At 39.4% G+C, this 144179-nt stretch overlaps 10 protein-coding genes across 11 annotated transcripts; 8 read left to right on the top strand and 2 right to left on the bottom strand.

Moving 5' to 3' along the window:
- Positions 1–3698: 3698 nt before the first annotated feature.
- On the bottom strand, positions 3699–7173 carry LOC131190624 (olfactory receptor 1L4-like). The gene is made up of 2 exons (XM_058167970.1): positions 6797–7173; positions 3699–4290 (listed from the first exon to the last, which is right to left on the bottom strand). The coding sequence occupies exons 1-2, from the start codon at positions 7171–7173 to the stop codon at positions 3699–3701; spliced, it is 969 nt and encodes a 322-aa protein (XP_058023953.1).
- Positions 7174–41743: 34570 nt separating this feature from the next.
- On the top strand, positions 41744–54530 carry LOC131190623 (uncharacterized). The gene is made up of 4 exons (XM_058167969.1): positions 41744–42756; positions 52430–52484; positions 52526–53428; positions 54498–54530. The coding sequence occupies exons 1-4, from the start codon at positions 41744–41746 to the stop codon at positions 54528–54530; spliced, it is 2004 nt and encodes a 667-aa protein (XP_058023952.1).
- Positions 54531–59544: 5014 nt separating this feature from the next.
- Positions 59545–60492, top strand: LOC131190622 (olfactory receptor 1L4-like). The gene has a single exon (XM_058167968.1). It carries the CDS (start codon positions 59545–59547, stop codon positions 60490–60492), a length of 948 nt encoding a protein of 315 aa, XP_058023951.1.
- Positions 60493–72183: 11691 nt separating this feature from the next.
- Positions 72184–73131, top strand: LOC131190901 (olfactory receptor 1L4-like). Its single transcript, XM_058168434.1, has one exon. It carries the CDS (start codon positions 72184–72186, stop codon positions 73129–73131), a length of 948 nt encoding a protein of 315 aa, XP_058024417.1.
- Positions 73132–91419: 18288 nt separating this feature from the next.
- LOC131190900 (olfactory receptor 1J4-like) lies at positions 91420–92367 on the top strand. The gene has a single exon (XM_058168433.1). The coding sequence runs from the start codon at positions 91420–91422 to the stop codon at positions 92365–92367; it is 948 nt and encodes a 315-aa protein (XP_058024416.1).
- A 6616-nt stretch (positions 92368–98983) lies between these two features.
- On the top strand, positions 98984–104518 carry LOC131190903 (olfactory receptor 1F1-like; the record flags this gene model as incomplete). The annotated part of the gene is made up of 2 exons (XM_058168436.1): positions 98984–99885; positions 104488–104518. Coding segments are annotated over exons 1-2 (933 nt in total), but the record flags the coding sequence as incomplete, so codon positions are not given.
- Positions 104519–116184: 11666 nt separating this feature from the next.
- LOC131190899 (olfactory receptor 1F1-like) lies at positions 116185–117390 on the top strand. Of its 2 annotated transcripts, XM_058168431.1 has the most exons (2): positions 116185–117103; positions 117350–117390. In XM_058168431.1, exons 1-2 carry the CDS (start codon positions 116185–116187, stop codon positions 117388–117390), a joined length of 960 nt encoding a protein of 319 aa, XP_058024414.1. The 2 variants fall into 2 exon arrangements, with proteins under 2 accessions (XP_058024414.1, XP_058024415.1); XM_058168432.1 differs by lacking the exon at positions 117350–117390 and having other exon boundaries at positions 116185–117132.
- A 4671-nt stretch (positions 117391–122061) lies between these two features.
- On the top strand, positions 122062–123000 carry LOC131190621 (olfactory receptor 1B1-like). Its single transcript, XM_058167967.1, has one exon. It carries the CDS (start codon positions 122062–122064, stop codon positions 122998–123000), a length of 939 nt encoding a protein of 312 aa, XP_058023950.1.
- An 8336-nt stretch (positions 123001–131336) lies between these two features.
- Positions 131337–132278, top strand: LOC131190620 (olfactory receptor 1B1-like). Its single transcript, XM_058167966.1, has one exon. It carries the CDS (start codon positions 131337–131339, stop codon positions 132276–132278), a length of 942 nt encoding a protein of 313 aa, XP_058023949.1.
- Positions 132279–137585: 5307 nt separating this feature from the next.
- LOC131190902 (olfactory receptor 1K1-like) lies at positions 137586–138521 on the bottom strand. The gene is given in 1 exon segment (XM_058168435.1): positions 137586–138521. A coding segment is annotated over 1 exon segment (936 nt).
- Positions 138522–144179: the final 5658 nt, after the last annotated feature.

Genomic DNA, 144179 nt, shown 5'->3' with positions numbered 1-144179 from the left:
GGGATTTTGAGTAGATACCACAGAGTCTGGTAGTGTGTTCCAAGCATTAATAACTCTGTTACTGAAGTCATATTTTCTGCAATCAAGATTGAAGTGATTAACATTAAGCTTAAATCTATTGTGTGCTTGTGTATTGTTGCAATTGAAGCTGAAGTAATCCTCAACAGGAAGGACATTGCAATAGATGATTCTATGAGTTAAACATAGGTCCTGTCGAAGGCGGCGGAGTTCTAAGTTTTCTAAACCCAAGATTTCAAGTCTGGTGGTATAAGGTATTTTGTTGTATTCAGAGGAGTGGAGAACTCTTCTTGTAAAATATTTCTGGACATGTTCAATTGTATTGATGTCAGAAATGTGGTGAGGGTTCCAGACAGGCGAGCTGTATTCAAGTATTGGTTTAGCAAATGTTTTATAAGCTCTGGTTAGTAGTGTAGTGTTTCTGGAGAAGAAGCTACGCAAGATTAGCTTACGTAGCTTCTTAAAACATTAGAAATGTTTGCTATCAAGGATTACTGTGGATACATTGGATACATTTCAAATGTTTAAAACTGATTTGGATGCTTCTTTCTAATATGCCATGAGATACAGCAAGGAAGGAAAGGCCATACGTTTCAGAGCCTTAGAATGTAGCTGAATTTGCCAGTATGCAACAGCATGGGAAAGACAGGCTAAATCGCACAATTCATTTGCAAGCAGAAGAGCCAGAAAAAGCATTCTAATGATACTGCCAGTGAGTTCATTAACAACATAAATTAGAAGAAATAATTCAGCTCTGAAGAATTTTATATATGTATAAAAAAGGGAAATTAATCAGTTTCAACCAAGAGTAATGTTTTGTTTCTTCAGAAGCCAAAATAATGCTAATAGTTCTACCATGATTAAAACAAAGATGGATATTGTTTCTTCCTGTGTGGATATTTTTTTAAACATCAGCAAGAGTGGAGAGCACAAGAACACAACCTAAACAATGTCCTGAGTAAATACTAGCCAAACTTTCAAGTTTTGTGATTATTTTGACAGATGATCATCCAGGAAAGCTAAGAATAATAATAAGAAAAAAATCAAAGGCAAGATCAATCTTTTCTTCTTGGTAATTTACAAAAACACACACACAAAAAACCCACTTATGCCAAACATTTTGTTTTGCATTTTTAATTAAAAGCTCAAGCTTTTTATTTCAACTAGCTGGAGATCTTTTGTTACTTTACAAATTGACTCTATGCAATCACCCAAGGACTTCAGCACCACTTTTTCCTACCTATGAAGAGATTGCAATAGCAATGGCCCATAAATTTATCTTCTATGGGTGTATAATAGAAAAATGGATACATATCCTGAGGGCATGGATTGTTTGGTCCTGAGGGTTATTTGGTCCTGATCTCCCAATCCACAGGACTGGCTGGCAACTCTTGAGAGCAATAAGTCTGCCTAGAATGGATGGGAAGGGCCTGTCTCAACTTCCCTGCTTTGTAATGGATATTGTTCTTGCCCACTTCATCTCCGGACATTGGGCAGTGTAAGTTTACTTCATGAAATGCAGTAAGTCTGAATCAATTGAGGGCAACTTTAATTAGACTCCCGGTCTCAGGGAGCTTCTTAAGGCTTCTTTCCAAATCCATAGGTCAAAATCTTATCTGGGAATGTGTCTCATTAAACTCAAATGTGGCATATCTCTGAGTAGAATGTACATGGGATTGGATTCTTAAGGTTAAGTTTTTGCAAGGATAAGCTGCAATACATTTATCTGGACTAAGCTTTCTCCATCTGATGCAACCTTTGAAAGCTTTCCAACATTGTTTTGCAGCTTGGAGTCAGAGTTCTGGTCAATTTTCACATTTGCATAATACTTTTTAAGTTTTTTCAGTTGGCCTTATTAAGGCAGTTCTTCTACTGGGTAAGTTTTCTTATGGATCCACAGCGGATCTTATTTTGTATTTTATATTATTTATTTTTTGTCACCCAGCTCATTTTGAAGCGACTCGGGGTGGCTTGTAGCATTAGGTATACATTTAACCTTTTTTCAGCCTTAAATCTCCCCAAATAGAAATAAAAACCAAGTACTTTTTATATTATCTGATCTTGTATTTTAGTCAATATCAATGTTATTTGCAATAACAATATAAAGATATTATTAAAATAACAGTAATAGAAAACCACATAAGTAGGCAGTATAAAATGGTAGCAATCTTATGCTTGGGTCTTAGAAATTTAACAGTAGTGCAGTTCCTGGAGAAGAGAACGATCTATTTGAACAGAACAATGTTTGGCTTGCCCACTTCGGCAATATTATAAGAATATAAGACAGTAAAATATATATTTTTGTTGACAGTTTCTATTTTGTGAGGTCAATTATAAAGATGGATTGTTGACTGACTGAATGACTGAAGATTGATCATCATTATTACATGTTTCTTCCTCATGTCTCTTTTAGAAGAAATGTATGTGGGCAACAGTTATCATTCTTCATTCCACTCATATTTTATTTGCATTTATTATACCCATTTTGAGGAAAGCAGACTCCATAGTGACTCTGAGCCATCTCCTAGAAGACATGCTTTCCAAGTCCTATAAGAGGACACAGCTTAATTGACAAGATCTTGAGTGTGCCATTCTTGCTGACCTGACCAGATAGGTGAAAACATAGATATATAACCTGGCCCTATGCAAATCAGGGCTTTATAAGTAATAACCAGCACCTTGAAATGTAGTCAGAAGCCAAATGGCAACCAGGGAACGTGTGCACAGAACGCAGCATGCCCATCACTGTCAGCATCCCTCCTTCTGGAACAGATGAGCGGTCTTCAAGGGCAGCCCTACATTAGGTGCTTTGTAGTAATGCGAGATGATCAAGGTATCATGGCTCCTAACTGGTGAGATATTTTGGGGAAAGAGCGAATCTCTGGCCCAAAGTCATCTAGACAATTTTACAGATGAGCAAAGATCTCTCTAGTCCAAATGTTTAGCCACTTCACCTCACTGTCTCCTAACAGTTATTCTGTCCTGTTAATTCTGGAACCGAAAGCATGATTGACCATCATATAATCACCGGTAGTATTTATTCTGGATTAACAAATTTACAATTAATGACAAAACCAGGACTGCTTTTTTATGCAGATCATCATGAGTACCTGTTCTTTATTTAATTTTTGCACATCAAATTTAGAAACTGCCAATTTTCACTCACAGAGCAATTCTAGGCAGTGCACGGTTAAAAACGTAAAAACCATATAAATATTGTACCCCTAGAAGGCAATTAATACAAGAATAGAATAAAGTATGACGGGGGTGGTGGGTAGCTCTTCAAGTCCCTAACAATTTTTGAGGTTGCGTGCTCTATGCGCACCCCAAGCAAGTTGGCAGAGCCAGGCCTTCAGGTACTTGACACTTTATCAAGGTTTCTGAGACAGCCAGCACTCCAAGGGTTGGACTACAGCTCTCATCACCCATATCCATCTACACTGGTTGATGGGAGTTGTAGTTCAACATTCAGGTGAGCACTTAGCTGAGGAAGATGAACATAAACTCTGTATGTTCTTTTAAAAAAAACCCAAAATACAAAGACTCACATACTGGGTTAAAAATAAAAATGTTCTTTAGGAATCAAGAAAACATGCTAAATGTGTAAGACACTGCATCAAATAAAGTTCTCCAAAGAACCGTACTTCTTCTATCTTTGATCTGGCACCCCATATTTGACATCAGGTGTTGATAGTCTGTGGCTTCTGCAAAGCGTTTCTTAGTTTATCCAGTGCTCTGTGGAGGGCAGCTTTCATGTCTGCATTCCTTAGGCTATATACGAAGGGGTTGAGCATGGGGGTCACCACAGTGTACATAACAGTGGCCACCTTGTCCTTGTCCCCAGAAAATGAAGAGAGTGGCCGGAAATAGACCCCAATTGCGGAACCATAGAAGAGGGTCACAACAATCAGGTGAGAAACACACGTTTGGAAGGCTTTGCTCCGACCTTGGCCAGAAGGAACCCGAAGCACAACTTGGACAATGCGAATGTAGGAGACAAGAATGAGAATGAAGTTGCCAATAATAATTGTTCCTCCTTCAAAGAAACTCAACATTTCACTGAGGCTCTTATTAGAGCAGGCCATCACCACTAAAGGCTGGAAGTCACAAAAGAAATGAGGTATCACGTGATGATCACAGAAGGAAAGCCTGGACATCAATACAGTATGCAGGAGGGCATGAAGGTGGGCCAACAACCATGCCACAAACACCATGACATGACACTGCAGTGGTTTCATCAGCAGAGGATAGCGTAATGGCAGGCAGATGACTCAAGTAGTGGATGGCCCCACTCACATCGGGGGTGGCACACTGGACCTGATTTTTGTCTCTGGTCAGTGGTCGAGAGATCTGGACTTAAAGGAAATAGTCATTGAACCTTTGTCATGGTCAGATCACTCTCTCCTTCGCCTGGACTTTCTGACCGCTACCCAACACCGCAGGGAGACGGAACCATTACGTTGGTACCGTCCCAGGCGCCTGATGGACCCAGAGAGGTTCCGGACGGAGCTTGGGCCACTTCCTGAGGATCTGGCTCACGGCACGGCAGAGGAACTGGCTGCAGCCTGGGAACGGGCTGCGGCCGGGGCTTTAGACCGTGTCGTGCCTTTGCGGCCTCTGACCCGGCGTAGGTCCCAACCGGCTCCTTGGTTCTCCGAGGAGCTGAGGGGGATGAAACGCCGGAGAAGACGCCTAGAGAGTTCCTGGAGGTCCAGCCGTTCAGAGGCTGATCGGACACTAGTTAGATCCTATACTAGGACCTACCTAGTGGCACTGAGGGATGCGAGGCGTTGCTACGCCTCCTCCCTCATTGCGTCGGCAGATAACCGCCCAGCTGCCCTGTTCCGAGTGACCCGCTCCCTCCTTCACCAGGGGGAGCGGGATGACCCGTTACAGGGACGTGCTGAGGAGTTTAACGGTTATCTATACGATAAAATCGTTCAGCTGAAGGACGGTCTGGACCGAGATTGCAGCGATTCGGATGAGACGTCTGAGGGCGGTCTTGGTGATGTTGTATGGGATGAGTTTGACCCTGTGACTCCCGAGGACATGGACAGGTTGCTGGGTAGATTGAATGCCACCACATGTTTACTGGACCCGTGCCCCTCCTGGCTGGTGCTGGCCACTCAGGAGGTGACACGAGGCTGGCTCCAGGGGATTACGAGTGCTTCCTTGTTGGAGGGAGTCTTTCCGGCCGCCTTGAAAGAGGCGGTGGTGAGGCCCCTCCTCAAGAAGCCTTCCCTGGACCCGGCTGTTTTAGGTAATTATCGTCCAGTCTCCAACCTTCACTTCGCGGCGAAGGTTGTAGAGAGTATGGTGGCATATCAGTTCCCCCTTCACCTGGAGGAAACTGTCTATCTGGACCCGTTCCAGTCCGGCTTCCGGCCCGGTTACAGCACTGAGACGGCTTTGGTCGCGTTGGTGGATGATCTCTGGAGGGCCAGGGATAGGGGTTACTCCTCTGCCCTGGTCCTATTAGACCTCTCAGCGGCTTTTGATACCATCGACCATGGTATCCTGCTGCGCCGGTTGGGGGGATTGGGAGTGGGAGGCACCGTTTATCGGTGGTTCTCCTCTATCTCTCCGACTGGTCGCAGACGGTGTTGACGGGCAGAGGTCGACCCGCGGCGCCTCACTTGTGGGTGCCGCAGGGTCGATTCTCTCGCCTTCTGTTCAACATCTATATGAAGCCGCTGGGTGAGATCATCAGTGGCTTCGTGTGAGGTACCAGCTGTACGCTGATGACACCCAGCTGTACTTTTCCACACCGGGCCACCCCAATGAAGCCGTCAAGTGCTGTCCCGGTGTCTGGAGGCCGACGGGTCTGGATGGCGAGGAACACGCTCAAGCTCACTCCCTCCAAGACGGAGTGGCTGTGGATGCCGGCATCCCGGTACAGCCAGCTGAGTCCGCGGCTGACTGTCGGGAGCGAGTCATTGGCCCCGATGGAGAGGGTGCGCAATTTGGGCGTTCTCCTGGATGAACGGCTGTCTTTTGAAGACCACTTGACGGCCGTCTCCAGGAGAGCTTTCCACCAGGTTCGCCTGGTGCGCCAATTGCGCCCCTTTCTAGACCGGGATGCCTTGTGCACAGTCACTCACGCCCTTGTGACGTCTCGTCTGGACTACTGCAATGCTCTCTACATGGGGCTCCCCTTGAGGGGCATCCGGAGGCTACAGTTAGTCCAGAATGCAGCGGCGCGGGTGATTGAGGGAGCCCCTCGTGGCTCCCGAGTGACACCTATCCTGCGCCGGCTGCACTGGCTACCTGTGGCCTTCCGGGTGCGCTTCAAGGTGTTGGTGAATGTCTTTAAAGCGCTCCATGGCATAGGGCCGGGATACTTACGGGACCGCCTGCTGCTACCGAATACCTCTCACCGACCGTGCGCTCTCACAGAGAGGGCTCCTCAGGGTGCCATCGGCGACAGTGTCGTCTGGCGACACCCAGGGAAGGGCCTTCTCTGTGGGGCTCCGCCCTCTGGAACGAACTCCCCAGGACTTCGTCAACTTCCGGACCTCAACCTTTCGCGAGCTTAAAACCTATTTATTCATCTGCGCTGGACTGGGGTAGTGTTTTAATGTGTTTTAATGGGTTTTAATGGGTTTTTAGTTCCAAATTTTAATTCTGGCCAATTTTAATAAGTTTTTTAATTGTATTTTTTAATCTGTATTTATAGTATTGTATTTTTATTTGGCTGTGAACCGCCCTGAGTCCGTCGGGAGAAGGGCGGTATACAAATGTAAATAATAAATAAATAAAATAAATAAATAAAAAATAAATAAAGCGATCCAGTGCCATGGCGCCCAGCAGGAAGTTTTCAGTGATAGCAAAGGCCAGAAAGAAATACATCTGGATCATGCAGTTAGTGAAAGCAATCTTCTTGCAGCCTGTGTGGAGATTGTGCAACATCTTGGGAATCGTAGTTGAGGTGAAGCAGACATCCACAAAGGAGAGGTGACTGAGAAAGAAATACATAGGTGCATGGAGGAGCCGGGCATCAGAACGGATCAAAAAGATGATCAGCAGGTTCCCAGTCATGTTGAGCAGGTACAGAACGAGGAAGATAACAAAAAGGAAGCGCTCCTGTTCTGGCCGAGTAGACAAGCCAAGGAGGAGAAAGTCAGGGCGGCTGGTGTTGTAATTATCATGATCCATGGATCTGAAAATTGATGGATTTTCAGAGAAAATTAATTGAATGCCAGGAGAAGCAAGACTACCGATGCATTAACCTTTCTCCAGGTCTCCTTTTGGCATCAGTAACCATCATTTTGCTGGTGAACTTTCTGTTCTGTTTTACATTCCAATCAAGATATAACCAATGTATAGCACAATAGCAACCACAGGCAAACAGGCATGGGCTGCAAAAATCCAGAAGGCCATCTGATGGCAAAAAGAAATACAGAAAATGGTAACCCTTTGCTATCATTTAGTGATTATCCAGTTTTGTAGCCCAGATTTGTTAACCCTAAAGAAAACGCTGTGAATATGTAACACCTCAAAGTTGTTAATGTACAACATTCTGGATGGAATGGAATGGAATAGAACAGAGCATATACTGATCTAGTTGTTTGATTATATCAGAAATATAAAACTAATACATATATACAAGTAGATACAAAGAAAACAATGAAAACATGTTTATATGGTAGTAAATCATCACTTGTTAAACCCATTCTGATCTAAATATTGTGTTCTCTTTGAAATGGCCTTTGAAATAAAGAGTGCAATCCTACTAGGGTTGCAATTCCCCTACAGGGAATAAATAAGACAGTTCCTTCTGAATTGCAAATTAATGATTTATTATGAGGAGACCACTTATGATTTATGTGATCCTGACATTTCTATTGTTTTTTCCCCTCAATCCATAACTATATCAATGAACAATAGTTTACAAAAGACAAAAGTAATGTTAAAAATCTATGCAGATGTTATAAAATCAAAAGTTAATATTAATATATCCAGCCATTTACGCAATCACTTTTACTGCTCTTTTCATTTAGCTAGTTACCTGTATATATTATAGAATTCCACCTATGATGGATATCCAAATACTGTAGGTCGTTATCCTAACTTTTTCTGACTCTAATTACTTCTGCCTAATTATCACAGCACTGGAAAAGAGCAACTAAGGCTTCAATTCTATATATCAGGACTCTATATGCCTTCTAGATGTTTGATCTGCAATTGTTATCAGTTCCAGACAGTTCCAGACCAATGGTCAATAATTATGGAATTCTCTGGGAGAAATAATTTCTGTTCAGATCAATAGGGCTTAGAATACCTCTCTACAAAATTTCACTATAATTTATTTATTTATTTAATTTATTTGTCAAGCATGTATAGGATAACAGATATAAGTATAAACATGATTATGAATACATGGAATGGATACGAATAAATGGGGACATTAGGACAGGGCCGGGATAGCTCAGGCAATAGAGAAGCCTGTTATTAGAACACAAAGCCTGCAATTACTGCAGGTTCGAGCCCGGCCCAAGGTTGACTCAGCCTTCCACCCTTTATAAGGTAGGTAAAATGAGGACCCAGATTGTTGGGGGGGCAATAAGTTGACTTTGTAAAAAATATACAAATAGAATGAGACTATTGCCTTATACATTGTAAGCCGCCCTGAGTCTTCGGAGAAGGGCGGGGTATAAATGTAAACAAAAAAAAAAGTGACCATAGGCACGTTGGTGGGCTTATGCATGCCCCTTACAGACCTCTTAGGAATGGGGTAAGGTCAAAAGTAGACAGTCTAAAGTTAAAGTTGGGGAGGTTTGGGGAGAAATCACAGAGTCAGGTAGTGCATTCCAGGTATTGACCACTATGTTGCTGAAGTCGTATGCTGCACTTTTCTGAGACATGCACAAAATTGTTCTATTTTATGATCAGGAGCTGCTTTCTCTGGAAGAGTTGAATTCTTAGCTCTTTTATTTTCAAAGATGTTAGGAAGGAACAAAGGATATGTATCCCTATTCTCATCTTTTTCAACTTTGCATAGAAAAAAGTATCTGGGAATGGGTAAAAAAGTTTAAAGAGGAAAATGGCTGAATTGTGTTAAACAATCCATTTCTTTTGATAGAGTTCTGTTTTCTTTAAGAAAAAAGGAGAAAAGGGGCATTTTTGTGAGTTAAAAACAATTTGAATCCTCAACAAGATAATTGTCTTCTAATCTTTCATGGATCCTGGTTTATATGGATGAAGTTTATGTGATAATAGACTAAAACTTAAGGGATAATAGTTTTTCAGTCTTTACAGACTTTCAACTCATTTTGCTGTTCCAGATTAAAATAACTCCTTGGATCTTACAGTATTTATTTTAACACACATGCACACACAAGTAGACAACATTATTGCATGTGTGTTTTCAGTGGCAGTCATGATCTATGAAGGAAACTTCAGGTGTTTTTTTTTAAAAAAACAACCAAATTCTTGGTTCTGAATATTAGATGGGAGGGACAAAAACAAGTAATTAGGTCATAAAGACTTGGAGGTTTTTGACCAGCTGAAGTGTACAGTACATCAAATAGAAAGGGAATTTTGTGAGATAATGAGTATATTGATGAAACAGATTGGTTTGATAGCAAAGTTTATGTAGTTCGAAAGAGTCTTGATGAGAGTATCTTTTATGTACACTGAGAGCATATTTTTATTTATTTATTTATTTATTTATTTATTTATTTATTTTATTTTTCACAACAGTATATATAAGCATAAGCATGAAATAACTATACGAATTGAATACAATCAAAGGGAACATTAGGACAGGAACGGTAGGCACGTTGGTGCTCTTATGCACGCCCTTCCTCTTAGGAATGGGGTGAGGTCAATAGTAGTCTTTGGTTAAAGCTTTGGAGATTTTGGGAAGCGACCACAGAGTCTGGTAGTGCATTCCAGGCATTAACAACTCTGTTACTGAAGTCATACTTTCTGCAATCAAGATTGGAGCGGTTAACATTAAGCTTAAATCTATTGTGTGCTCATGTATTGTTGCAATTGAAGTTGAAGTAGTCTTCAACAGGAAGGACATTGTAACAGATGATTCTTTGAGTTAAACTCAGGTCATGTCGAAGGTGGCGGAGTTCTAAATTTTCTAAACCCAGGATTTCAAGTCTGGTGGCATAAGGTATTTTGTAGTAATCAGAGGAGTGGAGAACTCTTCTTGTAAAATATTTCTGGACATGCTCAATTGTATTAATGTCCGAAATGAAATATGCACCAAGACAAATTCTTTGTATGTCCAAACACACTTGGCCAATAAAACATTATATTCTAAGATGAGGAAAGAAAGAGCTGTAGAAAAACGGGGGTGGGGGGCTCAAATGATTTAATTAAAGTGTAACCTGGTTAAATTTCTCATATTGATTTAGCTTGTTGACTGTCAGCTGCTTTTACCTATTGTGCTTACCTGAGATTTTATTACTTTCAGTTGGATTTTATTGGTAATCTGAAGTTTTGGCTGACAGGCAGGGAAGGAAGGAAGGAAGGAAGGAAGGAAGGAAGGAAGGAAGGAAGGAAGGAAGGAAGGAAGAATCTGAATATTCTCTCTCCAATATAAGCATTCTTAAAAAATACAATTACAGAAATATGTACATATATTTACAAAGGAGCATTTAAAAAAAATTACTTATTCTCAGGACAATGAATCACCTAAGGTTAATGATGTAAAAATAATTTTAAAAAACAGACAGGAAAATTTATATGACCCCCTCTTCCAATTATTTGAGAAACAAACTAAAAAAATCCTACACTTTCTTTCTAATTTCCTATTTCATTTCCCTGGGATTCCTTGCTTACCAGGTCTTTGAGGTCTTGTGATTCTAGAGGAAGAGCATCTAAGAGGTTACTGCCACTGCTGTTACTTCCAGTTTGGTACCAAAGTCACACAATGTGTGGAAGCCTCCATAGAAAACTGTGAGTGTAAGATGAATGATTATATGTAGGAGCTCATTATACAGATAAAATTAAGGCAGAGGCAGAGAACCCAACAGGCACTTTAGCAGGTGTAGCATCTGGGGACTTGTTAACAAAATAAGTTTACAAGTGGGTGAAATCTTGCTTCTCTAGATCCTACACATAATTCTTATTGGGCTTTTGAGTGGACTGTCTATTCAATTATTTTCTTTACATAAAACTTTTCAAAAGATGGATGGCTTTGAGAGGCCAGTCCCCTAATCCGAAACGATTGAAGATCACAAAAGAGTATGCCATCTTTTATTGTGAGGTTGAGTTTGTTAATAAAAGGCTTTCCTTCTTGACATTTTTGACCTGGACATTTTTTATGGCCAACAGTCAACACTTTTTTGGTTTCCTTATACTGCAACTTTCATATCCAATGAGAGAAGCCAGGTTACACTCCTATGATGGAATTGCTTGCTCACATTTTTTCCTCCTAATTTATATTCCATATTTTCTTTTCAGGAACAGGACAATTCTGGAGACCATCCCTTATTGCAAGGAATTCATTCATGTCATCCCAATAATTCCCATGATGAGGAAGAATTAAGAGATACATAATTTACAGAAGTTTTGGAGTAAAATCAACCCTCCCCCCACAAAATAGAAATTATAGGGAAAATTGCAATTCATGTAAATACTAACTTTTTAATACCCTTTATCAATATGAAGACATTGTTACTTTTTAAAAAAACATAACTTGTTTTCTGTAAAAGTGCGACACAGTTTTATAATTAACAAAAAGCATAAAGATATGTTGTTATATATTTATCTACAGTATTTTGTGCTTTATTTTTTACTTTCTTGTGTTTCCCATCTTTTTTTGTGTGTAGCTTTTTCTTTTTCCTTTTCCTAAGTTTATTAAGTTAAGTTATTTAACTTAATAAAAAAGAGAAAGAAAAAGATGAGAATGGGATGGCAGGTTGTTAAGTTATTCATTTTTCCTTTTTTAAGAGAAGCTGGCAGACAAATTATGTATACTGAACAAGAATCAATATTGGAATAAAATAAAGTTATGATTCTAGATTTGGTTTTCCATTGTATTAAATAAGGAAGCATAATTATAAAGAAAATGCTGAGAAAAGGGAATACGTGCTTGCTGCATGAAAAATGGTCTAATCAGTACCATTTTCTGATGCTGCAATAGTACCACAACAGCAATTTTGACAACTTATGATTTCTAATTTTTTATCAGGTTATAATTTTCATGGATTTCTAAAAACTGAAAGGTTGCTTGCCTCCCTATCCACATTTTTTCTCTGTTTGCTATGTGAATATTTCCAAAAATATAAAAACATTTGTTATTCAAATTGAAAATATTAAGTATTACTTCATAACTTTTCCTCCCCTAGTCCTTCCAATTTCTGAAAGATAAAAATATCTATAGGTAGAGGATGGAGCCCATTTTTTTCTTTAAAAATTCAGGTTTTCTCCCCTAAGGCTTTCATATCTCCAGGCAAGATCTTAGAACAATAGAGGTGGAGCCTCACAGGAAGTTGCTACCAGGCATTGGGGGGACCTCTTTGATAACATGTCTAATTACTAACATAGCTGCTAATTAGATAAAGGTTTGGGTAAGGTAGAAAGATCCAGAGATGCCTTCCAATCTAAAATAAAGGACGTGGTGGGAGAAAAAATAAGGCTTAGCTGTTTTCTACAATATGTTTAATATGGTTGATTTTGGATCTCATCTCCAGTACTGTACACTGAGCTCTTAAAAACATTCCCCCAAAGAGTTTGCTTTCAAAATGAGATTGATGAGAAATCTGTTGAGGAAGGTAGTTGGATAATAATCCGCAGAGAGGTGAGAATGGGTGAGGAAGAGTTGGCTCAAAATGGGCTTGCCACAGGAGACTTATTTTCAAACATTGACAAAGTGCCAATTCCTCGCCCTTATCTGTGGCAGCATTTTCCTTCACAATCTCTTCTGGGAATGGATCATTCCTTATTTGGAGATGAAAAGAGTCAATTTCTACAATTTCAGGGTCAGGTCTATTCAGAGTCTCCAGGCCTTAGTTTGGGGCCTGCCTTCCTATCTGTCTTCCCTAGTTTTTCTTCTTTGGCATTATCTTCCTGACAAAGTTTCTTGCCATTCAGAAGTAAATGAAGTCAAATAAAGGAGGGAATGCCTGATGCTTTTAGGAAGGAAAGGAATTCAGTTGTGGTGGGATTGGGAAGGAAGAAGACAATTAGTGAAGACAATTAGTCTAGGGAAGGAGATGTGACTGTTAACAGAATTTACCAACCCAATGCCAGGGCAGATCATTCATCAATATTAGGCTATTAATATTATTTATTCCTTTAAAACATTTCTAAACTGGCTTTCATTAAAGGTCAAATATAATTTTAAAAATCTCAATAATAAAAAAGACAGAAAATGCATAAAATAGTGTTCCTCTCAAACAGCTAAAGATAAAATACCTTAAAATCCCTGAGCAAATTTGCTAACTGGAGGGATATGAATAAGGAGTTACAGACACACAAACCTGGGTAGATGATATCACAAAGAGCCACAAGTGGCTGAACAACTTAAGAACAGCCCAGAGCAAAACCCCCAACCGCACAGAGGTTGTCCTTCTGGTTTCAGTTGATGTTTAAGCATTATTTTCTCTGCTTTTGGACAAAGTTTTATTCTCTACTGTATTTCCCCATTATGTTAGCAGCCAACACTGTGCCCATCCCTCTCCCTCTCCTTTCTTCTTTATCAAAGAAAAGTGATCAGGAATGGGGGAGGAGGGACAGAAAGAAAGAAGGAAGTTGAGAATGAGAGCAAGGAAGGGAAAATTAAAGAAAAGAAAAAGAAAATTCTGGCGGAAACAAGAAACATTGCCTGACTCTACAATTAGTTTGGGGATGCTTGTGTTTTCCAAAATTATTCTGGGGATTAAATTGCTTTCGCACCATAGTTGGCATTGAGACCCTTATACAAAAAAAAATGTGTAATTTATGAACTCACATAATATTGTAATAACTTTGGGTTTTGCACTGATAAAATGATTCCTCTAACATACCTCAAAGGTTCAGGAGATTAGTTTTTAATGTGCTAAAGACTGATAAAAACGACATCGAAAATGGCTGCTCAAATAGTTAAGAATTAATGCACTTTTTGTAATGCTGTCTGGAATAAAATCCAAGACTTTATGCTTTGCTTATCTAACAGCCAACACTTGTAGCCTATTGAGCCCAGAAGCCTTATCTCTTGTTGGGTTCACATGCTAAGTCAGAATTGATTTGCTTTTAGATTAAGGTGTTCAGTCAAGGCAGTCATTATGGCTTACAAAATCACTGTTTACAGCTTCCTGTGTTATAGTAATCAAACCAATCGTGGCTTATTTTAATCTGTGGTTAAATAATGGTTTAGTGCAATGCATGAACCTGGACTCATTTTGGACATCTCTTTAAAAGGTTATCTCCTCAACCATTTGTTTGGAGGGCATCATCTAGTTGCACCTAACCTTGGTACAAACATAGTCAATGAAAGTATTTTGTCTGCTGTGTTCCGGATGCTGCCTTCCTTTGTCCCCAGCCTATATCTGAGACATCAATCATGGCCCTGTTGCCATTAAAATGGTGGGTTCCCCCTTAAGACAACAGCAGCTCATGTCAGTTTCAAGGTGTGCAAAATCAGTGATGCTTCCAGTCAGCAGGGCAGTCAGGCAGGAAGTTGGGACCAAGTAGACTTTATTGTCTTGTTTCCATTGGTCGCTTCAGATTGCAGTGGAAATAGGCCTTTGCTTCACTCCTTGGGCACTCTTTCCGCTTGCTCTGGGAAGCTAGAGAGGCATGTGACAGGATCTTTTTCTTGGATAATAAAGGCCAGGTTAATACTGGTAAAGATTAACTAAGGCTCCCCAACTCAGACAACTGGAGTATAGCACGAAATCTTGAAAGGAGAAGTAGGGGTCTGTCTGGAGATTTGTTGTGTAACTTAGAGGAAAGGCCAAAGTTGGCTATACTGTTATAGCTAAATGCAACTGGTGAGTGATAAGAGCTTTTCATCATGTTAGGGTAAATTCTTATAAACATGAAAAAGTCCTGGGTGGCCAAATTCACATATAATATTATGCCATAGATCCGTGATGGTGAACTTATGGCATGTGTGCCATAGGTGGCATGCGGAGCCATATCTGTGGGCACATGAGCCCACAGATATGGGCTAGTTCAGCTCCAGTGAGTGCATGCCAGCTGATTTTTGGGCCTTCTGGAAACAGTTGGAAACAGGCATTTCCGGCCTTGGGAGGGCTTCTGGGGAGATGGGGAAGGCCGTTTTTGCCCTCCCCAAGCTCCATGAAAGCCTCTGGAGCCTGGGGAGAGAGAAAAACGGGCCTTACGGGCCCACCGGAAGTTGGGAAACAGGTGATTCTGGCCACTGGAGGGCCTGGGAGGGGGGGAAGGAAGGCCGTTTTTGCCCTCCCCAGGCTCCAAGAAAGTGTTGGAGCCTGGGGAGAGTGAAAAACGGGCCTTCCGGGCCCATCGGTAACCTTTTTGCCGTCACATGCCAAAAGCATGGGGACCGTGGGGAGGTTGCGTGTGCATACGCGGGGGTGGGGTAGGGCATGGGGCGGCATTGAATTATGGGTGAGGACATGTGTGAGCACGACCCGCTTTTGGCACATGACTGCAAAAAGGTTAGCCATCACTGCCATAGACCATGCTGAAAGCCCACAATGACTGATTTCACTTATCCTACAAAACAAAACCAGACCAAAAGCAGTATGGCTTAATAGAGTGCCTTGCGTGTGATTTCAATATGAATCAATGCATCTGTTGGCTGCATTGATTCTGCCCAAGGAGCTGCTGATTCAGTTCTACAGAGGAATTATTGAGTCTGTCATCTGCACCTCTATAACTGTCTGGTTCGGTTCTGCAACCCAACAAGAAAGACACAGACTTCAGAGGATAATTAGAACTGCAGAAAAAATAATTGCTACCAACCTGCCTTCCATTGAGGACCTGTATACTGCACGAATCAAGAAGAGGGCCGTGAAAATATTTACAGACCCCTCGCATTCTCGACATAAACTGTTTCAACTCCAACCCTCAAAACAATGCTATAGAGCACTGCACACCAGAACAACTAGACACAAGAACAGTTTTTTCCCGAAGGCCATCACTCTGCTAAACAAATAATTCCCTCAACACTGTCAAACTATTTACTAAGTCTGCCCTACTATTAATCTTCTCATCGTTCCCATCACCAATCTCTTTCCACTTATGACTTTATGACTGTAACTTTGTTGCTGGCAATCCTTATTATTTATATTGATATATTGACCATCATTTGTGTTGTAAATGTTGTACCTTGATGAACGTATCTTTTCTTTTATGTACACTGAGAGCATATGCACCAAGACAAATTCCTTGTGTGTCCAATCACACTTGGCCAATAAAAATTCTATTCTATTCTATTCTATTCTATTCTATTCTATTCTATTCTATTCTATTCTATTCTATTCTATTCTATTCTATTCTATTCTATTGAAATAGTAGGAAATATATAAACTTCTCATGATTGAAAAGAAACAGGATTTAGTTTCATTTTAATAATAATAATAATAATAATAATAATAATAACAACAACAACAACAACAACAACAACAACAACAACAATAATAATAATAATAATAATAATAATAATAATAATAATAATAATTTAATTTGTATACCGTCCTTCTCCCGAAGGATTCAGGGCGGTGAACAGCCACAATAAAAACAACAATCAATAAATACAATACAAATAAAACAATAAATAAAAAACTTGTTCAAATTTGGCCCAAAAATTAAAAATACATTTAAAACCCAAAAAACCAATTAAAATTAAAAACAATAATAACTTCTAAAAAATCTATGCCAGTCCTGCGCGGAAAAATAGGTACGACTTCAGCTCACGGTGGAAGGTCCAAAGGTCAGGAAGTTGTTGGAGTCCAGGGGGAAGTTTGTTCCATAGGGTAGGAGCCCCCACAGAGAAATTTTGTTTCTCTTTTAGTTTTTTCTCCCTCTGTGTTTGCCAGCACAAAATTATTTTACAAAAAGTGTCATCTACTGCCACAGTACATATCAAAACATCATGATCTCAGGGATGGAAACGTAGTCTTTCACAATCAGGAGCTAAGTAGGTATAAAAATATTTGTGGCAAACCTCATTGACGTTTTGCCATTGCCTTTCATCACTTGTTCTTGAGTTGGGCTATTCTGCAACTATTGCCTTTGTTTCAAGTCATTGCTGGTCTCCCCACTTCCTTCCAAGGTTACAGTCTAACCAATTTTGCAAATCTATGACTGTTCTTGCACAGTATCAGAATAAAAGAGAAAATACAACTTTACGTCAAGCCCAGTCCAACTATGTCACTTATGATTGAGGAATGAGACAAAGATAAGATTGTACAGACATGTTGGAAAAAGTTAAATTACCAGGTCATGTTTGTGCCATGGTTGGGAAGAGGGAAAGAACCTTTGCTTGACTTCCCGATCTGGGGCGAACTGGTAGCAACCCACCACTGCTTATTCTGGGAAGCCTTGGTCAGTGGGTGGGTGATATATTGTGTTTCATGGATTCCTGCTATTGATTAGATTATGTCATCTTGGTGATTTAGAGACATTATTCTAATGACAGAGTTTGCATCAGAAAAGTCTGATTCTATTTTCCCAGCAATATCCCAAGCCGCATTTTGTTCTACTCTTCCAATATTGACTCATGTTTCAGCCTATCGAGGAAACAAAATGATAAACCACAGAATATTTTGAGAGGGTTTTCTGGGAAGATTTAAGATTAATCATGGAGTATGCCAAAACTTATTCTCAGATATAATCATTTATTTTATTTGCCATTAATAAAACATTGTAATTTATTATTATAGAGAAAAGGCCAAGTGCCAATGTATCCTGAGACTAAAGTTCACAGACTATCTGTGGAAAATTTAGTCTTGGTTAATTGAGACTTCTAAGTGTAACATATAATTTCCTGGTGCGCTGCTAAGGTCAAGAATGGGAAGCAAATAGATAGAAATCTGATAGATGGCAGGATAATTGTATTAGTTCAGTGGGGTCTCTCTCTCTCTCTCTCTCTTACACACACACACACACACACACACACACACACACAGATCAAATTGTAGTCTATGACTTGCATCATGCTGAAGAAGCAGTTTGATACCTTATAATTGGCTGATTACAGGCACACTGAGTAGTAAATCAGATCAGTGAAGGAATCCAGCAATTGTCTGCCATGACTTGTGTTGTATGCTATTCTTTAAACTTTAGCCCCCACAATCTTAATCGTAAAATGTAAAAATGATTTGTCTGGATCGCCCATTATGCATATTTGTCTTCCCAAATACAATTTCTTCCAGTGTGTAGGGTTGGCAATGCACAAGACAGCTGTCCAGTGGTGAAATCAAATTTTTTTTTACTATCGGTTCTGTGGGCATGGCTTGGTGGACGTGGCAGGGGAAGGATATTGCAAAATCTCCATTCCCTCCCCACTCTAGGGACAGCCAGAGGTGGCATTTGCCGGTTCTCCAAACTACTCAAAATTTCTGCTAGCGGTTCTCCAGAACCTGTCAGAACCCGCTGGATTTCACCCCTGCAGCTGCCTCTGATCTCTGGGAGTCACCATGTTATAGTACCTCTTTACATTTGGTGGAAACTTGCACTTCTGGTTAAAAGAAGAAGGAAGTAGATTCTGTCAGCCTGAAGCCTGTTTATCCATAATAGGGATCTCTCTCTCTCTATTATGGGCATATAATTATGAGAAGAAAGGAAAGACGAGTTGGAAGTTGGGTTTCAGAAGAAACAAATGAGCAATACTGTGAAAATGGTACTTATGTTCAAAGAAAGGACCGGAAAAGACCATGGGAATTGGTAGGAAGTGCTCTTACTCCTCCTTTCAGATTTTCAAGGCTGAGGAAAGGTGTGTGTTTGTGTGAAGAACACATATTAACATTTTGCCCAGAACTTCAATATGCCTCAACCAATTCTTTCATTAACAAAACTGCTATGGATACTTTTAGGTAAAGCATTTTACCTTCACAGCCAGGGTGAGGGATTTGGTGCATGTGTGGTCTGCTGCTCCAGAAGAAAAGAAGGACCCTCGGAGATTTCTACAGGAATCCCAGTTCCATCTCTGACTCTTGGTCAGGAGTGCAAGTTCTCCCCCTACTGTCTTGTCTTGAAACAATCTGGCCTTCCCATTTCAGAGCTCATTCTTCCCTCAGCAAAAAAAAAAAACAAAAACCAAAAACAAAAAAAAAACCCAGGCCAGAGTCCATCCACTAACAGATAAAGTCTCAGCACTGTTGCTTCAGAATAGCAGATGGCTATGCTTAGCCAATCTTGAATGATGAAAAACTAAATTCAGTTGAACCTGAGGAGTACTTGGGTTGAGATACCACCAGGAAATTAGGGGTTGGTTTGGAAGGCTGGGGGAGTCAGTTAGTTTAGTTTAGTTTAATTTACTTGATTGTCGTTGCAAATGGTACAACGAAATTAAATGCCTTCAGTGTACATTATAAAAATAAAACACATTCTTTGCAATTCAATTGAAAACCGATATTGCATTAATATTGCACTATACATTAGAATTCAATATAGTTACTGCCGTGGGATAGAAGCTGTTTTTCAGCCTATTTGTCCTTGTTTTTATTATCCTGTACCATCTGCCAGATGGTAATAGTTCAAAAAAAGGTGCCCAGGATGAGATGGATCTTTAAGAATGTTTTGAACTTTCTTAAGGCAGCGGGAGCTATAAAGCTCTTCCAAAGAGGGGAGAGGGCAACCAATGATCCTCTGGGCAGTGACATTAACCCTCTGGAGTGCTTTCCTATCTGCCACTGTGCAATTGGTAAACCATACAAAGATGCAGTAAGTTAAAATACTCTCTATGGTACAGCGGTAGAAGGCTACCAGCAGTTTTTCATTCAGTTGTTTCCTGAGAAGTCTCAGGTAGTATAATCTCTGCTGGGCCCTTTTGACCAGTGCTGCAATGTGAGTGCCCCAGGTCAGGTCCTCTTTTATAATAACACCCAGAAACTTAAAACTGGCTACTTGCTCCACTCAGTCTCCATTGATAAGCAAGGGCTGGATGTCTGATCTAGTTCTTCTATAATCCACTATAAGCTCCTTGATCTTACTGGTGTTATGGACCAAGTTATTGTCTCCACACCACAAAAGCAACCGGTCCACCTCATCTCGATAGGTAGACTCATCCCCTCTGGAGATCAGTTCCACCATTGTTGTAGCATTTGCAAATTTAGTAATAGTATTATTAGCATGAGTGGAAATGCAGTCATGCATATAAAGAGTATAGAGTAAGGGACTCGACCAATGGTGGGTTGCTACCAGTTCTCCCCGGTTTGGGACAGCCAGTAGCGGAAATGTTGATGTGAGAGCAAACTGGTTCGCTCCGACCATCAGCTGGGCCCTCCCACCCACCTCTGCGCTATACCTACCTTTATTTATTATACCTACCAATAAAAAATTCTCTTCTCTTCTCTTCTCTTCTCTTCTCTTCTCTTCTCTTCTCTTCTCTTCTCTTCTCTTCTCTTCTCTTTGTTCATTTTTAGCCCATCTGAAAGGTGCAGCAGAGCAGATTGACATGCCTCAGCTGTTCTGCAATTCAATGCGCTTGTGTGAAGTGCAAGTTTGGCGTGCTTGCAAGCAAAGCAAAGTGCATGCACAAAGCGAACTGGTGGTAACACTGGTTAGAACCCACCACTGGACTCGACATGCAAGCCTGTGGTGTATCAGTGTTGGTAGGGCTGAAGAGATATGATTACCTAATCTGACCCTCTGAGAGCGGCTGGACAGGAAATCCATAATCTAAAGGCAGATTGAGTTTAGACATTAGTCTATGTGGAATTATTGTGTTAAATGCAGAGTTAAAATCTACAAAAAGCATCTACACATAGCCCCCCCCCCCACTGTTCCAAATGAGTCAGAGCAGTGTGAAGAGTGATGCCTAGAGCATCCTCTGTAGATCTATTTCTTCTGTATGCAACCAGAAATAATGTGCCAGCAGACGAATTTCTCAAAGCACTTCATGATGATAGGAGTGAGTGCCACTGGTCTGTAATCATTGAGGTTATTGATAGAGAACTTTGGCAGTGGAACAATGGTGGAAGCCTTCAAACAAGATGGAATAGTGGACTGGGATAAAGACCGATTGATTGAAGATTCTGGTAAAGACTCCAGCCAACTGATCAGCACAGTCTTTAAGCACTCGGCCAGAGACAGCGTCAGGACCGGCAGCCTTTTTAGGGTCCATAGCCCTCAGAATGCTCCTCACCTCCTCTTCCTCCACAATGAGATGGGGGCTACAATGGGCTGGTGGCTGTATTTTAGCTGTCTCTGAGGTCTCCACTTCAAAGCGAGCAAAGAAATGATTCAGCTCCGAATCATTTGGTGTAGTGATTAAGGTGTTAGGCTAGAAAGCAAGAGACTGAATCCCTTGAGTTCCCTTAGGCACAAAGCCAGTCACTTTGTCATAGCCCTGGGAAGGAGCAATAGCAAACCACTTCAAAATCTTTCCAAGAAAACTCGGAGACTTGTTCAAGCATCACCAGGGGTCAACACTTGCTCAAAAGATTTGTACACAGATACTCTGGAAGGTTGGGGAAAAAAACAGGAGAAGACAGTAGCAAACTACTTCTGTCCTGTTGTCAAATAAACTAGTTGCATGCAAATCTGAGTAGACTTAATATTTTCTATTCTTTGCTTTCAATAGAATTAGACTCTTCCTGGAATCTTTATCTACTGCCACCTTTCTGAGTGAGACAGGATCCTGGAAGACTTTGATGGCTCTTTGACCAGCTTCTTCCAATCCAGGGCCCTCTCTAAGTGTTGGGCCTGACTTAGAGCTAATGAAGTTTGCTTCATCTCAAGGACGTTGGTTGAAGAAGCCACCTTCATCTGAGGGAAACAACTCCTGTTGCAAACTCCTTTCTCAGCAAGTGGCAGGACCTGGTTGGGCTGTGGGCTGTACTTTGTCCTTTCATGGGAGACGTCTGGGAAACAAAAGGGAGATGGGCTAGATCAGGGGTGTCAAACTCGCGTCATCATGTGACATATCGGGACGTTTTCCCCCTTCGCTAAACCGGACAGAGGCAGGGCCAGCACGTGATGCATCCGGCCCACGGGCCGCAAGTTTGACAGCCCTGGGCTAGATGGAAAGTCAAAACAACTTTCAGGAAGACGGCAAGAGCAAACAATTGTTGCGCTGTTGCCCCCTTAAAACTGCATGGGCCTGTCTACCATTAATTTATCAGGAACTGTATTCTTATTTATTTATTTATGAGATTGGTTTGCTGCCCATCTACTTAAGTACTATACTTAAAGTAAATTTTATTTTCCTTTATTTTAAAAGCAAACAGAATATGAGCTTTCTCAGTACAGTCTCTTCAATAGGAAAAAAAAACAACCCATGAACTGGAAGGGTAAAATTGACTCAACATTATGCTTAGGTATACTGTGTATGTGTTTGCAAAATGCACTAAACTGTGACCAAATCAATCACATATTATAATTTGGCATGTCTTCTTTGGGGGGGACACAAGAGAAATAAAAATGAAGTTAAAATAAAAGGACAGCTTTATGAGAAATCAATATAGTAATTAGACAGCAATCTCAGGTGTAATAAAAGCTAATAAAAGAAGAGGGCCGTGAAAATATTTGCAGATCCCTCGCATCCTGGAAATAAACTGTTTCAACTCCTACCCTCAAAACGACGCTATAGAGCACTGCACACCAGAACAACTAGACACAAGAATAGTTTTTTCCCGAAGGCCATCACTCTGCTAAACAAATAATTCCCTCAACACTGTCAGACTATTTACTGAATCTGCACTACTATTAATCGTTTCATAGTTCCCATCACCAATCTCTTTCCACTTATGACTGTATGACTATAACTTGTTGCTGGCAATCCTTATGATTTATATTGATATATTGATCATCAATTGTGTTGTAAATGTTGTACCTTGATGAACGTATCTTTTCTTTTATGTACACTGAGAGCATATGCACCAAGACAAATTCCTTGTGTGTCCAATCACACTTGGCCAATAAAATTCTATTCTATTCTATTCTAATTGTAGAGATGGCTGTGGTGATTGTAACTATTTTCCTTTCATTGATCCACACACTCTCTTTTGACCATTAGGATCCTGGCAACCACCTTCTGGAGCTGTTTCTGGAGACCATCAAAATCTGAAATCTAAAACTAGGAGTTCTGCTCAGCTAAACTGCGAAGTGAAGGGCCAAATGAAAAATGACAATCACATAGGTGTGTCTCATCCCATGCAACGAGGTGCTGCTTATGTGAGAACTTTCCATGCAGCATAGGCCTCTTCTCATGGATATCTACCTCTTTTCATTATACATGTGACACTGTCCAAGATCTCTTCTAAAACCGCTATTGGGAGGAATAGAATTCTTCTCGCATGCTAACACTTTCCTTTCTTAGAATTGTTTTGTTGCTGTTTAGTTTCAGTCAGTCCCTTGGGTTTCACTCCCTCAAGACTAGTTAGGCTCATTGCTTTCTATTATTCCAAATATTTGTCAACTTCTTTCAGAAAGTTTTCTCATTAACTTCCTGATTGTTTTTCTGACACAATTGTCTGGCAAGAGAGTAGGTCACTTAGGAAATCTAATAGCAAATGAGGTTGATTAAAGAGTAACTCCTTAAGGATCTAATTAATAAAGATTCTGCTGTAGTCCCAGCACCCAAGAGATGTTTTACTCTTTACAGCAATTCTAGATAAAACAAAAATCTTCTCTGAAGTTCACCTGGTGCTGTAAAACTTGTTGATCCAAAGATTCTAAAAAAGTAATTAAGTTCTATCCAATATCCAAAAGTGATCAGAAAAGGAAGTATACAAACCCTTTATCCTTTTCTGAGGATGCTGACCACGGTTTCAGCAAGATGGTTATTCCCTCATCTCCCAGAGCTCTAAACCCATTGGAGACCACTGTCATACAGTCTCCTCATGAGAAGCAACTGCTGGAGCACTAGTGGGCTATCTCAAGTCCTTTTCTTGTCCAGAACAGGATTAGATAGAGCTGGTCATCAGGCTGGCTCTTCATTCTGCTATAATTGTTGGAGATGGAGCCATCTTCAGTTTGCCAGAAGTTTGAACTTCTTCCCCAGAAGTTCTACTTAGCAAAATAAGTTTTAAATACAGGTTTAAGGCCTTAAAATTATCTTGGAATGAACAGCAAAAGGGTGATTAGAACTTTGATTTTGGAAAGTGCGTTCATTTAATTTATATGTTGCCCATCTCAAGAAGTGACTTTGAAAATAGTTTGAAAACAGACTAAGGGTTCTGATGAACATGAAATAAGATTTTGGAATTAATTACAAGAATCCTTCCTGCGGGTAAATGCTTTTGTTTTGAATTCTCTTTTTAAAAAAAAAGGATAGGATGAGATTCTGAAGGTTGGACACTAGAGGGAACCAAAAGGAACCAAGATTACACTTAAAGGAGAAGAACATTTAAATTTGACTTACTGATGCAGAATGGAGAAAAATATTTTAACGTTTGGCACATTGAAGGATGTTTTTGAACAATGGAACCAGACATTAATTTTAAGAGCTTCTATAGACATGACAGAAATATTACTTTATGACGAAGTAATTCTTCTATTGAGTTCAGCACCTAGTGACACCATATCTATGCAATTTTGTTGGGAACAATATAGAAGTGGTTCATTGTTGTTACTTTTCAGCTTGTTGTTTTAACTTCCTGATCTAGCCTACCACCTTAACATGTCTTGGTGGTCTCTCATCAGTGGATCAGCCAGATCTGATCTGGCTTAGCTTTCTGAACTGGATAAAGATCAACTAAATATTGCAGAACTCAGAGATGCTTTGGCCCGAAACTTTTTAAAGGTTAACATAAAAATTTTGAATTGCTCCAGGAAATGGATTAGAAACAAGTTTTTTTTAAAAGAACATTTGCTATGTTAAAAGAAACCAAATTGAAGAAAACGTCCCATTTCCTAAAATATTTTGGAGTTTCAGCTGGTGAACCCCATGTTATAATGCCTACTTCTTTTTCTGGGCCAAATTGAATGTGCTGATTGATTTCTTAGGATACGTTTATCTGGATAACCCCTTTATTCCATATAAACAAGTAACTCTTTAACTCTAGTCTCTTTTTTTTTTTAATTACTTTTTTTATTACTTTTTTTACAACAAACAAACAAAAAGAAAATACATTATTACAGCCTTGTGCTATACATAAAAGGAAGATTTGGGTCTTCGGATATATCCTCATGATTGCCAAAATCCACGTTCTCGAGGTACAGGTACTGAAGCGTCCAATGTTCCAAGCGCAAAGTCCACAAATGGTTTCCAAGTCTTCCAGAAAATATCTTCTTTATACACACCACTTTTAATTTTAATATCACATGTCATTTTATCATTTAAAGCTAGTTTCCACATTTCAGAATTCCACTCTTCTATTCTAAAAATCACATCTAGTTTCCAATATCTAGCTATTATAATTCTACCTATTATAATCATAATTCTAATCAATTCTTTTTCATATTTTGTTAATTCTATTTCCTTAATTACCAACAATAATATAGTTTCCACTCTCAATGTTATTACTTTCCCCATCATTTCAAATATCATTTTCTCCAATTGTTGCCAAAACTTTTAACCTTATCACAATTATACCACATATGTTCATAAGTCCCCAATTCCATCTCACATCTCCAACATTTTTACTAATTTTTTATCCATTTGTGACAATCTTACTGGAGTCAAATACCATTTCAAACAACTTTATAATTGTGCTCTTTAATCCTTATAGATAAAGTTCTCATAATTCTACTCTTCCAATTCACATTCCAATCTGACTCTGGTATTTCAATATTAAGATCTTTTTCCCAATTTGTCCTCATCACTCTTTGTAATTTTTCATCAGAATTTATAATCTTATAAACCCTACTAACGAGTCCTTTTAGCCCAATTTCATCTTTCATAATCCGAGATACTAAATATTCAAATTCAGTTTCACATCTATTTATCGAATAATTTTCCTTTAGTTTTTTTGTCCATTTTTCTATCTGTATTTTTTCAAACCAACTTAACCCTAATTTTTCAATAATTTCTTTATTCCTCCTTTCATTTCCCATAACTTTTATCCAATCTCTAATAATTTCTATATTTTCCTCTTTAATCACTTCATTACGTTTTATATTATTTTTAATCGGCCAAATTCCAATTGTCTCCCCCAAAAAGATTATATCCGGAATTAAAATTTTAACAAATTTATTCCACATTTTACTTAATCCCTTTAACCAATAACTTCTACTTACGGATTTTAAATTTGCTTTATCTAAAAACCACCTTGATCCAAATTTCACTATATCCCTTAACTCTAAGTCTCTCCAATAGCTATCTTCACCTTTAAATATTTTTACCACTATCCGGATACCATACGCACAGTAATAATTAAATAATTTGGGGATTCCTAATCCACCTTCCTTTTGACTTTGATACCACATTTTCTTCACTAATCTAGGTCTTTTACCACCGTTACAAATTTATCCAGTTTTTCTGATATCCTTCAATATCTTTCTCTGTCAAATTTAGTGGTAGCATCTCGAATAAAAAGTTGAACTTGGGCAGCAACATCATCTTACACATTGCAATTCTACCAAACCAAGACAACTTTAAAATTTTATATTTATCTATCTTCTTCTCAATTTCGTTAATCACCACATCATAATTAAGTTTTTTCAATTCTTTAACCTTAAGTGAAAGCACTATACCCAAATATTTCAATGTGTTTTTAATCCTTATCCCAAATTGCTCTTGCATATTCTCAGACTCATTACCATTACTATCCATCAATAATTCTGACTTTGACCAATTTACTTTCAATCCTGTCATTTCCTCAAATTCTATCAAATGCTTATATATCTTTTTCAAATCTTTCTCTACATTTTTCAAAATAATTAAAGTATCATCCGCATACAAATTTATCTTATACCCCTTATATCCTTCTAATTCTTCATCTTTTTCTATCATTTTTGTCAATATCTCCATAGCCAATAAAAATAATGTTGGGGACAGGGGACATCCTTGTCGAACTCTAGTCTCTTAATTAGGACAAATAAAGCATCTTATTTAAGCAAGCCTTCGATTGATAGATCTGATTTGCCTTCTCTGCTCTTCTCTTCTGTTTCTTTTTTGATTTAACAGATTGACTAACTTTTTAAAAAAATGCAAACAAGAACAAAAATCAAGCAATTTTTTAGCTGTCTTTTGTATTGAGTACCCATGATTAAGAAAAAACTAGTTAAAAATGTTTTAAAATTATAGAAACCCAGGTCTCATTTTCTTTATGGAGTATCAGGGTTATTTCCAAAAATGGAATGAGCTTATTGTCATTGTTAGTTGCGAAGTCATGTCCGACCCATCATGACCCCATGAACAACGTTCCTCCAAGCCTTCCAGGCCTCTACCATCCTTTGGAGTCCATTTAAGCTCATGACTACTGCTTCAATGACTCCATCCAGCTCATTCTCTGTCGTCCCATTCTTCTTTTGCCCTCAATCTTTCCCAGCATTAGACTCTTCTCCAGGGAGTCCTTCCTTCTCATTAAGGTGACCAAAGTATTTCAGTTTCATTTTCAGGATCTGGCCTTCTAAAGAGCAGTCAGGGTTGATCTCCTCTAGGACTGATCAGTTTGATTGCCTTGCAGTCCAAGGGACTCACAGGAATTTTCTCCAGCACCATAGTTCAAAGGCCTCAATTCTTTGATGCTCAGCCTTTCTTATGGCCCAACTTCACAGCCACACATTGCAAATGGGAAAACCATAGTCTTAACTATACGCACTTTTGTTGGCAGGGTGATGTCTCTGCTTTTTAGAATGCTGTCTAGATTTGCCATAGCTTTCCTCCCCAGGAACAAGCGTCTTTTAATTTCTTGGCTGCAGTCCCCATCTGCAGTGATCTTGGAGCCCAGGAAAATAAAATCTATCACTACCCCCATTTCTTCCCCATCTATTTTCCAGGAATTGAGAAGGCCGGATGCCATGATTTTAGTTTTCTTAATGTTGAGTTTCAAGCCAACTTTTTCACTCTCCTCCTTCACCTGCATCAAGAGGCTCTTTAGTTCCTCTTCGCTTTCTGCCATTAGAGTAGTATCATCTGCATATCTGAAGTTGTTGATATTTCTGTCCATGGTACTGTCCATGGGGTTTTCCTGTCAAAGATACTGGAGTGGGTTGCCATTTCCTTCTCCAGTGGATCACATTTTGTCAGAACTCTCTGCTATGACCTGTCCATCTTGGGTGGCTCTGCACGGCATAGCTCATAGCTTCATTGAGGTACACAAGCCCTTTTGCCACAATAAGGCAGTAATCCATGAAGGGGGGGTGATGAACTTGGGGAATATCAATTTTAGCAATTCATATTTCATACCTCCTTTGATATTCCAACCTCAAGTCAAATATTGAAAATATCCTCCTTGGAATGTCAACGCATTGAGGATTAATTCAGATTGTCACAGTGGGCTCTTCTGTCCCTTATCTGCCACTGAGTGAGGAGTAGAAATAGCACAATAAGTTGATTTTTCCTTTTTGTTGCCAGGCATATTTTTTAATTAATCCTGAATTTCCATTTAGTTAGTGAACTTTCCATTTCTAACCCTATTCAGAAAATAAATTCCAAGTCAGAAGATATTTAAAATAAGAACAGATCATGTTGTTTGAATATCAAAAGATTCAAAGTATTGTATGCACCCTTCAGTTTTATACTCATAAGTGTCAAATGGAAGTTGTTTAGGCTGACAGACAATAGCAAGCTTCATACATCATCCAAAGACACAGTTTGTTGATTATGCTAAGCCAGAATCCACATTTTGGGAACCACATTTATCTTAGTTGGAATTCTTTATTAGAATTCTTTATTGGCCAAGTGTAATTGGACATACAAGGAATTTGTCTTTGGTGCATACACTCTCAGTGTACATAAAAGAAAAGATACATTCATCAAGAATCATGAGGTACAACAATTAATGATAGTCATAGGGTATAAATAAGCAATCAAATCATATTAGGATACAGTCAATATAAATCGTAAGGATACAGCAACAAGTTACAGTCATACAGTCGTAAATTGGAGGAGATGGGTGAGGGGTGAAATCCAGCAGGTTCTAACAGGTTCTGGAGAACCGGTAGCAGAAATTTTGAGCAGTTCAGAGAACAAGCAAATACCACCTCTGGCTGGCCCCAGAGTGGGGTGGGAATGGAGATTTTGCAATATCCTTCCCGCAGGAGGGGAGGGAATGGAGATTTTGCAGTATCCTTCCCCTTCCATGCCCTCCAAGCCACGTCCACAGAACCGGTAGGGAAAATTTTTTGGATTTCAACCCTGAGATGAGTGATAGGAACAATGAGAAAATTAATAATAATAGTCTCTTGCCAGCTGACTAGGAGGTAGGAATTTCAGACAGTGTAATCTGGTTCTGTATCTGGGCTGTGCGTATGTGTATTCACTTCTTGTCTGAATTATTCTCTCTTAGCACTAAATTAAATGCCTAAGTCAAATTGATCATATCACGGAGCTACTGTATATGGAGTGCAAAATAGGAGGGCTGTTGTGGTCTGCCAGGAGCCTGCGGAACTGGCAACAGAGTCGGACAGTGATGAGGCTGAGGTGGGGCCAAGGCCATCAGGGAATGAGGTGTGGACTCCAGAGCCTCCAGAGCCTGATAGTAGTGAGGCAGAGAAACAAGAGGAGCCTGTTCCTAATGCACGCATGAGCACCTCAAGCAAAAAGGACAACTCGGGAGTAGGGCCAAGAGATAATTGGCCCCTCCCATAAGGCTTAAAACAGACCAGCAACGGCATTTGGTCTTTGCTGGAAAACAACATTGGTAGCTTCGTCGTCTTCTTCGTCTATGTCTTGCAATTTATTTCTGTGACTTCTGAACGTTTGCCAAGAAAGGCCTTTGACAATTTTCCTAATTTGACCAAGGTTTGCAATAGGACTGAGGAATTTGTGTTAGGAGGCATTTGTTTTAATTTGAATTGAACGATGCTAGGAATGAAGTATTTCTCATCTGTTTGAATAAAGTTTGTTTGTTTTTTCACGGACTGTTTCCTACTACCTACTTGGGCCTGGGTCACAACAAGGGCTCTATTATTGTAATCTAAAAGTATTGTACAACTGCTTCATATCATGCTCATCTCTACCTTATGTTTAGTAGTGGGATTCAAATAATTTAACAACCGATTCTCTGCCCTAATGATTTCTTCCAACAACCAGTTCACCAAACTGCTCAGAAAGTTAACAACCGGTTCTCCCGAAGTGGTGCAAACTGGCTGAATCCCACCACTGCTTATGCTCTATTAAAATCCAGGTCAATTTTCCCTGTATGTTACTGTTAAGCCACATATCTTGCATTCAGTATATGACGGAGAAGAAACTTCAGTTTAAAAAAAGTTAGCGGAGAACCATGCTGTGAAGTTCGACTCCAAAAATGTGGGAGTACCTTGGACCCTAAATCTGGATGGTTCTAAGAAGTCAACAAGATATCCTCTTAACTGCATAACAAGCATCTGAGTAGAAACACTGGCTTTTAGTGGAGACTGTCCAGTGACGATATAAGGCCATTCCAATAATTCTAGCTGAACCATCAGAAATTAATTTAGAATCTTCTGAATCTATCTCCTTAACGGAGTTCCTCACATCTCTTCTGAAAAAGGGATGAAAGTGCTTTCAAAACTAAAGCAAAAAAGGATTCATTTTAGAGAAGTTCTGTGCAGCATTGTACTATACTGTAACTATATAAAGCACAGACACTCAAGGGGGCACTGTTGTTCTGTTCCATTCAAATTTTGTTGAAATCTCATTTTGATTTAAATGGACCACTGTTAACTGTTAACTGTTATCTGAATTTCAGAGGATAGAGATTAGAGAAGCTAGAGATGAAAGGTCTGAGATGATCCTTCCCTAGACATACTTGGTTCTTTTGAAAAGTATTGCCCACGTCCAACAGAATTAGGGTTAACAATAAGGGCAGCACATGAATCTAATAAATATGGTAAATATCAAACAAGTCCTAGTGGAGCTATGTCCCTTCATGTATCCACGGGTAGTTTCATTGAAAAAGAAGAGGACATTTCTGAGCTGAGAGCTATTTCTTCAAGTGGAAGAAGCTCATTCAATGATCAAAGAATAGCTACATGGGGTCCAATTTTCTGTTTGCAGAATCAATCATTCGGAGCTTGGGATGATGATGATTTGAAAAACGCTTTTTGTCTTACATGATACTGAAAGAGATAAAGCATTCTGGGCTACTGTGAGCTATCCAGAAAGAATATCCTGGCTCAGAAATTGAATTATAGTTCGTTTAAAATGTGAGTTAGAGCTGTTTTTCACAGTTGCGACCAGAGGTGGGATTCACTTCAGAGGTGGGTTTCAGCAGGTTCTGACCAGTTCTGGAGAACTGGTAACGGACATTTTGAGTAGTTCAGAGAACCTGTAGTAAAAATTCTGACTGACCCCGCCCCCATCTATTCTCTGTCTCCCAAGTCCCAGCTGATTGGGGGGAAATGGGGATTTTGCAGTAACCTTCCCCTGAAGTGGGGACGGAATGGAAATTTTACAGTATCCTTCCCCTGCCATGCCCACCAAGCCACACCCACAGAACTGGTAGTAAAATTTTTTGAAACCCACCACTGATTCACTTACCTTCCCTACCGGTTCATAAATGTGAGCATGTACGCTCACCTTCCTTTGCTAGTGTGCGTGCCTTCCGCGCATACGCATGGCCTCCAAAACATGGCTACGTAGGACATCATTATGTCCGGGTGGGTGGGCGGGGCCTACCGCAGTTGGCACTACTGGTTCGCCTGAACCGGACAGAACCGACTGAATCCCACCACTGGTTACGACCTTTGCAGCATCCCCATGATCATGTGATCAAAATTCAGAGGGTGGGTGACTTGTTCATATTTATGACCGTTGCTCTGTCCCAAGGTCATGTGATCCCCTTTTGCGACCTTCTCACAATCGAAGTCAATAGGGAAACCAGTTTCACTTAACACCCAGGTTACTAACTTATCAGCTGTAGTGCTTCACTTAACAATGGTGGCCAAGCAAGGTCCTAAAACGGGACAAAATTCACTTAACAAATGTCTCACTTAGCAACAGAAATTTTAGGCTCAACTGTGTCGTCAGTTAGGACTACCTGTATAACCCAACATCACTCTTTCATAGCGGCTTCACCTTCAACACATGCTTTCAGCCAGGGCTGCCTGAATCTTTATTTGCTCCCTGACTGATCTATTTTGCATAATGAGTTGTTTGAGTGTTTGGATGTCGGAAGCCACTTTCAGCCTTTGGGATGATCCTATATTCTTGAGCAGGGGTGAAATTTGAACCGGTTTACTACTGGTTCGCTGGCTGCGCATGTGTGCTGCGCACACGCATGCACAATGCGCGCCATGCACCAAATGCGAGATGCGTGCGCATGTGCAGTGCACACCAAAAGGAGGCATGGGGTAAGTAGAACAGTGTGGGGGCGGGGAGGTGATCAGCTGTGGTGCGTGATTTTTTTTTTACTTTTAAAAGCATTTTTTTACAACCTATTGGGCTGAATAGGTTGTAAAAAATGCTTTTAAAAGTAAAAAAAAAAGAGGCTCTGATGATCAGGCAGCTCAGCTGTGATTGTCAGAACCTTTTTTTTTACCTTTTAAAAGCATTTTTTAAAAGAAGTGGCAAGTGGGCAAATGGGCGACCGGGTGATTGGGTGGGCATGGGCGGGGCGGGGATTTTTGCTACCAATTCTCCGAACCAATTTTGCTACCAATTCTCATCGCTACCGGATCGGCTGATCTGGTCTGAACTGGGAGCATTTCACCTCTGTTCTTGAGGCTTGCAGTGGTGAAGTAATTGATGAACAGAATAACGCTTTTATGAATCAGGTTCTGATGAATAAAGAAGATGAGATTTTTGCTTGTAGATACATGACCACCATCAACAACAGTCACTGAAGCAACATAGCCAAGGTAAGTTATTTTTATTTATTTATTTATTAATCAAACTTATATACCGCACCATCTCCCGTAGGACTCAGGGCGGTTCACAGGCATATTAAAATAATATAATAAATAAGCATTAAAACCCAGTTAAAACTAAATATTATCATGGCCTGATCACTAAAACAGTAAAAACCAATAAAAACCCCATTAAAATTTGCTAAAACATTTTATCTTAGGCTAGTCCAGCGCACTGAAATAATAGAGTCTTCAGTTCACGGCTGAAGGTCCGGAGGTCGGGGAGTTCTCATAATCCCGGAGGAAGCTCGTTCCACAGGGCTGGTGCCGCCACAGAGAAGGCCCTCCCCCTGGGGGCCGCCAACCTACATTGTTTGGTCGACGGCACCCTGAGGAGGCCCACTCTGTGGGAGCGCACAGGTCGTTGGGAGGCAATCGGCAGCAGAAGGCGGTCTCGAAGGTATCCAGGTCCTAAGCCATGGAGCGCTTTAAAGGTGGTAACCAAGACCTTGAATTGCACCCGGAAGACTACCGGTAGCCAGTGTAGGCTGCGCAGGATGGGTGTTATATGGCAGCAACGCGGTGCTCCCTCTATCACCCGCGCGGCCGCATTCTGGACTAACTGGAGCCTCTGGGTGCTCTTCAAGGGGAGCCCCATGTAGAGAGCATTGCAATAGTCCAGGCAGGAAGTGACAAGGGCGTGAGTGATTGTGGATTTGTGCGTCCTCCTGATTTTGTAGACGTTTTGGAACACTAACTGAGGTCACTCCACATCTCAAGGGTGTGGAACCCCGGGGAACTGCAAATGGTTTTCTGTAGGAGGATCAGAAGATACACAAATAATAATAATGGAAAAAGAAACTTTTGAATGTGAATGAATTGGGGAGTCATGAAAGAATTGTTCAGAGGCATTGTGCTTTCCATGACTCACTGGTTAATAAGTTCCCCCATTTTCTCAATGTACCAGCTGCAGTCTCATATGGAGACAATTTTCCAGTTTACTGAGTTGGTTGTAAGTTTATCCAAGCAATGTTTTTTTTTTTAAAGTTTTTATTTTTCACAACAAAAAAACATTCTCATCAAACAATTAAAATGTACTGAAGGGGTGTTTACATATCTTGTGCAATCTCAAAATAAACATCTCTTTCATACGTATATCTTACATTATCTTTTCTAACATATCTTTCCTTCTAACCAGTGGTAAAATAAATCCCATATTTTATAATATTGCTTATCTTCTTGATCTCTAATTTCAAATGTCAATTTACTCATCTCTGCACATTCCATCACCTTCCTAATTATTTCGTCTTGCAAAGGTAATTTCTCATTTTTCCAATTTTTGGCAAACACAATCCTGGTTGCTGTAATAATATTCACAATCAAATATTTTACATCTCTAGTATATATCTCAGGAATAATTCCCAACAGAAAGACTTCTGGCTTAAAATCTATGTGTTTTTTAATCATTTTCTCCAACCACGTGTATATTTTAGTCCAATATCTTTTCGCTTCAACGCATGTCCACCTCATATGGTAATATGATCCAGGTATCTGATGACACTTCCAACATTTTTCAGATTTATCCTTTTTATTTATTTATTTATTATTATTTATTTATTTATTCTGGCAATTCTTGTTGGGGGTAAATGCCACCTGTAAAACATCTTATACAAATTCTCTTTATATGCTGTAGACATTGTCATTTTATAATTATATATTCATAATTTCTGCCAGGCTTCTAGATCTATCCCATGGCCAAAGTTCTTCCCCCAAGCAATCATTGTCTCTTTTACTTGTTCTTCTCCCAATTTTTCCTCTAATAAATATCCATACAATTTCCTAATCAAATTGTCATCAGGACCTGTTAAAATCTTATCAAAAATAGTTATATTATTATAAAAGCCTTCTGTTTTAACATCTTTAGCATATCTGGATTGTATTTGCAAGGAAGAAAACCAATTCATTGTTATACCATCTGCCTCTAGTTCTGATTTGGATTTTAACTCACCCTTTTTCATTCAACAATTCATTATACCTGACAATATGTTCCTTTCTAAATGTTATTGAATATGAGAATGCCTCAATAGATGATACCCAAATTGGAATTTTCAAAAAATGACTTTTCTTTGTCTTCTCCCAATTTGACAACAACGCTTCTCTAATTAAATGTCTTCTAAAATATCCCTGTGTTTTAGCTTGTCCATACCATAAGAAAGCATGCCATCCCAACAACAAATCATGTCCTTCCAAAGTCAATATTCTATTATTTCTCAAGGTTATCCATTCTTTAATCCACATCAATTCCCAGTTAGGTAGCCCAAAACCGCCTCTCATTCTCTTATCTTGTAATAGTTTTAATTTTATCCTTGCTTTCCTTCCTTGCCAAATGTATTTCAACATTATTTTATTCGGTTCCAGAAAGTATCCTCTGCTCAATTTAATTGGAATAGTGTGAAACAAATACAAAATTCTAGGTAATATATTCATCTTAATTGTTGATATTCTTCCAAGTTAATCCAAGCAATTTTGTCTTCACTACAGAGCACCTTGTAGGTATCTCTGCTTCTACTTATCTAGAAATCAGTGGGGAGAAATTGGGTCTGCTGCTGGGAAAATTTTTTAGAAACAGAATTCTTGTAGTCCATTGAACCAATAGGGTAGAAGAATTACTTGCTTTATTTAATATATTCCCTTAAAAATAAAATCTGTTCTTAGAAATTCTTACAAACAAAATAATTCTTAGAAACAGAAGAATTCTTGTAGCTTTTTGACCCATTATGATAGAAGAACAATTTAACTCATTTTAATTTATTACCTTCAAAACAAAATCTGTATCACCAGTGATGGGATTCAAATTTTTTTTACTACCGGTTCTGTGGGTGTGGCTTGGTGGGCGTGGCAGGGGAAAGATACTGTAGAATCTCCATTCCCTCCCCACTCCAGGGGAAGGTTACTGCAAAATCCCCATTTCCTCCTGATCAGCTGGGATTCAGGAGGCAGAGAATAGATGTCAGTCAGAGGTGGTATTTACCGCTTCTCTGAACTACACAAAATTTCTGCTATCGGTTCTCCAGAACTTGTCAGAACCTGCTGAATACCGCCTCTGTGTATCACCCATGAATCACTCAGGGCTATTTCGTAATTTTTGAAATAGGCATAATTATGTAAAATATATAATTAAAACTGACAGCACACTGTATACAATTATTAAAAATATATAATCTAATAAGGCGATCAAATCGGTCAGTCATAGAGATCCTGACTGCTCTTTAGAAGGCCAGATCCTGAAGATGAAACTCAAATACTTTGGCCACCTAATGAGAAGGAAGGACTCACTGGAGAAGAGCCTAATGCTGGGCAAGATTGAGGGCAAAAGAAGAAAGGGACGACAGAGAATGAGGTGGCTGGATGGAGTCACTTAAGCAGTAGGCATGAGTTTAAATTGACTCCAGAGGATGGTAGAGGACAGGAAGGCCTGGAGGAACGTTGTCCATGGGGTCACGATGGGTCAGACACGACTTCGCAACTAACAACAACAACAAACATCTAATCAATGGGGAATTATTGAGAAATACAAATCACATAAAGCCTTCCATAAACAAGGCCTCCATTTTAATTCCTTTTAAAAAAGGAAAGGTTCTCTAAGATCAACTCAACTGAATGTACCTGCCCCAAATTCTCTTCCAACTGATTGGGAAAGTAGGACTGTTTTGATTCAGAGCTGAAAGGAATACGGAACTGGTAGTTTTGGTGCAAAAGGAAAAACATAATGCCTTCAGATAAAGACTAGTTTGATGCTTTCTTTTGGATTCTATTTCTGATCAAGAAGTGTGATGGCCTTCATGACCCCATGATTCATGTATTCTCTTTTTTTCCTATTAATTTATCTGTTAGAATTGTAGAAAAAGCCAATACGAGCAATACTCAATTGTGCAGGCAACTGTAGAGGCCCAGAGATTTTTGGGGGCAGAACCCCATTTCTGCTCTAAAGGTGCTTTAGGCTCCTTTTCTAGCAGAGGGCAGGAGCTTTCCCAATTCATAGAATTCAGACTAGTCAGAGTTTCTGAAATCCAGGCAGGTAGAATGAAATGGTTGGGTCCTGTGACAGCTATGGAGTCTTACATGCTATGCAAACAGATCTGTATCATCAGCTGTAGGTGAATTTTTTTTAAAAAAATCCTGTTGATTAATTGGTATAGAACAGGGGTGAAATGTAAAATTTGTTACTACTAATTTGTAAAATTTGTTCTGCGTGGCTTGGTGGTGGTGGGAAATGTGACTGGGTGGGCGTGGCCAACTTTTTAAAAAAACTTTTAAAAGCATTTTTTCTACAACCTCTTTGGCCAGAAGAGGTTGTAAAAAAATTCTTTTAAAAGCCACTGATGATCAGGCAACTCAGCTGGGATCGCCAGAGGAGTCTTTTAAAAGCATTTTTTCTACAATCTCTTTGGCCAAAGAGTTGTAAAAAAATCTTTTAAAAGCCTCTAATAATCCAGTTGAGCCGCGTGATCATCAGAGCCTCTTTTTTTTTAAACTTTTAAAAGCATTTTTTTGGCTGAAGAAAAAATGCTTTTAAAAGTTAAAAAAAACAATCCCTGAAGATCGCACGGCTCAGCTGGGCATGGGAGGACAGGCAGGGATTTTTGCTACCGGTTCTCTGAACCACCTGCTGCCATCGCTACCAGATCGGGAGATCCAGTCCAAACTGGGAGCATTTCACCCCTGATATAGAAGCTATTTATGCTTTTCTCATATACAGGAAGTCCTCAACTGAGACACTTGTAAAATTAGTTTTTCAACCTTTCTTGCCATGGTTGTTAAGTGATTCATGGCAGTTGTTCAATTAGTAACATGGTCGTTAAGTGAATCTGGCTTCCCCCATTGACTTTGCTTGTCAGACGGTCGCAGAAGGTGATCATGTGACCCCGGGATGCTGAAACTGTCATAAATATGAGTCAATTGCCAAGCATCTGAATTTTGATCATGTGACCATGGAAATGCTGCAGCAATTGTAAATGTGAAAACGGGTCATAAGTCCCTTTTTCAATGCTGTTGTAACTCTGAATGGTCACTAAATGAACTGTTGTAAGTTGAGGATTATGTGTATGTCAGAAGTAGATTCAATATTATGTTGCTTAATTTATTTAAACCTCCAAGTTTGCTATATATCTACCTTTTTTCTTAATAGCAAAAGATTTAGAAAAGTCTGACTTGGTTATCCATGCTGTGATTATCTCCTAATTGTTGGAATGAGTTGGAATGTCCAAGTAGCCTCTACTCTTCCATCACATGTTTGAACTTCAGTAAGTTCCATCTATGTTGCTTCATAATAAACAACTGTAGCAAATCAAAAGGGCCCCAAAAGCTAATTTTAATGCACAGTCCTGTCCTCCTGGCATGTATCATGTGGGACATGATACATGTGGATATGTGACATGACACATGGGACATGTGGCTTTTGAAATATTTAATGATATTGACCTGTAAAGATGGATAGATCTTTAATAATTCATTATTAATAGGGGAAGGTCAGCTTAGATATGCTGAGAAGAGGGTAATGGTGGCAGATGGTTTTTCTTTTTCTGTCTAATCGTTTCTCATTCGGGGAACCATGCTCTTATATTCAGAGTCCTCTTCTTTATTGGTAAACATTTATGTAAATATTCTGTTTGATACTGTGTAAATTACCCTGTGAATCAGGGAATGATAGCACTGAAGAATAAATAATACAAAAAAACTATGCACATCACAAATAATGAGCAAATAAAATATCTACCTGGCTTTCAAGGGGAGAGAGCATCAGTGATGGGTTGCTACTGGGTCACCCTGGATTGGGTGAATCGGGTGGTGGTGGTAGGCTCCGCCCACCTGCCTGGACATTTCTGCGCATGCGCAGAAGCGTTGCATGTGCACGCAAATGCGCGGGCACCCACGAGCAAACCGGTAGCGATGGTTTTGAAACCCACCCCTGGAGAGCAAGCCATATTGTTACATGCAAATGAATAAAGGTGATATTTTGGTTCAGATGCATAGAGATATGATCAGGATTCTGGTCTCATAGCCTATTTAAGGAATGCTGGGGGAAATGGTACGTTCTGTTGGGAGAATGATAGCAGTTACCACTCTACTCCTTTTCCAGTCCCCTTTTGTGTGAGCATGGCACTGATTTATACTACAGAATTAGATATTCCAACAGCTGAAACTGCGTTTCTAGTGTACACGGATGGTTCCTGGTGGAAATGAAGACCTTGCAGAACCGTAGGATGAGATTTCCTTGGAACATTCAAGAAATGGAAGGGAAAGGTTGAGCAGTGGAAGTGGGAACAACCTTTTAAAAAAGCCTAATCTACTAATTAACCAAGTCCTCGTTGTCCCAAATGGTTAGCCTCACCAAATGACTGACAGCATTGTCTAAAGGATGAGACATATGTCATGCCCATGTCTAATTAGACTAACCTCTTCCATCTGGTACCCTTCAAGATTGGTAGGCTGACCTCTACCAACCCTTTACTTACTGGTCATATGTGCCTGGAAATTTCTGCTGATTGATATTTGATGTTGGCGAAGACTTCCCTGAAACAATGTCTGTATTGTATTCTCCCATTTCCGCTTCAGGGTTACAATCCTATCCCAGTATATGCTTTCATCTGCTAAGACGTAGGTTGGGAATTCAACTAATGGTTGCACAGTGGGTCTAGGGATTTCACAGTACAGAACCTCAACAACCCTGCAGATGTTCCTTTAACAAGATCCCTGCAGATCTTGCTGTTTTCGTCCATGGAAACCAACGCTCATACCACTGACATTCTCACCCAGGTTCATGCCACCTTTATATTCTCTTCTGTTTTCTTTTCTGGGCAATGGGTGAAACCGAGGTTCAGTTGCGCAAGATGTTCCTATCCACTGAACGCCTCCATGGTTGGTGAGGTCTTTATGACTATTTTGTGTGACTTTCAGTGTTAAGAAAGATGCTTCTCCAGCCTTAGATCTTCTGACCTGGCATGCTTTTCTCTCTCTTTTGTCTCTTGTTTCTTTTACAGATAGCAAGAAATTCTTGTTTCTGTTTGTCCGGATTGAAACCAAAATCCTCTTCCCTGACTATTTCTACCATCTCTTCATGTTTTGCTTCCATGTGGGAGAGCACTAATGATTTTGCTTTCTCTGCACTTCATTTGGCCATCCAGAAAGCATCCAGGCTTGGCTTTCTCAGACTGCTGAAATTCAACAAAGTGAGATGAAACCTTTCAAGTAATTTTCTCAGATGTATTGAGGTTGACTGTTTAATGACACAAAATGAAAGCTTTGCAGCAAATGAACAAAAATCCCAACCAGATATTATATTTCAGAAACCAATGATTAATTTTCATGAACTGAAATCCAGTGAGTGTTATCTTTAGTCAAGGTTGCCTGTGAAGTTTACAATCCCCAAGTCCACCCTGCCCATAAATGCCTTAATGTTTGTCCTTCTCAAGATGCTCAAGCCCTTTCTGTATTATCTGGGTATCATACTGAGTTAATTTGGCATTGTATCTCTGTCAAATATTTGCACATACTATAGTATTAAATGTGAGCTTTTAGTTTTCAGGAAATAAAATAGCTATCTACATTGGGAATATGCTCCTTATCTGGATAGAAACTTCACGCTGATTTTCTTAAAATCCACACCTTACTGTATCTATAAAGATGAGGTTTGAAACAGGTAGGAAAAACACTTTATAGCAATTGTGAGGCGGAAACTTGGCATGCATTCCACTCTGCTATGAAACAGAAACACCATCCTGATTGGGGCAAAATCTGCATCTGATTTTCTATGAAAATGAAAATGCCCCATTTAAAAGTGTGAAGAATATTATATGGCATTAGCTCAATCAGACACACAGGGAAATAGAGGTCATTTGCAAATCTGAAGCATTTCACCAAGACTGAAATATTTAACATCATATATTGAGCTCCAATTATATATTTGATTTTAGTAACCCATTGATGGAATATAGTTTATTTCAGTGGATTGACTCCTCTGTTATCTACCTGATTCCAATTTGCACTTCTTCTCGTTTACAGTCACCATGCAAACCAGAGTTGTCCTCCTTACAGAACCTAATGATGTGCAACTTCTTCCATTTCATATCATGCATTCATTGAGATCTATGAAAGGTCATCTCATAGATATGCGATAGGTTTAGAATTCAACACCTAGCCTACTAATTTTTTTCATCTCCAGTCATTCCATCAGAATCCTCCTGGCTCAGATTGAGTTACACGGTACCTATGGAAAGACTGAATTAAAAGGAGATTAGCTCACTGTTCTACATAGAAGTATTACAGAACCTGAAGTAGGGCACCAGTATTTGTGCAGGACCAGCAGGAATCTAACCTGAGTGATGGTTTTAGTGATGTAACCGAGATCTAAGGAAGTCAGTGATAAGGGTAGGCAAAACACGGTATCTTACTAGCTGTACAATATCAGGTGGAGAATCAGAGAGCAAATGCTCTGTACATGCATGCCTGAAAGCAAAAGCAGGAGGACGTCATCTGAGATTACAAAAAGCCAGTAGTGATACACAAAAAAGGAACATAGAGTAAATTGTTAATTTACTGCCCCTTGGAACCAGCAGGTTGTGAGGTGCTGAACAGTCATTGTCATTTCCAGCAATATCCAGTGGGGGATGTTAGCCCATGAGATTATTCAGTATTGCATTCGTGAAACTGAAAGAGCAATGATATAATCCCACTTATTCCCATTTTCAGATGAGCCATGGAACCAGGACAGGAGAACAACACCAACTTTGCGGGATTCATTCTCCTAGGTTTTTCTACCTCACCCGAGTTCAGAGGACTTCTCTTCCCCTTCTTCCTCTGCATGTACCTGCTTAGCTTACTGGGGAACCTCTTGATCATGCTGCTGATCTTCTTCAATAGTGATCTTTTTCATGCCCCCATGTATTTTTTCCTCAGTCACCTATCATTGGCTGACCTGGGATTCAGTTCCAACGCTGTACCCAAGATGTTGCAAATCTTGGTCTCCCAGAAAAACACCATATCCTATAGCGGATGCCTCAGTCAAATGTATTTCTTTGTGGTCTTTTGTACCAGTGATAACTTTCTCCTTGCCTCCATGGCATATGACCGCTATGTGGCTATCTGCCGACCACTTCATTATTCTATCATCATGAGCTACAAGCATTGCCTGATCTTGGCTGCTGGATCTTGGCTCCTCTCGTTTTCCCAAGGCCTATTATATGTATTTACAATAGCTAATTTTTCTTTCTGTGGTTCCCGGGAGATCCCTCATTTCTTCTGTGACCTCCATCCTTTACTCAAACTTTCCTGCTCAGACACCTCTTCTGCTGAAACACTGCTCATGATTGAAGGGACTGCAACCATGCTTGGGCCCCTTATACTCATCTTTCTCTCCTACATGTTGATTATGTTGAAGGTGTTGAAAGTTCCTTCAGCTTCTGGGAAGTACAAAGCCTTCTCCACTTGCACAGCACACATCACCACTGTTGCTTTGTTCTATGGGACTCTGATTATCACCTACATCCGCCCATCCTCCACTTATTCTGGTCCTAGGTTGAAAGCGGCTTCAATATTCTACACTGTGGTGATCCCCATGCTCAATCCTTTCATATACAGCCTGAGGAACAGTGGGATTCATGGGGCCATGAGGAAATTACTAAGGATCTGGGTGCAGAAGAGGGAAATCAGAGCAGAACTGAGAGTGCCTCATAAGAAACTTGGAGCCCCTTTGGAAAACAATGGCTGCCAGTAAAATGACATACGATGTTCTTTAACCTCTATAACAGGGGTCTCCAACCTTGGCAACTTTAAGACTTGTGGACTTCAACTCCCAGAATTCCTCAGCCAGCTTTGCTTTAAGTCCACAAGTCTTAAAGTTGCCAAGGTTGGAGACCCCTGCTCTATAACATTCCACACTATTTACTATGTTATGTGCATAAATTTATAGCAGGATGGTTATAATCTCTTAATATCTCCCAAAGATGTGTGCCATTATAAAATGAGAATGTTGAAACACTAAAATTTCAGCTGCATGGCCTTAATATAATTTATGTATAGTATGGGTTACTTTAAGTGGTTTGTACTTCTATGTATTTCCCTAGCATTGTCCTTTTAGATTTAAATGGATTAATCACACAAGTCACCATGAGGATAGAAATAAGCTACCATTATATTTTGAAGCCCAGGGAAGAAGGTTTGAGTTATATTTAAAATAAGATTGGATTAAGAGTGTATTTTTCTTTTTCTTTTAAAAGCACATATTTGCCCATGTTAGTAAATTTGCCATATTTCCACCGAGATCTTTGGTGCAGTTTCCACACTAATATCTATGCTGAGCAGTTTAGCCAATTTATTTTTAGCTCAGCCACAACATTAGATAAATCAGAAATAGTGGAGCTTTGCAGTACTTTTGAAGTGGCTTGTATCTACTCCGTTGTTCCTTCTCTCCCCTGGACTTGAGATGCCTTGGCTCCTCAAGTTCACATACCTGCTTAAAATGTGAAGAGGGTGGCTTTGCACCTTCTCTCTAGAGTTGGCAGTTTTTCTAGTTTGTATTTGCTGTGAAAATTCTTCTCTTGCAAAGTGGAATTTCACGAGGCAACTGGATTTCCTTGTTTTTTCTTTTGAAGACATTTCGCTTCTCATCCAAGAAGCTTCTTCAGCTCTGACAGGATAGTGGGGAATGGAAGGATTTATATTCCTTAGAATAGAGTAGAGTTGGAAAGGACCTTGAAAGTCTTCTAGTCAGACAGCTGGTATTTTTCATCCTTTTAAAGAGTCTTTGAAGCACTTGGAGGTTTATCTGTGTCTTCAGGGTAACCTGAGTAGTGCTAATGGTTTTTGTAGGCTACAATTTTTTCCTCTGGATGACTGAAAATCTCTACAGACTTTTAGCTATACAATTTGGGATGAACACCCTTTGGTGTGGGAGTAGGAATGGATTTCCAGAGGAAAAAAAATGGAGACTACAGGAACCAGGAGCACTACTCAGGTGACCCTGAGGACCCAGATAAACCTCTAAATGCTTCCCCCACAATCCTGTCAGAACTGAAGAAACTTCTTGGATGAGAAGTGAAATGTCTTCAAAAGAAAAACAAGAAAGTCCAGTTGCCTCCTGAAAAAGCAACTTTGGGACAACCATGACCTGGATGACTGAGAATCTCTACAGACTTTTTGCAAAGTGGAAATGCTTTCAGGCTTCTGACCTTTACATGCCCCCAGCTGGAGATTGATGCAATAAGACAATTGCAGGGTGCTGATGTTAGATCTGTGAAGGTTTAAAGCTTTATGGAGCCACCTTTATTCTTGCCAAAGGAGCAGAAATTCACATATTAACAGTGAGCACCATAAACAGGCATAGTTGCAAAATAACTAATAGGAAATAGTTCTCTTCATTCTTCTGGTAGTTCAGTTTGGGAAATGAAGCCTAACTGGGAAGTAAAATAAAACAATTTCATCATACCAAACTGTTTGGCTTCTTATTCACCATGCTTGAGATTAATTTCAAAGGTATTGATCCGCAGTCAAGTTCTTCCTTGACATATTCTCCATCACAGCAGAGATTGTTACATTTCCAAAAATTGGGAATTTTGTCATTGTATTTGGAAATATAATGACCTTTATAAGGCATTTTATATTTACATATCCAGGTAGGAACCTATTCTAGTATGTCTGGGACTGTTTCTTTCAGGTAGAATTTACACATCTTACATGATCACATTGAGAGCAAATACTCCTGACCCCCATCCTGAAAGAGTTTGGATGAAATGCACATGGATAAGTCTCTTTTCAGCAGTAGTCCTGCCAAACTCCTTGCTCTTTATATTTGATGTTCCTTAATCCTGATGGCATTTTGTAAAACTTTGGACTTCAACAATAATTAAATAATTCAATGGAGATGGAGTAAAATGCCACTCACTGGAAGAATTAATCACAAAAGCTTGAACATTTTGGACACATAAGGTGAAGGGTAGAGAAAACCCTGGAGAAGATACTGACCTCATAAAAATTGCAGGCAACTGAAAGAGACACCAACAGGTGAAGTGATTACATACTATTTATCACTGACCTAAGGCATTGTACAAAAAGATTAAAACTACAGGACCCTGGACAGCTCCATTCTTTTGCTGAACTGGAGATCCTGCTATAGATCTCGAATTATTTTTTTATTACCTTCTCCATATTATTTTTCTGCTAAAAGAGCTGTATACAACAAACAAAGCAAATTACAAAACCAGAAATAGCTCTAAAAAAAAGCAAAATTTAAAAGAAGATGGAGGATAAAGGGACATTATAAAGGAGAGACTGATCTTAGCATGACCAAATTTTCAAAAATAAATGCAAATACTTTTTTAAAAGAAAGCCTTTGTCCATTTCAGTAATGTCCATACACATTGCAGAATCTCATAAAAATGTATCTTATTTTAACTTTGACCAAATGATCAACTTTATATTCTTTACTTTTACTCTGAAAATTTTAATCTTTAAAGTTCATCAGTCACTCTCTCAGCCCAATTCACCTCACAGGGTTGTTGTTAGGGGGCAAATAGTAGGAGGGAGGTATGTTGGATTCATTCACTGCCTTGAGTTATTTGTAAAAACAATAAAGATAGAATACAAATAAAATAAAATAAATAAATATTGTAAGATTTAATCCCTCTTCTGTTCTTTTCTGGTAATTTTCTTGGTGTAATTTTGTAAATCCCAACCCTAATCCCAACTCCAGGCAGGGATTTTTCTTCTTCTTTTTGCCTATAATTTTTTAGTCCCTTCTAGTGTTGAATTTATATCATAAAGTCTCTAATCTCGGTTATGATCTATGGTAGACAAAATAATTCTGGTTCCTCCAAAAAGATATTCATTTTATATAATTAATTCCAAAATCTTGAAGTAAAAGTTTCAATATTCCAAATTTGTCTGGATACTTAATTCATTTATAATTTTCTTGGATCAAAATCTTATTTATCTTATTTATCTTATTGTCATTTATTTCATTTTTTAAAAAGATCATAAATATATAGTTCTTTTCTTTGGTTTATCTTCAAACTCATCAGCAGATTTTTAAACAACTTTTTGAACATCTTCAATACGTTTAAGACAGGGGTGTCCAAACTTGGTCCCTTTAAGACTTTTGGACTTCAACTCCCAGAGTTCCTCAGCCAGCTTTGCTGGCTGAGGAACTCTGGGAGTTGAAGTCCAAAAGTCTTAAAGGGACCAAGTTTGGACACCCCTGGTTTAAGATAATTAAATAGGCAATTTCTGAAAGTGCTTAGATTAATGAATCAAGTGCCTTTAAAAGGCAACCAAGTGCCATTCTTATGAGCATGTTGATTAAGCCTTTCATTTTCCAACACTGAAACCTATCGGAAGAGCAGCCATCCAAGGCACAGATTGGTGATCTCCCATCTTCTCCATGTCCAGATGGAAGGAAGACCAGAGGTTCTGAATAACCAGTGTATTTGCCAGTTCCTCAGTCTTCGCCATGGTCATCATCTCCATTCTCCATGGAGAAATATTTGCTTGCCATGCTTCCACTCAGATTGCACACCAGTTTTGAATGAGGAAATGAAACTCTTTCCAAAGAAAAATTAAAGACAAAGAATTCTAGGATCTGGGTGGGGGTGGGGGGCGCCTAATATCTACAGCCATTCAATCTTGGTATAATTAAGACAGGATATCAACTATATCACTTGAACAATGCAGAGCTGATATGTATAAATAGGTATCAACGATCAATTAATTATATCATGCCCCAAACTGACACATTATGGCTTTATGTAGTTGTTGAACAAGAAGGGAGAGATTATTGAACCTTGTGGCACCTCATATAGACGGGGCCAAGGGTGTAACCTCTAACTCTCTGTCAATACTAACTAGAAATTGCCATGAAGGAAAGAGAAGAACCAACCTAACATGGTGCCCCCATTTCCCAAACCTCACAGTCAGTCCAGAAAGATATTGTGATTGATTGTATCCAAAGCTGCTGAGAAATCAAGAAGAGGTCCATGGATGCACCATCTCCTCCCAATGACATCAAAAATCATTGACAAGCATAATCATTACTGACTCCATACTAAATCCATGAACCATGGCCGGAACAGATACAAATAATTTGCTTCATCCAAACCTCTTTGTAACTGGAATCTGACCATCTTTTCAACAACAAAGAAGGTCCCATTTTTTAAATGGAAAGTTGAAAACATGACAATACTGTATTTTCGGAGTATAAGACTTTCCAAAAAGAGGGTGAAAATCTGGGTGTGTTTTATACTCCAAATGTAGCCCCACCCAGCTTCTCAAATGGAGGTTTCAGAGGCTGAAAAAAGCATCAGAAACGAAACTTCAGAAAAAAAGACCCAAATAGAGCTTCAGAAAAAAGTCCCAAACAGAGCTTCAGAGGCTTTTTTTCTGAAGCTGTTTCGGAGGCTTTCAGAGGCAGAAAAAGGTTTTTTCCTGAAATGGAGTTTCAGAAGTTTCAGAGGCAGAAAAAAAAGCCAAAAAAAGCAAAGCACAGAGCTCACAACCAAGGAACCTGTTGCTAAAATTCACCTCTGGGAACAGCTGATTGGGGTTATTCTGGGAGGCCAATCCACCTGCCAATCATCTTTTTTCTTATTTTCCTCCCCAAAAACTAAGGCAGTCTTATACTCCAGTGCACCTTACACTCTGAAAAATACGGGTAATTATAAAAAATTGTTGATTCCAGGCACAGCCTCTTGTGGGGGCACATTGCCTCCTCCTTCAAGGCTAAAGACATGACTCCCTCTCTGAAACAGGCCAACTCCACACCATGGACCCAATTGCAGGACACCTCTTGAGTGGTCTCAACAACCTGGGAGGGCCTAGATGTACAAAGCTTGAAGAATCCTGCCCACTTCCTCAATAGTTACCAATCCAAACTCATCCCAGATTACAATGCAAGACCCAGACATTTTAGCCAGAGCTTCTTAGCTGAAGTCCACCTCTGAGTAGATCTGCATGATTTATAAGCCAAGCAGCTAGAATATTCTTCACAGCAGCCCTGCAGATGATCCTGTGTTCTACCCTTCCCCAAGCAATGCAGGGCGGCTGGATGGCTATTGGCAGACACAAAAAGAATGGAGAAATATTGACATTTCACTGTTCTTATAATGAGTAATCCAGGATATGGATCGTGTTATGAACATATCATCACACTTTTGCCAAGCGGGTGCAAAGTTATGCTGATATTTATTTGTCACAACAGTATATATAAGCATAAGCATGAAATAACTATACGAATTGGATATAATCAAAGGGAACATTAGGACAGGAACGGTAGGCACGCTGGTGCTCTTATGCACGCCTTTTACAGACCTCTTAGGAATGGGGTGAGGTCAATAGTAGATAGTCTTTGGTTAAAGCTTTGGGGATTTTGGGAAGAGACCACAGAGTCAGGTAGCGCATTCCAGGTATTAACAACTCTGTTACTGAAATCGTATTTTCTGCAATCAAGATTGGAACGGTTCACATTAAGCTTAAATCTATTGTGTGCTCGTATATAGTTGCGATTGAAGCTGAAGTAGTCTTCAACAGGAAGGACATTGTAACAGATGATTCTATGAGTTAAACACAGGTCATGTCGAAGGCGGCGGAGTTCTAAATTTTCTAAACCCAGGATTTCAAGTCTGGTGGTATAAGGTATTTTGTTGTAATCAGAGGAGTGGAGAACTCTTCTTGTAAAATATTTCTGGACATGCTCAATTGTATTAATGTCAGAAATGAGGTGTGGGTTCCAGACAGGCGAGCTATATTCAAGAATTGGTCTAGCAAATGTTTTATATGCTCTGGTCAGTAGTGTGGTGTTTTTGGAGAAGAAGCTATGCAAGATTAAGTTTACAACTCTTAAAGCCTTTTTTGCAATGTAGTTGCAGTGGACTTTGGCACTTAGATCATTTGATATGAAAACTCCAAGGTCTTTAATGGGGTGAGGGTCATCTACAAGGTAATGTCCATCGAGCTTGTATTTAGTGTTCTGATTCTTCTTTCCAATGTGTAAGACAGAGCATTTGTTGGTTGAGGTTTGGAGTTGCCAAGTTTTTGACCATTCCGACACAAAGTCAAGGTCTTTTTGAAGAGTAGCCGTATTGTTGGTAGTGTTAAATAGTTTAACACCATCAGCGAAGAGAACACAATTACTTATAATATGGTCACAGAGGTCGTTAATGTATAATATGAAGAGTGTTGTTCCTAGAACGCTGCCTTGGGGAACACTGCTATTGACAGGAGCAGGATTTGATAGGGCACTGCCTATTTTGACCATTTGTTGTCTGTTTGACAGGAACACTGTTATCCAATTATGGAGGGGTCCGGAGATGCCGTAGGATTTTAGTTTTAGAAGAAATTTGTCATGTACCACTGAGTCAAAAGCTTTACAGAAATCTATGTAAATTGCATCCATTGCTTTGTCCTGATCAAGATTTGTAGTCCATACGTTTTTGCAGTGAAGAAGTTGTAAATTACAGGATAATTTTTTTCTGAAACCAAATTGTTTATTAGAGAGTAGGTTGTTTGTTTCTAGGTGGAGGGTGATGGATTGGTTGATGATTGATTCCATTACTTTGCAGGTGACGCAGCATAAAGAGATTGGTCTGTAATTTTCAACTAGGCTGAAGTCTTCTTTTTTGAAGACAGGGATGACCATGGCTAGTGACCATAGTTTGGGAAGGGAGCTGGTCCTGAAAGATTTTTCAAACATTATGCTTAGGAGTTCTGCTATATTAGTGGAAATCTTTTTTAAGAAGTATGCACATAGAACATCAGGTCCAATAGATAGAGATGGTTTCAGTTTGCGAAGGGCCTTTTCAACATTATCTTCTGTGAAATCTATTTGTGTTAGGTCGTTGTGATGATTGGTGGTACAACTGGGGAATGTTGGGTATGAGCCATTGCTGTTAACAAAGACTGAGCCGAAGAATGTGTTAAAGAGGTTTGTTTTAACTGTTTCATCATTATGTTCTTTCCCATTAGATCCTTTTAGGGGTGGGATGGATCTTGAGTCTTTAAGTTTGTTGTTCACAAAATTATAGAAAGCCCGATTGGATTTTGTGCGCAGAAGATCATCTTCTTGTTTGATGTAGTAATTGGTGCATTCATCTTTATTTGGTTGCATATATTTTTGTAGCAGTTTCTGAAGTTGGCTACATAGCCAGTTTTGTTTTTTCGCCAGAGGGATTTTTTTGGGGGATTGAAGCTTTTTTATTGATAGGGGTAATTTGTTTTTTCTGATTTTTCTGGTGGTTTGTGGTATGTATAGTTTAATGACTCTGTTGACTTCAAGTAGGAAAACTCTATAGTGGTCTTCAGCAGTGATACAGTTAGAGAATAGATTTTGCCAGTCAAGAGATAATAGGTTGGTGTTTATAAGATCATAGTTGGCTTTTTTGAAATTGTAGTTTGGAATACCATTATTATGGAGATTATTGTAAGGGCGTATATTGAGACAAAAGTCGATCATGCTGTGGTCACTGTTGGAAAAGGGTTCTTTTATTTGTAGTCCATAAATTCAGTTTGCGTTGTTGCAGAAGATAAGATCAGCTTCATAATAGGAAGCTTCATGGATATTGTTTGTGCAGACGAGGAAATTTGTTGCAACTGGAGGAAATCTGACAACGGGCAAATACTTGCCTTCAACTGAAAGCGAAAGTTATGAAGGAGATCCATTCTAAAGTGTGCAAGAGGAAAATACTTCCTTCATGGCAGGAATAAAATAATTGGGAAAGGCTAATGGTGGTAAATACATGCCTATCAATTTTAAAAAATGGTCCTTCTAATTGAACCTCTCACAATAATTTAAATGCAGGGATTATCAACCAAAGCTTTTTACAGCAAGGTAATAAAATGATACATTTAACCCTGCAAATTAATCTATTCTGAAATGCAAACTGAAATAGCTGAATGGAAAATAAGCAATATTAGGACTGCAGTGGCATGCTCTCAGTGTTTGCAACTGGATGAAACTGCTATGCAGATTTGCCCAGTAGGTGTTGTTGCTGTTTATTCATTTAAGCTTTCAAAGAGATTTTTTCTAAAGCTAATGATATATATTGATAATCCTCTATCAGATGAGGAAAAAGCAAGTCCTACTCTGATCCATAAGGTTAATATTCTGGTGATAGGAATTTCCTAATATAAGACTGTACATTAAAACCAGTGATGTTTGCCACTGGGAAGTTAATTTCTTGAGATCCAACATGTTGAGAGAAATACTGTTTGCCCTAATAAAGTCTTATTTATTTTTTTAAAAAACTAGTTACGTTTGGTATCCACCAACCTAGTCAATTTTAGATTGCTTGGTATTCCTGCTGTATATTGTATTTTTGATTAACAAGTTCCCTGAAGAGTGTCTTCATAATGGGTACTGTCTTTCCTTGGGGAGCCCAATGAAAATGAATTATCTTCATCTCATTACAATAAAGGTCCTATTTATGCCATTGCCAAGTCACTTCTGCTTCACTCCCATCAAAGAGATCCATGAAAGAGATCCATCTTTAGTGGAGACATCCAGTTTCAGTAGAGATATGGTAGAGTATCCATTTATATTTCATGGGCAAAAGATACTATCTTAGGGCTCTTTCAGTATTTTGTCCCTTTCCCTTGAGTCCAGATCTATAACAACATATAATTTTGCACATTTTGCTTTCACATTCTTTGAACTCAGTTCATTCTCAGCATGTTATATCTGAATGAGACCAGAACAATGATCACATGAGGTGTTAATACCACTTTAGATGTCTAGGTAAGGCCACACTGGGTATACTGCATCCAGTTTTGGTTGCCACAACGTGAAAAAGATGTTGAGAGTCTAGAAAGAGTGCAGAGAAGAGCAAAAAAGATGATTAGGGGACTGGGGGCTAAAACATATGATGAACGGTTGCTGAAACTGGATATGACTAGTGTGATGAAAAGAAGGACAAGGGGGAGATATGATAGCAGTGTTCCAATATCTAAAGGGCTGCCACAGAGAAGAGGGAGTCAAACTATTCTCCAAAGCACCTGAAGGCAGGACAAGAAGCAATGGGTGGAAACTAATCAAGGAGAGAAGCAACTTAGAATTGAGGAGAAATTTCCTGACAGTTACAATAATTAATCAGTGGAACAACACACAGGGCCTGTTGGTGGTATTTACCGGTTCTCTGAACTACTCAAAATTTCCGCTACCTGTTATCCAGAACTGGTCAGAACCTGCTGAAACCCAACTCTGGTCCTAACATGTCAGTAGGGTTCTCAGTCACTCACAAAAAGTGAAAAGAGGAGAGATATTGGCCATATTTAGAGCGGGTGCTTTTTTCCGTTGCTAAAACATAAATTGAAAAAAGTTACTGTAGATGTCTTCTAAAAGAAAAAAAATACTTTGAATAAAGATATTTGACAATTGTAAATAAATTTCTTCCTCTCAAACTAGTTTAGTACTTTTGGATCCATCTGAAATACAGAGCAGAGACGTAGACAAGAACTTGGTCCTGAATGCCTGAGTTGCAGGATGAACACAGAAGAGAAGAATCAAACGACATTTGCTGGATTCATCCTCCTGGGTTTCTCCTCCTCACCAGACCACCAAGGTTTCCTCTTTCCCATCTTCCTCTCTATGTACCTGCTTTGTCTGCTAGGAAACCTCTTGATAATCTTGCTGATCTTCTCCAGTACCAACCTCCTCCAAGCTCCTATGTATTTCTTCCTCTGTCACTTGTCACTGGCTGACCTGGGATTTAGTTCTGCTGCAGTGCCCAAACTGCTATACAACTTAGCGACCCAGACAAAAGCAATATCCCAAAATGGTTGCCTGACACAGATGTATTTCTTTGTGAGTTTTGCTACCACAGATAATTTCCTCCTGGCCTCCATGGCGTATGACCGCTATGTAGCCATCTGCCACCCCTTGCATTATGCCAAGATTATGAGCTTCAAGTACTGCCTTGTTTTGGTTGCTGGATCTTGGCTACTAGCCCACTCTCATGCCTTGTTATACACCCTGTTGGTATCTAATTTTACCTTCTGTGCTTCTCAAGAAATCTCCCATTTTTTCTGTGACATCCACCCTTTATTGAAAATCTCTTGTTCTGACACCTCCATTGTTGATAAGCTTCTTGTCAGCGAAGGGACAGCAATTGTCCTTGGGCCTCTGCTTCTCATTCTTTTCTCTTATGCCTTCATTGTCCTGAAGGTGGTGAAGCTTCCATGTAAGTCCAAAAAGTACAAAGCTTTCTCTACTTGCAGTGCCCACCTCACCACTGTGGCTTTGTTCTATGGCACGGTGATAGGTACCTACCTCTGCCCCTCATCTTCCTATTCTGCCTCGAGGCTGAGAGTGGCATCAATATTCTATACAGTGGTCACCCCTATTCTCAATCCTTTCATATACAGCCTGAGGAACAGTGAGATGCATGCAGCCATCAAGAGACTGGTAAGGAATTGGTTTAGAGCTAGTACCCTCAGCCATGGGTACAAATAAGCATGGCTATTAATGGCCAATGTACTCTAGCATCTGTTAAAAGAATAGCAAAGTGCAACCAACGTTTTATATTAGCTGTTTCTCAACATAAAAAGGTGCCTGCAGATCTGTCAATAACCCTATAAGACACTCTGCTCCATGAAATAAAATTCAACTGTCAAAAAATACCCTACTTTGGACAGCTTATTGACTGAAAGAACTTCTGTAATGACTTTTCACATTGGTAGTTTTCTGCAGGCTATCAGAGCTGTTGCTCGCATTACAGAGTTTTGTAAAGTGTGTTTGCTGAAAAATAAAATAAAAATTAACTGGGAGTATTTTGGTTGAAGTGTATGAAGTAACTGATATGCATTGTTGCTTTTAAGGAACTGATTCTTAAATGGCAAAAGCTAGGGATCTCAGTATGCTTAAAGTATTGTGAGTGTTTCTGTGCTTCTGTGTGTGCTCAATTGAATATTGGCTTCCATGGTTTTCTTGGCTACATTTTTGTGTTTTGCAATTGCTTTCCTTCTAGAGAGAGTGATCAGGCCCAAGGTCACCTTTGTAACTATGTCAGGACTAGATCACATGGATTCCTGGAGCCCAACTCTCCATTGTTTTCTCCTTACAAAAACTGGCTGGAAATGTCTATTTTTATTTACAGGGAAAATTATCCTTTAATTGGTATCTCGTGGTGGTGCAGTGGTTAGGATGCAGTATTGCAAGCTAATTCTGCTGGCTGCCAGCAGTTCGAATCAAGGTTGACTCAGCCTTCCATTCTTCTGAGGTAGTTAAAATGAGTACACAGATTGTTGAGGGCAAGATGCTGACACTGTAAATTTGTTAGAGAGGGCTGTAAAAGCATTATGAAGCGGTATATAAGTCTAAGTGCTATTGCTATTGCTGTCTCTACAACTTTATGAAGTTAGCTTGATTTTGTTGATTAATATATTTGCCTTTATCCTGTCCTTAAACAAGTTTTTTTAAAACCATGGCTGTTATGTATAAGTGTGAAACATTCAGTTACCAGCTTCAGTTCTAGGTTACAAAAGAGGTGGGTTTCAGCAGGTTCTGACCACATCTGGAGATCTGGTAGCGGAAATTTTGAGTAGTTCGGAAAACCAGTAAATACCACCTCTGACTGGCCCCACCCCCATCTATTCTCTGCCTCCTGAGTCCCAGCTGTTCAGCAGGAAATGGGGATTTTGCAGTAACCTTCCTCTGCCATGCCCACCAAGCCCCACCCACCAAGCCATGCCATGCCATGCCATGCCATGCCATGCCATGCCATGCCATGCCATGCCATGCCATGCCACACCCACCAAACCATGCCCACAGAACTGGTAGTAAATTTTTTTGAAACCCACCACTGGGTTACAAGTGTTTAAACTTAGTCACAGTGAATCATCAACTCCTCTTCCATCAGACTTTTGTCTTCCTGAATCACAGCACTTCTCTTTTCTTGGGGTCAATAAGATCCATCTTCCAGTGCCAAAGATTTACTGGTGAAATCACAGGAATTTTTAAAGGCTGTATTTGATTTGTTTGCCAAGAATTGGGAATTAATTGGATTTAAAGCTGTCTTTTTCTAATTTGGATTCTTTCTCTCTGTTTTTTGCTAACTCGTATTTTTAGGGCAGAAGTTCTCTCTCAGCCTGCCTACCTACCTCACAGGGTTGTTGTGAGGAAAAATGGGAGATGGGGTCATGATATATGTGTTCTTGCATGAAACATATGATTTAAATCAAGAAAACAAATATATTACCTTTCTTCATCCTACAAAATACCAATATAGATGTTCCAAAAGCAGCAGAAATAAATAAATCATATTATTCCTATTTTGCTAAAACCTAGGATTTAAAATAAGCCTTTGAATAAAATAAAATATAATTCAAATCAATAACTGTAACATCCTTGACCTTACCGTTTCTGTCATAATTAATAAAGGAATGAAGGTTTTCATAAAATCTAACCAGCTCCACTCTGTCTTCCTTTCTTTACTTGTCTAGATTTCAAAGCGTATGCTATGTGTTTCTACACAAGCAATTTATTATTGCTTATGGCAAATCAAATCAAATCAAATCAAATTTTCATTATGATCAAAGCAGGGGTGAAATCTACTTACCTTCCCAGCCGGTTCGGAAGTGCACATGCATGCGTGGACCCGCTGCGCATGTGTAAACTCTTCTGCGCACGCACAGGGGGCAAAAAACAGGTTTCTTCCTGGTTAAAATCAGGAAGTAATGACAACCAGGTGGGTGGGCGGAGCCTTGTACCGCCATTGCTACCAGTTCTCCGAACCACTGGCCACCATCGCTACCGATTCGGTCGAACGGGCTGAACTGGGAGCATTTCACTTCTGGATCAAAAGCCATATAAGCCTTATAAGATCCCCAGAGTTGCCTTATCGGAGAGAGGGTCAAATTTAAATTTAATAAATAATAAAGATAAAAATGAAATAAGGAGGGTGGGGTACAGTTAATTAAAAGGCATTGAAAAATACATCAGAGTCCAAGAAATAATAATTATAAAAGGCTTAAAGATATAAAACAGAAGTATATATAAAAAAGCAAAACTCTAAAAGGAATCAACAAAGAGGGTCAGGAGCATTACTTGAGTGCAGGAGAATATAAAAATTAGTATATGATTGACTAAACCAATCACATTACAGAGCAGGGGTCTCCAACCATGGCAACTTTAAACCAGGCGGACTTCAACTCCCAGAATTCCCCAGCCAGGTGGCTGGGGAATTCTGGGAGTTGAAGTCCGCCAGGCTTAAAGTTGCCAAGGTTGGAGACTCCCTGTTATAGAGCAGTCTGGAATGACAAACTAAATGCTCATTGAATCTGATGGATTTTAAGCACTGCTGAGCCAAACCTGGCAACATTATAGCAGGGTTAGTGTCTGAAAGCAGCAGGGAAGGTAAAGAATTATATTCTGCATCCTGGGCATTTATGCAGTAATGGATGAGATGAAGTTAATACAAATGTCTCTGTAATACAGGTGCTGGAGAAACACATGCTCTATTATTTCTGTGACAAGGGCATTGTCTCACTGGGTAAGGAAACTTCCTGTATCAGCTTTCAAGGACAGCCGAGGGGAGGGCATGACATTTAGCCAGAGTAAAAGCCTTCCAGTAGTTAGGTACTTCAAAATTAGTTAGGGATGCCCTTGGGGAGGCAGAGGATTCTCTGGCAATAATGTTTGGGGGGTCCTGGCTGGATCGAATTGGTGCTTTCCTGTCTGCTCCACTTTATTTAAGAAGTTCTTTGGCTTGAACATATCCCATGCTGAATTGAGGACCTGGACCTGGAAACCCAAGGATGAGGTATTTATTTATTTACTTATAAAACTTATTGCCCACCCATCTCACCACCGTGTAACTCTGGGTGGCTTATAGTCATAGACGAAAAAAAATTATATGTACTAAAAACATAAATCACTTCATATAAGCCAAACACTACAGTCCAATTAAAGTTTGGGAGGGCAGGAGCAGAATAGAAGGGGAGGTGGGATCTGTTGATAATCTACCAAACTCCTCCCCTGTGATGCTCCCCCATTGGACCCCTGAGCAAACTGTCAGAGCCAGATCTTTAGGCTCATATGGAAGGTTGGGAGGGTTGGAGTCGACTTTTCCCCAGGGAGCAAAATGTTCCAGAGGGCAGGTGCTATGATTGAGAAGGCCCTTCTCCTGGATCCCACCAGCTGGAATATTTGGGATGATGGGGTTCACAGCATGCCTCCCCTTCAAGTAACCAAACCTATGCCATGAAGGGCTTTAAAGGTGATAACCAATACCTTGAATTGCACCCAGAAACAAACTGGCAGCCAATGCAGCTCACGGTGCGGTAGTGTTAAATGGGACATTTTTTGGGCCCCAATAACTGCCCACCCTGCCATTCTCTGCACCAGCTGTAGTTTCTGAATTGTCTTCAAGGGTAGCCCCATGTAGAGCACATTACAATAGTCCAATCATGAGATGACTCGGGCGTGAACGACTGGGTGCAGATATTCTTGATCCAGAAAAGGCTGTAACTGGTGCACAAAGGCTCACTTAACAACGACTGCCACCTGCTCTTTGAACAGGTGTCATGAGTCCAGAATTCATGCCAGGATTGATTTTACAATACGTTTCTGTGTAGTTAAGAGAGATGGTGTCCCCCAAATCCTCCCCCCCTCAAAATCGTAATAATTTTACAGATTTGAGAAATTATTTGCTGGCTTTTTCCCTAGTTCAACATGCAATTTGGATATCGAAGGGAACATCAGAGTCCCCAGGAATAATTTCCACCTTACTCTCTTTGTTCCCTGATAAAACATCATTTTACACAGCAAATGCAGTACAAATAAAACAGAGATCAACAGACAAGTGGAAGCAAATCTTGCTGAGGTACAACCCGGGAATGGCCTTCAAGGTGAATTGAGTCATAAGAAGGTCATAAGACCTTTTGTAATATAGCCATAGATATTGATAACCCATGCCTATCAAATGAGAAAAAGCAAGGCCTACTCTGGCCTGCTGTAATATGGGTTTCCTAACATAAGACTGCACACTACAAGCAGTGACATTTGCCAGTGGGAAGTAAATTTCTGGAGATCCAACATATTGAGAGAAATACTGTTTACCCTAATAAAGTCTTGTTTATTTAAAAAAAAAACACAATTATGTTTGGTATCCACCAACCTAGCCAATTTTAGATTTCTTGGTATTCCTGCTGCATGTTGCATTTTTGATTAACAAGTTCCTTGAAGAGTGTCTTCATAACTGGTACTTTTTTTCCTTGGGGAGCCAATGAAGATGAATTATCTCCATCTCATTTCAATAAAGGTCCTATTTATGCCATTGCCAAGTCACTTCTGCTTCAGGAAGGAAAAGGTTACACTGCAAAGACCTTGTTGTTAGGTAAACGATGGCATAATGAAAGAGATCCATTCTTAATGAAAACATCAAGACTTCTGGTTCCAGAAGAGTATGGTGTCAGCTTTCAACCACCTTTCCGAATAGAAGATAAGGTAGAGTATCCTATTATATATTATGGGCAAAGGATATCATCTTCTTAGTGCTTTATTCAGCTTTATTCCCCCCCTTTCCTTTGTGTCTGTATATATAACAACATATAACTGTGCACATCTTGCTCCCAACATTCTTTGAACTCCGTGCATTCTTAGCACATTCTACCTGAATGAACCATAGAACAATGCGGTTGCATAGTTTTTCTCTCTGACGCTGTGGTTTCTATTATCCCCATGCAAACTGCCTTTTTGCAGATGGGGAAGATACCTACTTCTTCCCCATTTGTGTGGTATAATGGAGGTCCTGGTGAAAAAGAAGACTGGAGAATGAGACGCTGAATTGGAAAAGGATTGTTATCTCTTTGTTCAGAGTGTAGACAGGGTGGGGAAGCAGCCTGGGAGAAAAACAACATCATTTAAAGGGCTATTGCTTAGTGGAAACTTTACATATAATATGTCACAAAAGCAGCCCTTGTGCAAAATAAAATTGTGCCTGAAAAATATGGGTGTGGTGTCCTACCTATCAGTGTAAATAGTAATGGGGAGATGGATAAATGTTCTGCACAGAAGAAGGTACTCTGCTCTACTCCCTAAATTAAACCATTTCAGCTTAAGTAGTTACCACTTCATAGGAAGAAAGAACTGGGTGATTGGCAAAGGAATTCTGGTGCCCTTTGGTCATTTTTAAAAAATAACATCCTTAACTGATCAGTCCAATTGCCAGAAATTTTTCTTTTAGTGTCCATTCCCCTATTTTAACACTCATAAATAATTTGTCATTGTCCATTCCCCCAACTATCTGAAAACAAACAAAACTAGTCCTAACATATCAAACAGATTCTCAGTTGCTTGAAAAAAAGTGAAAGAGGAGAGAATCATGCAGAGATGAATGGACAGATTTCCAGGGAGTGGCTTTTGCAGTTGTTGGAATGCAAATTAAAATAAGCTATATGTCTTTCATAAGAGAAATATTTAACAGCTGTAAATGTTTTTTCTTTATTTGTCTCAAACTAGTTTAGTACTTTTGGATCCATCTGAAATACAGAGCAGAAAGGTAGACAAGAACTTGGTCCTGAATGCCTGAGTTGCAGGATGAAGAGAAGAATCAAACGACATTTGCTGGATTCATCCTCCTGGGTTTCTCCTCCTCACCAGACCACCAAGATTTTCTCTTTCCCATCTTCCTCTCTATGTACCTGCTTTGTCTGCTAGGAAACCTCTTGATAATCTTGCTGATCTTCTCCAGTACCAACCTCCTCCAAGCTCCTATGTATTTCTTCCTCTGTCACTTGTCACTGGCTGACCTGGGATTTAGTTCTGCTGCAGTGCCTAAATTGCTATACAACTTAGCGACCCAGACAAAAGCAATATCCCATAATGGTTGCCTGACACAGATGTATTTCTTTGTGAGTTTTGCTGCCACAGATAACTTCCTCCTGGCCTCCATGGCGTATGACCGCTATGTAGCCATCTGCCATCCTTTGCATTATGCCAGGATTATGAGCTTCAAGTACTGCCTTCTGTTGGCTGCTGGTTGCTGGCTGCTGGCTCATTTCCACTCTTTGTTGTACACCCTGTTGGTATCTAATTTTACCTTCTGTGCTTCTCGAGAAATCCCCCATTTTTTCTGTGACATCCACCCTTTATTGAAAATCTCTTGTTCTGACACCTCCATTGTTGATAAGCTTCTTGTCAGCGAAGGGACAGCAATTGTCCTTGGGCCTCTGTTTCTCATTCTTTTCTCTTATGCCTTCATTGTCCTGAAGGTGCTGAAGCTTCCATGTAAGTCCAAAAAGTACAAAGCTTTCTCTACTTGCAGTGCCCACCTCACCACTGTGGCTTTGTTCTATGGCACGGTGATAGGTACCTACCTCCGCCCCTCATCTTCCTATTCTGCCTCGAGGCTGAGAGTGGCATCAATATTCTATACAGTGGTCACCCCTATTCTCAATCCTTTCATATACAGCCTGAGGAACAGTGAGATGCATGCAGCCATCAAGAGACTGGTAAGGAATTGGTTTTAGTGGAACCAGCACCCTCAGCCATGGGTACAAATAAGCATGGCTATTAATGGCCAATGTTCAGTTACAACAATTAGTCAGTGGAACAACTTGCCTCCAGCAGTTGTGAATGCTCCAATACTGAAAGTTTTTAAGAAGAGATTGGATAACCATTTGTCTGAAGTGGTGTAGGGTTTCCTGCCTAAGCAGGGGGTTGGACTAGAAGACCTCCAAGGTCCCTTCCAACTCTGTTATTCTGTTCTCTAGCATTTAGAGCATACCAGTTTTTCTGTTAGTCTCTTATCTGTAAAGGAATCGCAAAGTGCAACCAAGCTGACTTTTTATATTAGCTGTTTCTCAACATAAAAAGGTGCCTGCAGATCTGTCAATAACCTTATAAGACACTCTGCTCCATGAAATAAACTTCAGCTGTCAGAAAATACCCTGCTTTTGGACAGCTTATTGTCTGAAAGAACTTCTGTAATGACTTTTCACATTGGTAGTTTTCTGCAGGCTATTAGAGCTGTTGCTCATTGCAAGGCAGAGTTTTTATAAGTCGTGTTTGCTCAGAAATAAAGATTATTTATTTAACTGGGAATATTTTAGCTGAAATGTTTGAAGTAATGGATGTTTATTGTTGCTTTTAAGGAGCTGATTCTTTTGAAATGTAAAAGCTAGAGATCTCAGGGAACTTAAAGTACTGTGTACCTTTGTGTTTCTCTGTGGGTGTTCAATTGATCATTGGGTATCCTAGATTTCTTAGCTACATTTTTGCATTTTCCTATTGCTTTTCTCCTACAGAGAGTGACCAGCTCAATGTCACCCAGCACCTTTCGGTCTAAGGCAGGATTAGAGCTCATTGACTCCTGGTTTCCAGTCTGGTGCTTCAACCACTACACTAAATCCCTAAATTGCCATTATTTTCTCCCTACAAAAATTTGCTGGAAATGTATATTTTTATTACAAGGGAAATTAGAGATTATGAATAATAACTATTCTTCAGTTGATATTTCTACAAATTTACCAAGTTGGCTCAACTTCGCTGATTAATTTTTTTTGCTTTTATCATGCCCTTAAATAAGTTTCTTTTTTTAACCATGGCTGTAATGCATCAATGTGAAATACTAAATAATCAGCTTCAGTTCTAGGTTACAAGAGTCCGAAATCAGTTACAGTGAATTGTCAACTCCTCTTCAGCCAGATTTCTGTCTTTCTGAATCACAGCACTTGATTTTCTGGCTGTCAATCAGAACCAACTCCCAGTGCCAAATATTTGCTGGTGAAATCACAAGAATTTTTAAAAGCTATCTTTGATTTGCTTGCCATATATTGGGAATTAAGTCTCTGAATTTAAAACTATCTGTCTTTTGTTAATTTGTATTTTTGGGTCAGAAGATCTCTCTCCGTTTAACCTACCTCACAGGGATGTTGTGGGGAAAAATGGGAGGGTGGAGCATTATCTATGTTGTCTTGAGTTCTTGTATGAAACATGTAAGTCAAAAAAACAAATATATTACCTTTCTTCATCTCTATAATATATCAGTATAGTTATTCCAAAAACAGAAGAAGCAGTAAATCATATTACCGTATATACTCGAGTATAAGCCGAGTTTTTCAGCACGTTTTTTGTGCTGAAAAACGTCCCCTCGGCTTATACTCGGGTCTATACGGCTTATACTCGAGTTTTTTTTTTTTAAGCCCCTCGGCTTATACTCGAGTATATACGGCTTATACTCGAGTTTTTTTTTTTTTCTTTTTTTTACATTTTACCGGACGGCGCGGGGAAGCCCTGCCGGTGCAGTGAGAGGGCGGGGCGGGGGAGCCGCCAGCCTTCTCAGCTGAGGGAGGGAGGGTTTCCCCAACCGGTAGGTGCCTCATTTCCCACCCTCGGCTTATACTCGAGTCCCCAGTTTACCCCAGTTTTTGGGGTAAAATTGGGGACCTCGGCTTATACTCGGATCGGCTTATATTCGAGTATATACGGTATTCCTATTTTGTTAAAGCCTATGGTTGAAAATAAATGTTCCAATACAAATAAAATATAATGCGAATCAGTAACTGTACCATCAGTTGGTCTTATTGTTTTTGTCATAATCAATAAAGGGATGAAGGTATCCATAAAATCTAACCAGTTCCACTCTGTTTTCCTTTTTTGATCTGTATAGACTTCAAATCCTATGATATTTGTTTCTGCACAAACAGTTTATTATTGCTTATTTCAAATCAAATCTTTATTATGGTCAGAGACCAGTACAAGAAGGATGGGATACAGACAACTAAAAAGAATAGAAAATACATTGGAATCTAAAAATTAATAATTATAAAGAGTTAAAAAACAGAGACATACATATACACACATACATACATATAACAAAAGCCTAAAATGTATCTAAAAAGAGGAGCATTAAATGGACATAATGATAATAGAGCATAAAGTTTAACATGTGACAGGCTAAATCTATTTCAGTGCAGAGCCCTCTAGAATTTCCAAACTAGATGTCCATTCAAGTTTCTGGGTGTGCAGCTAATGAGTATGTTAGCTTGGTCGCTCAACAGTGAGACACTGGTGAAGTGGGCAGAGCAGCGCCTGCATTTTCTGTGTTGCATGAGAAAAGTACACCTTCCTTCCCCTGCTCTTACCACTTTCTATAGAGGGATGATTGAGAGCATCCTGTCATATTGCACTACAGTCTGGTTTGGAGGCATTACTGCTTCAGACAGGAAGGTGGTGGAGAGAGTGGTGAAGATGGGAGAGAAGAATATTGGCAGTTCACTTCCTTCCTATCCAGAACATAGCATATAATGCTTGACCAGAGTCCGCAGAAATGTCTGGGACACTACATATCCTCTTCATGACCTGTTTTCCTTGTTACCTTCTGGGAGGAGGCTTCGTGGTAATCAAAGCAGATCATCCAGATTCAGCCACAGTTTTGTTCCATATACATAATATCAACCTTGTGAACTCTGATGCTTCCTCTTTCTGATATATATTTAAGATGGACAGTCATTAATATATATATATGTAGTTATATGTATGGGTATTGGTATATATACAAGCCATTACAAAAATATATGCCACCAAATAAGGATTGAATGCACCAATTACCACATCAAACAAGAAGAAGACCTTCTGCGCACAAAATCCAATTGCACTTCCTATAATTTTGTAAACAACAAACTTAAAGACTCGAGATCCATCCCACCCCTAAAAGGATCTAACGGAAAAGAATGCAATGATGAAGCAGTTAAAGCAAACCTTCGTCATGACCTGAACATAAATCATAAAATCATCTGCTACAATGTCCTTCCTGTCGAAGATTACTTCAGCTTCAACCACAACAATACTCGAGCACACAATAGATTCAAACTTAAAGTGAACCACTCCAATCTTGATTGTAGAAAATATGACTTCAGTAACAGAGTTGTTAATTCCTGGAATGCACTACCTGACTCCGTGGTCTCATCCCAAAATCCTCAAAACTTTAACCTAAGACTGTTTACTGTTGACCTCACCCCATTCCTAAGAGGTCTGTAAGGGGCGTGCATAAGAGAACCAGCGTGCCTACTGTTCCTGTCCTAATGTTCCCTTTGGTTGTATTCATTTTGTGTATTTATTTCATGCTTATACTTATATATATATATGTGTTTGACAAAATAAATAAATAAATAAAAATAAATCATCATCTGATAGACTTTAAGCACTGCTGTGTAGAATGTGATGACATTATATGTTGTAGCAGGGTTAGTATCTAAAAGCAGCAGCAGGGACAGAATTGCTGTTCAACCTGGGTATTTATGCACCTACAAGGCTAGTATGAATGCCCCTCTAATACAGGCACTGGAGGAGCTCAGCTTTGTTGTTTCTTTGTATCCAGAGTCGCAGGGGCATTGACTCTCCTTTTAGGGAATCTTCCTGCATTGGCCTTCAAGGGCTGCTGAGGGGAGGGGAGAGCATTGTGCCAGAGTAACGGCCCTTTGGTATTAGGTATTTTGAGATTAGTGAGATATGCCATAAATAGAATAGAATAGAATAGAATTTTATTGGCCAAGTGTGATTGGACACATAAGGAATTTGTCTTGGTGCATATGCTCTCAGTGTACATAAAAGAAAAGATACGTTCATCAAGGTACGACATTTACAACACAATTGATGGTCAATATATCAATATAAATCATAAAGATTGCCAGCAACAAGTTATAGTCATACAGTCATAAGTGGAAAGAGATTGGTGATGGGAACTATGAAACGATTAATAGTAGTGCAGATTCAGTAAATAGTCTGACAGTGTTGAGGGAATTATTTGTTTAGCAGAGTGATGGCCTTCGGGAAAAAACTGTTCTTGTGTCTAGTTGTTCTGGTGTGCAGTGCTCTATAGCGTCGTTTTGAGGGTAGGAGTTGAAACAGTTTATGTCCAGGATGCGAGGGATCTGCAAATATTTTCACGGCTCTCTTCTTGATTCGTGCAGTATACAGGTCCTCAATGGAAGGCAAGTTGGTAGCAATTATTTTTTCTGCAGTTCTAATTATCCTCTGAAGTCTGTGTTTTTCTTGTTGGGTTGCAGAACCGAACCAGACAGTTATAGAGGTGCAAATGACAGACTCAATAATTCCTCTGTAGAATTGTAGAATAGAATAAAGGAGGCAGGGTACCTGTTAGGATTCACTGGATCAAGACTGGGTTCCGGCTAGATCCAGTTGTGCTCTTGTGTTTGCCATATGCTGTTTAATGAGTGTTTAGGCCCAATCATATCCCATGCTGAATAGACAGCCTGGATAGAAGCTCAAGGATGAGAATTTAATTGCCACCGCCAATCATCCCTTTAATCCATCCTTCATAATTGGAAGGGATTGCTTATTGCAGTTTCCCCCAGCATCGTGTCCTCTTTCCCCCTCAATAATGTTATTTAATATTACAGTTATAAAGTTACAAAAAATAAAGAGGAATAAATGTATAGAAGAAAAAAAAGAAGAAAATGTAAAAGAAAGAATTGAGAAGAAAGAAAAAAAATAAGAATATAAAAAAGGAAATATAAAATAACTTCCCCCTTGTCTTCACAACTGTAAACAATTTTAACAACCTATTATTTTCACATAAAATACAACAATTCCCGCCCCCCCCATATCCCATCTATAGGCAAATCCATAAAACCTCATTTCAGTTGCTTCAAATAATGTCCTAAAAGCTTTCAATTTCAATTTCTTTTCTTTTTTTTCCCCTTTGTCTTTTCTTACCAAGTCTTGCAAAAAGTAAAAAAAAATCTCTTTTGTAAATCTAACATAGGAAAACCATGCAAGTCATTCTCCTAGTTATTTGTTTGTATGTCTCTTTTACTTCTTAAAACATCAAATGGTTTCCTGTGAATCCAGTATTTCAAATTCTATTATCATCAGCTGGCATAAAGATTGGCTTAAATTCATCACTTCCATGCTGGAATGGATTTTACAGCATGGTGCTGTGAAGTTAGGAAAAGTGGTGTCCTTCACGCCCCTCCTTCAAAAAAGAATTATAATAATTTAGCAGATTTGGGAAATCTTTCCAACAGATAGAAATGTCGTTCGTTTTGATTGTCTTATTTGGATTCCAGACTGATAGTTTCCACTAGATCAAGGGTGTCAAACTCAAGGCCTGTGGTCCAGATCTGGCCAATGGGGTGCTTAGATCTGGCCTGTGGTGCCATCCTGGTAACAGTGAAGAACCAGCCCATGGTGCCTCTGCCAATGAAAACGGAGCTCAGGAGGTCCGTGCACAGCCCTTGCGAACCCCGTTTTCTGGCCCGTGGGGTGCTTAGATCTGGCCCGTGGGGCCACCCTGGAAATAGTGAAGGACTAGCCTGTGATGCCTCTGCCAGCAAAAATGGCGCTCAGGAGGGCCACACACAGGTGTTGGTTACTACCTTTAAAGCACTCCATGGCTTAGGGCCTGGGTACTTACGGGACCGCCTGCTGTTACCACATGCCTCCCACTGACCCGTACGCTCTCACAGAGAGGGACTTCTCAGGGTGCCGTCCGCCAAGCAATGTCGGCTGGCGGCCCCCAGGGGAAGGTCCTTCTCTGTGGGGGCTCCCACACTCTGGAACGAACTTACCCCGGGTTTACGCCAAATACCTGACCTTCGGACATTCCGTCGCGAACTGAAGACACATCTTTTTATTCACGCGGGGCTGGCTTAAATTGATTTTAACAAATTTTTAAATTCTTAGTAATTAATTTTAAATGGGGTTTTTTAGCTTATTATATATTTTACTTCTCAGGCCAATTTTAAAATAAGTTTTTTAACTGCATTTTAAATTTGTATATTGTACCGTCTGTTTTATTCTTGCCTGTACACCGCCCTGAGTCCTTCGGGAGAAGGGCGGTATAGAAATCAAATAAATAAATAAAATAAATAAATAAATTTTCCATAGCAGAAGATTGCAGGAGGCCGTTGCAGCCGTAAATGGAGCTCAGAAGCCTCTTTGCACTGGCAGAGCACTCAGGCCGCCACAGGTGCCCCGAGATGGCCACACCCACCCTGCCCCCCTCGAGGTCAAACACAACGCTGATGCGGCCCTCAATGAAATCGAGTTTGACACCCTTGCACTAGATGGAAAATAATTACAAGAAAATATCACACTGAGCACGTCAACTCTGACTTTCATTCTTCCGTTCTGTCCTCTTTTTACGTCTTTCAAGTTTTTATTCCTGAAAATTTAATCAGAATTTATTCACTGAGCATAGTTTTCATTGGGCTTCCCCCCCTCTCCCCAGTGCTGTGGTAATAAACCCACTCAAATGTGATTTTGAAGGGCAGTTCTCACTTTCTTCCATTTTTCATGCTAAATATTTCTAGATGTACTGTGATTGGTAGATCCTACTTTCCTCAGGTGATCACAAGGAAGCACCTGAAAGAATTTATGAAAGGCTTGAGAGGGATGTTTAATAGGCCAGATTTTCAGGACCCTGGATAGTTCCACATTTAGACCTAATTCTAATTTTAATTTTAATTGAGTCTGCAAAGGTATCTGTTATGTTCCTGATAACATATTAAAATGAAACAAATTATCTTTAAAATAAAGTATCTGGACTGTATGTTTTAGAAGAGAGTATATATTTTTCCATGCACATCATGAGTAGAAGAGACAGTAATATATTGCTCAATTTCTTTATATATCCAGTATTCTTTCATCATTTTAGCCATTGTCTGTCCACTGCAGGATGAAGGCCTCTTCCGCATGTTTCCAAGCAATACGGTCCTGAGCTTTCTTTTGACAATTGGGCCCACAATACTTGCTGATGACATTGATCCATCTTGTTTCAGGTCTCTTTTGTTGAAGCTTTTTATCAAGAGGGATCCATTCTCTGACTGCCTTAGGCCACTGGTCATCAGTTATTCTTGGTTTGTGACCAGCCCACTTCCATTTCAATTCTTTTACTCTCTTGATGATATCATATACTTTCGTTTGTTTTCTAATCCACGTGTAGGATTTTCTATCTTGTCTTGTAATGCCGAAGATGCATCTTTCCTTGGCTCTTTGCGCCACTCATAGCTTTTGTATCAATTGTGAAGTTAGTGTCCATATTTCACTGACATATGGACCGTGGGTGGCTCAGGCTGTAAGACAGCCTGTTATTAAACACAGCTGCTTGCAATTACTGCAGGCTCGAGTCCCACCAGGCCCAAGGTTGACTCAGCCTTCCATCCTTTATAAGGTAGGTAAAATGAGGACCCAGATTGTTGGGGGCAATAAGTTGACTTTGTATATAAATATACAAATAGAATGAGACTATTGCCTTACACAATGTAAGCCGCCCTGAGTCTTCAGAGAAGGGCGGGATATAAATGTAAAAAAACAAACAAAAAACTGACATATGTTAGAGCAGGTAGCACACACTGATTGAAAAGTTTTCTCTTCAGCATTTTTTACATACTCCAATTTTCCCATAGTAATGGTACAATGTAATACAAATTTGATGGAATATAATTTGGTAAATTCATACTTAGCAGAGCTGCAAGATCAATATTCCCCAGGAGAGGATCAATCTCCCCTAAGTTATAATTTTACTTTTCTGCAGTCATTCTTTGAAATTTATGACTATGCAGCAGCCTCTGATTTTCTTTTACAGCTGCTTCTAAATTCACAATAGATTAATCTTCATTTCTGTAGCAATTTTTTCTGGCGTTCTTTCTAATTGGCAAACTTTTCTGTTACCTTTTTATTAAAATTGAATGTGTGCTGTATCATTTATTTTTCTAATAATGGCATTATCAAAACATTAAGTTTATCTTGACCAATCACTTCTTACTTAAAACATTACTCTGGAGGTAAGTATGCTGAAAGGATTTGATTGGGTTTCCTAACATAGGGCTTCACCAATTTGTAAGAATTGGTTCCTAATTTGATGGAAATTCAGATGATTCTTTTGTTTCCTGTTATCAGTGAAGAAACATGTTGAATTATTGAAAAGCTATTAGAGAGAAAATCAGAAAGTCTCTGTCCTAAATATATGTGGTGATATATTGATTATAAACGGGAAACTTTACAGTTGCTGGAATTCTTGTAACTGTATCCTGTTCTTCTCAATAAATCTTGCTAAAAAAACCAAACCTCTGTGGAACTTGAATTCCATTTAGCTAAACCAGATCCAGGTTTAGCCTGAAAACAATAAAACAAAGAGAGGGGAATAAAGTTTAGAATTTTCCCCACACACTAATTTATTCAATTAGTCTCTGTCTGCATTGCCTAACATTTGTAGTAGAAAATTGATCAATCACAAAAAAGTGATACCTGGAAAAGGAACTCACAGGTTGAACTTGCCTTGGATCACTTTCTATCTATATCCCCTCCCCCTTCTCCTTCCCTCCCTCTTCCCCACCTCCTTCTTTCCCCGCCCCTCCCCTTTCTCCTTTCCTCTCTCTTCCCCTCCCACCTCCTTTCCCCTTCCCTTCCCTCTCCTCCCTCCCCTTCTTCTTCCTCTCTCTTCCCTCCCTCCTCCTTTCCCCTTCCTTCCCCCATTCATTAAAAATGAATCCTAATCCTGACAATATCTTCAATACAGGAGTGATAAACAGATGTTAATAATACAATGCACTTGAACCAGTCTCAGATGCCTCTATGAAGTAGCTTTTTGGAGGTCTGCCTAATTACAGATAATTTTTATGTTCCTTTTTTGGCCAGATCGGCTAGATTTTCTCTCTCTCAGAAATCTGTTCTTGACATCAACTTTCCAACCCGATCTTACATCACTTGTTATCACTCTTGAATGTTTTCGCCTTGGTTAACAAGTTCCCCAAAGAGCCTTGTTTTTGCATCAATGTCTCTTCCTTGGGGTGTCACAAACTAGAAATTACCCTTGCCTCCTCACCACAGGCATGCTAGTTCCCACCATTGTCTGTTCCGAGAAAGAAAATGCTGCCCCATGAAGCCTGAGTCCTTGTTCAGAACTGAAAAAGTTATAAAGAATCTCTTCACCCTCAAAAAATGAAACTGGACCTCAGTCGAGACATCAAAGCTTTTTGCCAAAGGTACTGTATAATATTTAGTGATTTTTTTTTAATGGACACAAGCCAGTAAGCTTTTTATTTAAGAGTTTTCTCTTTCTATCTCTACATCAAAAATGCATAGAATTGCACTTCATCCTTCCACACTGTTGCTACCTAGCATACTGTATTTGAGTGAAACATAGAAGAAAGATATAATTCCTTACTTAGCTTTCTCTCTTCCCCTTCCAATTACCTCCGTGCAAACTGCACTTTTGCAAAGTTGTGGTACATATATAGAGGCCATGAGATAAGGTGATGCAGCAACGAGAAGACATCGTAATGGAAGGGTTAAGCTCTTTCATTTAGACTCCTTGGCTGAATAGGAGATCCTCATTCAGGGAGAAGGAGAGGCTGCATGTCACATCCTCCTCCCTCTTCAGATTAGGGCTGGGAAAAGTGCTTGTCAGAAGGAGCCCATCCAGGACCAATCAGGGCATTGGGGATGGGGGAAACCTCTGCCTCAGTAGAAGGTCTCTGCATGATCATTTACAAAGCACACTAACTCTTAGGGATGACTTTATAGACAAAGGGTTCTCAATACATTGTATTGTAAAAGTGGAACCAAGGACAATTGTGTTGCTCAATTGTTCAATTGCTCAACATTCTTGCTCAATTGATCCTCATCAAATGGCCTTTTTTTGCAAACTGGAAGATAGAGGTAGGAATGGTATATGAAGATGTGGGTGAGAAAGCAATCCAGAAAAGGAAGTTGAAAAGGACTGTTATGGATGGAATTCGGCTTTGAAATGGAAATGAGCACCGCCCCCTAGAGACGGGAACGACTAGCACATATGTGTGAGGGGGATTTTTACCTTTACCTTACAGTAACTAAATAGCACAGGAAACAATCACAGAATCTGTAGAAAGGCTGTTGCGTAACTGCTCTGCATACGGAATTTCCCAAACACAACCCGTGGTCATCAACAAAGAGCCACGATGCTGCTGCCAGTTAGGACATGCGCAAGGGTGGATGAAACAGATGAACGATCTGTGGCAGTAGAAGACAGCTTGCTACAGCCTCAATGCTACCAAATGGGCCATTTCAGCCTGAGCATTGATCACTTCAGAGGAAGAAGGGACTAACTTGCAGGCAAAGAACAATGATTACAAATCATTTCATTTGTAATACCCTATATCAGGGGTCTGCAAACTTGGCTCTTTTAAGACTTGTGGATTTCAACTCCCAGCTTTGCTGGCTGAGGAACTCTGAGAGTTGAAATCCACAAGTCTTAAAAGAGCCAAGTTTGCAGACCCCTGCCCTATATCATCAAAACTAGATTTTTGAATGGCTATTTATAAAACTACACTCTAAGTTGATCAGCTTCTTTAGCCAAGCACGTCCTGATTCAGAAAAGCCACTCACCAGTCATTTCTGCTACCAGTATTTATTTTTATTTTATTTATTTATTTATTTTTGTCACACAGTATATATATAAGCATAAGCATGTAATAACTATACAATATATAAGCATATATATGAGTATGTAATAACGATATTAATTGGATATAACGAAAGGAAACATTAGGACAGGAATGGTAGGCATACTTGTGCTCTTATGCACGTCCCTTACAGACCTCTTAGGAATGGGGTGAGTAGACAGTTTTTGGTTGAAGCTTTGGGGATTTTGGTATTTGATATTTCTAAACCGGACCTCAAGAGCGAATAAACTAGGAGGTTTTGTATGCATCACTTTAGAATGGATTAGTTTAAATACTACCCCCAATTTGAAATGTCATTCCTCCAGACTGGAGAAGCCACAACAAACTTTTTTGTTTTAACTGTCCTCAATAATTAAAACGGCATCTGCTAGTTAGACACCTGACTCACAATAACACACGCCAAAGCCATAAATAAAGGATCATCACACCCATCCTATATTCAGCGAGTCTAAGAGCAATCGCAATAGAATACTAAATGTCCAATATCAATCTTCTTTATTACACGTTTATGTTCTTGTAAAGTGAATTCAAAGAAATTTATGTATGCCTTTACCCTTGCCAGACATTTACTGAAATAAATGGCCCCCACATGCCCCATTTTTGGAGTACAAATCAAGATATTTCAGTCGGCTTAAAGACTAATAATTTTCCCCATGTCCTCAAGTGCTGTACTTTTTTTCCTTCATGTCTAGGTGGAATACAAACCAGATAGGTAAATAAAAAGATGCAAAAATCCATATTTTCGGCTGACTTATGGAAAAGAATCAGGAGAACCAAACCAACTTTGTAGGATTCATCCTCCTGGGTTTTTCGTCCTCTCCAGAGTTTCAAGGACTGCTTTTTCCTGTTTTCCTCTGTCTGTACCTGCTTTGCCTGCTAGGAAACCTCGTGATAATCTTGCTGATCTTCTCCAGTGCCAGCCTCCTCCATGCTCCCATGTATTTTTTCCTCTGTCACTTGTCATTGGCTGATCTTGGATTGAGCTCCACCATTGTACCCCAAATGCTGCAGAACCTGCTGTCCCGCACAAACTCCGTATCCTTTAGTGGTTGCCTGACACAGGTGTATTTCTTTGTGAGCTTCTGTGCAGCGGATAACTTTCTCCTGGCCTCCATGGCATACGACCGCTACATCGCCATTTGCCGTCCATTGCATTATGCGACAATCATGAGCTACAGATTCTGCATACAACTGGCTGCTGTATCTTGGTTCCTGGCTTGTGCCCACTCCCTACTGTACGTTCTTTCCGTGTGTAATTTTAAGTTTTGTGCTTCCCGAGAGATTCCCCATTTCTTCTGTGACCTCCATCCTTTACTGAAGCTCTCCTGCTCCGACACCTCATCTGTTGACATGCTGCTTCTCAGTGAAGGCATGGCCATTCTTCTCGGACCCCTTTTGCTGATCATTTTTTCCTACCTTTTCATTGTATTCAAAGCTTTGAAAATACCGCCAGGCCTCAGGAAACACAAGGCCTTCTCCACCTGCATCTCCCATCTCGCTACAGTTGCTATGTTTTATGGGGCTCTGCTAGGCATCTATATCCGCCCATCCTCCACTTACGCTGGGTCAAAATTGAAAATTGCATCAATATTATACACAGTGGTGACTCCCATGCTCAACCCTTTCATATACAGCCTGAGGAACAGTACAATGCAGGAGGCAATGAAAAGAATATTAAGAGGTTGGTTTCAGAAGAGATGAGCTGTAATGAAACTGACGCTACCCCAAAAGAAACTGCAAATCAACTGTGATTTGCAAGGCATTCAGATAAAAGATGAGCTGTTTTATATAACTTTTGTTGTCCCGGATTGAAAATAGAAGCCTTTTTTTCCTTCAAATATTCTCTAAGAAAGCCAACTGTTGGTTATAAACTCCATATATTATGTCTTTCATTCTGAATTGCAAAGTGAATTCTTACTGTGATTCTGAAAGATGACATTTTTATGCTGAATTATTCCTATGGTGGATATTATTCCACTCTAAAGATCATTTCATAAACCTTTAATCTTATGTTAATACTGGTAGTCCTTGACTTACAACAGTTCATTTAGTCACCGTTCAAAGTTACAACGGCGCTGGGAAAAGTGACTTATGACAATTTTTCACACTTACGGCTGTTGCAGTATCCCCACAGTCATGTGATCAAAATTCGGATGCTTGGCAACTGACTCATATTTATGACAGTTGCAATGTCGTGAAGTCACGTTAATCAGCTTTTGTGACCTTCTTACAAGCAAAGTCAATGGGGATGCCGGATTCACTTAACAACCGTGTTACTAACTTAACAACTGCAGTGATTCACTTAACAACTATGGCACAAAAGGTTGTAAATGTTTCACTTAGCAACAAAAAATTGGGCTACGTTGTGGTCGTAAATCAAGGACTACCTGTAATCTCCGTATATCCTGTATAATCTCTAAATTGCCCCAATTTTCCAGAATGTTCACATTTTACATTTTGGCTTTCAGTGTTCATATTTGAATGACATAATAAACCTGAATTACTTAATAGCATGGGATTACACCTCGGCAAATATGAATTTATTTTATCAATTATGAAGCCAATTTTCTCTCGCATGCTTATGAGAAATGGATCTTCATATCATGAAGATATGGATTCCAGAAAGACAGATTTCCTTCGAGTCCTGGAAATGCTTTCCTCCAGATCTCTTGCCTCACTTTAAAACTTTTTAAAGCTCCTTCGCAGTCTTCCAGATCTGTCCGCCAGTGACAAATTCTCATCAAATGGTGATCAACTTTGAAAGGAGGCCTTGCTACGTTTTGTGATGTGTTCTGCTTTCGGTCTAATAAATGTTTTTCCCTCAACAATGCATAATCTGTTCTAAGGTGGGTATGGAGAGAGATGTGGAGGACAAAACCAATGCAGCTGATCCTTCAACAATTGATGGCATATTGATCACAACAGGCAGGTGGCTTAGGATAGAGAGTTATGGATTTATTCTCTGTCCCTGTCTTTGTGTATCACCCTGCGTGCTCTTTATCTTTTTCCCTCTTCTGTTCAGTTGTGTCTGATTCTCAGAGACTGCCTGGACAAACCCCTGCAGTTGTTTTAGCAGGATTTTTCAGGAATGGTTCATCATTGCTTGCTTCCTAGGGCTGAGAGAGAGAATAACTGGCCCAAAGTCAGCCACCTTTAGCTTTGTGCCTAAAGCAGGACTGGATTTCACTAGTTCAGTGGTTCTCAATCTTTTCTTCACTATGGACCCCCTTTAAATACCTTTTGTGGCCATGGACTTCCAAGACTTAACTCAAGATTTAAATCGTAATATTTCTTCAAGCCTTTGTGGATCCCCTGTGATGTCATCGTGGTCTCCACAGGGGTCTGTGGACCACAGGTTGAGAACCACCGCACTAACTCCCTGTTCCTAGGCCAACACCTTAACCACTGCACCAACCTGGTTCTCTTTGTCATGAGTGGGGAAAAATTCCATTATAAGAGGCTCAAATATAGTAAGGGTTATATGAAATTCAGGCCTATCAGTCTAGGTAAATGGACAGAGACGTCTCCGTGGTCATGTGGTGGGCGTGACTCAACACCAAAGGCACACAGAACACCTTTTCACCAAAGGTGGTCCCTATTTTTCTACTTGCAATTTTTACATGCTTTCGAACTGCTAGGTTGGCAGAAGCTGGTAAAAGTCACGGGAGCTCACCCCATTACAGGGCACTAGGGATTCAAACCACTGAACTGCCAACCTTTCGATCGACGAGCTCAGTGTCTTACCCACTAAGCCACCGCGTCCCTTAAAAAAAAAGGACCATTACAGTTTATCAATTTTTCCAATGTTAAATTAAACATTAAAGGTGATGGGGAATCCTTATCACATTCCACTTCTCACTTTGATTGCTGATGACGTAATCCCATTAGTGATTACTTTAGCAGAAGGATTAGAAGAAGAAATGGTAATCCAAGATATGCATTCAGTAGGAAATTCATTTTTTTGTCATCACTTGCTCCAAAAACTTTATTTACACCATATCAATGTTGCATCATATCCATGATTTTTTATGAATCTAATAAAGCCAGAAAAGATATTTCATCTTTCTTAGTTTAACAATGCTAATATGCCCACCAGTATTCTAATATTATCAGTCACGTGATGTATTTTCATAAAAACTGACTTTGATGGATGAATTTTTGAACTTTGCTTTCTGTAAACTTTGTGATAAAGTGGCTCTTGAAATCTTGGCATCAAGATTTAACAAAAATATTAATGATAGCTTACAGAATTCATAAGGTTCTTTCCCAGTTTCATAATAACCATAATGTAAACCTCTTAGGATAATGGTAGTAGGGCCCCTATTTCACAAAATATCTCAAATAAATTAAATGCCAACTTTTCCTTTTTATATCTCTTTATGAGTATCCTATCCAATCAAGAAGCTTTTCTAGATTTCATTGGTTTACTGGTGTTAAAAAAATTCTGGTATTGTTAAAGTATACCTAAATCTTTTAAATGAGTAGCCAACATTTCTGGAAAATTTATTCCATTTCAGAAAGCACTATTTAGCAGAATATAGGTATGTGTAAAATTCTGTAAGTTGGAGATTCATTTCATATAATTTAAATATGAGATATCCCAAAGCATAGCTTTTGTAAATATTATACTACTATTATACTATTTCAACACAGGGGCATCCATGAAGGTTCCTTCACAGGGGCATCCATGAAGGTTCAACAAATTCAAGTCCATGTCCCACTGCTTCAAATGAGAAGTCAATCATTTAAAAGAGTTTTCTCCTTTTTCAAATACAATTTAGCATTCAAGACATATAATTTATCTGTCTTTTATATAAAAGCATAATACAAATGGTGATTTCCAGCATATGCATTCAAAGCATCTTTTGAAGAGATCTATACCCGTAATGGCGAACCTATGGCATGCGTAGCCATATCAGTGGGCATCCGAGTTCAGCTCCGGTACGCATGCACGCGCCAACCAGTTGATTTTCGGGCCTTCTGGGCCCACTAGAAGTAGGGAAACAGGCTATTTCCTGCCTCTGGAGGGCGTGTTGGAGAAGGCCAGTTTTTCTCTCTCACCTGGCTCCAGAGGCTCTCTCTGAGTCTGGGGAGGGCAAAAATGGCCTCCCCCCACCGGAGGCCCTCCGGAGGCCTAAAACTGCCCGTTTGCCAACTTCCGGTTGGACAGGAAATATGTTTTTTTGCTGTCCCCAGCCTCCAGAGCCTCTGTAGGAGCCAGGTGAGAGAGAAAAATGGGCTTACCGGGCCATTGCATGCCAGGAGCAGGGGGGAGGGGGGTCGCGTGTGCATGCACGGGGCCAGGCGCATAGAATTATGGGTGTGGGCACGTGTGCAATCCCCCCGCCCCCCACCTCCTGGCACGTGATGGCAAAAAGGTTAGCCAGCACTGTCTTATACCATTTCAGATAAGTGGTTATTCAGTCTATTTCTTACAAACCTCCAATGATGAAGAACATACAACTTCTGAAGGCAAGCTGCTCCACTGGTTATTTGTCCTCACTGTTAAGAAGTTTCTCCTTAATTCCAGGTTGCTTCCCTCCTTGGTTGGTTTCCATCCATTGTTTCTTTTGCCTTCTGATGTTTGGAACATAAGTTGACCCCCCCCCTCTGCTTTGTGGCAGCCTCTCAAATACTAGAATACTGCTACTGCTATCATGTCACTCTAGTCCTTTTCTAGTCCTTTTCTCCAGACTGGCCATATCCAATAAGAAACTGCAATTTAGCTAATATAACATTCCCCAGATAATTTAACCATTGATCAAGTTATTAAAAATAGTCTGATTTTGTAGTGCCATGTTGGGGTAATAAAAATATATTCTTGCTTATTTGGATTTAATTGTTTCCATAAATAGATCAATTTTTTTATAACTACAAAATATCCATAGCTACAATTATTTGTTTAGAAACAAAATGAGAATTGTAAAATGGTTATGTAAAGTTTCAGGTAAATCATTAATTGGAACATGATAATTTGGAACTTTGACACTATATATGTTGACAGCTGCAAGATTATTATTCACACAAAAATGGATGGACACTTTGATTCCTACCATGGATGAATGGCTGCAAAAGCTGATGGAGCCGGCTTAAATGGCAAAATTAACTATCTTGATTAAAGAAAAGAACATAAGTACCTTGGTTTCCACATGGAAACCACTTCTGAACTTTGTGCTTGAAGTGGAAAAGGATGAAACTTTGATTTTGCTGATTAGACTAGGGGTCAGCAACCCGCAGCTCTAGAGCCGCATGTGGCTCTTTCATCCCTCTGCTGCGGCTCCCTGTCGCTCAAAATATCTGTCATAACAGCCAATGCGCGACACCCACTGACGCGCAATTTATTAAGCTTTTCAACCTCTGGTAGGCCAACCATGAATAAATCCAAGAAAAGAAAAGTTTCAGAAGAAAACAGAACCTTTAATTCAACTATATATGCTAGTTTTGTAGCCGCTCAGGAAATAGTCAGGCACTGGAAGTGTTTTGTGGCTCCCGGTGTTTTCTTTTCTGTGGGAAATGGGTCCAAATGGCTCTCTGAGTGTTTAAGGTTGCTGACCCCTGGATTAGACTGATAGATCCTTATAGAAATGGTTAATTTATATTATTGTGAAAAGACAAAAAGTTGTGGCTTGATGTTAATGCCTTGTTTTACTGCAACAGAAAGTCGGAAGTCAATGCTTCTTTTTTTCTCCCCCTAACCCTACCTCATTTCCCCCCTCCCCGCCACTGTTTTCCTATTTACTTTTGTATTTTGTATCTTATTTTATCTTATAACTCAATAAAAAGTGTTAAATCCAGAACATAATAATTTATGCAGGGCATCCAACAGTTGAAGAGCCATATCTAATGGCACTGCTTTTTTTAGCAGCTCTGGGCTACCAACATAAGGAGGAAGTAAGGCTTAGTGCCTAAGGATTCACTCAGCGCTAGTTTTTACTGTCACTCTGCATGCTCTTTATCTAAGAGTTCCTAATGTGAGGTCACTTCCTTTTGCCTCAGGTAAACAAGCAGCTCTTGTTTACTATGCTCTTTGATTCTGCTTGTTTAGAACATTTGCTCTTGGTAGAGTCAAATGCAATAGGCATTTCTTATAGTAAATGTCCTTCCTATAATAAAACCTGCTTTACTGATCATTGCTCAGATTAGATTCTAGTTTTACGGAGCTCCTACATGTGCACATAGAACACTTTAATCTCCAGCTCCAACAGTTTACTATCAAAATTATGTAATACTATATGCCAGCATCAAAAATATCTAGTTCAATTGAAGTTTTTAAAAAAATGAAAATCACAACCCCTCTGGCAGCTTTCCATTTTTTGGTGAATCTGCTAAAATCCTGCAGGCCAAAGGATATTTTTCATCAGGGAGAATATGAGTTTCTTGTAAAATAATACTGAGGCATAAACAGCTTCAATTTATCAAAAATCTGTCTCTGCTTAGTTAAGCCTTTGTAGCTTTTAATATTCCATACAATGAATAATATTCCATACAATGAATTCTGGTGCTGGAGAAGACTTCTGCGAGTCCCTTGGACTGCAAAGTGAACAAATAGATCAAAGATCAAATAGATCAGTTCTAGAGGAGATCAACCCTGACTGCTCTTTAGAAGGCCAGATCCTGAAGATGAAACTGAAATACTTTGGCCACCTAATGAGAAAGAAGAACTCACTGGAGAAGAGCCTAATGCTGGGAAAGATTGAGGGCAAAAGAAGAAGGGGACGACAGAGAACGAGGTGGCTGGATGGAATCACTGAAGCAGTAGGCATGAGTTTAAATGGACTCCAGAGGATGGTAGAGGACAGGAAGGCCTGGAGGAATGTTGTCCATGGGGTCGCGATGGGTCGGACACGACTTTGCAACAAACAACAACAACAACAATGAAAGTTGATGTCTTTTTTTTCTTTAGTATGTAATTTTTCAGAGTGAAGCTCAGGCTAGCTCTTGTGTCCTGGAACAAGGTTACAGATACTCAAAAAATGTGAAACTTTGTCTAAATCAACCTATAACTGTTCTTTCAATATTTCCTCAAGACTTGGTTCAGATCCCCTTCTTCCAGAAGGCTTTAAAGGTTTAGCTGCCATTCTGTCTTCAAAAGAATCAGGAATTCAAACTTAATAACTCTTCTTCCCTCCTTTCAGTATAAAAAAAACTCCGTTTGTAACAATCCACAAGTAACGCTGCTTCATCGTACTAAAAAATTTTTACTTTCACTTTTAGACGCCATTTTAAAAGTCAATTAATCAAAGACAAAGAAAGGTTTCAAGTTTCAAAAAGGGAGTCGGTACTTGCCGTGCTGATTCTGCATCAAAGATCGAACGCCAGAAATTCTGCCTGCTTGGAATATCAATCAATTTAATAAGTCCTCCAGAGCAGAAGCGACATTCCTCTCCTTTTTCCTGATAAAAACAGGAGCGTGCTGAAGTTGGAGGGAGTGGAATTCGGTGGGGTCATAAATCCAGGAAAATTCGCTCTTAAGAGCAAACCCCCTGTCAGACCTGCCACTCTTCCACAACTCTTGATAACCTCTTTCACCCAGAGATTATGCTAAGCTCAGTGAACAGTGATTTATTTTCTGTTTCACTGACTTTTACAATCTTCTAACACGGAGTGCTCTGTTAGAGCACCCAGCAGGAGGGTGACGTCTGAAGATAGGCAAAAAGAGATGATGGAGAATTTTAATGCAAAAATAAGAGAAGATATTCTTATGGCAGTTCAAGGACTGAGTAAAAAAATTGAAGGATTGGAAGTGAAAATGCAACAGATCTCTCAGTCAAATAAGCATTTAGAAGACGAAATGAAAGGTGTTCAGAAAAAGGTGGATCAAAATGAAGATCAGGTTGTGATATTACAATATAAACTTATGGAAGGAGCTCTTAGAATTCGTGGTATGAAAGAAGAGCGTGGAGAAGACTTAAGAAAAATTATATCAGAAGCATTGGCTGAATTTATTGAAGTGGACCCCCAAGAGGTAGCTTACCAAATTGATAAAATATATAGAGTTAATTCTTGGATTGCAAGACAGAGAAAGCTTCCTCGGGACATTGTGGTTTATTTTGTGAAAAGGACTATGAGAAATCAAATTCTGCAAGTTTCATATCAGACAACTTTAAAAATTGGAGAACAGGAGTTGAAGGTGTTGAAAGAGATTCCTTCAAAGATGTTAAGAGACAGGAAGGAATTTGCTTTTTTTACACAAGAACTTAAAAAACATCAGATTCAATTCAGATGGGAGGTGCCAGTTGGACTGACACTATTCTATCAAGGAAGGAGATATAGAATTGACACTGTTTTAAAGGCAAAGGATTTTCTTTCTACAGTTTTGAAAGTCGAAATAGAAGTGATAGAAAATCTCCAAGAGACTCAAGAAGGCGTGGTGATCCAAGAGCCTTTATTGCTGCCAGTATTAGAGGAACCACAAGAGCAAAGGGTGACAAGAGGAGCCCTTAAGCGTAAAGAAGAGCAACAGTCTCAAAGTAAAAGTCAGGATCCCATTATGGAAGCTGTGGGAGGAGCTAGACGGAAGATACCGGAGGAGGAGCTCGTTGTCTGCTTCAAAGCTTCAGGAGGCCAGTAATGGCAAATAGAATCTTGTCATGGAATGTTAATGGCTTGAATTCAGCTCAGAAAAGAAGGAAAATATTTCACTACTTGAAACAATTTAAAAATGATGTGATTTGTTTGCAAGAGACACATATAAAATTATCAGACCAAAAATATTTAATTAATTCAAAATTGGGTAACCATTTTGTTGCATCAGCTTTGGAAAAGAAGCATGGAATTGTTGTATATATCAGGAAGGATATACCAGCTAAGCTAATTGAGGCAGATATTCAAGGAAGATTTATTGCTATTGAACTGGTGATAGATGCAAAAAAGACTTTGTTGATAGGTATTTATGCACCTAATCAGCAACAAGAAAAGTTTTACAAAATGTTACATGAGAGGTTGACCCTCTGGGATTATAGTTCGTTTATTTTATTAGGAGACTGGAATGGAGTAATTGATACAAGAAGGAATAAGAGAACCTCCTCCAAGAAGATACCTATACATGCAAAATTACCAAAATCCTTTTTTGAAATGATGGAAGACTTTGAGTTTAGAGATATATGGAGGTTACGGAATCCAGATGAGAGAGATTTTACTTTTTTTTCTGATAGGCATCAATCTTTTTCACGCATTGATTTTATTTTAATTTCTAATGACTTGCTTTCTAGGGTGAAGAAAACGAAGATATTTCCGAGGTGTTTAACTGACCATAGCCCAGTATGGATGGAATTATTACAAGGGAAAAAAGGTGGTAGAACATGGAGGTTGAATGAAAATCTGTTTAGATATGAGGATAATGTAACTTATTGTAAGAAACAGTTAAAAGAATTTTTTGATTTTAATATGTACAAAGGGACACCTATAGGAACTGTGTGGGAAGCGAGCAAAGCGTTTATTAGAGGGATATTGATTTACTTGGACAACAGGCAAAGGAATAATAAACAAAGGCAGCGTAGATATTTGGAAGAAGAAATTCAAAGGAAGCAACAGTTATTAATTCAAAACCCACAAGATCATAAACTTAAAGAGGCTATAAAAATATTACAGAGTCAATTTAATATGTTAATGGCAGACCAGGTGGCAACGAATATACAATATGCTAAACATAATACCTTTTGTAATGCAAATAAACCTGGGAGATGGTTGGCATATAATTTAAGGAAGAAACAGAAAGCACATCTCATACAAAAAATAGAAGAGATATACCAGAGATATACCAAGAGATATACCAACAGGATAAAATTAAAATTAAAAAGGCATTCTCAGAATTTTATACTGCACTATATGCAAAAGACAAAATATTGGATAGGGACATTTATGATTACTTGAAAGATTATAAGGTTAATATTCTAACATTAGAACAGAGGGAGGAGCTGAATCGGCCGATAGCTACTAGAGAAATAGTGGAGGCAATTAAACAATTAAAAATGGGGAAAACCCCTGGTACAGATGGTCTTACAGCAACTTATTATAAAAAAACACAGGATGAAATATTAGGCCCACTTAAAGAATTATTTAATCAGATACAATTAGGAGTGGGAATACCCCCGTCATGGAAAACATCTTTTATTTCACTAATACCGAAAGAGGAGCAAGACTGCTCTAAACCTGGTAACTACAGGCCGATTTCACTTTTAAATAATGATTATAAGATTTTGTAAAATAATAGCAAATAGATTAATGTTAGTTTTACAACAAAGAATTCATACTGATCAATCTGGTTTTATAAAAGGGAGGCAGATGAGGAATAATGTTAGACAGATTATTAATATATTGGAATATTTGGAAAAGAAGAATACTTCAGCGGCACTTATTTTTTTGGATGCAGAGAAAGCCTTTGATCGATTGCATTGGGATTTTTTATTTAAATTAATAGAGAAAATGCAATTTGGAGACTGTTTTATTAGAATAATTAAAGCGATTTATGGAGAGCAAACAGCACAGATTATAGTAAATGGTAGTTTGACAGAAGTTATTAAGATTGCGAAAGGAACAAGACAGGGATGTCCCTTATCACCATTATTGTTTGTTTTGACTCTGGAACCATTATTAGATAAAATACGAGAATTAATGAAAATAGAGGAATTAAGATTAGACAATATGAGTACAAAGTTAGAGCTTTTGCAGATGATGTAGTGGTTACGTTAACGAATCCTATAAATTCAAGTAGATTTTTGTTGGAAGTAATTGATAAATATGGAAAGGTATCAGGATTTAAAATAAATCAGAATAAAACAAAAGTGATAATTAAAAATATGTCTATACAACAGAAACAAAAACTAGAGGAAATGACAGGATTTGAGGTAGTAAAAAAGGTTAAATATTTAGGGGTCTATATTAGCTCATCGAACAAGAAACTTTATAAGAATAATTATGACTTGCTATGGCAAAAAGTTCAGAATGATATGAGTGGCTGGAAGAAATTGCAGTTATCCCTATTGGGAAGGATTAAAATGAATGTGTTACCTAGATTTTTGTTTCTGTTCCAGATGATACCTATAATTAAAAAGGATAAAAATTTGGAAGATTGGCAGAGTGGGATTAATAAATTTATATGGCAGGGTAAAAAGGCGAGGGTTAAAATGAAAATAATACAGGACTCACGGGAAAGAGGTGGTTTAAGAATGCCTAACTTTAAACTATATTATGAAGCAGTAACCCTTTCAGTAATAAGTGACTGGTTTAACTTAACAGAGGAAAGAATTTTGAATATAGAAGGTTATGACTTGTTATATGGATGGCATGCGTACTTATTTTATGGAAAAAGGTGGATAGGGCTTTTAAGAATCATGTGTTGAGAAGTGCTCTTTATGGTCTGGAAAAAATATTCCTATAAATTAGATTACAAGATTCCTATATGGGCGAGCCCTAGACATGCAATAGAGAATATAAATATAGAACAGAAACAGGAAATGATTACATATAAAGAACTTTTGTATGCTGAAGGAGGTAGATTGCAATTAAAATCATTACAGGTATTAAAATGAAGAAGGAGGAATTATACTTGGTTTCAATATGGGCAAATAAGTGCTAGATGGAAAGAAGATCAAAAATTGGTATAATGCAAAGGAGGAAAATTTAATAAAGCAAATTAGAAATCAGACCCAGGAGCATATAAAGAGATTGTATAATGTGTTGCTTGAAATAGATTCGAAAAGGATTTGGTAAAGGATTGTATGATAAAATGGGCACAGAATATTCAGGAACCAATAATGTTGGAAACATGGGAGAAAATCTGGGTTAGAAATGTTAAGTTTACACAAGCACAGAATTTAAGGGAAAATTTTTATAAGATGTTTTATAGATGGCACTTAGATCCCAAAAAATTATCATGTATGTATCCTAATATCCAAGCGAAATGTTGGAGGTGTGATTGTGATGATGCTACATATTTTCATATTTGGTGGACTTGCAAGAAAATTAAGGTCTTTTGGATAAGAATTTGGTGGATTATTCAAAATGTACTGAAGAAGAAGATAAAGTTCCTGCCACAATTTTTCCTTTTGGGAATTATAACGGATTGTACAGGGATTGAGACTAAATTGATTTTGAACTTAATAACAGCAGCAAGACTGTTGATTGGACAATACTGGAAGGAAGAAGAGATACCTACAATAGAAGAATGGATATTGAAAGTTATTAATTTGGCTGAGATGGCTAAAATCTCAGCGTTTTTAAAAGACAATACGCAGGAAAGATATTTAATTGAATGGAAAAAATGGATTGATTATCTACAAAACAGATATCAGATTAAGAAATATCAGATTGCCTTTGAATAATTAGAAAGTTATTTTATGTAATGGGAGGGGTTGGGAGACGAAAAGCTTTGGATGTGGTTATTTGGATTGAAGGAAAATTTTATTCTATGTTTGGTTTATGTATAACTTTACCTTGTGATTGACCCGGGAAGCCGGGGGGTGGGGGAGGGAGGGGGGTGTTTTGTTTTTTGTTTTTTTTTTGGGAGGGAGGGGGAAAAAAGGGGGAAAAATGTTTTTGTTTTTTTAAAACTCTTTCAATAAAAAAAAATAAAAAATAAAAAATAAATCAACCTATAACAACAACAACAACAACAACAACAGAGTTGGAAGGGACCTTGGAGGCCTTCTAGTCCAACCCCCTGCCCAGGCAGGAAACCCTACACCATCTCAGACAGATGGTTATCCAATATTTTCTTAAAAATTTCCAGTGTTGGAGCATTTACAACTTCTGCAGGCAAGTTGTTCCACTGGTTAATTGTTCTAACTGGCAGGAAATTTCTCCTTAGTTCTAAGTTGCTTCTTTCCTTGATTAGTTTCCACCCATTGCTTCTTGTTCTTTTTTCAAAATAAGATACAATATAAAAGATACAATATAAAAAATATAGCAATATAGAAAAAATGAAATTCTATGATAACCACCATAGCATAATAGATAAATCTTCTTAGTACATGCTTAACTAAAAACAAGATTTTAAAAGAAAAGAACAATTAATTAATTGAAATTAAAGGGAAAAATGACTATCTATAAAGGTACTTCCAAAAGAGACATGTCATGAGAATGGGTATTGTACTCCCCTTCACTAATTGTGAACATGAGGAAAAACATAAGGAAAAGGGGAGAGGACGAGAAACCCTGATATCCACTTTTATAGGCCATATGGCTAAAGCAGGGGTCGACACTCTTAAACACTCAAAGAGCCATTTGGACCCGTTTCCCACAGAAAAGAAAACACCTGGAGCCACAAAACCCTTCCCGTGCCTGACTATTTCCTGAGTGGCCACAAAACTAGCATATGTAATTGAATTAAATGTTCTGTTTTCTTCTAAAATATTTCTTTTCTAGGATTTATCCATGGTTGGCCTACCGGTGCTCGAAAAGCTCAATAAATTGCATGCCGGCAGGTGTTGCACATTGGTCATTGTGACACATATTTTGAGCGACAGGGAGCTGCAGCAGAGGGATGAAAGAGCCACATATGGCTCCAGAGTCGTGAGTTGCTGACCCCTGGGCTCAAGGATCAAGCTTCTAGTCAAACAAATAATTTCTCAGCAGGATGTGGTGGTGTTCCTATCTATGAATCCTTTATATGAAATAATGACCAACCATTTCTGGATTACAGAATTTCCTCATAGCACAATCCAGCTAGACCTAAAATCGCAGGATATAGCAATAACAATAACAAGAAATGTTATATCTTGTCATCTGTTCAAGATACCTGCTTAATTAACTTTTTAATGCCCCGTTGCCATTCTTAGAGGCAATTCTGGAAATGGCATTACTGTGGATTTTTGCCTTCCTAATTCAAAACATTTGCTTTCCTGGCAGTCTGCAATTAGTTACTGCATACAGAACCTGCAAAAATAAAATCGCAACAACAGGATTTAGACTTTGTAAAGATTTATACTTGGAAGTTGCCAAACCTTCTCTATTATTTAAATTATTACAACATAGTCTAATTGGATCAGCCCTTGAGAAGACTATTTTTGATGTTTCAAGTACAGAAAATTCATTACCCCTGCACCTGCTTGTTTATCCTTGAATCTAATCCATTTTTCTTGCTAAGCCAACAACTCTTTTCAAGTTAGGTCTACTTATTCCAGGTTATTCCAAGCTTCTAATTGACTTCTCAAATAATTCAACAACTTTTATTTCCTTTATCTTAAAAAATGTCTCTCTCTGTGTATTCATCCATCCATCCATCCCTGTATATTCCAAGAGAGATCCATTAGCAGCCAGTATCACATAATCATTTTATTCAAATACATTTACATTTTGGACTACTACATTGGAAGAAACCTCTCTCCTCTGGAGTGGCTTTCTGTGTATCCTTCATTTGAACTGGAGTTCTAGCCCATGGCCCTACTTCATAAGAGAGTATCATTAATCTGCTCATTTGGTATGCCATAAGCTGTGGTGAAATCCAACTTTTTTTTACTATCGGTTCTGTGGGTATGGCTTGGTGAGCGTGGTGTGATTGGTGGGTGTGGCAGGGGAAGGATATTGCAAAATCTTTATTGTCCATTCCCACTCCACTGGGGCCAGCTGGCGGTGGTATTTGCTGGTTCTCTGAACTCTCAAAATTTCTGCTACCGGTTCTGCAGAACCTGTCAGAATCTGCTGGATTTCACCCCTGGCCATAAGGCCCCCAACTCAGGCAGACAATTCAAGAGTAATTAGCTGCTTAATGGTGGTAGAAGGCTGTTTGTCATATCAATGAAGCATTTTTTCTCCTGAGACATTCCTAAAGTGACAGAGAATTTTCTAGATATGAGGAACTGAGGTGGTGCAGTGGTTAGACTGCAGTATTGGAGACTCACTTTGCCAACAGCCAGGAGTTTGATCCAGACCAGCTCAAAGTTGACTTAGCCTCCCATCCTTCCAAGGTGGGTAAAATGAGGTCCCAGATTGTTGGGGGCAATAGGCTGACTGTACACTGCTTAAAGAGGGTTATAAAGCACTGTGAAGCAGTATATAATTCTGTGTTGTAATTAGCATATAATCCTAAATTAACAATTTTCACCACCACAGACAGTCCAAGTACTAGTTTTCCATCTCACAGAGGTAGAAAGAAACAATGGTGATAACTAGTATTATATGCCACAATGGAGAAAATTTTGGGAGGTTGCCCCCAGTTGCTGGAGATATTGTTTGTGTTATTCCTTGGGTAAAATTAAATACTATTTGTCCCAAGATCTCTGCTTTACATTAATCCTCCAATCTTATGTCACTTGGGTTTGTGAAATATATTATCAAGTTCCCTAATGACTCTTTTTTTTTTACAGCAATTACTCTCCATTTGGGAGCCTATATATATATATATGCTTGCTTTGGGAAAGAAAATATTCCACCACAGAGCCTGGGAGCTTATTCTCAATTGGGCGGGAAGATACAGAATCTCTTGCTTAACATGGAATTGATTCTCAATGGATCCATCAGAGGGGCAGTATAGCTTTCTGTTTTATGGATTGAAGGCAGGATCTCATTGAATATTTTATTCAATATTCAACATTTTATTCTATGCCTACAATTGCATGGAACTTCTTTCTTCTACAAAATTTATACCCCAGAACATCCTCTGCACGCTGAGTTAAACTTAGGATAAATGTAATTCCTTCTTTAGCCTTCCTTCCCCCTCCAATTACTTCCATTCAAACTGTCTCTGTGCACAGTAGGAGAGTCACAAAGGGTTGTTATGGGAGAAGGTGATTCAGCAGTGAAAAGATATTGCTATGGAAAGAGTTAGGTTCCTCCATTTGGACTTCCTGGGAAGGAGCCCTTAGATGGGAAATGTTGATCCTCAGTTGGGTAGAAGAGCAGGGGTGAAATTCAGCAGGTTCTGACAGGTTCTGGAGAACTGGTAGCGGAAATTTTGAGTGGTTTGGAGAATTGGCAAATACCGCTTCTGGCTGGCCCCAGAGTGGGGAGGGAATGGGGATTTTGCAGCATCCTTTCCCTGAAGTGGGGTAGGAATGGAGATTTTGCAGTATCCTTCCCCTGTCACACCCACCAAGTCACACCCACAGAACCAGTAGTAAAAAAAATTGAATTCCACCACTGTAGAAGGGGCTGTAGATACTGAATATCACAATGGAACTTCTTGGCCATCTTCAAGTAGGATTGGAAGAAGAGCTTGTCAGAAGAAGACAGGGTATTAAGGACTGGGTGAGATGGATGAATGCTTTCCTTCGGTAGAAGGCACTCAGTATGATCATTCGCACAGAACTCCAAACTCTTACAGCCTTCCTTCTACTCATACGCCCTCAGTATGTATTGTAATATGAATGCAATATGAATGATGTTGCATGGTTCCTCTTTATGCAACAGTTATTTTTTTAAGTATCCCTCTACAAACCTTCATTTTGCAAGCTGGGAGATAAATACAGGGATGTATAGGCATGGTGGGTGAGATTGTAGCCTGAAGAAGGAGACTTTCAACCGAGAATCCGTAAGGATGAACTGAGTTCTGGTTGTGGTGTAAACTCACCGGCTAAATAACATGGAAGATTCACACATTCACCTTCTGTGACAGTCAGGAGAAGGGCTGTTGCTTAGGGGAAATGAAGAATCATATGTGAGAATGCTCCAGACATAATCCATGGCTATCAACAAAGAGGCTTGGAAATGCATGTTGGAAACTTTTCTACTGCCCCCACCCAGTGTATACAAAAATGGATAAATGGGTTTCTGCCAGTATAAGGCAGCTTGCTCTTTTTCCAGTGCTACAGAAGAGTCATTGCAGAGAAAGAGAGTAATGTGCTATTGGCAAAGGAATCTTGAAGTCAGCTCTGTAGGATCCTGTGACATCACAATTAGTAGGTAGGGTTGTTGTTTTTTTAACATATGCATGCATGTGAAGTGATACCATGAAGCTAGGGAGACCCATCAGGCAGGTAGATCTAGACATCCTTACGTTCTACCTCTTGACAATCATTACCAACTGTATCTTTTTCTAGTTATCATTCTGGACATTGTTTCTCAGAATCTCTAAGTTCTCTGGATTCTTGTTTCTTGTTCTCATGTTGCTGAAAGATCTCTGAAGTTGAAATGGAGAGCATCATTGTATGTTCAGAATGGCTGGTGGCAGAGACAGAAATTGGTACAGAGGCAACATTTCCTCCCATCTTGATTGCCTGACCTTTCTTGATGCTCAAATTTGGGAGATTTATAGAATAGCCTTCAAGCATGAATTAAGAATTTAGGAAGAGTTATGTATGTCCATTTAATTATTAAAGCCAGCGTTCTGGGTCCAGCAGGAGTCAGCCACATGCTTATGGGAAGTCAACCAGCAAGAAACGAATAGCACGACAATCTTACAGTCATATTCCTCAATCAAGGAATTCTTTATTGGCCAAGTGTGATTGGACACACAAGGAATTTGTCTTTGGTGCATATGCTCTCAGTATACATAAAGAAAAAATAAAATATATTCATCAAGAATCATAAGATTCAACACTTAGTGAGCGTCATAGGATACTAATAAGCAATCAAATCATACTAGGAAATAATAAAAACAATATAAGTTGTAAAGATACAAGCAACATGGATAGAGCCATAAGTGGGAAGAGATAGGTACTAGTAAGGATGAGAAGAATAGTAATACAGTCTTAGCAGTTAATTTGACAGTGTTGTGTGAATTAGTTGTTTAGCAGAGTGATGGCATTCAGGAAAAAACTGTCCTTGTGTCTTGTTGTTCTGGTGTGCAGAGCCCTATAGCATTGTTTTGAGGCTAGAAGTTGAAACAATTTATGTCCAGGATGTGAGGGGTCTGTACCGTGATGGGATTCAAGTAATTTAACAACCGGCTGTCTGCCTTAATGATTTCTTCCAACAACCAGTTTACCAAACTGCTCCCAAAGTGGTGCGAACTGGCTGAATCCCACCACTGGGTCTGTAGATATTTTCACAGCCCTATTTTTGACTCGTGCTGTATACAGGTCCTCAATGGAAAGCAGGTTGGTAGCAATTGTTTTTTCTGCAGTTCTAATTACTGGTATCCGTTGAAGTCTGTATCTGTCTTGCTTGATTGCAGAGCCAAACCAGACAGTTATAGAGGTGCAGGTGATAGACTCAATAACGGGAAATATTATCATCACAAGGAAAAGCTATTCATCGCCTTCTCTTCCATAAAGTTGTAGAGACAAAATGCCTCATTCAACTTAAGAAAATTAGAAAACCTAGGATCACTTCATTGAACTTAGTTTTTCTAATTTTAAAAGAAAAAGATTTTGAACCCATTTTTTTATATTGCATAGCATTGTATTCAGTTTCTTGTCCCCATTCACATCCCTATTTTTCTAAAATCAAAAGCTGTAACCCTTCTCAAGAGAAAGTTGCTTCAGCTTCCTTTCCAGTTCTAAATATCCTTTATTTAGATACATAAATATCCTTATGTATAATATGTAGTGTTCAGAATGGCCCTATACTATTAAACACAACTGCAATATAAAATCGTTTGGATATTGACTGTTATATATTTTTACTCCTTTCCTAATAAGCTCCAACATGGAATGTGCTGTTTTTCACAGCAACTTTTCATTACTACTCGAGAGTTTCTTTTCTTTGCCACCATCATTAGAGCAATCCGCAACTGTGAATAAAAGAAATCATCAGACTGGTTTTTGCCCCAAAGTACCTTACTGTAGGATTGAATGACTTTTATTCTAAAAGTCATTCAATTTAGAATACTAAATGCCCGACTTAAATCTTCATCATTACAACTTCTTCCTTATGAAGTAAATTTTATGTAGGTCTTGATCATTTCCCAGGCATATAATGAGACAAATAATTTCCCCCCTATTTTTTGGAATATTCCTATATTTGTTGAGTCAAATATTGTTTTAAAGAAGAGAAATTACTGTTGTGTCTAAAGTGTTTTTTTTTCTCCTTCTCTTTGCCTAGGGGAAATACAGGTCAGAGATGTAACTATAAATGCATTTTTATCCATCTGATTCCATTTTCAGATGAAGCATGAAAAAACATCAGGAGAATCAAACCAACTTTGCAGGATTCATCCTCCTGGGTTTCTCCTCCTCACCAGATCGCCAAGGATTTCTCTTTCTCATCTTTCTCTTTATGTACTTGCTTTGTGTGTTAGGAAACCTCCTAATAATCTTATTGATCTTCTCTAATGCCAGCCTCCTCTATGCGCCCATGTATTTGTTTCTTTCTCACTTGTCATTGGCTGACATTGGATTTACTTCTTCAATTGTGCCTAAAATGCTGCAGAGCTTGGTGTCTCAGTCAAATACCATATCCTTTAGTGGTTGTTTAACACAGCTGTATTTCTTTGTGATATTCTGTACGACAGATAATCTTCTCCTGACATCTATGGCATATGACCGCTATGTAGCCATCTGCCGCCCCTTGTATTATGCCAGAATCATGAACTATAAATGTGCTTTACGATTAGCTGCTACATCTTGGCTCTTGGCTCATGCCCATTCTTTGCTGTATGTACTGTTGGTATCTGATTTTACATTTTGTAATTCCCAGGAAATTCCTCATTTTTTCTGTGATGTCCATCCATTATTGAAGCTCACCTGCTCCGATACCTCATTAGTTGAAATGGTCTTAGTCAGTGAAGGTTCAACTGCTCTTCTTGGGCCCCTCTTATTCATTCTCCTCTCCTATATCTTCATCATATTCAAGGTGATGAAGATTCCATCTAGATCTGGGAAGTTCAAGGCCTTCTCCACTTGCAGTGCCCATCTTACTACGGTGACCTTGTTCTATGGATCTCTGATGGGCACCTACCTTCGCCCATCCCATACCTATTCTGGGTCCCAGCTGAAAGTGGCATCAATAGTATACACAGTGGTCACCCCGTTACTCAATCCTTTCATATACAGCCTGAGGAACAGTGAGATACATACGGCCACAAAGAAGTTATTTAGGAATTGGTTTCAGAAGAACTGAGTCAAAGAAAAACTGCAGTTGCCACGGGAGAAGCTCTGAATCGGCATGAAAAAATGATGAAAGACAGCAATCAGGTGTCCGATGTTCTCTGACCTTTCATCTTTTTCATGCTTTCATTGTTTCATATGCATAAAATTACAGAACGAGGTAACCAGTTCCATTTGTTGTTTAAAATCATTTAAAACTATTGGTCAGTATAAAAGACACATGACTGAAAATTATTAAAATTACTAAAATAATATAGTGTAAAAATTATGGGAGTGCTTTTGGGAACGTTTGCTTTTAAATTTAAAAGGATAGAGGTAGTATTTTTATTTTGTTCTTGCCACATCCTTAATGTTCCCATATCGCTGTAAGTCTGTTTTACAAAAATGGGCTAGAAAATGGCATAATGCCTAAGGAAAAATATCTTTATTTTCTAGTATGACCTTTTTAAATGATTTTTTTTCCTGCTCTCAAACAGGTCTCCAGGTTATTTCTACAGGGAAAATATAATTTTCGTACAAGCTCAATTTCATCCTAAGGTGTTCATCCTAAACACCTTTCTCCACGATTAATTATCAAGGTTTCCTCTTTTTGAATCACACCTTTTTGAAACAAACTTTGCATCTTTCACATCTCTCTGCTTGTGCCAAATCCCATCAAAGCTTTTCTATATGTATAATTTGTCTGCGACAGCTCTTGTTGACTGTTGTTTTCTTCCCACAGCTAAAGCTGAGCAATTTAAAAAGAGTTCTCTGTTACATCTTCTTTTATGAAATAAAACTGGAATCTAAACATTTCTGCTTTCTCAATAATTGTGTTCTTCCATTTCTTTCAACATGATGTCTAAAAGCAGTATCGTACATGGTACCAATGTAATTTTTCAAATCAGTCAGAAAAAAATTAAAATTACCTAATGCCTGTTTGTATCATACTTAATACAGTTTAAAACATTTATTAAAAGGGACTATTTTCTTTTCTGTCTGCCTTTATATCCCTGTGTATGTTTCTATTCCTTTGTCAGAGCTACCCTCTTAACTGTTTACACTTCACTGGCATAGATTTTCTCACCTTGGTTCTCTGCAAATGGACTGAACTTCAACTCCCACCATCTTTAACCAAAATGATTCACTCACTGACCCCAGGATTATGTCCATGGGAGAAGGAGTGGATAGTACACTTTCTTTTCCAAGATGATAATAATTTTGCAGAGCTGGGGAATCTCTCAAATATGTAGAAATTACTATCACTAAAAGTGATAAAATGCTGTACAATCAGGCCAGAAATGTACTAACAAGGGAGATCAGAGCACCAAAAAGAAGCTACTCTGAAAAGCTAAAGAATCAGTTCTCAACAAATGAACCAGCAAACATGTGGAAAACTCTTAAAAATATTACCGGCTACGGCAAACCTCCTTCCCAGGCTGAAGGAAATCAACAACTGGCAGATGACCTGAATGAGTTTTACTGCAGGTTTGAAAGAAACTACAGCCACCTATCTCCACAATCCCCATCTCAGACACACCAACAACAGCCAAGCCTCCTATAACTGACCCCATCCCATTGGGTTCACAACCCCTAGTGATCACAGAAAAGGAAGTGCAGGACCTATTTCACAGACAAAAGCCAGGAAAAGCTCCAGGCCCAGACAAGATAACTCCTTGTTTAAAAGTCTGTGCTGACCAATTGGCCCCCATCTTCACCCATATCTTAAATAATTTTAAGAAATTCCAGTGTAATCCAGGATGTTACAATAGTTTTGGAAACCAAATACAATTGTTTATACCAGATTTGTACCTAGAAGATGTTAAAAGTGGAGGAAATTGGACCCTTGGATATATGCACAGGTAAATAGGGTTAGAGATCAAACACAGGTCAGACAACATAATCCCATAAGAAAATAGAAATGATTTCTAATCATTTATCATCCATAAGCCAACAGTTCATTTCCCCCCCATTTTCAGCAAAAAGTTCATCATTTCTAGTCAATGATAAATGTACTTGTATTATCTTTATTATTGTGTAATAAATGATAATTTATAGTCTTCTCCCTAAAGCAAGTCAATTTTGCCCTTTCTGCCTATTCTGTCATTTTTACCAACCATTCCTCCATTGTGGGCAGAATAAATAAAATTATTTTATGTACTAATAATGATATACTTTCATTTCAATTTGTTGTTACTACTACTGATATTAATTTCATGGTTATATTATACTTTATTATAATTATTTTATTATAGTTTATTATAGTATTCTATTTTATATTATAAAATTGCCCTTCCCTTCCATAAATTGGCTGATTTTTTAATAAAATACATAGAAAATTAAAAAGATAACATAAAACAAACTACGTAAACTGATCTATAAAAGCAGCAGAAACATAAAGTATACACAGACAAAAGACCCTTAGACTTGTCAGTAAAAGTATAAGAAAGTAGTAGTAGTAGTAGTAGTAGCAACAGCAGCAACAACAAGGTTAATTGATTCAGAATCCTGGGCTCTTTGTTTTTCCCCTTTGATTCAATTCACCATGCTGCTTCTATGTGCATTTTTTGAGTAGCTCTACCTGTGTAGCAGACTTTATGACCCATCCCACCTCTTTTTTTTTACTGCTTCATTGATCACTCAGTCTCACATCTATGTGTACATTACAGTATGTGCTTTTTAGTCTAAAAAAGACTTTTTAGACACGTGGGAACCTTGCTAACACTATTTATGGCTATACCACAAGTAGTGAATAGCAAAAGAAGCATCATTTCTTCCCTTTCTACATTCTGAAAGGCTTTCTCGTTGGGCATGGTGATAAAGTGAACATGGAGCTAATCATGAATGCAACTGATGATTCCCATTAATGCCTTGATTGGTTGATTGGTTGATTTATAGGTTGTCAAGTTGGTGTTGACTCTTAGCAACCACAAGGATGGATTTTCTCCAGGACCTGGCCTGGCCTGGCCCTTCAGGTCTTCCAGTGGTGAACCCATCACCATTGTAATTGAGTTCATTTATCTTGTTTTTGATTGTCCTCTTCTTTTTCCTTTGATCTTTCCCAGGATTATAGACTTTTCCAGAGAGTTTGATCTTTGCATAACTTCTCTGAAGTATAAAAATTTGAGCCTGATCGTTTATGTTTTGAGTGAGGACTCTGGGTTTATTCGTCTGATGGCCCATTTGTTTTTTGTTTTTTTGTGGCTATTTATGATTGATTGAGTGATTGTTTATATGCCATCAAGTTATTGTCCATTGTTAGTAACTACATAGATAAATATTCTCCATGACAATCTATCTCAAATTTTCAGGTTTTCCAATGGTGCAGTCATCAATGCTATAAATTGAATCTATCCCTGTTTTCCTTCTTTTCTCTTTCCTTCTACCTTTGCAGCATAATAGCTGGTCATTTGTACCTCAAGTGAAAACTATGATTTGTTTCACCAACCACTTGTTTATTCTTATTGATATTCTCAAGATTTTTCTCCAGCTTCGAACCCCAATATTTTAGAGGTTCAGGAGGTTAAGTATGAATGTAACTATTTTGAAAGTTCTAAAGAGTTAAACGTAAATGCTATTTTCAATAAGCGTCTCAATACCATGAGAGTAAAGGTATCTATTAGCAAAGCCAGAACATTTATTCTGATGATGCTAAAATGAATTGCCAGAGCTAACAAATTCTAGGAGGCTCCTTGTAACCTACCTAATTTAGAACCGCTTTCAAAGCTTATTTTTCTACAAAAATTCAGCCTAAGGATGGCAAGATTGGAAAAGAGCCAAATTTACAGTGAGATCATTCCATGTAGGCAGTGGTGGGATTCAAGTAATTTAACAACCGGTTTTCTGCCCTAATAATTTCTTCCAACAACCAGTTTGCCAAACTGCTCAGAAAGTTAACAACCGGTTCTCCCAAAGTGGTGCAAACTGGCTGAATCCCACCACTGCATGTAGGTCATATATTGTTATAGACCAGTGATGGCGAACCTTTTCAGCACCGAGCGCCCAAACCGGAATGTGTGTGTGTGCATGTGCATGCGTATGCAGGTGCTGGAAACCAGAAGAGCAGCTGGCAACAATGTGAGTGCCCACAGAGAGGGTTCTGCGTGCCACCTCTGGCGCGCATGCTATAGGTTTGCCCGACTTCACCATCACGGTTATAGACTGTAATGGATGTTTATATATGTAGGTCTTTGGTTATTCGGGTTTTCTCCTGCGTAAAATTGGAAAATGTTTGGAAGATGTTTCGACGAAGTCTCATTCGTCATCTTCAGGCTGGTGTTTACAGCTTCGTGCTTCTAGGAGCAAATGTTTATATATGTTTATATATATGTTTATCCCCAAAGCTTTAACCAAAACTATCTACTATTGACCTCACCCCATTCCTAAGAGGTCTGTAAGTGGTGTGCATAAGAGCACCAACGTGCCTACCGTTCCTGTCCTAATGTTCCCTTTGATTGTATCCAATTTCATATATTTCTTACATACTTATGATTATATTTATGCTTATATTTATTATTATATTTATATCGTACAGTTATTTCAAGCTTATGATTATATATACTGTTGTGACAAATAAAATAAATAAATAAATAAATAAAATAGTAGAATTCTGCTTCATAAGAAAGTATCCCTTTCACATAGAAATCTGACCATTAAGATATAGGATTTTAGCCCGGTTACATTGCTAGCATGCTAGTTTATTTTGTAATGTGGACTCTCCTCTCATCAGTCTGAAATCATAAAATCAATCAAAGTTCTACTCAGACCTACTACTCGTTTTGTTTATATTAGATTAGAATATTCTGATCGCCCACTCTTGACTTGACTAAATGGAGGAATCCTAAGAGATGCAATGTCAGAATTAACAAGATCCCAGTGGCCTAAGCCATTACATGGGAAACACCCATAGAAATATCCATTGGCATTTAGATATGTGCTGTTCTTCATGTGATGTGCAGAATAGGAAGGGAATATTTTTTTGTAATGTAGAAAATGCAGCTGTTATGCCACTATTGTGAGCCATCTATCTTTCTCTTCTTCTCTCCTTGTTATGTAATATTTTCAGAGGTCATAAAGCAAAGAGGTAATAGCACTATATTAGACAATTGAAGCTCTAACTGAAAGGAACAATTACAAGTTCATGTGTGGATTACTCCCATGTTCACTGTTCTCTTTCAGCAACTGTACTCTTTACTTCTCTGGGTGGAATCTGATGGGTAACTGCAGTCTTTGGACTGTCTGAAGCCTGAATACTTACTCTATAGGAAAAAGGTTTGTAAATGACTTTTCTACACAGAAGTTTCTGTGTTCTTTTGCTTCTTTTGATATGATAAATAGATACACTCTTATGTGAAATTTACGACATTTTTAATGTGTCTGGCTTGACTTTCTCGCAAACTACTGATTTATAGCTTGATCTGCTCTCTGCCTTTCATATATTCCATCAGAGAAGTAGAATAATTCAACCAATTTAATATGGGAAGTGTCATTGTTGAGAGCAACTGTAGAATAGCTAAAGTTATATAGGATATTTAAATACAATTTCTAAATAAACAAAGTATAAATAATAAATAAACCGTGGATTACCTCGGTATAGGTCAAATACAACACAGAAATCTAGCGCTCTCCAAAAGAAAAGAAAGGAATTAATTAGATAGAAAATATCCAAGTTTATTTATTATTAAATGTATTTACTTTCATATCTTTCCCATCCAGGTGACACATAAGGGTCAAAAGTTACATTTAGAAGCATCTTGAATAGTTTAATGAGAGATCCATTGTTGTGGATGTAATTTGTGGAAAGAAGATTCAAAGAAACATATTCTCAGGCTGAGCAGGAATGAATGAGGTAAGGTTATTTTCTGCTTGATCTGTGTCAAGGCACAGAGCCATCATGCCTTTCCTTTTTAAGCCCCCCCCCCCAAACCTCCTCCCTCATCTTAAAAGTTTCCTATGGCTTTGTTTCTAAATGTAAATGTTAAATCATAAGAAAATTCCTACAACAATGTTGTAGTTTGGAGGACTCAAGTAACAAAAGACTTCAGTGATAACACTGACAGGTAAGGCAGGCTGGTACACAAACAAAGCTGTCAGATCACATGAAGTTATTTAGTAATGTAACTAGGTGTCAGTAAGAAGTACAAATGTTTTTAAAGTATACTCCTGTAATGTGGGTTCGAATGTTTACAGAAACAAAGTCAAGCTTTGAATTGCTTTCTTTTGGGCTTTTCCGATCCGCTTGTCTTTCATCGTACACCTCAAAGCAGAACATATGAAAATCACTTTGATGTCCTCTTCAGTTTTTAATGTTTATTCTAGAATGAAAAAAACACCTGCCTCCTGCAGTCTTCAGAAAAAAAAAATCTGAAGCAATTTCCCAAGTACCAGTCCAATTCAGATTTGCTTTGTTTCAGCAACGTGGATGCATATATGTGCCTTCAGGTGTGCCTGATTCACTCTTTGTTTCAAAAACCTTGACCTTACCTATTGAAATGAGGCAGGAGGGGGTCCAGCACACACATATTATGACCTGTCTTGCTTCTTTCCTCTGTTTCTACCTTTTGTCACATTCAACCTGATATCCTTCCGAGTGAGTGAACTGCTGTATATCTCTGCATCTTCTTTTTTTTATCCTTTTCCTTAGTTGAGTGATGGCAAAAGCGAACCTTACGGACCCATCAGATTTCATTCTTATGGAATTCTCCTTCCAGTCAGAGCATCAACACCTTCTGGGCTTGCTCTTCCTATCCATGTATCTCTTGACAGTCCTGGGGAATTTACTGATTGTTCTGCTGATTTCCTCAGACGTTCACCTTCTGCAGACCCCCATGTATTTCTTCCTCAGGCATCTTTCTTTGGCAGATGTGGGCTTTGCCTCCGTGACTGTCCCCAAGATGCTGCAAAACCTTCTCTTCCAGGTCAGGACTATTCCCTACAGTGGTTGTTTGCTGCAAATGTATTTCTACATGACTTTCGCCAACACAGACAACTATCTTTTGGCTGTGATGGCCTACGACCGCTATTTGGCCATCTGCCATCCACTGCTTTACGCTTTACGAATGACCCACAAGCGCTGCCTCTTACTTGTGGCAATCTGTTGGCTCCTGGCATCCCTCAATTCTGTGCTGTATACATTGATCATGTTCCCCCTCTCTTTCTGTTCCTCTAAGGAGATCCCCCAGTTTTTCTGTGAGTTCTTTCCTTTGTTACGACTGGCGTGCTCAGACACAAGTGTTATAGAAACAATTTCTCTGATTGAGAGCTATGTAGATGTATTGGGCCCATTTATCCTCATTGTGATCTCCTACGTCTGCATTTTCTGCACCATTCTTAGAGTCCCATCCACAAAGGGGAAACAAAAGGCCTTTTCCACATGTGGTTCTCACTTGGGTGTGGTAGCCCTGTTCTATGGCACCCTCTGCTGGGTCTACCTGCAGCCAAGCTCCAGGAGTCCCGAACAGAACATGATTTCTTCTCTCATGTACACAATGGTGACTCCCATGCTCAACCCATTCATTTACACGCTTAGAAACATGGAGATAAAAGCTGCTCTGGAAAGATTTATTGGAAGGATAAAAACAGCCAACATATTCCAGTTCTTTCTCTGTGCCTCAAAATCTGCATTTCTGTGAGAGAGGGAAAGGAAATCTCAACAACGTAAATCATGGATATGTCCCAGTCTTTGTTTGTACCTGGGATATTATACTAAGAACTGTAATTTCATTCATAAATCATGGACTGTCCTGTTCCAGAAATCACATAAAGTGTTAAATGTTTGTTTAATGAATACCTATAGAAACAATAAGGAGAACAAAATCTAAGGGGTGATTGTCTATAAGAATTAAAGTGGATTGCTAGACAGAGAACTAGATTTGAAACGTGAAGGCATGACTTGAAACCACTGCTATTATGACTGACTGTCATCTCTAATAAATGGATCCTCATTCCTCATTTTTAGAAAATAAGTGGTTGCCATAATGGTTATCATATCGTATCATCTTTGGTATAATCTGGGCTCAAGTTGCAGTTGGTGTGCATAGGGTCGATAAGCATGTTTGCAAGTTGAATAAGTGTGAAAAAAATATTCTATCTCAATAAAGATTTTCCTTACTTCAGTATTCAAATATTTACTGGACGATTGAGGGAAATGGGATTTGTTGCAAATGCCACCTAGAACTATCCTGTTCAGGATCCCAGCCAACTTGCCCAGCCTGTTTCCATTCTTGTCCTCCTGTTTTTTCAATCCTCCCAATCCATCAAGTTAGCAAGCTTCCTGGGGCCAGTGAACATGCAACTATTCCATACAGATCTTTTTGATGTTTCTCCAAACTTGGTGTTGCTCCTGGCCTGCTGATGCTTCCCTATTGTGTGAGGCTCACTATTTAAAGTTTTAGCAATTAGAAATGAGTTTGCTATTAATAGGTAAAATTTCCAATAACTTTTCTGTGGAGTGAAACTTGAAAGATTGCCCTGTAAAACCATTTCCTCAGAGTTACCCTACAAAAACTAGTAAAAACGGGTGTCGGTATTAATTTTTTAAGAATTTTACCTTTCTCTTTTCAAAAATAAATAAATAAATGATAACAGCATTCCTGTTCTTTTATTTGCAAAGTAAGATCATCTGTAAAACATGTCCACTGAGCTAACTGAACAGTGTAGAACTCACCATATTTACAAATAGTAGAATAACATTGCAAACGATGGCTTTTTGAAAAATTAAAAAGAATATGCAAATAATGAATAAAATGAGACATACAAATAGATTTGATTGGTATTGTGAATGGAGATGATTACTTGAATTCCAAGATCTGAAATAGGCAGAGTCACACTGATTTCCAGTGTTATTTTTTTTAAATGTAGTAATTAATTTTTAAAATGTATTTAATTATAGAATAATTTGGGAAGTATTCTGATGATTCTTGGAAATATCGCAGTCACAAGGAAGGTCTTCTGAGAGACTGCAACTGGTCTTAATAAAATTGAGATGAAATCTACTTGGGATAGATCAAAGACAAAACTAATCCACTCAAGGCAGGGGTGAAACCCAGCAGGTTCTGACAGGTTCTGGAGAACCAGTTGCAGAAATGTTGAGCAGTTCAGAGAACCGGCAAATACCACCTCTGGCTGGCCCCAGAGTCAGGTGGGAGTGGCGATTTTGCAATATCCTTCCCCAGGAGTGGGGTGGGAATGGAGATTTTGCAGTATCCATCCCCTGCCACGCCCAAAGAACAAAAAGAGAGATGAAACTAACATGGATGTAGTACAGGCAGTTGAGAGGCACATGCTGTATTGTTTCTGTGTCCAGAGTTACAGGGTCATTCTTTCTCTGAGTCAATAATTTTCCTGTATTGGTCTTCAAGGACAGCTGAGGGGAGGCATGACAGTGTGCATGAGTAAAACCCCTGCAGTGTTTTCATATGCCACAGGAGACCTAGAGTACCTGTTCACTGCCAATAAATTTGGGATCCTGACTAGATCCATTTGGCCCTCTGTGTCCGCTATGAGTGCTTTGATCGTATTCTATGTTGAACAGAAGATCTGGAGAGAAGCCCAGGGTTGAGATATTAGTTGCCATTGCCTGTTTCCATGTGGATTGAAAAAATTAATCACTCATAGTTAATGGGGGAAGCCTAAGAGAAAAAAATGGATAGTCTGAACCAATAGTGGAGTATGGCCATCCCACTCTACCTCCCACTCTACCCTCAATACCCTACGCTTGTCAATAGGTGCAGGGTGTCATTCGAGTAACGATTTGGGGCTGATTTTAGACATTTGGATTGTACAAATGCTAATGGTGCAAAATTGGAGAAGGGGCCCTTTGAGCATCATACAGAAGTTGTGCCTTTGGGTTGACTATAATTGTATATAATTGGTTATAATTATTAGTGGCCACCTCTTGTTTTAAGGAATTTAAGGCAGGCAGATGAGCTCCTCTGCATTTTCAGCTACATAGTCCCCGTGGCCTTTTCTAACCCTGGCAGAATGAAGAACGACTCCAGTTATATCAGCCGGCTGCCTGCTATTTGGCAGTTCAAATCCAACCAGGCTCAAGGTTGACTCAGCCTTCCATCCTTCTGAGGTGGGTAAAATGAGGACCCAGATTGTTGGGGGCAATAGGCTGACCCTGTAAACTGCTTAGAAAGGGCTGTAAAGATATACCATACTTTTCGGAATATAAGAATCCAGCGCCAGCAGATTCGAACAGTGAGGAGGTTGGGGAGGAATATGAGCTAGTCCTGGAGTCTGGAGAAGGCTCTGATGATGGCTCTGCATCGGAGGCAGAGGGGGAGCCAGAGCTAGATGCCAGTTATCAGCTGCCTTCAGAATCAGACATCAGTGAGGCAGACAAATGTTAACCGCTTCAATCTTGATTGCAGAAAATATGACTTCACTAACAGAGTTATTAATGCTTGGAACACACTACCAGACTCTGTGGTATCTACTCAAAATCCCCAAAGCTTTAACCAAAAACTGTCTACTGTTGACCTCACCCCATTCCTAAGAGGTCTTTAAGGGGCATGCATAAGAGCACAAACGTGCCTACCGTTCCTGTCCTACTGTTTTCCTTTCCTTTCCTTTCATTCATCATTTCCAATCACACTTGGCCAATAAAAAAAAAATTCTATTCTAATTCTATTATATCCAATTTATATAGTTATTTCATACTTATACTCATATATATGCTTATATATTATATAGTTACTTCATGCTTATGCTTATATATACTGTTGTGACAAAATAAATAAATAAAACAAACAAACAGATGGAGCCTGTTCCAGTATGTGCATGTGCAGAGTTGCCAGACGAAGGGAACAGCTAAAGAACAAGGGTCAACTTGGGAGTAAGGCCACAGGTGGACGATGAATGGCCCTCCCAGAGGGAATAAAAGAGCAGTGAAAGGGGAGTGGAGTTTGCAGGAGACAATTAGTTCACCTAATTGGTTTGTGACTCTCCAAGACTCTTTGCCAAGTTTTGAAGATATCGGCCTGACAGCTCTCCAAGCCAGATAAGGTCTGTGACCGTAAATTCTCCCTTGAAAGATTTTGCTGAAGATGAATGAGAGTAATTCACTGTTTGTTTAAAAAGGGGTTTTGTTGGGACCAGGATTCTGCTTCATGCTTTTGGGGAAGCCTAGGTCAGAACAAAGACACATTCCCTCCCCTAAAAGTGGGTGAAAATTGTGGTGCATCTTATACACCAAATGTTGCTGAAGCCCTGCCCACCCACCAGCCCCCACCTTTTGTCCATTTTCAGTCTCTGCATGTCACATTTTTGGCCTCCCCACACCCCGTTTTAGACCCATTCCAGGCTGTGGGGATCGCCACAGCATATCGCTGCTAATTGCTGCCGATCACCATCTCCACATGCCGTATTTTTGGCCTCCGTGCATCACGTTTTTGGCCGGTTCCAAGTGATGGGGATCAGCAGTGGTGGCGGTGCCTGGAACTGGCTGAAAATGCGAGGCGTGCAGAGGCCAAAAATGCGATGCATGGAGGCTGAAAATGCGATGTGCTGAGGCTGAAAATGCAACATGCGGAGCCAGCAATCGCCGGTGATGTGCTGTAGCGATCCCCGCAGCCTGGAATGGGTCTAAAAAGGAGTGTGTGAAGGCCAAGAATGCAATGCGCGGAGTTCAAAAACACAATGTGTGGAGGCGGCGATGGGCTCTGTTGATCTCCGCAGCCTGGAACAGCTGATTGGTGGTATTCCAAGAGGCCGATCCAACTGCCAATCAGCTGTTCTTGCTAAATCAAGCTGCGATAATCAGGCTGTTTGCTGCTTGCTGCAAGTACGCCAGCCAGATGAATACTGATGGATGCTGGTAGGCAGAGGCAGATTTTTTTTCCTGTTCTCCTTCCCAAAAACTAATGTGTGTCTTATACTCCTGAGCATCTTATACTCCAAAAAATACGGTAAATCTAAGTGCTATTGCTATGGCTATGTGAAACAAAAGACCTGCTCAATCTCAATAAACAGTAATCCTTCTAAGTTAGACTCGGTATTGGTTTCGAATTATGGAGGAAGCTTCCAGTATGTTTCAAAAGCAAGAGGCGCTCACTGGGAGACGGGTAGTGTATAAATTTAATAAATTAATTATTATTGTTATGTATACATACATGGTGGCTTAGTGGGTAAGAGACGCTGAGCTTGTCGATCGAAAGGTCGGCAGTTCAGCGGTTCGAATCCCTAGTGCCACATAATGGGGTGAGCTCCCGTTACTTGTCCCAGCTTCTGCCAACCTAGGAGTTCGAAAGCACATTAAAAATGCAAGTAGAAAAATAGGGACCACCTTCGGTGGGAAGGTAAAAGCGTTCCGTGTGCCTTTGGTGTTGTCATGCCGGCCACATGACCACGGAGACGTCTTAAGACAGCGCTGGCTTTTTGGCTTTGAAACAGAGATGAGCACTGCCCCCTAGAGTCAGGAACTACTAGCATGCATGTGCGAGAGGAACCTTTACCTTTACTTTTATGATAATAATGCAATAATATTGATCTCTAAAGAACTAAAGAAAAAAACCCAGCATCATTGGGTCAGTTTTCAAGATGGAATAAATCTTCCAATCACAAAACACATTTCAGAGTTAAAAAGAAGATATTGTGGAATGAAGGCAAGTCTTTATCATTTTGTTTTAAGAGTTCAGGATATAGCAATAGCAATAGCCCTTAGACTTAACAGTACATACTGCTTCACAGTGCTTTACAGCCCTTTCTAAGCAGTTTACAGAGTCAGCCTATTGCCCCCAACAATCTGGGTCCTCATTTTACCCACCTCAGAAGGATGGAAGGCTAAATCATGTTAAAGGCTAAATGTTGAGCCAGTCCAGATCAAATATATAGAAAGATCATATCTGTTCCTCCCATTCAATTACATGTGAGCCCTAGCTATTTCATGCTACATTGCCCTGATGAAGAGAATCAGTGCCTTCACCAGCAATTAGGATTGCAGATTAAGTGTTAACTCTAACCAGCAATATCAGAACAACTCCCAGTTATGATCCAAATTATTTAGTGTACAATATCACATTTTTCTTTCTTTCTAAAATTAACAGAAACAAAAGGTTAAGTTTTTATTTGCACAGAAAAAACAATTTCATTAGAGGGGAAAACTCTCAAGGCTGAGAGAAGTACCTCCTAAAATCAAATTTGCTACTTACCGTATATACTCGAGTATAAGCCGAGTTTTTCAGCACATTTTTTGTGCTGAAAAACGTCCCCTCGGCTTATACTCGGGTCTATACGGCTTATACTCGAGTTTTGTTTTTTTTTAAGCCCCTCGGCTTATACTCGAGTATATACGGCTTATACTCGAGTTTTTTTTTTTTCTTTTTTTCACATTTTACCGGACTGAAGCCCTGCCGGTGCAGTGAGAGGCGGGCGGGGAGCCAGCCTTCTCAGCTGAGGGAGGGAGGGTTTCAACCGTAGGTGCCTCATTTCCCACCCTCGGCTTATACTCGAGTCCCCAGTTTACCCCAGTTTTTGGGGTAAAATTGGGGACCTCGGCTTATACTCGGATCGGCTTATATTCGAGTATATACGGTAATTCACAGAAGCAATCTCAAATGGTTGTGATACCAGACTGAGATGAGCCAGTGCACTAATTAAGAGTCTATAATATTATAGGTAAAGTTATTAGACTGGAAAGAATTGAAAGGAAATTCCTGCATTACTAAGAAAACTAAGAATTTAGCCTTGAAAGTCCAGATCTCAGTGGATGATGGGTAACTGGCAGATATAGATCTTGCTGCAAAGATCATATTGGGGGTAATTCAAGGGTGAAATGCTCCCGGTTCGGACCGGATCACCCGATCTGGTAGAGATGGTGGTGGGTGGTTCGGAGAACTGGTAGCAAAAATCCCTGCCCACACCCCGCCCATGCCCAGCTGAGCCATGCGATCATCAGAGGTTGTTTTTTTTTTTTACTTTTAAAAGCATTTTTTCTTCGGCCGAAAAAATGCTTTTAAAAGTAAAAAAAAAAAAAACCTCTGATGATTGTGCAGCTCAGCTGGGATCGTTAGAGGCTTTTAAAAGCATTTTTTACAACCTCTTCGGCCAAAAAGGTTGTAGAAAAAATGATTTTAAAAGGCTCCTCTGATGATCCCAGCTGAGTTGCCTGACCGTCAGAGGCTTTTTTTTTCTTTTAAAGGCCAAAAAAAATGCTTTTAAAAGTTTGGGGAAAAAAAAGTTGGCCATGCCCACCCAGTCACATTAACCCCCACACACACACACAAGCCACGCCCACAGAACCGATAGTAACAAATTTTACATTTCACCACTGAGGTAATGGATATAATTTGTGTACTCTAAATGATAAGAAGTCTTTACCATCATATTTAGATTTGGATGGATATATATAGAGACACATATATAGACATGATAAAACCAGTATCTCTTGATTAGAAGCTAATCATGTTTACTATTGTACAGGTTGTGGTCCTCAACTTACAACAGTTAGTTTAGTAAACTGTTCAAAATTAAACAACACTGAAAAAGTGACAATTTTTCACACTTAAGACCATTGTAGCATCCCCACAATCACTTGATCAAAACGTGCTTGGCAACTGACTCATATTTATGAAAGTTGCAATATTCCGGGCTCGTGGGATTTACAACCTTCCGACCAGCAAAGTCAATGGGGAAGCCAGATTCACTTAACAATTATAACAAGAAAGGTTGTAAAATGGGGCAAAACTCACTCAACAAATGTCTTGCTTAGCAACTGAGATTTTGGGCTCAATTGTGGCCATAAGTCGAGGGCTACCATGTTTCCCCCAAAATAAGACCGGGTCTTATACTAATTTTTGTTCCAAAAGACGCATTATGGCTTATTTTCTGGTTAGGTCTTATTTTGGAGGAAAATACAGTACTAAATGCCTCTGTCTGCTGATTATCTTAACTGGGGCTTATTTTTGGGGTAGGGCTTATTTTACGAGCATCCTGAAAAAAATCATGCTAGGGCTTATTTTCCAGTTGGGTCTTATTTTCAGGGAAACAGGCTACCTATATTTATTTATTGTACAAACATATTTTAAAAACATCTTCTTCTTTACTGAATTTCATCTTGACACGACCAAACTGAAAAATTCTAGCAGGGAATAATTAACCTTGTTCAGGTATCACTCTTCTCCTCTGTTCTTGCGAGCGACAAAATGTATTACACCAGCTCAGTCCCATCTTCACCTCTGATTCCTTCCTTTTTATAGCTGTGAAATGGCCAACCAGAACCAATCAGACAACGCAGAAATAAGCCTTTTGATGATTTCCGGTCGACCTGAATATCAGACTCTTCTCTTCCTGGTTTTCCTGTCTATCTACCTGTGGACCCTACTGGGGAATTTTCTCATCGTCTTGCTCATCCGTTTGGAGAACCATTTAAGCCAAAACCTCAGAGTTTAGAGAGAGAAGAAGCTAACCTAGGCAGTGGGAGAAAAGGTTGTCAAGAGGCAAGCAAGAGCATCATTGCTGATGAAAGACAGAACTACATCAAATCCTTGGAAGAGGCCAAGAAAAAGCTGTTGGAGAAGTAAGAACTAAGAAGATGGGAAAGTGTCAATGTTTCCATCTGAAATTAGCCATAACAGTCTCTTGCCCAAAGCCCTTCCTCACTTGCTCTTAATTGTGGCACAAAGATGGTGACTTTTTTTTTTAGTGCTTAATTACATTACTTTTGTTTACATCTCTAAACCCAGGTATAGATTTAACTCATATTTAGCTATACTGGTGTTGAAATAGAGTTTTTTCTCTTTGCTCAAACACTATCTAATGACAACTTTGAAGACTACAACTTTTCTCAGGCTTTGTCACCCATTACCTTGGAGGAAGTCAGAATTGCTTTGAAATTGAGCAGCTAATACATTTACTTCGCCATTTCTTGTTGATTTCCAGTAAAGCTATGTCCATTGGGGAAGCTGGGTTCACTTAACGACCATGTGATCTGCTTGACGTCCAGGGTGACTTGTTTAACCACTACCATAAAAATTGTCCTAAAACTGGGTCTGACTCAAATTATGAGTAGAAATCCTGGTCCCAGTTCTGGCTGTAAGTCAAGGGCTACCTGTAAGCAGAAAATAATACCGCCATGAAACCTGTTACTAATCATCCTATCATGATTGTGCTTTTCCCAGTTATTGCGTTGTATTTATTTGTTGTTTAACATTTTTATCGAGTTGTAAGATAAAATAAGTTACCAAATACAAAAGTAAATAGGAGAATGGTGGGAAGGAAGAGGGGAGAGGGAAGAGAAGTGAGGAAGGGTAGAAAAAAAAAAAAAGAAACATTAGCCTCTGGGTTTCTCTGTTGCGGTAAAATAAGGCATTAACATCAAATCACAACTTTTTGTTTTTCCATAATAATATAAACAAGCCATTTCTATAAGGATCTATCTATCTAATCGGTACAATCCAAAATCAAACTTTCTTCTTTTCCACTTCAAGCACAAAGTTCAGAAGTGGTCTCCATGTGGAAACAAAAGTACTTATATTCTTTTCTTTAATCAAGCTAGTCAATTTTGCCATTTCAGCAAACTCCATCAACTTCTGCAACCATTCGTCCATGGTAGGAATCGAAGTGTCCTACCATTTTTGTACATGCAATAATCTTGCTGCTGTCATCGTATATAGTAACAAAGTTCCAATTTTTTTCTCCAGGTCTTTTTCCATTAGGCCCAAAAGAATTTGCCATTTCAAGCAAGGAATGGCCCCATATCAGATTTGGTTTTAACAAGAATATAAGTGCATTTATTGGCCCATTTAAAACAATCAGTACTTCTGCATGGAATACATTACCGTTGTCTATATATACCTAAGAGAGAACTTTTCACTGGAATTTTACTGTCCAAAGCACTAGCAACAGCCTTACAAGCAGAACTCTCAGAGCCTTGGTGAGGGCCAGTTCTACTATGTAACAGTCTAAGACAGGGGTCAGCAACTTGTGGTTCTGGAGCCACATGTGGCTCTTTCATCCTTCTGCTGCAGCTCCCTGTTGCTGGTCAGTTCCACAATTGATAGGGCTTTCAGTTAGGACTGGTAGAGGAAAAAGGATGCAGCGCTAGGAGGAGACTCTATGGTGGGGGAACCAGACTTCTGGTCGGCTCCAGAATTGAATGGGGGCTTCTAGTTAGGACCTTTGTGGCTCTTTAAGTGTTTAAGGTTGCCGACCCCTGATCTAAGAAAATGCCCAGAGGAGGGGAAGAATAGCTTGGATTATAACTGCCGTAAGCTCGACATCACAATAAAAAATATATGATGATCGCCGAACTAAGGAAAGGAACTATTGGGTTTCTTTAAATCTCTAAGATTTATTCTTCAGTCCCTAAGCTTCAAAAGAGAGCAGGCATGTTTGCTTCCTCTTTTTTGCCTGAAATGTAATCATAAATTATAGTCATTGTTGAGAATACTCTTGAAAAAAATATCCAATGGGACACAATCTTTATAGAAATCTGTACCATAATTTGCAATTAGAAATCTGGAGAATTGGTCGTTATTGTCAATCCTTATTCTACATATTTTTTTTTACAGAAATACTGAAAGAACCCCTTCAAATGCACTCCTACTTTGGGATTTCCTTTGTAATTCTTAGCATATCTAGGAGTCGGGGTTTTAGTTAGCTTTACCGGTTCAGAGCATGGTTGATAAGAGTGGAAGATATGTAACGCTGAACCCATGGCAAATCAATAATTGGTTAGTTAATAAGCTCTCTTTAGAATTGTATGCACCATTGACTAAACTCCTGTGGACAATTCCCTGGACCAATGAAAGGTTTGCAGTTTTATTATCAAGATACTTACAATCTAGAAGGAATCACAGTAATGCACAAACCCCACTGCGGAATGCTTAAGGGGGGGGGGACTTTTTTTGGGGAGAGACAAATCAACTAACAACTGAATTGAAACTTCATCTCCAGTCAAACCACAAAGGATAAGAACTATATAAAAAAAAATCTGGTTGGTTTTAAAACTACAATTCCATCCGCTTTGGCATCTTTTTCTTTTTCATAAAGCTTCAGAATACGTTCCTACAGAATCTAAAGAAAAAGAAACCAAGATCTTCTCAGTTCATTTTCATATAGATTAAAACAAATCATTCACCCATCGATTCAGAAGTGGAACTAGTAGCTTCTGATAAGGTGAGTCTCAGATCTTTTACTTTAAAAATTAGATTAAAATTAGATTAAAAAAACAGATTAGATTAACAGATATTACAGAGTTGGAAGGGACCTTGCAAATCACCTAGTTCAACCCGCCATCCAAGCGGGAGACCCTACACCATTTCTGACAGATGGCAGTCCAGTCTCTTCTTGAAAGCCTCCAGAAGATGATTTCTACTATACCCATCAATTCCTTTGCAAGCCAAGAGGATTTTAGATTCCAAATTGTTGCTTTGACTAAGAGAGGGAAGTAATTTAATAAACAGCTTGAATCTTCACCTGCAACATAGGATTCCATTTAGATAACACAGTGCTTGGTTTCCGTCTTTCTCCTTTTCTGTTTAGGATGATCAGGTGCAAAAGAGGGCAGCAAAGTTCCACATATGAAACTGAAACTATTTTGGAAGCTGTGTTTTGTCACTCAGGTGGGAGACAAGGAGCATTCTGAAATCAGTATGTTATACAACGAACATAGCTGTTATCTTCCTGTACATCCCATTGCTGTTTGCATTGATGTGAGTATAGATTGACCATCATCAGAATACTTTAAAGAGCCAGTGGTGGTTAAAAGGCATCAGGCCAATGTTGTAAAGAAAAAAACTGTCCCCCCCAATTTTTTTTTTAAAAACTGTTTAATAATTATTATTTTTTTTAAAAAAGGCATCAGGCCAGAAATTGTGGGCCCATGAGTTCTAGTCTGTCTTGGACATGAAGCCAGTCTTGTGATCTTGGAATACTGTCTTGCAACACTAGGAAACAGGCAAGGGTAAATCACTTCTGAAAAATCTTTAAAAACTGTGTGGAATTATCCAGGCAGTCACCAGGAGTCAAGAAATGATTCAAGGTTAGGACAACAACAACAACAACACAACAATAAAGGAAAAGAAGAAGAGAGTTTTTAAGCGTTGAACTCTGTTGAGCCATAGTTGAATTATTTGGTTATCTTTATCTAACAATAATAACCTTCAAATTTAATATAATGAATGGGATGCTTGCAAAGAGGTCAGGAAAAGTTGTTATCTGAGTTTTTCAACTTAATCGGAAAATATGATACATTTAGTTCACAGAACCTGTAGTTAGAAGGAGAGATGGCAATGATTAATAAAAAGCAGCTCTAATAAAATAAATTTCAGTAAAGAATATTTTTTTTAATTCATTAAGGAGTCAGTCTGGTCTCAGCCTAAGGATACTTTATCCAGTGTTCTAAAGATACAGAATCAAACAAAACTAGTCTGATTTAAAGGGAATAATGGGCGGTTTCAAGGATTTGGAATAATGTCAAATGCAACTCGGATTAAGCAGCTACAAGAAATTCATTTTATGAATTTTAATATGAAAAGAATAAGATTGTTGGCAGACCTAGAATATTAATATTTTCCATGAATTTCCAGGGGAAGATTTGAAGAAGTAGTTTATGATTTGGATTACTGATATCCTATCAGCCCTCAAAACAGAACTTGAATAAAAGAATAATAGAGGTGGAAGGAATGTTGGAGGTCTTCTATTCCAACCCCTTGCTCAAGCAGGAGACCCTATACTATTTCAACAAGTGGTTGTCCAATCTCTTTTTAAAGACCTTCAGTGTTGGAGCAACTACAACTTCTGGAGTCAAATCATTCCACTGATCAATTGTTCTAACTGTAGGTTGAATCTCACCTTGATCAGTTTCCATCCATTGCTTCTTGTCCTGTCCTCAGGTGCTTTGGAGAATAGATTGACCCCCCTCTTCCGTGTGGCAGCTACTTAGATATTCGCAACACTGCTATTATGTCACCCCCCTAGTCCTTCTTTTCATTAAATTAGACATATCCAATTCCTGTAACCGTTCTTCATATGTTTTAGCTCCAGTGCCCTAATCATTTTTGTTGCTCTTCTCTGCACTCTTTCCAGAGTCTCAACATCTTTTTTATATCATGGCAACCAAAACCAGATGAAATATTACAAATGTGGTCTTACCAATGGTACAAATACTTCACATGATCTTGAGGTCTTAAAATATTCACTGCCATACAGGAAATGCAAATAAAACAAAACCACTCTTCATTTTCCATGGATCAGTGGAAAGTAAAGAAAATAGTGGCTATTAGGAAGCTTCTGTTCTGAAACCAGAAAATAGGGAAGTCATGATTTCTTGAAATGCCCCTCAAGAAATTGTTCAGAAGAGACACAATTTACAGCCAAAGCCCAAGAAATTCAAATTAGATGCAAATAGCAATTTCTTGCTCCAATAAAGAAGACTCCAGAGGGTGAAAGATTTGTGGCTTCAGTATCACTCTTTTATTTTTTACAGCCCTTAAGTTGAACCCCCAACATTTGAAGATGCTGTAAATTTGGTAATCTCTGGGAAGAAAGAGATTAAAAAAGAGAAAAAGCCCCCATGTTATAATTTATGTGATCATTAAAATTAGGCATCTTTGACTGACTATAATGTAGTGGTGGCTCTGTGTGATAGAAAGAAATGCTTAACATAAAGAAGCTATGATAGGAACATGGTGTTTTAGAGAAAAAGTAATTAATGTATTGTTTGTGTAAATAAACAGTTTGTGTGCATCTTTCTATATAAGTATGCAGGTAAGTGTAAATATATAACATTTTATTAGATCATATTTTATTTTTTATTTTGTGATGGCATCTGCATATATTACTCCCGCTTATTGTTTTTCTGAAAATAAGAAGCCTGAGGGGAAGATGGTGCTCACAGTATATATATATATATATGTATTTGTGTGAGTAATACACACATACTTACACATATATTTTAAAAGGCAGGTTAAGGTAAACAAATAATAAAAAATATTATTACCAGCTCAAGGTTGATTCAGCCTTCCATCCTTCCAAGTGAGGATCCGGATTTTTTGGGGGCAATATGCTTACTCTAAACCATTTAGATAGGGCTGTAAAGCATTTTGAAGCGGTATAAAAGTTTATAACGGTGCTGTTGCTATTGCTATTGCAGCATAAATTTAGATCCAAGTTTACCAAGTATTTGGAAACTCCCGTCCCACTTTCAAGTGTTGGACAGGCTCATTAGTGTCCAATTTGAAGAGCCTGCAGCTGGCTTGTGGAGTCAACCATTGGAGCGCAATTCTTCGACTCGCAAGTATACTTTCCATATTTCCGATGGTCTTAGGCGACCCCTGGCAAATCGTCATTCGACCCCCAATGGGGTCGCAACCCACAGGTTGAGAACCGCTGGTTTAGGACAAAGCATTGAAAACAGCTCTTCTAAGTTAGAGAGTTAGCTATCAATATAGCAATAGCAATAGCACTTAGACTTATATACCACTTCACAGTGCTTTTACAGCCCTCTCTAAGCAGTTTACAGAATCAGCATATTGCCCCCAACAATCTGGGTCCTCATTTTACCCACCTCGGAAAGATGGAAGACTGAGTCAACCTTGAGCCTGGTGAGATTCAAACTGCCAAATTGCAGGCATCCAGCAGTCAGTAAAAATAGTTTGCAGTACTGCATTCTAAGCATTGCACCACTGCAGCTCTATATATCTATATATCTGCATATATCTGATGTTTGTAACCTTTAACTGGGTAAAATAGTGCTCTATAGGGCAATTTTTTTTCAATCAAGAACTTCAAATGGGCTAACTTAGAGAATGTGTCCAAAATTCAGGACTCATGTTTCCCATGGAATTAAACTTTGGCAAATTTTATATAATATTTATGATAAAATGGGTCATAAAGTATTTTATCACATAATACAAAATATCATCAAACATTTCCTATGGCCAGTTGCTTATGTTTGACTATACCATACAGTTCAACATAGGCTACTTTCAAGGCAGAAACATTTCTGAATATATCTGTGCATCTTAAAGAATTTTTTTTCACGTACATTAGAAACTCTACCATTGTTGAAGGTATTCAATTTGGTAAGGAAATATCTCTAAAATGGGGTCCCAACATGTCACAGGTCATCTGGTTATCTTTTATAGCTGTACACTCTCTAAAAGTGAGGAGATTTGGGTGATAAAAAGGTGATTTATTTTTATTAAAGGGTTTTTTCCCATGGGTCTAAGCATCATATATTAGAGCTGAGTGGCTAAGATGCTGAACTTATCAATCGAAAGGTCGGCAGTTCAGTGATTTGAATCCCTAGTGCTGTGTAACGGGGTGAGCTCCCATTACTTGTCCCAGCTTCTGCCAACCTAGCAATTCGAAAGCACGTAAAAATTGCAAGTAAAAAACTGGGGCCACCTTTGGTGCGAAGGTAATAGCGTTCCGTGCGCCTTTGGCATTTAGTCATGCCGGCCACATGACCACGGAGATGTCTTCGGACAGTGCTGGCTCTTCGGCTTTGAAATGGAGATGAGCACTGCCCCCTAGAGTCAGGAACAATTAGCACATACATGCAAGGGGAACCTTTACCTTTAAGTATCATACACATTTCAGATTTACAATCATTTTTTGTAACGCTCATAAAACTTGCAGAATGTGAAGTTATTGGGGGGAAAGGGTGGTCCGAATTAGAATTCTAGACCAGTGAAAAGTAACCAAGAATAATATATTCAGTTCAGTTCACTTAATATATTAAGTTGAACTTAATGAAAGGATGGGATGAAAAATTGGTTATGATTTTATGGATTCACAAGTCCATAAAAAATGTATAGGCAGATTTGTTTCATCTCTTTTACAGTATAACTCATCTTTGACTGATACTGGTATGGTAATAATTACAGATCACATTCCACTCTGTGCAATGTAAATGGGATCTTATACAGCCATCAGTCAAAACTTAATATTGCTTTAGCAGCAAATGTTTCCAGCTCTTAATCAGTAAAAGCAACCAAACAAAATTGATTTCAAGAAATTCTCCTTTACCAGACATGAAGAAATGGGAAACATTTTAAGGAATGAGTGTATGAAACACTGGGATAAAACACTATAAAGGGAAAAATCTGTTCAGAGTAAGTATGAAATGCAACAACTTTCAAACAGATACAAGGTATGCCAACCAACTAAGCCTTCAGTATTTGAAAGAAAAAAGTAAGACTCTGACCTTATAGATATAGACTGGACTATCATTTCATTGATAAAACTAAAAGAAAAATATTGTGAATCTATTTACAAAAATTCAAAATGGCATACTCGTATTTGATATAGTGGATGATGAAGGAATCCTAGTATTAGACTCCAGAATGACAGGGTTAACTGTTTCATCTCCAGTACATACAGTTTTGTTATTTTTTATCGTAATGTAAACACCTGGGGTGAAATCCAGCAGGTTCTGACAGGTTCTGGAGAACTGGTAGCGGAAATTTTGAGTAGTTCAGCGAACTAGCAAATACCACCTCTGGCTGGCCCCAGAGTGGGGTGGGAATGGAGATTTTGCAGTATCCTTCCCCTGCCACGCCCACCAAGCCACACCATGCCCACCAAGCCACGCCAGAACCGGTAGTAGAAAATTTGGATTTCACCACTGCTTTAGCCATCATCATCATCTCCTATGAAGACATAGGAGGGATTGACATATGATGGTTTTGCGCATGCACAGAAGATTTTGCGCATGCGCAGAAGGTGTGCATGCGCATAGTGAGCGTGCACATGCAGCATGCGCACTTCCAAGCCGGTAAGGGAGGTAAGTAGATTTCAACCCTGATTATCATGTATATCTATATCCTCCCCCAGGAGATCAAAGGGAAATGTAAAGTTAAATCTGATATTGATCTCTTTCTCATTCATTTTCAGCTGTGAAATGGCCAACCAGAACCAAACAGACAACTCAGAAATAACCCTTTTGAGGATCTCCAGTAGACCTGAATATCAGAGTCTTTTCTTCCTGCTTTTTCTGTCCATTTATTTGCTGACCCTTCTAGGGAATTTTCTCATTGTCTTGCTTATCCGCTTAGACAAACGTCTCCTTCAGGCCCCAATGTACTTCTTCCTGTGCCATCTCTCCCTGGCTGACATCATTTTTGTTTCCACTACTGTTCCCAAAATCCTGATAAATCTGATGTCTCAGACTCAGACCATCGCCTTCAATGAGTGCTTGACCCAGATGTATTTCTTTCTCACCTCTGGTAACACAGATAACTTCCTCCTTGCCTGCATGGCTTATGACCGCTATGTGGCCGTCTGTCACCCACTTCATTATGTCATTGTGATGAGCCACAAGCGCTGCCTATTTTTGGTTTCTGGATCCTGGATCATTTCTGGGCTCCACTCTTTACTCTACACCCTTCTGATATCACGCCTTTCTTTCTGTACCTCTATGGAAATCCCTTATCTTTTCTGCGATGTCTATCCTCTCTTGGAATTCTCCTGTTCTAATACAAGACACATAAAGTTCTTGGCACAGACGGAAGGGGTGGTGGATTTGCTGGGACCTTTAGCCATCATCACGATCTCCTATGCACTCATATTCTCCACCATCTTGAAAATTCCCTCAGCAGCTGGGAAATTCAAAGCGGTTTCCACCTGTGGCTCACATCTGGCTGTGGTGATCTTGTTCTACAGCACTATCAGCTGCCTTTATTTCCAGCCTCCCTCTGCATACTCAGCCCAAAAAGGCACTTTTATCTCTCTCTTGTATGCAGTGTTGATACCAATGCTGAATCCCTTCATCTATACGCTAAGGAACCAGGAGGTAAAGTCAGCAATAGTGAGACTTCTTGGCAGGATGAGAGCTTTCTTAAGAAAATAAGAACAAGCAGAGTGACATTTCCATAGTTGCTGAGTGGTTTTTGGGGAGAGGGAGGAGGAGAATAGAATAGAATAGAATAGAATAGAATAGAATAGAATAGAATAGAATAGAATAGAATAGAATAGAATAGAATAGAATAGAATTTTTTATTGGCCAAGTGAGATTGGGCACACAAGGAATTTGTCTTGGTGCATATGCTCTCAGTGTACATAAAAAGACAAGATATGTTCATCAAGAATCATAAGGTACAACACTTAATGATAGTCATAGGGTACAAATAAGCAATCAGGAAACAATCAATATCAATATAAATCGTAAGGATACAAGCAACAAAGACAGTCATAAAGTCATAAGTAGAAGGAGATGGGAACGATGAGAAGATTAATAGTAGTGCAGATTTAGTAAATAGTTTGACAGTGTTGATGGAATTATTTGTTTAGCAGAGTGATGGCCTTCGGGAAAAAACTGTTTTTGTGTCTAGTTGTTCTGGTGTGCAGTGCTCTATAGCATCGTTTTGAGGATAGGCGTTGAAACAGTTTATATCCAGGATGTGACGGGTCTGTAAGGAGGAGATGGATGGTACTGGACCTTTAGCCCAGGGGTGAAATCCAGCAGGTTCTGACAGGTTCTGGAGAACTGGCAAATACCACCTCTGGCTAGCCCCAGAGTGGGGTGAAAATGGAGATTTCACAATATTCTTCCCCCAGGAGTGGGGAGGGAATGGGAATTGTGCAATATCCTTCCCCTGCCACACTCGCCAAGCCATACCCATGAAGTCACACCACGCCCATGAAGCCACGCCCACAGAACCAGTAGTAAAAAAAATTGGATTTCACTACTGCTTTAGCCATCATCATCATCTCCAATATTATTCATCAATATTATTGTTTTTCTCTGAGCTACCCACTTCACTGCCTTTAAAAAATGGTTCACCGGTGCACCGTTTCATCATTTTTGCTGTCACTTCAGATAGGGAGGTTTCGCCTCACTTCCAAACAATCCAGTTGAATCAGTACTGAAAAATACTTATTATTGCATTGGTCAGGTTCAAATTAAAAATAATACAAAGAAAACTCCAAAATTTCTTCAATGAACTGATTTTTTTAAAACAGGAAAAGCTCAGTAGTAAGGTAGACAACTCAAGGAAAGAATAATAAAAGAAAGCTAGTGTTTTTTTTAGCTACACGGTTTTTTTTTTAAAAAAAAAGCTCTTTTGTTATCTTGCGAGTTGGTAATTAACCTGTGACCTTTGCTGTGGCAGTCTCATGTATTGTTCTGTCATCTGCAACCAAGTCATTTCCTTTACCTACATTTAATTCTTTGTTTTCCAATACAGTTGTACTTTGGATTGTATTACAGCATGTGAGGGGCTTATATCATAGTAGATTTCAATATATGACATCATTCAGAGATGGGAGGTGTAAACTTTCCAGAGAGTTAGCTGTATTAATTTTTCTTGCGGCAAAATAATCTAAAAATATACGAGGACACCTCAAAAATAAACAAACTCATTTGTGATTTGGGATGCCAACTTTGTACTTGTATAGGACATGACTCCAAAGTTTGGGCGTTAGAGACCAGCATCCCAGGAGCTATTCAGACTCCTTGTCAAATATCTCTAGGGCTTTCAGTATAAAACCTCTAATGCAATTCTTTCTGCTTGTTGCTGGGATCTTGAGACATTCAACCAAGTCAGATCCATCTGGCTTTGTTCTATTTTATCCAGTGCTTTGATCCACTATTGAAGATCACACCCAGGAGAAAAGCCAAGAGCATCTGGATAGAGGTAGGCAGGAGTAGAATTGCTATCTTTACGGTTTGCTGCAATCTCTGATTTTTTGACTTGTTCATAATGCTACCAACACTGTCTTACCTCTAAAGCCATATCCAGCTTGATGGAAGTAGACAGAGACGTTGCATGTGTCTGAAGATGACTAAAACAAGGTAGCCATAATTCTAACAGACGCATAACCTAGCATGAAAGATGAGAAGGAATAACATTTGAACTTCTGCTGTGAATAAGCGTGATGTGCTTTGGGGTTACCAGTTAATCCAAACGGTGGCTGGTATGCATCTGGATTTGCATAATAATAAAAGAAATCTGTTTGATTTGCATACATATGAGAACAGTAGATGACTTTTTTTTCATGTTTAGAGCAGTTTTTAATCTTTTTGTAACATGGACTTCTTTGAGAGAATGGTGAATCTTATGTATCTTTTCTCAGAAAAAGTATCTAAATGTATAAAATGTAAGGGTAATTGGCTTCCTTTGTAATATATATATGTGTGTGTGTGTGTGTGTGTGTGTGTATTGTTTTCGTAGGTACGAAAACAAATATACTCTCAACCTTACATGGGAAAAGACCCGAATACACCAAGACCAACATACATACATACATACATACATACATACATACATACATATATATATATGTAGGTCTTCGGTTATTCGGGTTTTCTCCCGCGTAAAATTGGAAGTGTCTTGGCGACGTTTCGATGAAATCCCATTCGTCATCATCAGGCTAGGTGCTTACAGCTTCATATTCATATATATATATATATATATATATATATATATATATATATATGGCATTTTCGGGTCTTTTCCCATGTTAGGTTGAGAGTATTTTGGCGACGTTTTGACGAGGTCTCACTCATCAACTTCAGGCTGGTGTTTTCAGCTTTGTGCTTCTGTGAGCAAAGCGTCGTTGGAGCTGCCGTCTCTCTCTCTCCCCACCTCCCCACCAGTATTTATAGAGAGACAGCAGCTCCAACCACACTTCGCTCACAGAAGCACGAAGCCTAAAACACCAGCCTGTAGATGATGGGTGTGACCTCGTCGAAACGTCGCCAAGATGCTCTCAACCTTACACGGGAGAAGACCCAAAATGCCAAGACCTACATATATATATATATATATATATATATATATATATATATATATATATATATATATATATATATATATATATATATATATATATATGTATATGTATATGTATATATGCATATATCCATATATGTATATGTATATGTATATGTATATGTATATGTATATGTATATGTATATGTATATGTATATGTATATGTATATGTATATGTATATGTATATGTATATGTATATGTATATGTATATGTATATGTAATGCAAGTACACAGCATCCCACAGGAAAAGCATACCTTACCATTGGTCTTAGATGCTTCTTATCTGGTATTTGGAGACAATGCCAGCATTTTCATAAGTTTTACAATTTCCACAAGTTTACGAATTCCACAATTGCCACAAAAAAAGTTTTAAAATAGGAACCTGGCCCAACCAGGCTTGTGTCCATCTGACTCACTGCTCTCTGTTTAGTTTAATCATAGGATTCAAACAAGAGCCTTTTCCAGCTTTACCTGGAGAGTCTATGAATTAAACCTGGGATTTTCTGCACACAAAGATCCATTGCGAACCAACTTTTTCTGCCAACTTTGAAACTTAAGTTGGCATTTGGAAAGAGTTGCAATGGGGAGGGTCTTCTACTTTCATAAAGAATATGGAGGCCAATGGCTATTCTTGGCCAGATTTAGAACTCACTTTCATGGAGTGGATCAGCTCCTCTTTTTTCATTGACAACAAAATGCAAGAAAGGCATAACTTGAACTTTATACCATTGACATCCTCTTGGCAGTAGGGATTTGCTCCTAGTGCTGAAGCTCTGTGTTTGGTTGCAATGTCAGTTGAAATAAAGCCTGAAAGGGTTAGAGAAAGTTCATCTTTTCTATTCATTCTGGTGCGCTGGCAACCCCAACAGCAAGCTTACGAAAATAGATACACTTTTGAGGAACAGGTACATTCGATTTCATTCTTCCTTTTCATTGAGTAACCTCTGGATTCTAAAGAATATCTTTCTTGGCTAAAATGTTCAAGAAAGGAAGCTGTTCAAATCTTACAAGAGATTCTGATCCCAATCATGGAGAGGATGAAAGAACTTAGGTGTTCCTGATCTGTTAACAAGAACATCAAGATATTTGGCTCGAAAGACAGCATACAAGTTTTTGTTTGTTTTTAATCCCACCTTTATTATTTCTATAAATAATTCAAGAATGGTGAGATACATAATACTACTCCTGCCTCCTATTTCTCCCACAACTACAACATAAATTCATACATTCAATCTTGTGGTGTCCTTAAACTGAGTAACACCCATAATTTGGCCTTTGATTCTGATGCTCAGGTTACATGAAATAAATTTTGGGTTCTGTAATGTTTAGATTGCCCAATTTCCTTCCTAAATAAAAACAGACCTGTTGAAATTGTGAACCCTTAAGGCCTGTTGACTTTATTTTGATGATGTTGGCTGAGCTTGATGTTGGCTTGGGAATTAAACTGAGTTTGGTCTAGTCAATACATGGATGTTAGAGAATATCACTGCTTAGGATAAACTGGAAAGTTGAAAAAGATTGTCCTTCTATGACAACATCAGGAGCCAGGTTTGAATCAAAGATTAATAAGTTTCTATTCAGTACAAATCTTGTCTTTATATTCAAGAAATGAACAAGATATGCAAAGGGCTAAACAACTGAATATGATCAGGATGAACTGCACCTAACTGGAGAGGAATTGGATTATATTAAATTAAACGTAAATTGAATGAAATCAGTTTTGCAAAGATCCTTGGAATTTTTCTCCAAGGATTTTCACACTCATTGCTAATTGTATACTCATTTCAAATAAACATGAACCTAACTAAAATATTTCTTAAAAACCTCACTGCCTAACAACTATAAGACATTTGGACATTAAATACTGAAATTTTCAAATTCAGTTTGGACATTTGGAAGCTGACAATTAACCCTTAAATCATTTTGTGAAATTTGTTTGCAAAGCTGTTCCTAGTGATGAAATTAATTTCTAATTTCATTATGTTATTTTTTTCTTCAGGTCTCATGGACTGTGAGAACGGGACAGATATTAAAGAGTTTGTTCTTTTGGGTTTTTCCTACAAACCCGAACACAAATATCTCTTCTTCCTCCTCTTTCTGCTGATGTACAGTGCTGGATTTCTGGGCAATACCATGATGATCCTTCTCATCACTTTGGATGCGCGACTCCAAAGCCCTATGTATTTCTTACTACGTAGCCTCTCAGTCATTGATCTTGGCTTCCTCACAATCACAGTGCCCCAAATGCTAGTCCACATCGTATCTGCTTCCAGGTCCATCCCCTTCTATTCCTGCATGGCTCAGTTCTTCTTCTTCTACATTTTTGGTGTCACTGATCTCCTTCTCGTGAGTGTCATGGCCCTGGATCGCTATGTAGCCATTTGTAATCCCCTCCACTATGTCTCAGTGATGAACCAAAAAGTTTGTGGGAATTTAGTAGCTGGGTGTTGTGTTGTTTCTATCTTACACTCCATGCTGCATGCTGGCCTGCTCCTGCGTCTCAGTTATCGAGGGAAAAATAACCTGGCCCATTACTTTTGTGATCATCAACCCTTGCTGCAGCTGGCCTGCTCAGACACCAGTGTCAATGAGGCGGTCATCTTCTTTGAAGGTGTCATCATCATCCTTGGGCCTTTTGTCTTCATCATCCTCACCTACATTCGTATCGTAGTAGCTGTAATGAAGTTCACTTCTTCAGGGAGACGCAAAGCTTTCTCTACTTGTGGGTCTCACCTTACTATAGTGGGCCTCTTTTATGGAGCCATTATTGCTGTTTATTTCTTGCCCACCTCAAGTTATTCCTCTCAGAGAGGCTCAGTTTTTGCTCTGGTGTACACAGTCATCACCCCAATGTCCAACCCCTATATCTACAGTCTCAGGAATAAAGAAGTGAAAGATGCTCTGAGAAATCTCTTGAGAAGATCCCTATTTTCTCATAACTGATTGTGAACTTGGCTCTACCATCGAGCCGCCTTCTAGCTGGCTTGAGGTGAGATTAGAGGAAGGGCTGCCCATGTTGATGGAACATATTCTTAGCACACAAATGATCTTTGATTTAATACTGGGCATCTCTTGGCAACCATAGTACAGTTGAGTAGTCATAAAGAGTGAGATTAATTCTGAGCCCTTTTAAGGAGTGGTGGGGTTAATAGGGTAACATATCCTAGGCTTTATACATAAATGTGTGCCCACCTGAAATATATATTTTGTATAGTAGGTAGTATGGAGCCATTGCTAAGCCAGCTTGACCTCTGGCAGAGTCTAGATGGGGGTGGTACGTTTATCTTGGTGCTCCTTGAACTCAACAGCTTTCAGTGCTGTCAACCATGGTATTCTTCTGGCCCAACTGCAAGAGCTGAGCGTGGGAGCACCGTATTTCAGTAATTTGTCTCTTTCCTCAGAGATTGATTTCAGTCAGTGTTGATGGGAGGGAGAGATCATCTCCACAGCCCTTCACTTGTAGAGTGCCTTAGGGATTGACAGCCCTGCTTAACATCAACAGGAAACTGCTCAGTGAGTTTGTCAGCACAAGGTTTGGTATTATCAGTATTCTGATTATACCTCGCTGTAAATCTCAACATGGCACGTTTAAAAATGGTGTGGGATTTGTAACAATGGCAACTAGAAGTGCCAGAACTGCTATCATCTGACATCACAGTTTATGTCTGTGCCACTTAAAGGAAATTCTGATCCCAGTTGTCATTGCTAATTGAGAATTATCTGTATGGTCAATGTGTCATTACCGCTACATGAACTGCATTGGTTGCCAGTCAGTTTCTGAGGGCAATTCAGGTCCTGGTCATTATCTATAAAGCCATGTATGGCATAGAGCTTGGATATTTGAGACACTACCTATCTCCAACTTTTTCTGCTCACCTGATACGTTCCAGCAGAATGGGTACATTCGAGGTCCCTTCTATTAAACATTGTCTTAAAAAAACCAAGGAATTGTGTCAGTTGTGGAATTCAAATTTTTTTACTACCGGTTCTGTGGGCATAGCTTGGTGGGCTTGGTGGGCATGGCAGGGGAAGGATACTGCAAAATCCCCATTCCCTCCCCACTCCTGGAGGAAGGATATTGCAAAATCTCCATTCCCACCCCATTCTGGGGCCAGTCAGAGGTGGTATTTGCCGGTTCTCTGAACTCAAAATTTCTGCTATTGGTTGTCAGGCTGCCTCTGATTATATCTAGGAAAGAATACACCTTGACTTCATTTGCAAATAAAGAAAAGTACTTTTACTAGATACATCTTGACTGCAGCACTATAAAGTTGGATCTGAGACAAAATATAGCTAACATTCCATATTCCCCCATTTGTCCCTCCTCTCCTCAGAAGGTCAGGCTGGTCTGGTCCAATGCCAGCTGCTTCTCGGCCCCTGTGGTAATCTTCTTCTGCCGGTCTCTAGCTGTTAATCATCTCAGGAATGCAGTCTCTGTTGAAAAAGCCCAGGCTCTAACATTCAGCCGTTAATCACCCCTCCCCTTCTGTTATGTCAGATGACACTCTTAAAGGGCCCTCTTCCCTTACCCTGTATAGGGTAGCGATACATCTTACATCCTTAAACTATTTTACATTACAGAAAGAACCCATTACATTCTAACTACTGAATATAAATTGTACAAAAAATATGTGAGGATTGGAATGGAGGCTGACACTGGTTCTCCAGAACCTGTCAGAACCTGCTGAATAGCACCCTTGAAGTGTGCCTTCTCTGTCACAGCCCTTGACTCTGTAACTGCATCCCACTGACATATGAACAGCAGCCTCTCTCCTGCAGTTCCCAGAGTAGAGAGGTAACCCTCTGCCTTGGGGTTAATGTGTTTGTGAGCCCCTGGTGTGTTATTGTTATCGTGGTTTCACCCAGGCTGTCTGTATGTTTTAAACTGTTTTTATTGTATTTATTTTTTGTAAGCCAGATCTGTTAAAGTGGGCAGCTATAACTAATTTAAATAAATGGACAAATGAATGAATAAAATATTTCACATGGACATGGTCTTGAATTTAATATCTGGCACTGAGATCCCCGTAATCGTTTAAATATTCACTAAAGAGTATCCTTGATTAAATTTGTGCACTTGTGCACCTGTCCCTCTGTTCGTGTCTATGTGTTTATAGCTATTTCATTTTAATCACTTCAACCAATTTGGCCATACCCACTTATACATGATGGTTTTAGTTGGCAGAAGCAACTTTGGAAGTTTTGCCCCACATGGGCAAAAGTCCTCGGCATCCTGGGAGTTCCGTGTTTTTGACCTAGATTTTGCAAAATGAAAAAAAATCATATAAAAAAAGAAAAATGCAGAAATTGAGAGCACATTCCAGCCAATGTAAACATTATTCAACTTAATATATATTAAGTTCTTTTAAACTCTTCAATTGCAATACCCAAATAGAAAAATACTTGCTAAATTGCTGAATTGTGCTTATTTTGTCAACTCCTAATCATAATATTTCAAGGATTTTTCTACATTCTCCTAGGAAAAATATTTCAAGAGCCATATCCCCTTAAATTGTAACAGACATACTGTGACGCAAATGTTCATTGCCATCTCTACCTACCTATCTACCTATCTATCTAGCTTTCATCTAGTTATCTAGCTATCATTACTATCTATATAACTTCTCCCCATCTCTCTCTCGTCTATCATCTATCTATCTATCCATCCATCTATCATCCATCTGTCATCCATCCATCCACCCACCCATCCATCATCTATCTATCCATCTATCTATCTATCCATCCATCCATCCATCCATCATCTATCATCTATCTACCTATCTATCTGTCTATCTATCTATCTATCTATCTATCTATCTATCTATCTATCTATCTATCTATCTATCTATCTATCTATCTAATTTAAGGATTCCCTCCATCACATTCTTAAAGTTCTGCTATCTCAAGTCTCATATTTTTCAAAATGCCAACCCGCCCTTAAGAGAATTAGACCCATTCTTACATAATACATCTTAAAATGGTTTCCAATAAGGTTTCTCTATCTGGTCTTCTCTGCTAAGGCACCATATGCATCTGCCCTGGAAACATATTAATCTTCTAGATGAACTTAAGCTTTGGCAGCAACTCCTGAATTCTGAGGTATCATAGTTAAAAGAGCCTGACAGAATTGAAAAATGTGTTTGACTTCTTTACAGTTTAATTTCAGTAAACTTGCCAACCTTTATGGAAATCTCTGCATTGTTGTGTCTTTCTTTGTCTCCAAACACTTTCTTTATTTCTCCCCAGAGAGTTTTCTCTCAAAGCTCATCCTGCTTCCTCCAATTTCTGGAGTGTGTGCTACTTGTGCTAGAGAATGGTACTTGCTTTTCTGCATTTTAACTCCTGGTTTTAATAACAAACCATTCTCTGTGGTCTCCACAGGACCACCACTCACCAGATATGAATTTTTGTTGACTTGCTTAACTGCCTATGAAATATCCCTGGTGGCTTCTGCAGCTGATCTTTAAATAAGATCCTTCTGGCTTCTTGTTAGAAGCTACAGATGTTGAAACAAAACAATCCTGGTTGACTAACCTTTGATGTTCAGTTGGGCTGGAGGTCTGGTTCATTGCCAAAAATCAGTCTGGTGCCAGAGCAGGGGGAATCCATTGATATAGGTAAGTAAGAGACTGATAATTGACAACACACCTTTGTATTGTTGCTGTAATTTCATTCAGATACAGAATCTGCCACAGTTTCTAGCAGATAAATGCAAATCTGAAAGAAATGGACTGAGGAAGCATTTGAATTGTTCATCCAGAGCAAAGCAAGGCATGAAATCCCATGACAACTATCTGAGATTTGGCTCTGATATCTGTGCTGCTCAATAGAACAAGCACAGATTTTTCTCACCCTGGTGCCTTTTAGAATAGAATAGAATAGAATAGAATTTTTTTATTGGCCAAGTGTGATTGGACACACAAGGAATTTGTCTTGGTGCATATGCTCTCAGTGTACATAAAAGAAAAGATACGTTCATCAAGGTACAACATTTACAACACAATTGATGATCAATATATCAATATAAATCATAAGGATTGCCAGCAACAAGTTATAGTCATACAGTCATAAGTGGAAAGAGATTGGTGATGGGAACTATGAAACAATTAATAGTAGTGCAGATTCAGTAAATAGTCTGACAGTGTTGAGGGAATTATTTGTTTAGCAGAGTGATGGCCTTCGGGAAAAAACTGTTCTTGTGTCTAGTTGTTCTGGTGTGCAGTGCTCTATAGCGTCGTTTTGAGGGTAGGAGTTGAAACAGTTTATGTCCAGGATGCGAGGGATCTGCAAATATTTTCACGGCCCTCTTCTTGATTCGTGCAGTATACAGGTCCTCAATGGAAGGCAGGTTGGTAGCAATTATTTTTTCTGCAGTTCTAATTATCCTCTGAAGTCTGTGTTTTTCTTGTTGGGTTGCAGAACCGAACCAGACAGTTATAGAGGTGCAAATGATGTTGTGTTAGAGATGTTGAGTTATAAGTTTCATTACTTTGCGTTCCAATTGGAGACGATGAAACCCAGAACAAGTAGATGGCTTATTTTACATCTTAGATCCTTCCAAATCTAGCTAAATCCTGTTTATGTTCCGTTACATCTCCCAACTATCTAGAGTGATTCTTAGTCATCCAGGTCAAGATGCTTTTTCAAGATGCAACTGGACTTTCTGAAGAAGCTTCTTGGATGAGAAGTGAAATGTCTTCAAGGAAAAACCAGGGAGTCCAGTTGCCTCTTGAAAAAGCACCTTTGGGACATCTCCCAACATTTAAATTAGCCGTGAGCATTGTTTGCAGGCAATTATTTCAATAGATATGGAGGGCTTCAAATTAGAGTGTGGTTGGCTTAGAATATTGCTTTGCTGAGTGGAAATTGACTTGCAGTTGTGACTGGGATCTTCTCCTGGTTGTCTTAATTTCTTCATCTTTTAAACACCTTTCTTAAACCCTTTTCTTTACCCATCCTAGCCCTCTATTGTCCTCTTCTTGTTCACCATCTTTCAGTAAATTCATGTTCTTTCTTGGAAACATAATAGAGTGAATATTGGATGCGAACCAAGAAATCACAGGTTCTCATACTCTTGACATGCTGAGGTATTAACTTTTAGTGTAAACATCTCACAGGGTTTATGCCACTCAAATAAGAACAGGGAAACAAGAATTATTTAGTGTATACTACTTTGAGCTTCTTGCAAAATATGGGATATAAATATGGAGTAATAGCAATCTGGTCATTCTTCCTCTTCTCATTCAGCCCCTCACCCTTTCTTTTTCTAACATTTTCTCTTGGGAACAGGAATAAATTTAAGACAAAACTTCCTAGAGCAAAGTTGTCAAATCTAGTTCTTTGTTAGGGTCAGCATGGGAGGGTGGGTAGTGGGGAGCTATATTACATAGAAGAATGGAGACAATGCTGACCATGTACAGAGTGAATTCCTTTCAGTAATCTCAGTAATTATTTGATAATGAGTGAGAATGAGTCCTTTTTGGGCAGAAGCGTATGAATGTAAGAAAATACTTATTCTGTAATGGCAAAGAACTAGCACAAGAAGGTTCAATCTCTTCTTGAAAATCTGCAGTGTTGGAGCACCCACAACTTCTGGAGGCAAGTTGTTCCACTGATTAGAACTAAGGCAGGAAGTTCTGCCTTAGTTCTAGGATGGATCTCTCCTTGAACGAAGGTGGAATTTCCTGACAGAACAATTAATCACTTGCCTTCAGAAGTTGTGGGTGGTTCAACACTGGAGGTTTTCAAGAATTGATTGGACAACATTTGTCTCAAATGGTATAGGTTTCCTGCTTGAGCAGAGAGTTGGACTGGAAGACCTCTAAGATCCTTTCCAACTCTGTTATTCTATTATTCTGTTTTTCTTACCCCATCCAGATTGAGCATTTGTCATGCAAAAAAAAAAAATCATGCAATTGCTTTGCTGGAGAAATTATACTTTTGTGTTAGAAAGCATATGCTGTGATTGTTCTGGGTTGGGAAGATTCTGTCTTTCCCACCATTCCAAAGATAGATTACCACAGATTTGAGAAAGCAAAGGATAATAACACATACGTTTCAAGTGATGGTGTGATAAAATAGATTATTGATCTGAAAAAAACCCTTATCTTCTGAATGTAGTACATACGACTTCAGATCTCTGCAAACACATTTTGTGTTTGATATTGCCACACATATACAAGAAACACCACAATGTCTTTTGACACACAAGTACAAGATGCACCAGAATGAACATTTTGTTATTTCCATTCATCATCCTGGTTTACAACAGACATCTTTGCAGTTGTTGTTTTTTTAAAAAAAACCTTTGCAAATGTCTGTGGAAAATAAAAGGCATGTCTTTGGCTCTGGAGTAGGGAGACCAGACTTCCAAGAGTAAAAACTAATGAATTTCTATATATTCACATATTCATCTGTTATCAATCCATGACTCGGTTTCCGAAGCCTCCACAGCCAACATTTAAAAAGAAGGGAGGAATGGAAGGAAAGAAAGAAATGAATAGTTTCTGTGCGATGAAGCATCATCCAATAATATCAACTATTCCCCATTAGTCAAATATTGCGTTCAAAATTATTTCCACTCAAAGGAGAGAAGATTGGCTATCAACCAGCAGACCCTTCTGTCTATCAGTCAGGAAACAGAGAGGAAGTGGCTCTTTTGCTTCTCTGTCACCCTCCCCCCTACTAGAAATTATCCTTCAATTGAGGAATAAAAGATAACTCGGGTGTTGTCAGAAGAACCTGATTATTTGATGTTATTTCTGCATTTATTTATTTCTGTAGTGCTACTGCTGCTCTAGCTCAGCTAGAGGAATAAGGGCCAATAGGCCATCCCTCTTCTCATAAACTGGAGTGGGAGCAGCATCAGCTTCCTGTCTCCACACAACCCACCCCCAGTCTTCTTTCCCATGCTTCTCCCAATCCACAGTTCAGTGTTTCTCTAACCATACCGTATATCTGGCTGATTTCTACCATTTGGAACAAAAAAATAAATTCTGGCTTATTGTCCTCAGATCTTATTATTATTTTTATTATATTATTACAATAAATATATAATAATATAATTAATATTATTATTAATAATAATGATATCATATTATATTATTATAATATAATAATAATAATAATAATTTTTACTATTATTATTTACTTTATTCATTAAACATGGAACTCAAGTCAACTGAACATTAAAAAATGCATCACAAATACCATTGACTGGTGCTGATGGTTGATACAGGTTGCTGCCAGCATCCTAGGTATCAAGCAAGTACCTTCTTAAAATATATGATGTTCCAAGTAGCGCAGTTTTTTGCAGTTCTGCTGGTGTTATTGCAGGAAGCTGCAATTTGTTGATGTATCGTATAAAATTCTTGGACATGGTACCAAGTGTCCCAAATAATAATAATAATAATAATAATAATAATAATAATAATAATAATAATAATAACAACAACAACAACAACAACAACAACAACAACAACAACATCATCATCATCATCATCATCATCATAATCATAATCATCATTATTATTATTATTATTATTATTATTATTATTATTATTATTATATCTTATTGTCCTCAGATCTTATTATTATTATTATTGTATAATTATTCTGAAGATCTCCTCAGATCTTCAGAATGATTCTACAAAAATAGTACTAGCACATTTGTCTATGAGGAGAAAATTCTACCAGCATTGGTTGCTGGGGGAAAAAAAATGAGAGAGAGAACAGATAAAATAGAAAGAAACAAGCACATGACATAGAGATACACACAGACATTACAATGTGTCTTTTATCAGTAAACTTGTTCTTATTATAGTAAAGAGTAGGAATATGAAGGACTCACTGTTGAATTACTGTTTAATAAATATTACAAGAAACGTAAGTTAACATTTAAAAGAAGATACATAGATTTACAGTGTGAAATGGCACCACAGTAAAAAGACAAGAAAAGGCTCTAGAAATTTATATAATAAAGAAAACAATAATAAAGAAATCACACCATTGAAAGTCATCCTCCAAGGATTTTTGTTGGAAAAAAGACCAACTGTCTTTACAAATGTTGAAAAACAAATATTGATAACCCAGGGCTGCAGATTTTGTTGAATTCCAAAAAATAAAAATAAAAACATTAAATATTGAAATATCTGAATTGAAATTTGGCATTCTAAAACTGACAGTCTTTCAATCATTTTGTGAGATTATATTCAATAGTGTTTTCCTTGTGAAAAATTGATACCACTTTCTAATTTTAATTGACCTTTCCTGCAGGTCTCATGGATTGTGAGAACGGGACAGATATCAAAGATTTTGTTCTGCTGGATTTTTCTACCAAGCCTATAGACCGGTTCCTCTTCTTCCTCCTCTTATTGCTCATTTACAGTGCGGGACTTCTGGGCAATGTTATAATGTTTCTTCTAATCACCTTGGATGCACGACTCCAAACCCCCATGTATTTCCTGCTCCGTAGCCTTTCAGTCATTGATGTTGGCTTCATCTCAGTCACAATGCCATGGATGCTGGTTTGCCTGATAACTAGTTCCAGGACCATCCCCTTCTATTTCTGCATGGCCCAGTTCTTCTTCCTCTATGTATTTGGTGTCACTGATCTCCTTCTTGTGAGTGTCATGGCCCTGGATCGCTATGTAGCCATTTGTAATCCTCTCCACTATGTCTCAGTGATGAACCAGAAGGTTTGTGGGAATTTAGTGGCTGGGTGTTGTGTCGTTTCTACCTTACATGCCATGCTGCATGCTGGCCTGCTCCTGCGTCTCAGTTATCGAGGGAAAAATCACCTGGCCCATTACTTTTGTGATCATCAACCCTTGCTGCAGCTGGCCTGCTCTGACACCAGTGTCAATGAGGCGGTCATCTTCTTTGAAGGTGGAATCATCACTTTTGGGCCTTTAGTTTTCATCATTCTCACCTACATTCGCATTGTGGCAACTATAATGAGGTTTACTTCTTCAGGGAGGCACAAAGCTTTCTCTACCTGTGGGTCCCATCTCACTTTTGTGATTCTTTTTTATGGGGCCATCATTGCTGTCTATTTCTCACCCACCTCAAAGTATTCTTCACAGCGAGGATCAGTTTTTGCTCTAGTGTACACAGTCATCACCCCAATGTCCAACCCCTATATCTACAGCCTCAGGAATAAAGAAGTGAAAGAGGCAATAAGAAATCTCTTGGGAAAGGGATCCTTGTTTCCTCCAAACTGATAGTGAAATCTTGGTTCTGCCATTGAGCTTCCTTCCAGCTGGCTTGAAGTAAGAATAAGGGGAAGGGCTGCCTATGCTGATGGAACATATTCTTTGCATACAAATGGGCTCAGATTTCATACCTGGCCTCTCTTGGCAACCACAATGTAGTTGAGGAATCATAAAGTGTGAGCTTAATTCTGGGCCCTTTCAAAAAGGATAATAAAGTAACTTGTCCCAGGCTTCACACATAAATGGATGTTCACTTGATGTTCATATTTGAAACAATGAATTAGATCCAACATTTTGAAGAGACAACAACTGATTGTTTAATGTTTGGGAGGAGCTAGCCCTTGCTGAGTTTCACAAAGGGCCTCTGTTAAGTTATTTTGAGAGTAGGCTGTTTCAAGGACATCATGAATTTACTTCTTTGGCAGAAGATGACCTGACCTTGTATTTCCTAAAGCATGTCCAAAAACAATCCAGCTGTCCATTCAGATCCTGCAAGTTAGTGTGTTTGGGGATGATTGGGGGGAAAAAACCAGAGGTGAAATCCAGCAGGTTCTGACAGGTTCTGGAGAACTGGTAGCGGAAATTTTGAGCAGTTCGGAGAACCAGCAAATACCACCTCTGGCTGTCCCCAGAGTGGGGTGGGAATGGAGATTTTGCAATATCCTTCCCCGAGGAGTGAAGAGGGAATGGGGATTTTGCAGTATCCTTCCGCTGGAGTGGGGTGGGAATGAGATTTTCCCCTGGAGTGGAGAGGAAATGAAGATTTTGCAATATCCTTCCCCAAGGAGTGAGGAGGGTATGGGGATTTTGCAGTATCCTTCCCCTGCCACGCCCACCAAGCCATGCCCACAGAACCAGTAGTAAAAAAAATTGGATTTCACCACTGGAAAAAACCCTCCTCCATCACTTACAGTTCTTGATATTATTTACTCCAAACAATGTTGTCCCCAATTAAGCAGCTGATGGAGAGAACCTGGTACACAAACTGGGAAAGTGTAGGCTTAGACAGAAACTGCTTTCATTTGGGACAAAATGGTCACATCTCCAAGATTATTCCCTTTGGCCTTGAACACAGCTTCTGATGGAAAGCAGATTCCCTTCCCTTCTTTTTTTCCAATATCAAGAAAATAGTGCAAAACTGATTTCCAAGTAGAAATAAAGCTAGGCAGTCTTTTCTTTAATCAAAGCAATTAATTTTGCCATCTCTGCCAACTCCATTAACTTCACTATCCATTGTTGCCTTGTTGAGTTTTCCCATCTTTGTGCATAGAGAAATGTTGCTGCTGTCTGTTCTTTATAAGAATAAAGCTCCATGGTTCCCCCCACCACACCCAGTTTGTTTGTCCATCAAACCTAGGAGAAAAATCTCTAGTTTCATTTGTACACTTAGTTTAAAAGTCCTCTAAATTAAAATACATATCTGATTCCAATGTTTCTTAGGTTTCTTGTATGTCCACCAAAGATGATGAAAAGTACCTTAAAGTTGGTTACATTTTCAACATATGCTTGCAAAACATTTATATGTTTTTGAGAATTTATCAGGTGTTAAGTACCAACGATACAACATCTTATTAAAAAAGCTTTCTTTCAAGTTATATTTCAGTGTAAATTTCAATTTAAATTTCAGTGGGCCTCTGGTGGCTCAACGGACTGTCTTAGTTGCTTGCAATTACTGCAAGTTCAAGTCCCACCAGGCCCAAGGTTGACTCAGCCTTCCATCCTTTATAAGGTAGGTAAAATGAGGACCCAGATTGTTGGGGGCAATAAGTTGACTTTGTATATAATATACAAATGGATGAAGACTATTGCTTAACATAGTGTAAGCCACCCTGAGTCTTCGGAGAAGGGCGGGATGTAAATGCAAATTTTTAAAAAAAATTCTTTACTCCTCATATTCTCCCATTGGTCAAACATTATATTGTATCAAATGGTGTTTGTTTTTTTTGTTTGTTTTTTAGAAAACACTACTTTTGATGGGGAGACAGAAAAAGGGACCATGGTTGCCTTTGCAGATAGTTAAAAATGGACTGAGAATGACATTATGTATTCCTATCCTTGAGTGAGCCGTTATGTATAATAGCATAAAAGCACTTCAGAAAGGGGCCTCCGATATGCTTTGCGATATCACTTCTCCAATGCTGATCCACAACCTCATCTGATAATTTGATATTTCAGCTGAGCTGAATTAACTGAACTTAAGTGAAAACCCAACAAGTGGCGCGATGGCTTAGAGCTGAAGATGCTTGCTTCCCATTCAGAAGGTTGAGAGTTCCATCCTAGGCAGTGGCAGATGATTCTCTACCAGGGCACAAAGAAGAAATATCTGCCGTTCCACGTAGGCGTCAGGGAAGGGCACCTGGCCCAAAACTCCAGGCCGAAACAAGGGATTAAAGGGTCGTAAAAAGAATAGAAAAAATAAGTGACAACACAAAACACCAAACCTGTGAATATTATCAAGATCAAATGATATATGAAAAACTAAATAAATCAAGCTAACATAAAAAGAAAAGTATTTAAAAACAACAAAATTTAGTTCTCTACAATATAGGTATAATGGTTACATTTTATTAAAAAATTGGACAGCTCAATATTTAAATATCAAATTGAAAACTTGAATACATTGTTTCTTTGTGTCCATTAAGAATCAGCCTGAAGGTTTGAGAAGTGACACATTTCAACATGCCAACATTCAGAGTCTGGTACATGTGCATCTTTCCAAGAATGCATAGCCATCTTTACAGCAACAGTCCAACATAGGTAGTCCTCAACATATAACCACAATTGATTCTAGAATTTCCATTTCTAAACGAGATGTTAAGTGAGTCACGCCTGATTTTTATCACCATTTTTGCACTGGTTGTTAAATCACTGCAGTTGTTAAGTGAATCACAGGGTCATTAAGCAAATTTGGCTTCCCCCATAGACTTTGCTTATTGTAAACTAGCTGGGAAGGTCACAAATGTCAATCACATGACCCCATTGGAAATACATGCTGGTTGCCAACACCCCGCCCCCCAAATTTTGATCCTGTGACAGTGGGGATGTTGTGCCGGTTGCAAGTGCGAGGACCAGTTGTAAGTCACTTTCTTCAATGCCGTTACAACTTTGAACCATCACTTAAATGAATGGCTGTGAGTTGAGGACTTCCTGTATATACAGTATAAAAACTAAACAGATTCCAACTTTTAGAGATACACTTTTTTTTTTGTTTTGTTTTGTTTACATTTATATCCCGGCCTTCTCCGAAGACTCAGGGCGGCTTACAGTGTATAAGGCAATAGTCTCATTCTATTTGTATATTTTTTACAAAGTCAACTTATTGCCCCCCCAACAATCTGGGTCCTCATTTTACCTACCTTATAAAGGATGGAAGGCTGAGTCAACCCTGGGCCGGGCTTGAACCTGCAGTAATTGCAGGCTTTGTGTTCTTAATAACAGGCTTTTACCAGCGTGAGCTATCCACGGCCCTATAACAACATATTAACATTTTTGAACCTTCACTTCCTCTCAGGAATCTGAATCACCATAGTAACAATGTGCAACAAATAAGAAATCAAGATAACCAAAGCATGTGTACTGGTATCCTTTGAAATTTACTGTATTTTCAAAACATCAACTGTGGAGTCCAATAAAGTCTCCAAAAATTCATTGAATGATGAAAATCATATTTTTTAAGTCCTGGGCCAGAAAGATTAAGAATAGGAGTTTTTTTAGTTATTATGTTCTTGAGGGCTTCCACACTTTGATAGTCACCATCCCAACTCCTTTGTCCCCATCCCAGGGGTGAAATGCTCCAGGTTCAGACTGGATCACCCAATCTGGTAGCGATGGTGGCGGGTGGTTCGGAGAACCGGTAGCAAAAATCCCTGCCCCCCCTCCATGCCCAGCAGAGCCGCGCAATTATCAGAGGGTTTTTTAAAAAATTTTAAAAGCATTTTTCCTTCGGCTGAAAAAATGCTTTTAAAAATAAAAAAAAGCTTCTGATTATTGCGTGGCTCAGCTGGGATCGTCAGAGCCTTTTAAAAGCATTTTTTCTACAACCTCTTCAGCACACACCCAAAATTCAATGCACCCTGCCCCCGCATGCAAACCCCCCCACCCCCGCTCCCACACATTTGACACATGATGGCGTGGAGGGTCCAGTAGGCCCATTTTTTGCCCTCCACAGGCTCTAGAGAGTTTTTTGGAGCCTGGGGAGGGCAAAAACAGCCTCCCCACCCCCCAGAGGCCCTCTGCAGGCCAGAAACAGCCCATTTTCCGACTTCCAGTGGGCCCGGAAGGCCTGAAAATCAGGTGGCCGATGCACAGATACGCGCTGGAGCTGAGCTAGGGTAATGCTCGCGTGCCCAAAGATATGGCTCCACGTGCCACCTGTGGCAGGCGGGCCATAGGTTTGCCATCACAGAACTAAACAAAAGGAGTTTGCAATGGAACATCAATAGGAGGTAGAGAGCTCTACAGTTTAGGTCAGTGGTTCTCAACCTGAGGTTAATGGACCTCTGGGGAACCGCAATATTGGCACAGGGGGTCTGCAAAGGCTTGAAGAATTGTTATTATTTAAATCTTGAATTAAGTCTTGGGGGGGGTGTCCATACTCAGCCGGTTCTATCCGGTTCGGGCAAACCAGTAGTGGCGGTGGCAGGAGGCTCTGCCCACCCACCCGGATGTCATCACGTCCCTTTTTTGACGCTCTGCTCATGCGCGGAAGGTTCTGCATGCTCACATTTGTGAATTGGTAGTGAAGGTGAATACTACCCCTGGTCCATAGCCATGGTTCGTGGCCACAAAAGGTATTTAAAGGAGATCCATGGTGAAGAAAAGATTGAGAACCACTGTTTTTAGGACAAACTTGAATAGTCCTCTCACTTCTTTCCACTGACTGAACCTCAGAAAATCAGTGCACTGCACTCTTCCAGCCTTTCCTTCTCTTCCAATTCATTTAGTTGTTGTCCCACACCATGCATACGATTGTGATTCAGCCTTTCCATTTCACCAGTCTCTCAAAGCTTCTACGTCCACTCTACATGAGGCCACAGCCATGCAACTACACAAGGGAAGTGGAAAAATGAACTGTGCAATGGACAGTGGCCATACCATGGCAATAGGGCGGCCTTTGCCATACCGACCAGATTATGTCTTCTGTCCCTGGTGAAAAATGAATCATTAAGGGCAGTCCACTCTTGCTAATCATGTCACTACCGTTCTCATGGGAGGAAGTGGCATTTATTCTGAGACTCCCTGAGAACTCAGCGGTGATCACGGATACATTTCTTATAGTTTAATATTCAGCACAATAAATTGCAGGAAAAGGGCTCACTACATTCCCACTTTCCTGCACAAAGTTCTGCGAAAGGCTCCTTTGACATCATCATTCTGCAGGCTGTATATAAAGGGATTAAGCATAGGAATGACCACGGTATACATGATAGTGGTAACCCTTCCCTTTTCAGCTGAGTATTTTGCTGTAGGCTGAAAATAGACCCCAATTACGGTGCCATAAAAGAGAATGACAACAGACAAGTGAGCCCCACAGGTTGAGAATGCCTTGCGCCACCCAGTTCCCGCTGGCAGTCTCAGGACGGTGACCAAGATAAGGATGTAAGAAATCACAATGAAGACAGAAGGTCTCAACACCACCAAGGACCCTTCAGTGAAGATCAACATTTCAATTAAGCTGGTATCAGTGCATGATAGGGCCAGCACAGGTTAGTGGTCACAGAAAAAGTGGGGTATCTCCTGGGAACGACAGAAGGAAAGGCGAGACATGAGAATAATGTGTAGCAAGGAGTGAAGATGGGAGATAATCCAAGAAGCGGCTACAAAGATTCTGACTCTTTCGCTCATCATAGTGGTATAATGCAGAGGATTACGGATAGCCACATAGCGATCATAAGCCATGGAAGCCAGGAGGAAACTGTCAGTGACCCCAAAGGCAAAGAAGAAATACATTTGAGTCAAGCAACCAGCATAAGAGATGGTTGTGGCTTCTGGCATCAATAGGTTGGCCAACATCTTGGGGATAGTGACTGAGGTGAAGCAAGCATCCACCAAGGAAAGATGTCCCAAAAAGAAATACATGGGGGCATGCAGTTGGGAATTCCAAAAGATCAGCAGAATAATCAAGAAGTTCCCCAGGATACCCACTGTGTACATCACCAAGAAGATGACAAAGAGGAACTTTTGCTTTGCTTGATCAGAGGACAAACCTAGGAGAATGAAGTCTAGGTGAAGTGTGTGGTTCCTGCTGTCCATGTAACCAGGAATCTGAGAGGAAAGTTAGATTAGGATTTGTCAAGCCTTTAAAATAGTTCAGTTGAGGGTATGAGGAAGTGACATCTAAGGACAAAATAATCAAGAAAAGGAAAACAAGACAATTTTGCATTTATATATAGGAATAGTCCCACATAGCTAGAAGTATAAAACAAAAGTATAAGTCTAGGTAAGTCTTAAAAAAACATCTAGAACAACAAATCAAATATAAAATAGGATACAGCTATATTTTTTTCAACTTTAGGATAGAGCAAACACATTAAGTACTTCAATATCAGTCCATCTGAAACTAGAAGGAGATACCCTAGAACATGGGTGTCAAACTCATGGCATCATGTTGCTGTCACGTGACGTTTCGTGACGCTTTTTCCCTTCATGGAGCTGGGATGGGTGTGGCTTGTGCATGATGCATCTGGCCCATAGACCGCCAGTTTGACACCCCTGCCCTAATAAAATGAACCCTTGTACTTCCGTATAGAGTAGAAGCTGGGTCTATAGTCTACAGTCTACGGTCTACAGTCTATAGACCCAGACTCTGTTCTGGATCAAGATAATTTCCTGAAAATGTAGGGCAAAATGTAGCTGAGTATTTTACCAATGTTGATATTACCAGAAGTGCTTTGTTTACACTAATTATTATTATTATTATTTAGGGTGAAGGAGGAATAACAAGAAGAATTTATATTGGAGGATGGCAAAATGATGACTATACTATACGTATCAACCTTAGACCTGCTACTTTGCAATATAGCTCCATCAGTCCTGCCCAACATGGCAATTGTAACTCTAAAGAACATCAGATTGCTTTTCTCTGATCTTCTCAGCTTGCTCCTCCCTTTGCCTCCCTTTGTGTTCCCTCATATCCTCTCCCCTTCCCTTCCTTCCTCCTTATTAAATCCTTCCCTAAGCCCTTTGTTTCAGATGTGGAGAGCCTATAGTGCACTAAATATAGTTGGCTTACAACTTCTACTTACCCCTGGCCATTGCTCATTTTATTTGGGAAAACTAGGATTTGAAGGCCAGCTAATCTAGAGCAGGGGTCTCCAACCTTGGTCCTTTTAAGACTTGTGGACTTCAACTCCCAGAGTTCCTCAGCAGCTTTGCTGGCTGAGGGAGTCTGGGAGTTGAAGTCCACAAGTCTTAAAGGGACCAAGGTTGGAGACCCCTGATCTAGAGGTTTATAGATTCTCCATCCATCCTACCCCCCAAGGTTTCTAATTGGCTTTTACCGATATTTTAATTCACCCTGTTTTAGATTTTGAAAGCCTATCTTTCTAAAAGCTTAGTTTGTATGTTTCTTTCATTTTTCATTTGATTTGACTTGATAGAGAAGTATATGTCTTTATTCAAATTGTATCTTTTTTTTTTTATTGAAAGAGTTTTAAAAAAAACAAAAACATTTTCCCCCTTTTTTCCCCCTCCCTCCCAAAAAAAAAAAAAAAAACAAAACATCCCCCTCCCTCCCCCACCCCCGGCTTCCCGGGTCAATCACAAGGTAAAGTCCTCAAATTGTATCTTTTAATCTGTTTAATTGCAAATCATCCAGAGAGTTTTGTCTGTTAGGAGACTTTAAAAATGAAATAAGTAAAACAAACCAAAACAACGTACTTCATTACAATTGTTGTTCCTTACTTTTCCCCCAGTGTCTCCTCTTTGGTCCAAATCTAGTGTGCCAGATGTTTTTCCTTATTCACCTGTGGCATCATATTGTTAAAAGAATGCATTTATCTACCAATTTATCGTTTTCCATGTTTTAAGTAGAAAACAAAATAATCTCCTTATTTTCCATCTCTCAGTAGCTTGTCTGAATCCCATTTGTCTGTCTATGCAGATCAAAGCAAAACAGAGCACCATCAAGTGTATGGAGTTTATTTCACAATCATTCCCTTATTTTCAAAACAAGATATGACAAATTCTTCGATTTCTAACATTTGTGATTGTCCTCTTTCAAAGGCTTCTGATACTGACAACTCTTTATGAGCTTAGAATCTCAACTGCCAAGTTTCCAAACCCCTTAATAAGTATCATAAAGGTTAGCTTACTTATTCTGCTCATCTGAACTAAGGTCTTCAAAGGTAGTTTCACCAAAGAGGAACAGGACTCAGCAGGAAAAAAAAAATAGAAAACTGAATAGGTTTCTGTACCAACTGATAGACGGAAATGGGATGTTAAAGATAGAAACGTAACTCTAAGAGGGGTTGTGTTTACCAATGCCACAAATCCCCCTGGGGCATCTTCCCCAGAACTCAAACAGACATTAACTACCCAAGACTCACTTTGGGGCTGCAAACAAGAGGTAGCAAACATGTTTATTTTACTCTTGAAGTTGAAGTTCTCCAAAGTACATCGAAACACACCTGCATTCAATGGTTCAGATAGCTAGAGAACATTTGTGTTTGTATTTATTTGTCAAGCATGTATTTTATGACAGATACAAGTGTAAACATAATTATAAATACATGAAAAGGATACGAATAAAAGAAAACATTAGGACAGGGACTATACTAGGACTTACCTAGTGGCATTGAGGGAAGCGAGGCGTTGCTACGCCTCCTCCCTCATTGCGTCGGCAGATAACCGCCCAGCCGCCCTGTTCCGGGTGACTCGTTCCCTCCTTCATCAGGGGGAGCGGGATGACCCGCTGCAGGGACGTGCTGAGGAGTTTAACGGTTATCTATACGATAAAATCGTTCAGCTGCGGGACGGGTTGGACCAAAATTGCGGTGACCCTGGTGAGGTGCCCGAGGGTGGTCTTGGTGACATTGTCTGGGATGAGTTTGACCCTGTGGCTCCCGAGGACATGGACAGGTTGTTGGGTAGGCTGAATGCCACCACGTGTTTACTGGACCCGTGCCCCTCCTGGCTGGTGCTGGCCACTCAGGAGGTGACACGAGGCTGGCTCCAGGCGATTACGACCGCTTCTTTGGTGGAGGGTGTCTTCCGCCGCCTTGAAAGAGGCGGTGGTGAGACCCCTCCTTAAGAAGCCTTCCTGACCCGCTGTTTTAGGTAATTATCGTCCGGTCTCCAACCCGCTCGCGAAGGTTGTAGAGAGTATGGTGGCATATCAGTTTCCCTACACCTGGATGAAACCGTCTATCTAGACCCGTTCCAGTCCGGTTTCCGGCCCGGTTACAGCACGGAGACGGCTTTGGTCGCGTTGGTGGATGATCTCTGGAGGGCCAGGGATAGGGGTTGTTCCTCTGCCCTGGTCCTATTAGACCTCTCAGCGGCTTTCGATACCATCGACCATGGTATCCTGCTGCGCCGGTTGGAGGGATTGGGAGTGGGAGGCACCGTTTATCGGTGGTTCTCCTCCTATCTCCCCGACCGGTCGCAGTCGGTGTTGACAGGGGGGCAGAGGTCGGCTCCGAGGTGCCCCACTTGTGGGGTGCCGCAGGGGTCGATCCTCTCGCCCCTTCTGTTTAACATCTACATGAAGCCGCTGGGTGAGATCATCAGTGGTTTCGGCGTGAGGTATCAGCTGTATGCGGATGACACCCAGCTGTACCTTTCCACGCGGACCACCCCAACGGTTATCAAGTGCTGTCCCGGTGTCTGGAGGCCGACGGGTCTGGATGGGGAGAAACAGGCTCAAGCTCAATCCTCCAAGACAGAGTGGCTGTGGATGCCGCATCCCGCACAGTCAGCTAAATCCACGCTGACCATCGGTGGCGAGTCATTGGCCCCGATGGAGAGGGTGCGCAACAGGCGTCCTCCTGGATGAACGGCTGTCTTTAGAAGACCATTTGACGGCCGCCTCCAGGAGAGCGTTTACCAGGTTCGCCTGGTACGCCAGTTGCGCCTTTCTGGACCGGGATGCCCTGTGCACGGTCACCACGCACTCGTGACGTCTCGCCTGGATTACTGCAATGCTCTCACATGGGGCTCCCTTGAAGGGCATCCGGAGGCTGCAGTTAGTCCAGAATGCAGCTGCGCGGATGATAGAGGAGCCCTCGTGGCTCCACATAACACCCATCCTGCGCAGGCTGCACTGGCTACCTGTGGCCTTCGGGTGCGCTTCAAGGTGTTGGTGACCACCTTTAAAGCGCCCATGGCATAGGGCCGGGTTATTTACGGGACCGCCTACTGCTACCGAATACCTCTCATCGACCGTGCGCTCTCACAGGAGGGACTCCTCAGGGTGCCGCCAGCGAGGCAATGTCGCCTGGTGGCGCCCAGGGGAGGGCCTTCTGTGGGGCTCCCACCCTCTGGAACGAACTGCCCCGGGACTTCGTCAACTTCCGGACCTTCGGACCTTCCGCCGTGAGCTCAAAACATACTTATTTCATTGCGCAGGACTGAGTTAGGTTTTAATTAATGGGTTTTAAGTGGGGTTTTATTTTTTTATATTTTTAATTATTTTAATTGTTAGGCTTTATAATAAGTTTTTTAATTGTTTTTTAGATTGTATTTATCTGTTTTTTAAATGCCTGTAAACCGCCCTGAGTCCTGTGGGAGATAGGGCGGTATATAAATTTGAACAATAAATAAATAAATAAATAAATAAAGGGACGGTAGACACGTTGGTGCACTTATTCATGCTCAAACATGACCAAAATGTTTCTGAATTGGCTGCCCGGAGCACCTTCATGCAAATGCAAAGTCTTATGACAACCTCCCTCAAACTGATCTATTCAGCTCCCATCATACTCAACCAGGCTGGATACCACCAGGCTTGGGAGGACTATTATAGATGAAAAATCAGAGTAAATAAATATTTCAACATACAGCTAGTCATGAACTGGAATGCAGATGGCTGGAGAATATGACTTCTTCAAGTCAGCAACCCTCTTTGCCCATTAACTTTGAGGCTTGCAATGACTGAAGTTATAGTCCAATAACATCTGAAAAAACCTTTTTTTGGCTCTACTGGCATGGATAGTGTGCAATGTATGTATGTTTCTTTTGAGCCCCAAAATAAGCACTAGGGCTTCTTTTTGAGGGGAGTCTTATTTTTTTCCATGTATGGGAGGCACACTTCTGCTTGCTCACAGCAGGGCTTGCTCACACCAGTGCCACTCCCGCAAGGTGGGGATGAAGGTGAGTCCCTAGGGAGATAGGGCGGTATAAAAGTACGAATAAATAAATAAATAAATGGAGCTGCCTCACGTGCCCCACACTGGCTTATCTCAGGGCCCCTGCAGCTAGGCTAGCCATGCCTTGACACTTGCCTTGCCTTACAGCCATGGCACCACGGTGGCCGCATGAGCTTCTTCTGCAAGTGACTGTTGGTGCTGCCACTGCGAGGCAGGTGTTGGGGTGTGGATGGCCTGGCTGCAGGGGCCCTGAGGTAAGCTGGTATGGAGCACGTGGGGCAGCTCCACCACCACCCCACCTCATCTCACGATCATGGCACCACAAATGTCAACTCGCAAAGCATCTCTGGCCTGCTCTTGAGTTCCCATAGGCAAGGGGGATGGGAAACTGATGAAGCAGTATGGCAGCCAAAGACAGGAGCACATTCCAGACATTTCTTTCTTAAGGCTGTCTCCCAGGGTTACCCACAGCAGCTGGAGGGGAGTGATCTCTACAACCTGTGAAATTGCTCCATTAGCGAATGTGATTGATGACACCCTTCAGGGAGGGGGGAAATAGGGTCATGATTGGGGTATAAATTATGTGGGGTCAGAGTTAGCTTCA

This window comes from Ahaetulla prasina, chromosome 2 (assembly GCF_028640845.1).
Source record: "Ahaetulla prasina isolate Xishuangbanna chromosome 2, ASM2864084v1, whole genome shotgun sequence".
Lineage (NCBI taxonomy): Eukaryota > Metazoa > Chordata > Lepidosauria > Squamata > Colubridae > Ahaetulla > Ahaetulla prasina.
The sequence above is the reverse complement of the archived record's forward strand: the minus strand, read 5'-3'. Positions and strand labels throughout refer to the sequence as shown.

What these genes read in the sequence shown, in the direction of transcription:
- LOC131190624 (XM_058167970.1), bottom strand. Translation starts at nt 7,173, where the DNA reads ATGGATCATGATAATTACAACACCAGCCGCCCTGACTTTCTCCTCCTT. An exon ending in ATGGCACTGGATCGCTTTAT is followed by an intron (nt 4,291 to 6,796) that starts TTATTTTTTATT and finishes ATCCACTACTTG; the next exon opens with AGTCATCTGCCTGCCATTAC.
- LOC131190623 (XM_058167969.1), top strand. Translation starts at nt 41,744, where the DNA reads ATGGAACCAGGACAGGAGAACAACACCAACTTTGCGGGATTCATTCTC. An exon ending in TTGGAAAACAATGGCTGCCA is followed by an intron (nt 42,757 to 52,429) that starts GTAAAATGACAT and finishes CTCTCAAACTAG; the next exon opens with TTTAGTACTTTTGGATCCAT. An exon ending in ATGCAGCCATCAAGAGACTG is followed by an intron (nt 53,429 to 54,497) that starts GTAAGGAATTGG and finishes CTTCAGTTCTAG; the next exon opens with GTTACAAAAGAGGTGGGTTT.
- LOC131190622 (XM_058167968.1), top strand. Translation starts at nt 59,545, where the DNA reads ATGCCTGAGTTGCAGGATGAAGAGAAGAATCAAACGACATTTGCTGGA.
- LOC131190901 (XM_058168434.1), top strand. Translation starts at nt 72,184, where the DNA reads ATGGAAAAGAATCAGGAGAACCAAACCAACTTTGTAGGATTCATCCTC.
- LOC131190900 (XM_058168433.1), top strand. Translation starts at nt 91,420, where the DNA reads ATGAAAAAACATCAGGAGAATCAAACCAACTTTGCAGGATTCATCCTC.
- LOC131190899 (XM_058168431.1), top strand. Translation starts at nt 116,185, where the DNA reads ATGGCCAACCAGAACCAAACAGACAACTCAGAAATAACCCTTTTGAGG. An exon ending in AGCAATAGTGAGACTTCTTG is followed by an intron (nt 117,104 to 117,349) that starts GCAGGATGAGAG and finishes GTACATAAAAAG; the next exon opens with ACAAGATATGTTCATCAAGA.
- LOC131190621 (XM_058167967.1), top strand. Translation starts at nt 122,062, where the DNA reads ATGGACTGTGAGAACGGGACAGATATTAAAGAGTTTGTTCTTTTGGGT.
- LOC131190620 (XM_058167966.1), top strand. Translation starts at nt 131,337, where the DNA reads ATGGATTGTGAGAACGGGACAGATATCAAAGATTTTGTTCTGCTGGAT.